Raw genomic sequence first — 144,179 nt, forward strand, 5'->3', positions numbered from 1 at the left:
GAAACATAGCTACATGTACATCTACTCTCTGTGCTGACCTCAATTTGAACTCTTGCGAACTTTCACAAATTGGGGTCTGAGTCCGCGTCCTTTGTCGGGAAATTTTCAATCCACTTTTGGGCCTTTGTGTTTTTATCAAAATTGTTTTTTTATAATTTTCACTTTCTCGATATAAACCCCCTGATGTTATAATTAGAAAGATATGTACATCCGAAGCGTGTTTCATTTCTAATGTTTCAATCTCCCTACTATATTAAACATCGGAAGATTTATTTTTCATGTGTGAGACGGGTAATTACTGATATTATTTCCTTACAGATTACATTAAAGGTCATCAACTCATATTTTGTCATCTGACTGACTAAGTCTATCAATCATATTCAGGAATTCTAGGTATATATTCATCATTTATCTTCTATGAAATTTTTAAACTTTAGTGAATGAAATACATTTGTGATCACTCCATACTGCAAGAAAATATGCTAATGATATGTAAATTGTATTATGCTAATTATATGCTAATACATATGTAAATGAGATTTTCCTATTTTTTTCAAATTTGTGGCAAAATTGGCCTCATCTAATTTCAATCTGATGTGATTAGTGGTCTTTGTTTAAGATTTCAAAACTATTGTGACACAAAGTATACAAATTTTGGAACTGATTTTGAAAAAGAATTCTAGTAAAATACTTCTTGAAATTCCCTCGGGTACATGTGGATTCTTACTCACATATCTGAATCAAACATAGTTCTAAAAACACTTTAAATAGATCAGCAAACATACAAAAAGATTGATATGACAACCACAAATATACATTACAAGTTATTTTGCTAGTATCAAATAAAATCAGGGCAAGTCATCTTTTATTTCAGACTTGAGTGTGTACAATGTTCGTCCACTCACACACCTAATGTTTACCCTTTCACCTTTCGTTAGTTAACTACACCCACATGATCTATTGACCCCAGAACTTAACCAGTCCAATAAAAATGACATACACATCAGTTCCTTGTATTTTATTGTCACTTAAAAATTACAAGATAAACAAATCTACATGTGCATTCTACTACACTACACTTCACTCAACACCATTTAGGTTCTCACCTTCATTAAAACTCTTTTCACAGAAGCTTGCCCAAGCTGTTAGACAAACTATCAAGACCAGTGATCCTGATCACAAGACTTCATGTTGAGATAGACACCATAAAGATAACATACAAACATCATATACACAGTGTGGACTCTTTATTTAGTTTACGATAGAAACAGTAACTGTATGAAAGAAAGAGTTCAGTTGGCTGCTGACCATGGATTTTGTTTGAACTTCAAGAAATTATACCTCATGTCTATTGTAATTATAATAGTGTGCATGCTGTTAATGTTTATATCATTAACTAAATAAAGAGTCCACACAGTGTAAGTGCTGTTTGTGTATTATCTTTATCTCAACACGAAACCTTACTTGTGATCAGGCTCACTGATTGATAGTTCGTTTAATAGCTTGGGCAAGCTTCTTCGAAAAGAGCCATAACTAATCAATATCGTCTGATTCCAACATTACTTCCTACAGTATATTTCAATAACGTTCCTTGGATTTGCAACAACGTTTCAATTACTAACCCATTTTCTGAAGTATTTACGTACTATTCCACTGAATATACAAATGATTAATTTAATTCAAGTTGTCAACATTTTCTTCTTCAAGGACATAATTTGCAACAAATTTAGGTGTAAAGAACCTGTTGTGACAAACAAAGCTGTAGAAAAGAATTGGTCAATAATAAAAGAATCAGCCTAAGTAATAATTACATGTATGAATCCATGGATAACACTAATCTAAGAACCTGGGATTTAATCCCTGGAATTTAAAATAATTTCTGAAAAACAAAATAGTGCACACCTCCTAAAACACTAGAACTGCAACATGTAATAATATTATTAAACTTTATTCGTCCAAATAAATTCAGAAAGTTGTTGAATGGTTGCCGCAAGACAACCGCTCTATGCCCTAGTGTTGAAGAAGCAGAAGGAAGTCGGAGTACCAGTGGGAAAACCTGCGTTGTTCGGCTGAGTTAAACTGAGCATCACCCTTCTTACATACAGACCTGGTTAAATTTTTAATCAAACCAGCCGACATCAGTTGGGTTCGAACACAGACTGCAGAGGTAAGAGGCATACGAGCTTTCCACTCGGCCACCAACAACTCGCATTAATGTATTAATACTGGGTAGATGTGTTTCAATCCTAGCTGTACTTGCTTGTCACTTCCCTAACACATAATTTATTAGTTGGTTGTGGTGGGTAAGGTCTGTTATTACCATATTTCAATTTGCTTGACTGCCATCGAACTATTCCATCATCAGGATATTGACAGTTTCCTTACTGAAGGAGTGCATGATAGTCTTTCAAGAGAATCAACCTACCAATATGTCTAGTTACGTTGAGAATCAACATACCAATGTATCTAGGTATGAGTTTCTATCATTTTTTGCATAAAACGTTTAATTTTTTTTTTTTTTTTTTTTTTTTTTTTGGGGGGGGGGGAATCTAATAAATATTCCATATAAATATCACTCACTGTAACATATTTATTTAATATCTAATGTCAATTTCCATGGTTATAACATCTTTGTAATAATCTATCGCATTTTCGCATTTTGTTTTTCAAATTTTAGTCATACACCTCATCACTTCACGAATAACAAACAGCAGGCGAAATCAAAATAACAACAACAAAGTGTTTACTGAAATGCCAGAAAACCTTACACTAATGATATCCCTGGAGACAATTAGTGTTCCAATACGCAGACATAACATCAACAGAATGTATTTGAATCTATTGATGTCGTGAGTCTATGACCACTGAATCATTATTTTGGACTAACAAATTAGATTTGTAGTCTACGTTGACCACTTACAGTTTTCAAACTATTGTAGAATTAAGCCGTAGTTGAAATAATTTACACGTAGCTGTATATACATCCCAGCTTTAAATTTAATGATGATACTAGTGTGTTCCATTTCAAATCAGGAGCTTTCACTGTAGTTGGTAATCAGATGCGAGCAAGTTAAACGAAGGGGATATTAACGAAATTCCTGCATCCCAGAGGATGCAGTGATAATTTTTATTGGGGTCCCAAGTCCATAATTATGTGTAAAAACGCAAAAATATTGCATCATATAAAACCCTGCAAGTACATGTAGTTATCCCCAACTCCCGTAAAAAGTCTGCAAGATACAACATTTCCGCCAATGCTATCAGCAAGTACTCGCATGATTTAGAAGCGTTGTAGGGCTGAACAACACAACGTATCTTACAGTCTACCCAGTAAATTGCCTACCTACTTCTCAGTCTTTATGAAAACACTGCCTGAAAAAATACTACACAAACATTGGAAGAAAAGTGTAATTCACAAGTACACATTCTTTCTGTCAACACACTGGGGTCAATAAACCATGAATTGATGTACAAATATACCACCGCTTACCTCCATGAAAATTGCAAAATAGAAAGCATTTATAACTCACACTACATTATGCTCTAATAGCCCAACGACAAGCTTTCCAAAGAGCCTAAAAATACGTTCGGCCATTTCTAATGACGTCTTTCATTTTTATGATGTGTCTGAAGAACAATTAACAACACACATGATCACATTTTAATTATCTCGGCAATGTAGTGTAACAGTCTCATGCCTTGGCAATCAATTTCTGCTTAAATTAAAAGTAGTAAATTCAGATATTATCAGACATTTTCGTGACTATTAAGACACATTCATGTATCTACATGTTTGTGTGTCTTCTGAATTAGAACTCTTCAACTACCTCCTCAAAAAAGCAAATACAACTTACAAAGACTATTTCAAACCCCTGAGATGAAAAATTGTAAATCTGCAAAGTTTCCAACAAACCAATTTGAATTTCCAATAAAAAGAGACTGGAAACTCTATAAAATTTTACAACTGTCGATTCTAAACTAATGAAAACTGTTGAGAGAATCTTGTCTATTCTGTGTACTATTTCGAACTGATTTCAATCACAATAGTAAAGCACACAAACAAACAAACCCACAGACAAACAAACACACAAAGGCTGAGTCTCTATATATTTAGCAAGTACACTTTTAAATATTTTTATAACACTAGCCAGGCCTGTCATTTGAAATTATAAACCTTTACTATAAATACAGACAAAAGCCTACGACCGTTTTAACGGATACTTTGTCAATAAGTAATAATGGAGCTACATTTTCAGTTCACATACTACACGTGTACACATGAAGATTTACTGTCGTGTTGATAACCAGCCATCTTAAATGAAATGATATGAATCAATGAACTGTTATCGCAAACTAAACTCATTTGATAGTTTTAAATAAATTTGAAGTATAAGTTATTCAACCTAATCAGTGAACTGTTAAGGGTGGTAAGCAGGTAAAATCTATCTGAGTTCCCCAGTCGTTTTACCAGGGTTTCCCACCAGTGTTTTTGTTAAGGGAGGTAAGTAGGTAAAATCTACCTGACTTCCCCACATCATTAATGAGGATTCAATGTTTTCGTTAAGGGTGGCAAGTAGGTAAAATCTACCTGAGCCCAACAGGGCTTTTACCAGGGTTCCCTACCAGCGTTTTTGGTAAGGGCAGTAAGTAGGTAAAATCAATCTGACTTCGGGGGTCACTTTATCCTGACTTCCCAGGTCACTTTACCAGGGTCCCTACCACTATGTTTTTGTAAAGGGCAGTAACCAGGCAAAATCTACCTAAGTTCCATGGGTATTTATTTTATCAGGGTTCCCCACTAAAATTATGGTTCAAACGAGTCAAAGTACATGTATGGAGAAATATGCATGTTCTCCCACTTTTTTTACAAGGTTTTTCCAAACCTGAACATTGCTAATCATATATTGTTCATGACAAGTACCCTGACTAATAATGACAGTCATTGTAATTACTATAACTGTCTTTTCAGATTATGTAACTATAATTGGTTAATTGGATTAAGTCACAAAATTCTTGAATGTGCTTATCATTCCTTTTAATGTGAACATGTCTCACGCTTTACTCATAGTCACTGCCAGCATAATTAAAAGCTGGTCACTGCTCATTTTAGTGGTACCTGCAATATCTACAATTCTGCCATCATCCTGTACCACAATATGTAGCCGTATTCCATATCCAATCACATCAATAAACAGAAGTGACTTTCCATTGTTTATTTACATTCAATTAGTTGTCATTCAAAGTATATGTATTTTATAATATTTGTATCGCTGTAAACAATACATTATCCTCAACCTTCTCTGTTTACCAAATATCCAGTGTGTGTGTGTGTGTGTGTGTGCATGTGCGTGTGTGTGTGTATGTGAGTATGTGTGTGTATGTGTGTGTATGTGTGTGTGTGTGTGTGTGTGTGTGTGTGTGTGTGTGTGTGTGTGTGTGTGTGTCTGGGTGTATTCACTTTCCCCTTACCATACATGTGCAGTAAATCTTTCCCATGTATCAGTACCTTAAGTTCTACTTGCTGAGATTATAGCACAAATCTCCTTCACTATTTATTTTTGTTTGTATCCAGAAAGTCTCAGTTGTGTCACTAATCCTCTACAGTGTACTACAGCATTAACCACACAAAATAACAGCTGTTGTACCTCAAGTGTTTGTAGATTAATTAATTAATTAATTAGTGAGTTAATTAGTTCACTTTACTGAGACTTTAATATGCAGAAATAAACAACACAATCTTGTATCTTCCTCATCTGTCCTTATCCTAGGTAGTGAGTGTTCACGAAGTGTGTCCTCGAAGTCAATTTCATGCATGACTGACACACAGCTATTTCTTTAGGCTCCACAAATATTTTGGTGTTCCCCAATTTCTTACGATTTGGCGACTACAAAGAAAATCTATTTTTGATCATTTTCACAACAAATTGTGTCAGAAATTCCATTTTTTTAAAATCATGTTCAAATGTTGTCTCACGTTAGTGGAGATACCATTCATGGGGTTATGATTACCTGCAGCTTTCCCTCTAGATAATGATAGCCAAATTTTGTTGTTCGGAGTCAAAATGAGAAAAACTGGCATTTCTTGTGAGTCACCACATATTAATTAGAGATAAGGGAACACCATATTTTGGTGCATCACTAGAAATTGTGTACGTCAGTGGTGCGTCAAATTGGCTAAGAGGGCACACTGATTCACTGTATTATAATACCAGGCAAGCTTGAAGAACTCTACCTGACATTACCTGTCCAACTACAGTATATATAATGTTTTCAAACTCTGATATTTTGGTTCGGGATGATAAAATAAAGGGACAGGTTTATAAATGTTATTCCTGACTCCACTGCATGCAAAAGACTGATATAAATTGTTTAATTACAGTGAAACTTTTATACAATGTTATCTCATTCTAATTTACTTCCCCAAAATAAGCTGTTCGGACAACTTCCTTCCAAACGCTTTGGAGTAAGACTTATCACACTATTTTATTAACCATATTTGGCAAGCAGGATATTTTGTGTACAGAACATCACTGACGTTCAAGTTCAAAATCCTTCAATTTTTGGGGAGAAAGGGATATCTACTCTGCAGACCATCACTCAAGTTCAAGATCAAAATTCTACATTCAATACTAAACTGCAAAAAAGGGCTTGTTCATCTGTTATGTTCATGTTTAAAAGATATTCTCAAAAAATTATGTTTGGACTTGAGAACTCTATCAATCACTGTCAAGTGAAATGTTTTTCCCTGTTCAGATGTTTAGATGTTCTAATAATTCTGTATTGCTCCTGTGCTGTCAATGCTTTCACTTGTTATCACATGAACTTTAGGGACACATGCAGATTAGTGGACCACGGATAGTTGGAAAGACAAATTGGTTTATGCTAGGGGGTTCAACACCATCCTTAGCCCTGACTTGACAGTTATTTTTTTAAGCAACATAACTTGAAAAACTGATTCGCTTTTCTTTTACGTTGACCACAAACGACCGAAACGGACATGCAACTTACAACTTGTTGACTTCCTGAAGAAAAACACCTGTTGCATAAGTTCGGTATACATTAGTTTTGGAACTGCGCGGTTGTCCAGTTTATGGCACTCGTAACGAAAATGTAGCTACTTATTGATGGTAACATGCTGGATGACGAAGCAGGTTTATTGACAAGCCTCCGATGTAAATAAATTTGTGCGTCTGCTTTCAAACCGAAACTATTTACGCGGTCCAACCCCCAAACATGTTAGCGCTTCGCGTCTAATAGATTTATTTCATTGTGGTCGTGTTCTATCCCCATTCGTCCCCAAAAACGTTGGCATTTTTTAAGTTTGTCAAGTGCATTTAATTCTTGGCAAATGTCCATGGTACACCGTAATCAACAGAAAACGAAAATAAAAGGAAGCCGTTCACACAGGCTTTGAGAATGACACACTATACTATAGTATAATAAATGACAGTTCTTAGCTTACCTTTCCCGGGTCATCCTTTGAACGCGGTACCTTCAGGAAACACTTGTTAAGGGACAGGTTGTGCCTGATTGAATTCTGAAAAAAAAGAGGGAAAACACACAACATGTTAGGAAAATGTCAAGATATAAAATTGGCTGAAATGACACTCTACCTAAAAGCAACGTATACGGGAAATATGTATGTGTGACGTTCGTTACTTGCACAGGGAAGACGTAGTGACACCTGCATTGTGCAACGCCTTCTCGCATTTATTTACATTCGGAAATTCTTACCTTCCAGCCATTGCCAGCTTCTCTGTAATAAGGAAAATTTTCGCAAATCCACTGGTAAATTTCACTTAGTGTCATCTTCTTATTTGGTGAACTGTTTATTGCAAATGTTATCAAATTTGCGTATGAGTACGGAGGTTTCCCATCCTTATGTTGCTGAGCTTCATTCTGATCTAACGTCGCTGTTGGATCAAGCGGTGATCCGGGAGTGTTCCTCATCGGGATTATCCCTCTTTTCTGGTTTAGTACACTGTTTGGTAGTTGCTGTCCTTTACCGCCAACCGAGTTGCTGCCCATGGCACCTCCAACGGTTAGACGAGGCAACCAGTCCATTGCGGTCAAGCTGCTCTCTAAACTTTGCGACTCCGCCATCTTGGTTCTCTTTCGTACTGGAGACATATAACTCCCTCCCGGGGTCACTTGTATCTATTCGCTAATATCGAATAAATTACCCATTATCAGCAGAAAACTCTCCAAAAATAAAACCTCACATGACAAAATATTTTAATAAGCTATTTGTCATGATCTTAATTGTTATATATGCAAGACATGTCGTGAATATTTCCCAATATGCATGTAAGCACTAAAGTAGTGCAGCGGACTCACAGGACTGATTACAGCTACTGAGCATCATACCCCCTGCGATGAGTTCCATGGCAGCAGTCACGCAGTGACATCATTTTCCCGCGAAATTATAATCGAAAAGTTCGCCACCACAGTTAATGTTTTTGAAAATTGCCATAATTTTCGTGGTATTACTATGATTAGTGTACGTTTAAAACAAAATTGCCGAATAAATCTAAAAGTCAGCAATTACGTATTTCTGTATGTATTTCGAATGCACGAAATATTTAGACATTGAAACTACTGTTCTCTGAAAGCATCATAGCATTAATGATTTATTTTAAACACAGAATTAGAAGCACTGAGATGTGACAAGGTGCACGTGTCCAGATGAATGGTCCAGAAAATAATGCCATTAATTGCCTTCGGGTCATGGACATTGTACGCAAAACCTAGAATTCATGTAGCTATGCATAATATGAACCCTAGTGATATTTTATTTAAAAAGAGAACTAAAATGTAACAAAAATTAAGGTGTCGAGCCGGGAGGACAGTGGTCCAGAAATAATGCTTGTTCAGGCATGAATGTGCATGGAGTTGGCCTATGTCACTTGACCACGTCTTAATATTGATTGCGAAACAGGTGTTTGCGAAGAATTAATGTAAACTCGTTTTTGTGTATTTTTTTTCACCAACGGGTTTTGCGATCACTCGAGATTTATCTTTCATTCGAAATGTATTTTTTTAAAAATCATCCGAATGTTTAGACAAAAGAAAAAACAGTAATAAAAAAGTCTCGTTGCTAGTCTTGTACGTACGATACGTCTTACATCACGATCGTTGTTTTGCTTCGGTTTGTGAGATGAGATGAGATGAGATGAGATAAGATGAGATGAGATGAGATGAGATGAAAATTACAGACCGCGATGTCCATGATGTAAACAGAGATCTATATAGAAGGACTAGTTCGGGAAATGTTGCCTGACTGGGCATGTTGTCGTTTTGGCCCGAGGATATATATCTTCCTACTCGTACGTATCATAGCCCTGCTCTTTAAGGCATGTTATGAGGCTATACTAGTATGTACACCTACATATCTATACACGTACACACCTTGAATGTTCAAATACGTTTCAGACGTGTATTCTCGAACAGAACACGATAATTATAAGCGGATGCAGACCTCAGTGGTACGCGTCACCGGTCACCCAATCTGATTATATCATACTAGATGGCAGTTAGTGAACTTAACGCGATTTCTCAGTTTATTTACGTGTCCCTCTCTTTCCTACGTCGTATTTTTTTTCTTCATGGTCGAGCGCCTTGTTCTTTCTGGCAACAAATAAAACACGACAATAAACGTAAAGAAACGCCACTATTCTCAAATTTTAATGAGTTTGGATACCAACCACACACACAAATTCTAAGTCAAAGGAAACAGAAGCTTCCAAGATACATATTATATCATGTCCATGGGAGATTTTTATTTCAGGGTTCATAATCTTCGGATTTTTTTTTTAAGGGTAAACTTTTGTTTTATTTTATTAGTTATCAGTCCCCACTCGGCTTTCGTAGAATTCTCTTTCAAGTTGCTTTGCATGGAGGTGGTACTTTGCAAGATCTCTTCCGTTGTCGACTTGCAAGTTTCAATGACAGTATACAGTACTATAGTCGATGTAACGTCAGCTCACGATCAGTTAGCACTCAGACCACTAACGAATCATGATAGTAGCAAATTTGACTATTACTACGTAGACGTCGAACGGTTACGTACTTAGCTAGTAGCTCAGACATCGTCACGCGTCATCATCATATTTGCTCGACGTTCGCCGGCGTTCGATCGAGTGGTTGTGCTGAGTCATGGTCAGTTTCATTGGGTTGTTGATTGCAGTTGGATATTGACACAAACTATTCAATCTTACCAATAGAGGGCGTTTGTTTTTAAAATACTAGTATATCTCTCACACATCATGTGTACACATTTACTAGAGTCTGGTTCACAGGGGCGTGTAATATTTCATAGATTGCTGTTTTCCAGGTCTACAGACTAAATATAACAACCTTTTGATTAATATCTATTCCTACATGTAAAGGGAAGATGTCATATACCCCCCCCCCCCTACGTACATACAACACGTAGGGGGGGGGGGGGGGTATGACATCGCTACCGATTTTATAAGAATATCGCCAATCCCTATAATAACGTCATTGTTCTGTATTAGGACCGTCATAGACAAGAATAAAACCATTTAGGAAAGGAATACGAGTTTACAAGCGACTGTGATTGCTCCGGATCGGAGCGAGGCAATGACTATAGTTTTTTTTAGATAAAACGTAGCAAAAACGACTGTCGACAGTCTAGACATTTTCCTTAATAAAACTAAAAATGGAAACGAACAAAATATTAAAATATGGCACGTTTTAACCAAGGGACTGTTGCCTAGGAAAGCCTAGGGGATTCACACTTCAGTCCCTAATTAGTCTAGAATTCTAAACTGGTATAGTATTACGTTTAAAAAAACTTCAATACTAATACCCTATTAGGCTTTCGTACTTATGAAATACACAATGTAAAAGTAATGTAAGTGGAGTGATCAATTATTGAAAGTTTTATTTCTTCGCCCATCATTACTAGCTGCAATAGTTTTGTTTTATTTACACAAATTACAGTACTTTTATATTCCTATCTTATTTTATTTTGTGTGACTCAACATTGTTCGTTTTACTGTTTATTTTCTTACGTGGTTTGCAAAGAAAAACAAGGTTCTAGCGGAGGACCCAAAGCGACGTAGCGAAACCGCCATGGTACTGCATCTACCATGAGCTATAGAAACAGAAGTGCACGAGGAACGAGTGAAACAGTCCCAATCAATAAATGCTAAATCCCGGGGCTGATTCTGAAGGAGTGAGAGTTGTCCGAACGAACGTAACTGATAATAACCAAGTTATTCTCAGCACACTTTTCGTCTTAAAGTCACAACTACAAGTTTTTCATTTTAATTAGCTAATAAACACCATTATAAAGTTTCTTCCTGATTTTCTGTAGCTAATTTGTCAGCAAAAAATATAGCTTGCATTCATGTCGAATAATCTGTGGACGAATTTGTTTGTCACAAGGATTATCGATATTTTTTCAAAATGGCTGCCACCAGGTTATGGATCTTGCCGGCCTGTTTTCTTGTAATTTTCTCTCAATTCTCTCCAACCCAAGCCTTATATGATGATCAAGTCGGTAAATTTGACTGGTAGGTAACATATTAGCACAACCATGTGCATTTTAAACATTTTATTTCATCAAGCTATGCTGATCTGCTGTGAAACAACACCGCCATGCGTGACCTGTTTCATTTTATCGAATGGGCCGGTGGCCTCTCTCCAGCCTATTTATGGCAGTCGCTGGCATTCTATCGTCGTCTCACTTTAAGAATCGTAAAGTGTATCACCTCCGTAAATATATCACCGTGCAGAGAAATTACAACGTTTCTACTCACAGTATTTAGATAAGTAGTCTATTGTCATATTTAGATCAATTTTAAAATTGAATGATTGATGAGCTCAGTACTAATATTAATATACGATAGATGTGGTATTGATGTACAAATGCTTTCTACTAGACAAAGGCGCTATACATGCAAAAATAAAATACACGAGAAAATAAAAGACATTAGCATTGTTGTTTTAAATATGCGATTTTCTCATATTTTCATTTTCAATTAGTTATCATTTTATGCATTGTATGCTCCGCTCCCGAGGGAGTTTAGGGCCATTGTGCTGGTGTGGTATATCATGGATCTATTATCTCAATATCACACTGTAGATGGTAACAGAGGTAATACTGTTATTGCCTGAAGCTCTCCATACAACATGCATTATGATACACTTATAATTTCAAATTTCAAATAATGTATTTCACCCCTGAAAATGAAATGACTGTTTCATCGCAGTCATATCCTAAGATAAGCTATGTAGTACTACATCAAATAATGATATATTATTAATACCCAATATTTTTCTGCCAAAAAATACAAGTGACCTGACCAACATTTTGTACAGTAAGCCTTGTCACTTGAAGTCAGAAAACACATATTGACAAAACCCATAGGTGATGAGTATTTTCTGCTGAATGATGAAAAATATTGAAGAATAATATAGTTATACCTCCTCAAGCATTATTTAGCTAAATATACGAAAACTAATTTCAATTTACAAAAGTTAATATACATGTGTAACTCATAATATGATCTGTAGTCTTAAAGGACAGCTGATTCTACTAGTATTTCATCTATCCTAACTTCCATTTATATAAACACATTTCTAAAACAATTTCTAGATCTTATTGAGAGCAAAATATAATTACATGAAAATGTTGAAAGCATTATGTGTGTGTTGTAACAAAAATGATCAGGAATTACGCCTGACAATACTGATGATATATCAGGGAAAATTTGGGATTCTCTTCCAAAAAAATGTTTTGATTTGTGAGTAGAAACTTTCATTTGATGTTATAAACCCTGTCCATGAACACCAGTGTGCCCTCTATGCCAATGTGACGTGCCACTGACGCACACAATTTCTAGTGATGCACCAATATTTGGTGTTCCCCTATCTCTTACTATTTGGTGACTTACAAGAAATCCCAGTTTTTATCATTTTGACCCACAACAACAAAATTTGGCTATCACTAGAGGGCACACTGGTGTACATTATTCTCAAACAATATTCATATTACCCATTAATTATAATTTTATTTATTTCTGTATAGGAGAAGACAGTTTATTGGCAAATCGAAGTTTGTGACCTTTGACCAGACCCCATCTGGTAGTGGTCGTAGAGTGCTAGTAGCAACTGAATCTAATGTATTGGCATCAGTTAATGCAAGGACTGGAGAAATTGTATGGAGACAGGTTCTGAATAGTGGAGATAGAGGGCATATTGATGCCTTGCTACACCAGGACAACTGTAAGTTATTTAATCGCAACTATTTGCCTTATTTATTTCTCCGTTTCCCATGGCCAAACCAACCCATAGACTAAACGATTTGTCACTGTATACACCCCATAAACTCTTGTTACAAACTGGTATTTATCTAATGGTTAACATGAGCAGCAAAAATGATGAATTTGCCATTGTATAAGCCAACCCTATGTTTATGTAACCTGACAAAAAACTTAAGGAAAACTCCTGTATGGCTAAATCAGGAAATATGGTACTGATAGTGTATTGATAACATATTGTGTCATATTGAATGACATGTTATAATATGCATGTCTTCAACACTGAAACAAACTCTGACATGTTTATTTTAACACATACACACATATACATTGGGGATCAGACATTTCTCTTCATGTGAAAGTATTATTATGATATTGTCATTCAAAGATTACTAAAGCTCAAGGATGGTAGAACACTTTTGAAGCATGGTAGAAACCTGCCAGGCATGGCAGCCTAGATGGCAAGGATGGTGTTAGCACCATGCTTTCTTTTAGTGAGAAGAACACAGCTTGGCAGAAACCTGCTAATCCTGACAGCCTGTGTGGCTCGGAGCCTAGGACATTGTTCGTGCTTTCTCTATAGTTGAATGAACACTTCTTGTAGATGCAAAATTTACAGTTGATTACTTACATACATGTATTCCATAAGCTTAGCTTTGTACACTTGAATTTGATGAAATTAAATGATATCATATTTACAAGATGAATGTGATGGATTATTTTCACAGATTTTATCACTCTTTCTGGATATGGTAGAATTCTGAGATCTTGGGATCCAGCCACTGGGTATCTAATATGGGAAGAATTGACTGATACTACAGTTGAAGAGCAACCAAAGTATGTCATTGAATTGTTTCTGTACATGTATTATGGGTTGTTAGTATGGGTTGTAGTATGGGTTGTATTATGGGTTGTAGTATGGTTGTAGTATGGGTTGCATTATGGGTTGTATTATGGGTTGTATTATGGATTGCATTATGGGTTGTAGCATGGGTGTTGCATTATGGGTTGTAGCATCGGTGTTGCATTATGGGTTGTATTATGGATTGCATTATGGGTTGTAGCATGGGTGTTGCATTATGGGTTGTATATAGGTTGTAGTATGTGTTGTATTATGGGTTGTATTATGGGTTGTATTATGGATTGCATTATGGGTTGTAGCATGGGTGTTGCATTATGGGTTGTAGTATGGGTTATATTATGGATTGTATTAAGGGTATATTATGGGTTGTAGTATGGGTTGTATACAAGGTTTGAGTTCTACCTACATGTATAGTAAGTGATGCTTATGTATGCTTCAGTATGAAAGTAGAATACTACCTTTCAGTATGCAGCAACAGTTACCTCCCAGCAACAGTTACCTCCCAGCAACAGTTACCTCCCAGCAACAGTTACCTCCCAGCAACAGTTACCGCCCAAAAGGTATATAGTGTGCAAATATTCTGTGTACACACTTGCACTGTGTACACATCATCATGGGGTTCCATTAACAGTATATAATACAAGTAATATTTATATTCAAATACAGATATGCTACTGCAGCAGTTGCTGACAGAGATAAAATTGCAGTCTTAACATCAACTTCACTGTCATTACATTCTATAAAAGAAGGCGCTCTGTTATGGAGGAAGAAATTACCAAACAGGTAGTGTATCATTTGTATGTGTGTTACATGTGAATTCAAATCCAAATTCACAATTTTCATCAGAATGACAAATTCCATAGTTACAGTTTACCTCTAGGTGGCGGTATGATCACTCAACAGAAGCGAGGGACATTGAACTACATGTACGCTAGAGGTCAGCTGTAACTATGGAATTTGTCATTTCGATGAGGATACTGCCACCTAGAGGTCAGTTTAAATATGTCATTTCGAGGAGGATACCACCACCTAGAGGTCAGCTGTAACTATGGAATTTGTCATTTTGATGAGGGTCATCAATCAGGAAAACATTGAGGTGTCATCATGCAGGTTGTTGAAATGGTCGTCAAAATGACATAAAAAATGAACCTATTTGAGAATCAAAAATGGCTGCCAAATATTGTGCTAACTCTATGGGAAAATGAGTGTGTTGAGGAGCCCTAAATTTCTTCTATTATTGCAAAAAGACCAAGAACAACCTTTCTTATGGTGAACTTTGGAGAGATTTGAAAGACTTTGATGTTCAAGGAAATTGGTCCCTGGGACAGACATTCTACCTTAAAAGTACATGTATACCAAAGCTTGACTGTACACTCGATAATTATTGATTTTTAGTAGATTATTTATATTAATGACAATTTAATTGCTGAAAAACACATCTCAATGCTCTTTTACATTTACAGTACTACAAATGTAGATACATGTACATGGATAAAAACATGACAATAACAATTACAACAATTTACATGGCTAAAATGATAAATATTCCAAAGTTTATGAACCTAAAATGACAAAACAAATTGTACTGAAGTATATGATTTGTGTCTGTTTTCAGTGATTCTGTAAACTATCAGTGGGTCCATGCTAATGATGAAATAGTGTATGCCATCGGTTTGGTGGACAACTCTCACTTCTCTGTTGTCAGTTATCATCTTGACAGTGATGGTGAGCAAATTTCACAGGTATGTAAATTAGGTAGTATGGTAAGCATCCCGTTGGTTGACAAGTAACACATGGATGTCACATGTTATTAACAGGAGAATAGAATCACAAGTGTTAAATTTTTATAACGAATGCATTTTGTCATTGATTGAATGATTGATTGATTGATTGATTGATTGAATGAATGGTTGATTTAATGTTAGGTTGATTGAATGATTGGTTGATTGAATGATTGGTTGATTGATTGATTGAAGGAATGAATGAATGATTAATGATTGATTGATTGATTGATTGATTGATTGATTGATTGATTGAAGGAATGAATGAATGATTAATGATTGATTGATTGATTGATTGATTGATTGATTGATTGATTGATTGATTGATTGATTAACTGACCTACTTATCATATTTCTTCAGAGACCACTGCCAGCTGCTTGGGCATCACTGAATGCTATGGAATGTGCCATAGTTGGTATGACGCATCTAGTGTGTGTGGAGTCCCTAACTAAGTCACTGCATTCACTGGCTTTGAAGGATGGTGCATCATTTCTCAATACACCAGTCATAGTAAGTGAAATTAGTTATGTAATGTTTAGATCCTTTTTGATGCTGCAAAGGTTGATTTTGGATTTTAATGTTCAAGACAACTCTTTTTTCCTCCTTGAAAAAAAACAATAAAATAACATCGACCAAAACTCAATAAATTACAAATGTTTAGTAGTCTATGTGTCCTGGACTACTGCTAATTTGGTAGTCTAGATACAATGTTTAGTAGTCTATGTGTCCTGGACTACTGCTAATTTGGTAGTCTAGATACAATGTTTAGTAGTCTATGTGTCCTGGACTACTGCTAATTTGGTAGTCGAGATACAATGTTTAGTAGTCTATGTGTCCTGGACTACTGCTAATTTGGTAGTCTAGATACAATGTTTAGTAGTCTATGTGTCCTGGACTACTGCTAATTTGGTAGTCTAGATACAGTGTTTAGTAGTCTATGTGTCCTGGACTACTGCTAATTTGGTAGTCTAGATACAATGTTTATTAGCCTATGTGTCCTGGACTACTGCTAATTTGGTAGTCTAGATACAATGTTTAGTAGTCTATGTGTCCTGGACTACTGCTAATTTGGTAGTCTAGATACAATGTTTAGTAGTCTATATGTCCTGGACTACTGATAATTTGTTAGTCTAGATACAATGTTCAGTAGTGTTTGTGCCCAAGACTTCTGCTAAATTTGAGCCCAGTATGGAAAGCCACAACTGACTTAAGTGTGCAATTACTATTATTGTATGTGCAAATACTATGTTATTATGTGCATTTAATAGTTTATTATGTGCTTACCTTAAATTATTATGTGCATACTGTATTATTCTATGTACAGTTACTATTACTATATGTGCAAACACTATGTTATTATGTGCATTAAATAGTTTATTATGTACAGTTACTATTATTGTATGTGCAAACACTATGTTAGTATGTGCATTTAATAGTTTATTATGTACAGTTACTATTATTGTATGTGCAAACACTATGTTAGTATGTGCATTTAATAGTTTATTATGTACAGTTATTATTATTGTATGTGCAAACACTATGTTATTATGTGCATTAAATAGTTTATTATGTGCAAATCTTAAGTTATTATGTGCATACTGTATTATTATATGTACAGTTACTATTATTATATGCGGTAACACTATGTTATTATGTGCATTAAATATTTTATTATGTGCAAATCTTAAGTTATTATGTGCATACTGTATTATTATATGTACAGTTACTATTATTATATGCGCTAACACTATGTTATTATGTGCAAATCTTAAGTTATTATGTGCATACTGTATTATTATATGTACAGTTACTATTATTATATGTGCTAACACTATGTTATTATGTGCATTAAATAGTTTATTATGTGCAAATCTTAAGTTATTATGTGCATACTGTATTATTATATGTACAGTTACTATTATTATATGCGCTAACACTATGTTATTATGTGCATTAAATATTTTATTATGTGCAAATCTTAAGTTATTATGTGCATACTGTATTATTATATGTACAATTACTATTATTATATGCGCTAACACTATGTTATTATGTGCAAATCTTAAGTTATTATGTGCATATTGTATTATTATATGTACAGTTACTATTATTATATGCGGTATTAAACACTACGTCGTTATGTGCATACAGTAGTTTATTAAGGGCTTTCGTTAAGATCCCCCGCTAGAGGGCACACTTTCTCGCCGATTCAAACACGCACGCGCAGACTCGAGTTGCTGTTGTGTTATCCTTTTGTGAGCACGTCCCGTCGTCGTCTGTCATGGAGTCCCACGTCTGTTCTGTCAGATTTAGGTCTGTCAGCTTTCACAGCACGTTTCTTGACAGAGGGAGTCACTTTCTCTCATGTGCTCGACATGACTGAGGAAAATTTAATAAGTTTTGGTGTCAGAAGATTGGGTATGACCGACTTGATTTAAGAAGTCGGTGCCGGGAAGCTTTGGGGCGGGCCGGGCCTGGGAGCTGACAGGGGGTCCAACTCGTGCGGCAACTAGATCGCCTAGTGACGTCTAGATCGAGATCTACCGTAACTAAGGGGAGAACCGTTTGATTTCTGGGGGGGGGGGGGGGGGGGTATGGAGGAAGTAGGTATGGGAGCAATTTTTTTTCCCAGTCAGAGTGACAGCAATTTTTTTTTCTACTGTCAGTCCTGCATCAATTTTTTTTTTCAAATGGAGTAGCAGTGCAATTTTTTTTTAATTAATCATTAAGTTTGAATGCGTTGTTCATACTTATACCACGTCACAATGGTTCACAACTGTACCTCTAAATAACTTGTTCTGTGCAAGTAGAAGAATTAGCAGTTAGTATGAAAGACGTCTGTCTACGTTAAATTACAACTTTAAATTATAGAACAGTTCCAAAATCAACTCTGATCAGTACTAAACTTGCTTTTCTTTGAATCAGTCAATTCCTGTAAGTTCTCAGGGAAGATATTATTTTTTGTATTTCGTTATATTTGTTGTTCCTCAATTTTCATTCTCAACTTGAGAAAGATTTATTTGTACATCTTTATAAGAGATTTATATTGAAAGAAAAACACTAGATTTTAACACTAGTCTATTGACTCCTGTCTTGTTTTTTAAATTGTCTTAATTTACAGAAACCAAATAGTCCCCTTCAGATATTGACTGTGTCATTGAGATATTGCAACAAAAATCCTGAAATATGTTTTCTTGGGTCAGAAAAGGAAAGGAAAACTTATTAAATTTTCCTCAGTCATGTCGAGCACATGAGAGAAAGTGACTCCCTCTGTCGAGAAACGTGCTGTGAAAGCTGACAGACCTAAATCTGACAGAACAGACGTGGGACTCCATGACAGACGACGGCGGGACGTGCTCACAAAAGGATAACACAACAGCAACTCGAGTCTGCGCGTGCGTGTTTGAATCGGCGAGAAAGTGTGCCCTCTAGCGGGGGATCTTAACGAAAGCCCTTAATAAACTACTGTATGCACATAACGACGTAGTGTTACCGCATATAATAATAGTAACTGTACATATAATAATACAATATGCACATAATAACTTAAGATTTGCACATAATAACATAGTGTTAGCGCATATAATAATAGTAACTGTACATATAATAATACAGTATGCACACAATAACTTAATATTTGCACATAATAAAATATTTAATGCACATAATAACATAGTGTTAGCGCATATAATAATAGTAACTGTACATATAATAATACAGTATGCACATAATAACTTAATATTTGCACATAATAAAATATTTAATGCACATAATAACATAGTGTTACCGCATATAATAATAGTAACTGTACATATAATAATACAGTATGCACATAATAACTTAATATTTGCACATAATAAAATATTTAATGCACATAATAACATAGTGTTACCGCATATAATAATAGTAACTGTACATATAATAATACAGTATGCACATAATAACTTAATATTTGCACATAATAAAATATTTAATGCACATAATAACATAGTGTTAGCGCATATAATAATAGTAACTGTACTTATAATAATACAGTATGCACATAATAACTTAAGATTTGCACATAATAAACTATTGAATGCACATAATAACATAGTATTTGCACATACAATAATAGTAATTGCACACTTAAGTCAGCTGTGGCTTTCCATAGCCCAGCATGCAACATGGTTTTGGTGGAAAGCCCAGTAAAAACCATACATGGTGAGTATTGATAGATTTGGCATATTACCCTCTGGAGACTGACATAGTATGATAGTAACATAACTCTATTATTCTCATCTAGGCACTAGGTGTACCAGATTCTAATGTTACCTCCCTGGGAATGACCTCACTTCTGCCAACCAGGTCAGAGTTCGTAGTTCATGTCAATCCAGAACATTCTATGATGGTGAGACTGGACAGTGGTAGTATTAAGTTGGTAGTGGATTTACCAAAGGTAATTACATTGTGTGTGTGTGTGTGTGTGTGTGTGTGTGTGTGTGTGTGTGTGTGTGTGCGTGCGTGCGTGCGTGCGTGCGTGCGTGCGTGCGTGCGTGTGTGCGTGCGTGCGTGCGTGCGTGTGTGTCTGTGTCTGTGTCTGTCTGTCTGTCTGTCTGTCTGTCTGTCTGTGTGTCTGTGTCTGTGTGTTTCTGTGTTTGTGTGTGTATCTGTCTATGTCAGTGTCTACCTGCCTGTCTGCCTGCCTGTCTGTCTGTCTGTCTGTCTGTGTCTGTGTCTGTGTCTGTGTGCCAGGGTGTGTGCCTGTGTCTCTTCTCTGTCTGTCTGTCTGTCTGTCTGTCTGTCTGTCTGTCTGTCTGTCTGTGTCTGTCTGTCTGTCTGTCTGTCTTTCTGTCTGTGTGTGTGTGTGTTTGTGTGTGTGTTGCTGTCTGTCTGTCTGTCTCTCTGTGTATCTGTCTGTCTCTGTCTCTCTGTTTCTCTGTCTGTGGCTGTATATTTAAAGCCTACTATGGTATTTTCAACACAGAAAAGATATAAATATGTTTAAGTGTTTATTTATGAATCTCTTTTTGACCATTGTTTAAACTATCTATGTACATGTTTATTGTTTGATTCCATTTCAGGTTTTCCTAGTCACGGCAGAATCAGTTGCACAACAGGATGTCATTGTTACCATGGAAAGGAAAACAGACTTGGTAAGATATTGTTTACTTTTGAAATCTTGATCCTTAAAAAGTTAAAAGTTTGAGAAGAATAGAATCCTTTCATTAGAATGCACCCTTGGGACCAGTTTGCCTGAATTTCAAAGTTCTCAAAAAATTTTGGTTGAAATATGAAGGCTTTGGTCCTTTTGAAATAAAAAAGGAAGAGATTTTGGGGTTCATTGTCTTGTTTTCAGGGAAGTCAACAATCTTTTATTTTCTAATAGCGTTAACACACTGTTTATAGCGGCCATATTGGATTTTTATAATTTTGCTTGATTTTGATAACATTTTGACCTGTATTTCGAAAATTTGTATGGTGACCCCAGATTTTTGTTGTGATTTTAGTATTTTGGGAACATCGTGTCTGCTGTCCTCATGTTACAATATGCTGGCCTTCACATCTTGCCACCAAACTGCTTGTGAATAGCACTCCTAGTGGCAAAACCATGAAATGTTTTGTCTTTCCTATAACCAGAATATGGGATATGATATTGTTTTTTGTTATTATTTATTTGTAGGTGTTTGTTCTCAGTGGTCTTGACATTAAGACAGGTACTAAAATCAAGGATTCTAAACAGTTGGTGACAATACAGAAACATCATGGACTACCAACAAAGGTAAACAGATCAATTAATTTAGTTTTAATTCTCATTACCTGATATAGCATTTTACCAACTAGGTATGAAAATAACAAATCATTTTATTTCTTGGTCAATGACTTCCATTACACACACTACATGTGTTTTACTCTGGGTGTGATGTGTATGTTCTATTTTGACCGTCTAGCATGAGGTAAAATGCTGAATATTCATGGTTTCTGTGTGGTTGTATCAAACAGAGCCAGTGAACACTAAAATACAGGTGGTATATGGCTGTGTCACACTGCATTGTAGAGGTGACTTACACATATCCCTTGATAATGAAATTCATACTTTTGGTGTGCATATACATGTATCTGTATTTGTCCTAATAATGTGTTCCTCTCATTGATAGATCAATGCCTATATGTTCTCAAAGAAGGACATACCATTTGGCTATAGGGTAGTGCTACAAACACAGGATTACAGTCTCTCCTTTGTACAACAACCAGGTAAGTCAGTCTCTGTGTGTATAGATATGTAGCTGATTCTACAGTTCTCATACATCTAGGTGTAATCACTTTGTACATGCACACATGTATACAGACACACATCCACACACACACACACACACACACACACACACACACACACACACACACACACACACACACATCCAAACACACACACACACACACATACATACACACACATACACACACATACATACACACATACACACACATACACACAGACACACACACACATACATACATACATACATACATACATACATACATACATACATACATACATACATACATACATACATACAGATACACACAGACACAGACACACATACACACATCCAAACACACAAACACACACACAGACATGCACATACACAAACACAGACACAGACACACACACACACACACACACACAGAGACAGACACATACAGAGAGTCATATAGACACACAGATGGTGACACACATGCAGACAAACATAGACATACACATCATGTTATCTAAGTAGACTACATCTCTCCTATCTGGTTGTATTAACAATACCATAAGTAACATTGTGAACGCTATTTTTAGGTAAGATGCTGTGGACGCGGGAAGAAGCTTTGTCCACCATCTTGTCTGTTGAGATGGTAGATTTACCTGTCACAGACACAGAGGCCAAGTTTGAAGATGAGTTTGGTAGTCATCAGGGAGGTAAGTTAGGTTTGCAGAAGGGATGTCTTCAGAGCTTAAAATGCACCGAACAAATACAGAACACAAGAAAAGAAAGAAAGATACAAAAATGTTAAAGTTGCACTAGCTGTAATTGAAGTATTATTGTTTTGATCTGACAACCAACAATATATTCACTAAAATAAATAGTACTAGTAGAGTAACGTGTTGAAATCCTGATTGAATTGGGGTGCTGACAATTGGGAGTGGACCCAAAAATCAATTTGATCGGAATTATTGTACCATATTATGTCTACAGCTACACAAATATGTTTACCCACAGGTGATTCAATACTGTTCAGGATGTAGATATTATGAGTAAATCATTATATCAAACAAAAGATTTTCAAAAAAAAAATTTGGTGTATGCAGTGTGGAGCACTTTATTGTCACCAAAGGGACAGTTTTCCATTGCTAAGCAATCCATGTATCTATAAAGATTGTTTTTATGTATGTATGTTCTTATATCCAAACTTCAAGGCATGTATCTCAGCAGCAGGCATTTAATATTTCAATTTCCCCCCCTAGATGATCTGCTCAGTATGTTTACAAGAAGGCTGATCACACAATTTGCTCAGATACAGGTATGTGTATTTCTAAACAATTTCTTTGAAATCAAGAATGATTACAACCCCCATTGCTAATACATATGTTGGTATAATGTGTAGGGTATGTACAGAATGAATACCCGTATTGCTCTCAAAGACCCCCCCCCCCCCCCCCCCACTTATCCTCACCATTCCCCTCATTACACCTCCTCATTTGTAATGCAAAACTTTAGCCCAGACTCTTGGCTCAAAGGTCAAAGATCATTGTATTTGTTTTCAGCTGTATTTCACCATTATCACATGATAAGATAAAGGTTAAAGGTTAGAAGTCAAAGGTCACTATATTTGTTTTCAGTCATATGTGATGTCACTGAAGAGGAGAATGAGACATGGACACCAGCATGAACACCTGACAGTGCAGGATATTAACATGAAACAAACCAAAAATAACAACAACGGTGATGACGATGATGACAATAATAATAACGATGATGATGACGATGATGATGACTATCTACGCAGAGATCAATTCAATCTTCACAAAATGATAGTTTGTATTACTGAGTCTGGCAAGGTATGGTGGCGTTGTTTACTGTGTAGTCTGTTGCAAAATATGTACCATTTGCACACACACAAAAAATTGTGTTCTAAATATTACTATTGTGAAATTCACTTTATGGTGATGAGTTGGACACTAACCTGACAGAATACCTGGTCTGTAAACTTAAACCAAAAGCTGCACTATGGCAACTGCACACAATGGCTCCTTGCACTATATGTTAGTCAAATGCTGCATCAATCTACAGTTCTGTGTTTCCTGTATAGGTTCTTGTAGCCAACTTACTGGTCCTGGCTATATAGGGCTAGCTTCTCCCAACCATCCTGGGGGTTACCACCTATTAGGGAAGGGGGTTACACTACTATGTTTTGGGATACCTGTGTCTGCTAAGGGCAGCTTCACTACTAAAAGTTTAATCGTTTTGCATATACACAGTATACATGTATATTTTAGCTTCAAACCTTTGATGTGGTGAACTTGTCCTCTTAACACATGCTTAGGAAAACAACTACAATATTTTATTTTACTATCATGTCAGCCAAAAAAAGGGTGCATATTTCAAATCATCTCAGAGTGTCAGATGATGTTTGATGATGTTCTGTAATTACACATGTATGTCGTCTCACTCACATTAGATAGTGCATAGCATCATAAAATGATTCACCACAACCCAGAGTTTATGAAAATGCTTTTATTTTCCACAAAGACATTCCCCTGTAATATCTGTGAACAAGATGACTTTGTGATAAATTTGTGGATGGATATGTTCAAGTAATATTGTTTTAACTCTTTCCCATAGCTGTATGGTCTGGACAGTGAAGATGGTAGTATCATATGGAGACATTTCTTACCTGGACTTGGCTACTTTAACAGTTATGGTAAAAAGTCATTACCACTGTTTGTACAGAGAACTACGGCACACTTTCCTCATCCTCCACAGTTGGTTATTGTGGGCAGTGACAGGGTAAGTGGGCAGTGATAGGGTTAAGTGGGCAGTGACAGGGTAAGTGGGCAGTGATAGGGTAAGTGGGCAGTGATAGGGTAAGTGGGCAGTGGTAGGGTAAGTGGGCAGTGACAGGGTAAGTGGGCAGTGATAGGGTAAGTGGGCAGTGACAGGGTAAGTGGGCAGTAACAGAGTCAGGTTCGAGTGTCAGGTCAAATGAATCGGGATAGGCAGTATTTTTTTCACTACTTTACAACATTTACAGGATTATTGAAGATGTAAAAGTGAACTTTCTTTTGTTGAAGTTTCACTACATAAATCACAAAGGTTTACAGACAGGGTTATTAGTACTGGTTTTGATCAAAGATGTGACAGTGTAGCCCAGTCAACGTGTGCATGGTTAAAAGTTGTCTTGCTATCCATGCCTAACTTGGTTTCATCTTTATTTCTAGGATTCTGGTCAAACTCGGTTACATACATTCAATCCTATAACTGGTAAACCTAGTAATCCCAGTTTTCCCCACGGAATGGTGTTGGAATATAAGCTAAAACAAATCACCATGTTACCTTATATGGACCAGGAATTCCTCAAGATTATTGTTTTACTAGACCATGATGACAAGGTACTATAAACCTTTATATTTTCATCACTAGAAAACTTTAAAGTTTGATTTGTTGGTGGCCGACTAGTTAGCACATACGTCTCTTATCTCGGTAGAAAATTTTAATGTTTGATTTGTCGGTGGCCGACCGTTAAGCATGTACGCCTCTTACCTCGGCAGTCTGGGTTCAAACCCACCAAGCATCAGCTGGGTTTGATTAAAAATTTAACCAGGTCTGTATGTAAGAAGCGTGATGTTCAGTTTGACCCTGTTGAACAATGCTGGTTTCCTCGAGTACTCCAGTTCCTCATGCTTCTTCAAAACTTGGGTACCAAGGTGCTGTTCTTGCAGCGACCTTTCAACAAATTTTTGAATTTATTTGGACAAATAAAGATTATTATTATTACTGTTATTTGATCTACCAAGCAGATGAATATTTTTGACCATTTTGACAATGGTGTAACTGTATTGTATATACCAGGTACATGTGTTACCATCTGAAGGACAGTCAGTTATTGAAGATAAACTAGTATCCCTCTATATGTACACTGTTGATGCCATGAAAGGCAGTCTGACTGGTTATGCTATCATGGAAGGTGATGTCGATCAACTGGTGGCCACCACAGTCTGGAATGTACAGTTGCCAGGAGACCAAGTCATCACTAATGTGGTTGCTAAGAGACCAACAGGTATGGGTGACAATGTAACAAAATAATTGAATATGAAATATTTAGATATTAGTCCTCGATATTTTCCTTCATTCAGCCAAGGATAATGTGACTAACCTAAGGGGCCTTGTCACTACTAAAATAAACCTCCCACAATTGTCAGGGTAACTATGAATTGATTATTTGTGGTTACAAACAATGTAATATCATTGTCTATAATACTATACGATTAGTATTTATTATCACTTTTCCCATGATGCAACATTCAACATGGCAGGTTTACAAGTTCCCTGATGTTTCTCAGCAATCCCATGTAATGTGTGTCATGTAAAATCATGAAATGATTCTCCAGAACCCATAGTTTATTAAAGATGCCTTTATTTCCTGCAGTAGTGTTATCCTTTCAAATGAATGAGAAAGCCTGAATTGTCTATTTTTGTGATTTTATTCTCAGAACATGTTCACTCACAAGGAAGAGTATTAGGTGATCGAAGCGTCCTCTACAAATATTTGAATCCTAATTTGGTTACCATAGCAACAGAAGGAGTAGATACCGCTGGCAAAGGTAAATTAAAACTATTTTGTGTTCTCTTTCAAAGTTAAGACATTGTCAGTTTGACTACATATCCTACATTTGACTACATTTGGATGCAGATAGCACTTTGTATCGACAAAGTTAGTTTGGGATTGCCATATATGGATGCAGTGAACTGGGTAGATAACCATATATGGGTATAGTGAACTGGGCAGATAACCATATATGGGTGCAATGAACTGGACAGATACCCATATATGGGTGCAATGAACTCTGCAGGTAACCATATATGGGTATATCAAACAATCTTTCCCTGACATCATAAGGCACACTACTTGAGTTTTTAACTGTAGCATTACACTGGTACCTAGACATACCTTATGAGAAACATTCCAATCAAATCTGATCATTTATCCATTTCTTGTAGCATTTCTAAACATATACCTGATAGATGCAGTAACTGGTAATATGATATTCAGTGCAACTCATAAGAAAGCTGTAGGACCTGTACATATAATACACTCAGAGAACTGGATTGTGGTAAGTATTACAACTACAATGGTGTTGGCTTGGTGTTTCACTCATGGGACAGTACAGCTACAATGATGTTGGCTTGGTGTTTCACTCATGGGACAGTACAGCTAAAATGATGTAGGCTTGGTGTTTCACTCATGGGACATTACGTTTTTGACACAAAGATAGACATAATTCAACTCTAGACTAACAATAACAGAGACACAATAAACACAGCAGGATCCTTTGCCCAATCACATTGAACACTGAAAAGCATTGCTATTCCTTCACAGTGTAGTAAAAACAGGCTTCTAATGAAAACATTTCACATGGACTTGATGATTTTAATGGCTGCAATTGTTTATTTTCTAACTGATAATCAACATATCTACTTGACTACTGCTACATCCCCACTGTGGATGGCACCTATGTAATTGTTTCTTTTGCAGTAGAAGTTGTCTGAGGGTGTGTATTAAATGTCATGTTATATGAGTGAAACACCAAGCCTACATCATTTTAGCTGTATCTGTAGAGGAAACTAAAGTTGAGCCATTGTTAGGGATGATCGCACAATGTCACTCAAACTCAATAAATGAACTTCATTTGATTGGCCAAACCCCCTCCCCTCCCCCTGTGACATCAACATGTTTATATATGATGTAAACCATGGTGGAGAAAAAAATCACATTATTTGCACTCAGATATTTTGGGTTTATTTTGTTGAGACATTGTGGCAAATCTAAAAATTGAATTCTTGTTTTCTTTGTATTTAGTATGAATACTGGAATAGTCGACATAGAAGACATGAAATTAGTGTACTTGAATTATTTGAAGGAACTGAAGACAGAAACAGGTATGTTTACATAAAATTGTACCTTTACAGATGCAAACGTTTTTTAAAATAAGGAATGCCAGTGCAGGAACTTTGGGTTTTGGAGAGTGATCGTATACTTGTATATCACTTATGTTGGCCACAATTGCCAAGAAACATAGTTGAAACTTGTTCCTCATTCATTGTTCAATATGCTTGTGTGTGGAGGGTAACTGCATATATTTACTGTTTCCCACATCTGTACATAGACTAAAATTTCTCCCTGATCTACCTTCTCCTTTGCAGTACTACATTTTCATCATTGGATCCCCCTGATATGCCGGTAGTAGCCAGACAGTCCTACATACTGCCAGTAGCGTTACAGCATTTAGGAGTTACTTACACTGACAAGGGTATAACTAATAAAGCCATACTTAGTAAGTATACACATCAAATTTTGCCATGACACTTTGGGAAATGATAGGTTTTTCCAAAGGAGGCCATAGTACTCAACTATCATGGCCCCTTATTTCTGGTCAAATAATGTTATTAGTAGAATATACCAAAACCATACTTCTGAATTCATATATGTGTGTTTCCAATCAAATCTTGCTTTTCAACACAGTTCTATAGTTTTATCTTCTGTGTATTTCAGTCAAACTTTAACACCTTGGGAATATCCCAATGAGAGTTTTAGTTACTAAGATTTCATGCCTGTTTTGATTTTCAGTGGCACTACAAAATGGAGGTGTGTTACATTTACCTAAGCCATTCTTAGACCCAAGACGTCCACTCATACCAACAGCTGCACATAGAGAAGAAGGACTTGTACCATACCTACCTGAATTACCCATACAAACTGAGGCTTACATTAATTATAACCAGTCGGTAAGTAGTATAACTGAAAGATCAACTGTTGAGGGCGCTCTTCTCATCTGAAATTTGCCATTTCAGATAAACATATGTAGTAATAACAGAACTCCTTGCCATGTGAGTTCCAGGGTGGGTACCCAGGGATATTTGCACTCATGCTTGCAGTGTGTTCTGTTGCACCTTCACTCGCTATACTCGTGAAAGTACGAGCGCAGACAACACTGCGAGCTATCGTGCAATACCCCAAGTACGCCACACTTGCACTCACATGTCATGGGTTCTGTCATAGTATGCATGCACACAGATACAGGTCATTATGGGAACAAATATAATACTAAACAAAGTTTGTTGACCTCACTACAGGTATTTGGTGTCCAAGGTATCCAGACAGCACCAGGAGGGTTAGAGTCTACTTGTCTAATATTAGTCTATGGTCTAGGTAAGTCTAATAACATATAATTTCTCATAGCACATGCAAGCCAAGTTGAACACGTTCAAACAAAAAACATTTTATTTTACCCTGGTTGTTTTACATTATGTCAGTATTGTCTATGTCATTCGTTGTGTGATGCTCAAAATATGAGTCAAAACTTTCATCACTTTCCAAATTTCATGAATTATTTCTTTGTGTACTTATAATTGTATTATTCCCTAAAATTGATCTTAAAGTGTACAGCATGCAGCTTCTTATTGGTGTCTGCATGGTTGTATCAAACAGTCAGTGAACACTAACATGAAACGGGCTGTATGTATGTTCATCAACTATGATTGATACACAAGTTCTCTCTCCATGTCTTCAGATTCTGATTCTTAAAGACTCACAGTAAACACAATGCTTAGTTTGCCACTGTGTAGTCTCAGTTACCCAGACTCCCACTGCTGGGGACTCTACTACAAGACCACATAGACAAGAGTCTGGGGAAATGTAATCCTAATTCACTCGTACCAGATCTCTCTGCCAGTGCATTCTGGGGAATACTTCACGACCAACATTGTATGCTGAATGATCCATGTTCCTTTGTGAAAGTTTGCATGTCTCAAGTGTCTCTTAAGTATGAAAAACAGACCTCATAATCCCATCCTTCATGACTTAGAGGAATTGTACTGCAGATGGCATGGGACTATGTTTCTCCAAACTCTCGTCTAGGTGATCTCGTAGTAGAGCCCCCAGCACTGAGAGTCTGGGTAACAGAGACTAGCCACTGCTGTCATTTCCAGTGACTCATAGTAGAGCCCCAGCACTGAGAGTCTGGGTAACAGAGACTAGCCACTGCTGTCATTTCCAGTGACTCATAGTAGAGCCCCCAGCACTGAGAGTCTGGGTAACAGAGACTAGCCACTGCTGTCATTTCCAGTGACTCATAGTAGAGCCCCCAGCACTGAGAGTCTGGGTAACAGAGACTAGCCACTGCTGTCATTTCCAGTGACTCATAGTAGAGCCCCACAGCACTGAGAGTCTGGGTAACAGAGACTAGCCAATGCTGTAATTCCCAGTGACTCTTCTGACTGAGTGATTGTCTTTTTTCTCTCATTACAGATATCTTCTATACCCGGATGTTCCCGTCTAAAATGTTCGATGTTTTGAAAGATGACTTTGATTATTATTTTATCACAGCTGTTTTACTAGGACTTCTTTTAGCCACCGTTATCACACAAAAATTAGCAGCATTGAAAACGTTAAAGAAAGCATGGAGATAGTAGTTGTAGACATTTGTGTCTTGTAAGTTGTACCTCAATTCATATTTTGTAAATTTTCAACAACAAAAAAAGCCATATTTCGGTTAGGGCCTCCTTATTTATTTCTTATGTTTCTCATTGTAACACCTTGAGAAGGACTGGAAGGTTGGTCAGTAAAAAATAAAAAGTATAAAAAAAATAGTGTATGTGTACATGTTTGTGATTCTATTAATTCATAATCGTAATTTTAGCAGTCTGGATGACTTAGAAATGACAATTAAAAGTCAGAAACAATCACTTATTTCTTTTATGAAAGGTCCTGAATTGGAGCGGTGATTGATAATTTTCAACAAGGTACATATTTGTGAGGGTCGATATCTTACTGTTAGTGATGTGATATTTTTAATCATGTCATAGAGGGCATCATCTTTCTTATTATTTTGATCGATTGAAGAAATCTAGAGTCATGAGAAACATAGAAAATGAATTAGGGTTGCTCTTACCCACTTTCAGTCATTTTTGAAAGCTGTGTCATGAGAGGGCACCCCACATATAGAAAAGTGAGGGCTGAAATCTATGACATGAAGTCCACAAAATGTAGCTAAAATAAGTACAGGAGTTGCTAAATATTACATTATTGGCAACAATGTTGTAGAATATCTCATCAGGTTGAGACTGCAACCAACTTTTCTCCTTAAAAACAGGGAAATGATAATGCTTTCAAAAGGGTTGCCCCTCACATCTTGTCCAGTAGGTGAACAGCACACCTAGTGGCCAAACTATACAATCTTTTGTCTTTTCTGACAACCGGAATATGGTGTATGAATTTTTTCAGTGTGGCCAATAGTTGATAAAAAACAAATTTGTTAGAATGTGATAATAATGAGTATACCATTGTACAAGCCACATTGTATGTGTTTGAACAGAAAAAAACGGATATATTCCCTGTTTCTCTCTGCATCGCAACAATAACAAAAACAAAAACATACAGTGAAATATGAGTCAAAACAGTCAGATTTGCCATTATTTGCCAGATTGTTCCCAAAGAAAGCTTACTCAGGTATACTTATATTATTCTCCAAAATTTTGTCTTCAATCAGCTGGAAAATACTCATGACTTAAGGGGCCTTGTCATTACTCATCTTCAACTCATAGTGACAAGGCCCTTATGTCACTTGTATTTATACCCTTAGCTGCAAACAGAAGAATGTTGGAGAATATTACAGTAGTCCCATCTTTTTATTCAGATATCCCCTCCCTAGAAAAAATGGTAGAGTCCACAAAAAGTGTACAAAAGAAGTGACATGTGTAATATGTAAATTTATGTTTGTTTGTTTGTTGGTTATTTTTTTAAAAAGAAAATCCACAGAAAACTCACTACTATAAAATTCAAAGGAGGGAAAAACACTTTCTGTCAGGGGACCCACTACAACATAGTGAAGGCATTTAAAAAACGATGTTATGATAAATTAGTAACCAAAACATTGACCAAAAGTCCGTTTTCTTTCCAAAGTAAATTAAATGTGTCATTGCATCATTACTGTTAGCATTTTAACTACTGTAGCTTTATATCATGGAAAAAGGTTTTTGGACATGATGTATCTGAATCAATATGACCGTGATCGTAAACATCAACAAGTTGAAAACCTTTGAGAACCCACCTTTGAAAAGCTTGTGCCAAACTCACTATTATCAACTACAGGACATTTTTACATTTTCATGAAACTTCACAATTTCACTGAGTTATACCTCACTGTTTTGCTGACATTTTGAATATAAATGTAATGAATTTGCATAATTAATGAATTTGGTAGCCATTTTGAATATTTATGTGATAAATTTGCATAGTTAGTATTATAATGAATGTGATTATGCAACAGTGACTGATGTGCTAAAAAATGAAATATGTAGAACTTTGCTTTAAAACACATATGCCAAACTCTGCTAAATTTTGCTATCATTTTTTTAGATTTTAGATAATTGTGTAGACTTCTAAATGTCAGGTTGGCATCACCTTTACATTTATGTGTAAATAAAGTTGTGATAATAAAAATTTTTTGGAGACCCCAGATTTTCAAAGAAACTTAGTAGTTCTCCTATGCAAAATACTTGGGATGTCTGCGTCACTGGATCTGTGATTCTGATGTGTTTTTTTCACTGGATAATAGTGACAAGCATGGAAGAATCACAGTCCAGTGATGTAGACATGCTGCCAAGTAAAGCCTTAGTATTGTTTTCAATGTACATACTACGCAAAATAATACCACTATAACAGTTAACCTGATTGGCTGCCATCAACAGCTCAGTGTCCAATGGCGTGTGCTGTTGTGTCTTCTGTGCAAATTGACTTTCTACTACCTGTAAGGCTTATCACAAACACATTCTTTCCACTGGGATATATTGAATGCTTTGGTTTTGACCATATGTCAATGTCTTTTATGTCGAAGCACCTTTCAACAACTTTGAAGTTAAATATGATGACAGAAGCAGCCATGTTTGAAAAGCAGTCAACATTGATAGTATAAGGAACTCCGTGATTGGTCAATTCGCTGCAGGATAATGGCAGGTTGTAACCATTGAGGGCGCTCTATAATATATGACTTTCACTGACTTTCCTTCAAGACAGTTGATAGAGAGATATATAGTCATGTCTTGATTATTAAGATGGGTACCCATACTTATTTCAGGGTATTTTGTTTCGATTTGTGGCGTAATGTGATGTATATAATGTGTTGTGTAATAATTGTTTTTTGCACACTTTATTGAAGAACAGGTGCACACCTAAAAACAAAGTCTTATTTGTACTATTTAAATTGTTTACAAGTTGATGTACAGTTTCATTGTGATGTCTAACACGTTTATCGATACTTTGATTTTGACTGCCATGTTCACTGGAATTGTAATAATGGTGTCCTGTTAAAGGGGAACATCACTTCATGAAATAAAGGTACTTTCAGAAACTTTTTATTGTCGAAAGTCTTCTCATAATTTCACATCAGTTTTGCGTGATTGCCAAAAAACCTACCAAATTGAAAATCTATTTCACCTCTATTGTTTTCACATTGATCCACCATTGCCTCATGGGACTTAGCATATATACATATCAATTAGTTCAGTGAATATTCATGACCCTAAGTGCTTATTACCTTTATAGAAATAGGCATGAATATTCAGTGTACATCTAATACATATGCATGTGTGCTAAGTCCCATGGGGCAATGATGGACCAGTGTGAAAACTAGAGATTTAATGTAGTGTTTCTTGGTATTCACCTGAAATTTCTATGATGTGAAATATTCAAATGACTCCAGGACACAAAGTTTATGAAAATACATCTATTTCTAGACTGTAAGATACGTCGTGTTTTCCGCCCTCACCGGCGTCCAGTTGACCGATGTGTCAAGGCTTACAGACTTATCTATTTCCTGAAGTGACGTCCCTGGTTTAATGATAAACTTTGAACATTTTGGACAACGAAAAGAGGAGTTTAACTGAATAAAGACAAATTTAAAGAATGAATCCATCATAAATCAAGACAATGTCTTGTTTGATATGGTACGTGTGATGCTTCTATTCCTGTATGTATGAGTCGTGAATGTTTGGTACCACAGACTCCGGCGGACCACAGTACGCTATATTCTGATCGCCTACCTTGCTTGCAGTCATTTCCGAAAGAAGTATCGAGAGAGGGCGCCATACATGAGGAAATTCCCATGCATATAAAATGATGGCTAAAAATACATGGCCGTATACAAAATGTGGCAAAAACAAGTCTGATTTCCTGATAATTATGAAATAAAGTTAGCAAAACACTGACCGGCTGAGAATGCAACCAACGTGTGCTGTGAAACCCTTATAGTAGTGTCGGTGGTTTTTTGAAAGGAGTCCATAGTACTCGGCTATCATCCCAAACAGCACTCCTGCTGGCCAAACTGTACAATCTTTTGTTTTTATGATAAACTGCGTACTAGTGTGTAATTTTGACACTAGATATCTCATGTATGTCATTTTATACTGAAAGTATTCCTAGAATAGCACATTTGTGTTTAGAATGTAATAATGGTGCTTACATGTGATGATGTGTGTTGAGCCAGATAATAAAATCCCGAATAAAATGTAGCAGTGCCAGTAAGATTCATTGTTGTTGAGCCAGATGTAGTCCTGCTTGCATACAGAGTAAGTCGTCCCTTGGCCTTCCTTCTAATTAATGTCAGCTGTCAGTAATCTAGACACGTGCACTGCACCGTCTGCAAGTTAGGTGCTAAAATGTAGCTATGTTTTTTGTTGAGCCAGGTGATAAAATGTAGCGATATGTCAGATTTTTCATATGAAAGGACATTGTTTCAGGTCAACTGGGTTCTGTACCGGTAGTTATTTTTTTTAAAAGTACTTGGACGACTGAATTTATCGTCTGCTGCTTCAAAGAATGGTAACATAGCTTTAAAAAAATATGGGGAAACTATAACGAAAATCATACATTAACAAATGCTGCAAGTTTGAAGTTATAAATATAAAGTTAGGATTAAAAACATCAAGTCCTACCTTAAAATTATGTAGAAGAATAAAAAAATATATTTTATGAGTAAATTTAGAGGATACGCAACGCGACGTCCCCGTTCGGAATTTCAACAATCTGCGGGGCTTTTGGTAGTAGCGCCACCTACGTCACCGTGTTGTGTAAAATCTCGTGAAATTCTCGTTTACTCTCGTCACTATAAAAACAAAAGAATCCTAAATTGTACCTCTGTTGTACCATGCAGGGTTGGAGAAGACACTGGTCAACTTTGAATATTTCTTCGTTCGTGTGGTACCAAAGTTTTTACTAATCGTACTGGAATTTGAGTTATACTGACCATTTAAAGTAAAATACGTCTAAATAAAAGCGCCTCCTACGCCAGAATAATGAAAGAAATTGTTAGTAGCCGCTAGCCGCTGATGGATGAATACAAAACAATGCATTGTACACAGTACAGCCTACGCTGAGGTCAGTAGGGCGTGTGGATGGTCACTTCCTGTGTTCGTCAGAAGAAATACCCAGATATAAATAGCATTTCAGTGGAATATACATGCTTCTAGGAACAGTTAATTGATTGATTGACGGGCCTCCACTTTCCACAATGTAAGTAGAAAAACTTTACGACAGAATATCATTTGTTACTTGACACGTACAATCGTAAGCAACTAGAGTGTGGCACTCTCCCTCACACCAAATGATCAAGACTCAAGGCTCGGGTGATCAACAAGTTGAATCACGACATTCACGAGAGATAGTGATTGTTTTGAGTGTGACTCAGTAGTGACTTTACCGTTCTACTTGTTATTATTGGAGTGCGACAACAGGTAAGATAATGCAAAGAAAGCTGGCGATGAAATGCAATGTGCAGCGATTCAAAATACAACATCATGACCATGGGCCGCCATGACGTAACGTTAATCGGAGTATTACTCGTTATGCATGGATGTACTTGGGGATACATCCATGGGTTATGGACTTATGGTACACGGTACGGTACCCTGCCAGTGTATTGATTATAGTTTATATTGTATACATTGACTATACGGTATATATCTAATCACAGACCCTACACGTAGGGTCTGACCTAATCTAAGATCCGCTATCAAGATCAATTAATACTAAATCAATATGAAAACATTAACTGTAGGCATAAACCCTCCACCAACCGTGGAAGATCTATGCTCTAGGGGACCACATGTGTCCTCTGGCGCAATCATCTATTTTGTGTGGCTTCGCTGTACATGTCATTGATGCTATTGTTCTCATTGAAAATAGATTAGAAACAATACACGTATGTGTGACAATAACTTGACTCCACACTGAATACACTGCGAAAAGCTCAAATATGTGTAAAACGTTTGTTATTGTACTACAGTAACTACAATAACAAAGATTTTACACATTTTATTAATCTTTTACAAAGTTTTGAGTTACAAACACGGACTTGGTCTATTTCGTTTCGCATTGATTTTTCAAGCCATGGTAACATGTTTTATATTTAAAAATCCAATATACCTAATCCTCAGGCCAAATAAAAAAAATTGTTTGATTCCAGTTAAACAACCCCACCTAGTCTTTCACACCGACCCTAAACTTTTTTTGACATATTTGAGAAAAAAATAGGAAAATCACAAAAAAAAAGTCTCGCAAGAAATAATGGATGCGGAAACTGACATCAGCTGAAAAAGACAATTCTTCCAATCTGTAATGGCTCTACATCTGATGAGAAGAAGCCAATAACACAGAGACCATATGGAAAACAACAGAAAAAACATAACTACCTGAATTAGACACTCACATATGAAAAAAAATTCTAAAAACAAAGGAAAAAATCTACCGACCCCCACCTATTTTAAAATTGAATGTAATCGGAACCACACAATTTTTTTTTACTCATCCATATGGCCACTTAATTTGTAAAACAAAGCTTGAACTTCTTGGTTTCTAAGTAGTGACATAGATACTGTGTCACACTTTGTGTGTCTGTACATGTAGCTAGACTTCCTGGTAAGTTTTAACAATGAAAGTAAAACATACACAACAGTATTGTATACCCAGTATCGATTCCAATGCAATTCAATCGAGAGCACGCATATAAAACTCAGGCAATAATTTTCCCCTGCACGTTTTACCCCAAATACATGGCAAGTTGCTTGCTCATCGATATTCATTCGCTCACCGATTTGGCTTTGTTTATTTCTTCAAGTTCACTATTTTACATGTGTAGAAATAAAATAATATTTCAGTGCCAATTTATGTGGGTGTGTGATTCAAATGATGTTTTCATCCCACTACATGGGGTGTATGATAAAAACTTTACGGCCTGGATATGGCTTTTTTGGTCTCTGTAGCACAGCTTACAGGTCCTTGTAAAGTTTGGCCCTTCCGCCATCCAACCTTGGGCCGCAAAACTTATATCCTAGCCATAAAGATTATTATTAATCCTTTCACTTATTTGGATATTATTGAAATCATGTCAAAAACAATAGAACAACGGAACATAGTGTAAGTAGAAAAGCATATATTTGTTAAACGAATGGTCAAATTGCATAAACAAGATTTTATAAACGTATGTACAATGTGTGTTTGATAATTTCATAGATGTTGGTGTCCAGCCAGGCTCTATCACATATATATATAGTCTCATTCAATCATAGTTATATTCAAAAAAGTAACACACATAGAATTTTGGGTAAATTTTAAATTGCTTTATAACTTATAAGAAGATACATGCAGCTTGTGTGAGTGTTCAGGAATGTACATGTAGCTGGTTAAAAATGTAAGGTGGATCCACTTTCCTGGTATACCCTGTGGGGGAAATCCCTAAAAAGGACACCTTCATAATAGATACATTGTTAGATGCACTTATGATATGCTTAGTCACTTCTTGAATTGTTATTAATGACCCACAGGTTGTATACAATCTCAGACAGTGATGTGAGGTACAATGGTTACATTGTGATGACACAACATTCAGGTTGATGTCACATGGTGTGAATAGATTCATATATAAACAATGCGTGACTGTTTTCTTAGAATTGAAAATTTGCAAAATATTCTGTCTACTTTTGAAGTAATGAATAATAAGTTTAGGTTCCCATAGACGATATGCACTTTAAGGACAATGCCACTCCAGGAATGTCTTTCATAAACTTTATGTTCTTGAGAGTCGTTTCATAATTTCGCATCATGAATATTTTATTTTGCACAATAATTTCACCTCTATTGTTTTCTCACTGTTCCACTGTTGCCTCATGGGATTAGCAGACGTATATTTATTAGATGTACACTGAATATTCATGAATAGTGCATCTCATACATGTATGTCTGCTAAAGTCTCATGAGAAAACAGTGGACTAGTGTGAGAACTAGAGGTGAAATAGAATTTAAATTTGGTGTACTATCTTGGCAATCAGGCAAAATTGATGTAATTTGAAATCATGAAAATGACTATTACCCAAAGTTGATAGAAATACCTACATTTCCTGATGTGGCATTTCCTTTTCACAATACTGTTTACATCGTGACAGTGTTCAGGTTGATGTCACATGGTCTGAATAGGTTCTTCATTTGTACATGTATATCAAAAAACATTTACTGTGTCCTATTTTGTTGGTGTGGGTCAAAATGATAAAAAGAAATGCATTTCTTGTGAGTCACCACATAGTAAGCGTGAGTGAGGAGAACACTAAATTTTGGTGTGACAATAGAAATTGTGTGTGTCATACTATTGAGTAATACCGACATGCCCACAGACTAAAAGTACAATGGTTATAGCATGACGACATGCCACTTGGACTGTCATTTGCATTGTATTACCACATGTACATCAAATGGTCTTAGAGGGCACACTCAATGTAGGACCTGTTGTAAAAGAATTGACAAACTTGCTGGATTAGTTCCTTGTAGTAATAAATACTTTAGATACCCTCAAACTACATGTAGAAGTATGATGGTTATATCACGACAACATTGGATTGTCAATTATATTACTATAAAAAGTAGACAAAACTAAGTTTCAGTTCAGATTTTCAATTCCATCATTCCATCACAACAACTGTACATTGTATTGTATGGAATTACACCCATGATGCGATAAATGATAAATTGATATGCCCACAGACTTTAAATTACTGTAACAACCGATTATAGTGGTATGTAGGTTTTTACAACTGTTGTACTGGAAGTGAAAAACTCAACTGAAACTTCCTTCTGTTGGTACTTATATAGTTATTCCCTAACATATCAATTTACAATGTATGTGTCCACAGATCTACAATATAAATGGTAATATCAGTGTCAAATGATATGAAGAGATCATTAAAACTTCTATAACATAGAACAGAAAATCTCAAATAAAACTTCAGTCTTTATGTTTTGTAGTCATAAATAAATTGGTGTCCACAGATTACTTTGAAATTGTTTGCATCATATGTCACATGATGTGCAGTGTATAGTATCCAGTTGTGTAGACATTTTGGCTCTCGCATTCACCTACCATGCCTGACATTTTGCTAGTGGCTGTGACTTTAATTCATATTCTGCCAGAAAGATGACACAAATTTATTGGCACTAAATGAGTACAAAAAAATGATGTAGAACGACCAGGGTATACATCATACATGTATATAATCCATATTTTCTGTTCAAAGGCAAACTTTGACTTTATATGGTGTAAAGTATAGTTATTTCTCGGTTTTAACAGAAGTTTGTGTGGGCTGCATGGCCATTCTACTGAGCTCACATGAATGAATTCAGAGCAGAGTTCGAAAAAAGTAGGCCGATATTTAATACTGTGTGTTTTATTTCTGTAATGAGTCACCATGACGTCAATTCAGGAAGAACAGATCATTTGAAATGTTTGTAGATCTAAAGTAAAGGTTATAAGTTTGTGATTTTGCCAGAAAAAGGACATCCAGAGTGGTTATTTCCTGTAGCCTGCATGATAAAGGTTACCTCATGTGTATAGTACTGTCAACCTGTTAATTTTTCAGCTTTAACTTGTCCAAAGAAATATTTGAGTGGTGAGAAATGCAGAAAAGAGACAGCTGTGTGTACAAATACTCAACCACAGTTGTGACCTCACTGATACTGAACCTTATAATTTGTGAAGAAATCTGTACAAGCAAGCCTTCCAACCTATTATCAACTGTTTAATGACGTCATTTCTGTAATTACAATGTACACTCTTTATCATACATGTACTAGTAGTATGCCCAGATCAATCACACTTGATGACATTGAGCACAAAATATCACTATATACGGTACGCTAAACAAGTAAACATCATGATATTCACATTAAATCTTGTCAGAAAATGAAAGATTTTGTACACTGAAGGATATAGGCATTTTTGACTCATGAATATTCAGTGTTCAACCATTGAATACATTTCTGCTGATTCCCATGATGCAATAGCCCTTAGCAAGGATACTATATAAAGGCACAAGATCAACTTGATGTTTCTCTGAAATCACAAGTAATTGTAGGTGATGTAAAATCATGAAATGACTCTCCAGAAACCATAGTTTATGAAAATGTCTCTATTTTCTGGAGTGTTGTTCCCCTTTAAATTGCCTCTGTAGTTTAACTACAAACAATAGCAGAAGAAGTAGGAATGTGTTTGATTTATGGGGTTTATATTTATTTAAAAAATAAAAGATTATAAATTCAGATTTTCACTTTAACCTCTCTATTTTATAGGGTAGGAGTGATGTCTGGTTTTATGTAAATATTGATAAGAAACAAAGATAATTCATTGCAAATATTATTTCTGTTTACATAAATTTGTATTTAGTTTACAATGATCTCAGTTCTTGTGTACACTGCAGAGATTGTAGGTAAAGTGTCAGTACTAATAACTATATATCATGCAATGTGCAGCAAGATATAACACAACTTGTCTTAATTCCTTTATTTCCAAATTTTGCCAAAATGGTCTGTGACTTGTGGAAATGTGTACAAGAAGTAGACATCTGAAGGCCACATTCTTTGAATGTTATATTTCTCTTTATATGGTGAAGATATGTCAGATTGCGATGTAAACAGGCTAAGTTGACTCTGATCTTAACCCAACACAGAAAAGATGTATGAACGGTTTAGGGATAATCGCACAATGTCAGACAAGCTCAACAAGTGAACTACGAGGGGGTCTGGCATCAATGCGTTTGTTGAACTTCATTTTCGTATTTCTAACCAAATGTTGAAAAATTTCATGCCTTCAATGATAACAGGTTCTGTATTTACTACTGAGATGTTGATAAAGTGATTAAAATTTATGTATCATGTACCACTAATTGACATGTACAATATCTAATTATTGGTATTTTACAATTTTCAGTGAATATGTTGTTGGTCTCACCATAGAACACCCTTCACGTGGAGGGTCTGTGGTCTCACAGTGTCACAGGTTGTTACAGCTAAGTCATGTACAGCTTATAAAAGTTTAAGTCATTTGCTTTGTTTAAGATGTGTAGTAGTATCTTTGACAAATCTAGTCTGAATGTGACATTGTTTACGTAATAAGTAGGCTGTTATTTCAATTTCATCAGTTTGTTTATTTCTGTGGTGGAACTAGATAGCAAGGTTAGTGACATCATGGTAAACAGTGAGTAATATTATGCTGTGTATGATTTTATAGGCAACACAATATAAACTATGGTATATTTTATTCTAATGTAAGCATGTCCTGCAATGTGCCCTATATGCACCATTGACACACACAATTTCTAGCAACACCCCAAAATTTGGTCTTCCCCCTGTCTCTTATTATGTGGTGACTCACAAGAAACTGCAGTTATTCTCATTTTGATTCACAACAACATAATTTTGCTATCATTAGAGGGCACACTAATGTCCTGAAACCTAAGAGTTACTCTCACTCTCAGGGCCAAACCCATACTTTCTATTTTGATATTGTAGTACGTGTCCATGTACACGTATACACATGTACTGTCAAAGGTTAGAAAGGGCACAAAACATTCACATGTGTATACAAGGACATACAGTATGTATTGTTCATCTGTACATGGAAGTATGGGTTATACTTCCATGATCTGTAGAACCAATGATTAAACATGCAAGCAATAAAAAAATCCCTATGCCTTTCTTAGTCTGTAAGGTATGCCGTGATGGGGCGTCCTCACACATCGGCGAGGCTGGTGAGGGCGGAACGTTGTGACATATCTTACAGTCTATGCCTTTCTCTACAGTATTATACCATTCTGTTTGTTTGTTTTTATCTCAACGTTCTACACAATCTGAATATTAAAGGGGCGTTGTTAAAATGTTTCTTGCAGTTGATTTTTATGCAAATTAAAGCTAGACTCCATGAAGCTGGATTATTACTTTTTAGATCACACAAGCAAAAATATATTCACTAAAAATTGTGATTGGTTTATTATCAGGTGATTACATGTATATATATATACCTTCTTTATTACCTACCTACTTATTAAATTTACATTTGTAGACAAAATAAATAATACATGTTTTGAGGTAGGTAAAAGGAGACCAGAAAAATAGCTACTTGCTAATCAAGTCTGTCTCCTTAGACACTGTAAATAAAATTTATAAATAAATACATGACAAAGTATAAAGAGGGCAGTGAAAAAAACCAACTAAATATCTATGAAAATATATACATTATACATCAACATGAGTTGCAGTATATTCATATCAGGTGAAGAAAATATTTTAGTGAGTTACGAAAAACATTTGGTTGCATGATCTAAAAAGTATGATGATTTGGACCTAACACATCTGTACAACAGGAACCGATATCACATACATGACGTGTATAATCTATACATTGAACGACAGTGGTTTTAGTTTGTATCAGATCTATCGTAGCAAACTGAAACCTTGATTGTCAAAGTATTGTATTTCCTCCTGGCCTATTGAAATTAAGTGGTAGCATGTATTCGTCATTACATTGTATGGTGTATGAGTCAACTATTAATGTGTTGTATGGGATATAACAAACAGTATGATGATATAAGTAATTGGGTAATGGTAGATTAAAAACTTGCTGTACATAGTACGTGTTTGTAATAATGCTTGATAACGACAAAGAAAACCCATGTATTATAATCCAGTTAATTTGTCTATTTATAGTATGACATTGAATCTGTCTAGTTAATGAAGGTTAGTTTTCAAGGGTTTCTAAAAGTAGTCTGGATACCAACTGTGGTTTCTAACCCTCATCATAGTCTGGTCATATTCCATCAATCAGCACACATTCCTTTGCTCCCTCCTACAGCGTTCATATAAACATGATTATGTTGTTGCGCTGCCACATGATTTAGTATAAACGGACTGGCGGTGGAGTCCTGGTTGGACATTGGACATCGTGAAAACAGCTGTACCAAATGAATATTTAATGAGTGGTGACAGCCTGCTATTACTATTGACATGCACTGTTTCGCGCTTTGCTCACTATGGGGTTGAACCATAATTAACACCTTTAGTCATGGCCTTGACTAGACTGTGAGTTGTAACGATACTATATAGGAACTAGACTGGGTTTATACAAATTTAGGTGTAGTTTTTGCTGTATATGTAAAAGGTACTCTTAGTATTCTACTTACTGAAGTATACTTAATACTCAAACCTGGTATAAGATATAACTCATAACCAATCTGATGATGTCATTTATCATACATACCAAAAAATGTTGAGCAAATCCCTACTATGGAATCTCTGTTCTAACAATGTCAGAAAACAATTGTTATGTTATAGAAGACATGCTTCAACATTAAAATGATATTAGAATGTGATTTTATGTAAGTATTTTCACTTGAGTCAAAAGCTTATAACTCAGCTTGCGTCACTTTAACATTGGTTAACGCTCAGACCACTAACAAATACTGTAAACTTGCATATTTTCACGACTTGAAAATTTTGCGATTTTACAGTCTTCATGTAGTTCACAAAGATTAATTTTCACTAATAACCATACTGGTACATTGCATTATGCAGAAATCTATATTTTCGCTACTACTTATTTTCGCGTTTTTGTTTTGTAGCGAAATTAGCGAAAATAAATCTTACGCGAACATTTCTAGGTTTACAATAGTGGTCTGAGGGCATGGGTGATTTTCATTGATAATTAAATCAGTCAATATTCAAAGGAAGTTGGTTGAGACAGAATGAGACAAATGGATTTGGCGTCAGGTGTCAATGTGTTTTGACAGCACTAAAAACCACTTGATAAACAACACAATAGTATGATTGTTGAGTTGTTGCTGTGTTTCCTGGTTTGCATCCTCTTTACATAAACAACAATTATTTCCAACCAGTGAGGTGTAAGTGATAGTATTTTACCAAATGCATGTACCATGTACTTTAGATTATTGGATAAATCTGAAAATGTAGTATTTCACAGACTCCAGGGTACTAACGGTACACAAAGTACTCCCATGTATTGTTTTACTAAATGACCATCTACAATGTACAGCTGTGCTAGCTGTAACAGCTAAGTTTTTTGAAACTATTTTGTTACACATAACGACTTAATCGTAATATCATACACCCTGAATGGTTATTGAATCATCTGTGGGTAAACATACATAATAGTTAGTAGACATATTACATGTGAGTGTACAATGTAGTATAGTTCAATATATCCAATCAAATTGACTTTTGGGTCCGCACCCAAAAATCAACACAACAGTTGGTCATGTGACAACTGTGAATTTAACTTACATGTACCGGTATATACTATACTACTTATAGATAACAGCCCTTTAATTGAGATGTAACATGTCTATTTTTGGTATTTTAAAAATTTTCTGGGTATATCTTGTTGGTTGTCTTATCCAAAATATAATACCCCAGTTATAGCTAGGTAGGTTGGGACAGAGAGTTTTCTGAATTGGGGAGGTCACATCCTAGGTCACCGATCTTTGTCAGAAGGAGAGGTTTCATAACACTGTGTAACTTCCTTCCATTGAAATATCAACTTGGTGTTTCTTGGCAATCGCACAGTATGATTTAACCCCTTCAATACTGAAAACATTCCCGCCAAAATTGTTTGGACAAAATTCTTGTTTTATGTAAGTTTTTGGCATATATCAACTTCATTTTAGACTGGAATTAAAGAAATGTTAGTTCCTAACAAAGTAATATTATTGTAATTATGAAAATATTCATATAAATTGGGTCCCCATATTATTTAAAACTCGTCTCTAGTCATGAAAGGGTTAAACAGTTGAAATGACATGGCAGGACCTGAAGTTTGTGAAAATGACTTTGTTTCCTGCAGTAGTGTCCCCCTTTAACCTTTGCACATTCCTGCGGTAGTATCCCCTTTCCACTACATTGTATGCCAAACAAATTAATGATGTGGTGAATGCAATGAGGAAGAAATATAAATGTACTACTCTGGCAATTGTGGTTTCAGTTTACTAAGATAGATACAAACTAAAACTATTGTTGTTCAGTGTGTACACGTAGATTACACATGTGAGTGATAGTGATGCATGTTGTACCATAGACAGTGGCGTTTCTTCCTTCCCCACACTCTATGGTTGAGTGGATATAATCACCCAGTAATCAAGATATTGTAAACATTGGAAGTCCCAAAAATGTACACTGCAAGATCACAAAAGTCATCAGAAGTGCCACCCTACTACCAGTACTTTTAACCAAAGTCCATTTCATAGTTTATATCAACAGTTTATATCAATATGTATGTGATAGTAAATTTTCACTTAGAGTTTATTTTCACCTTTTTTTCGCAGCTGCAGTTTTCAAGTCCCCGAAACTCTATTGATACTTACTGTACATACCTTTCTAAATCAGTGAAAATTATGTCCAGGAAAAGCAACCAAATTTTCTATTTAGTTGTAATTAAATCCTTGAAAATATATTACTTGACATTGTCACAACAATGATTTAGTTGTGCACTGTTTATCATAGTAAACCGAGACCACAGTTGCCAGGGTAGTATTCATCTCACTACTTCATCAGAGATTTCCACATGGGTGTGGTAGTCTCTAAGAGTTCCTTCAGGTTTCCAGAAACCAATTAAAGACTCAATGATAAACAGAAGACTGATTGACATCATGCAGGAAGGAAAAACAAAAACTCATGAAAATATAAAATTACGGAAAAAGTTGGTCAGGTCAATTACGTGCAGAATAAGCTTTGGGTGAATCAGAAACAAAATGACGTTCTTATTAAACTTAGATGTACATTTTGTATCAACATGACGGGAACCAAATCTGTTATTTGTAAATAATGTGCACAGATGTACCAATTTGTAAGTGGCTGTGTTGTTTAGGGGTAAATAATAATAATTATATAAATACATTTTACATGTAATAAAAACATGTTTTACATGCTGTACAGATGTAACCTGAAAGATCCAGGCATTGTATCCACTTTAATGTGCTCGTATGTAGTACATGATGATGTATGTAGTGTGAATTTGATTCCCTAGTTGTCAAGTTTTCATTCCTCAGACTTGGCTTGTTCTTAACATAGACATAATCTTCTTACAGATAAATCACATGCACAGTGTGGTTTTTATGCAAGACTGACCTTCAACAGTTGTGTTTCCTTTGAAGGAAGGTTTTGGTTTCCCTTTGTCACTTTGTGATAAACGGAATTAATGATTACATCATCACCATGGTGCTTTATAAAAACTGTGGGTAGTTCTTTAACTCCAGTAAGAAATCACTACCAGAACAAAGCACATAATTGTAGAGTTTGATCAGTTTTAATCCAGTGTAAAAGTGTTTTGTCTGCACCTGGTCCTACATACAGTACTTAAACCTGATATTTTCGCTACTAGAAAATTTTGCGATTTTACAGTTTTCAACAAATTCTAAAAGACTAATTTTTACTAATTACCCGACTAGCACATCGTTTTCATATACAAGAAGGCATTTTAGTTGAAGTATTTATTTTTGCGTTTTTGTTTTTGTGCTAAGTTACCGAAAATAAGTTTTTAGTGAAAATTTCCAGGGTTACAATAACACCCTCAATTCAATATGACTCATGGTACAGTATGTCATCTAATTCCATGTACTGTGTTTTTACTCTAAAGTCCGAATAAATACAACAATGTTCAACCAACTGTACCTCTCAGCCTGTCTCAAGTGCTAAAACTACGTACTAGCAGCAAGTTTCTCTATTGATGGCAGTGTACAATCTTTCACTCCCTGATGTTTAATTGTTGATAATACCAAGGCTGGTTAGTCACTACACAGATAATATGACACATACATTCTCTCACTTCTCTCAGACTAATAAACAAACAACTCCAACATTTGATGTTAAATTAGCAACTAGGACACAATACAACATTGCAATGTTGTTTATTATACCAGATTAGATGTCCCACAGTGTCACTATCCTGAAGACTCTACATAAAACTCCACTGGTGAAATGTACACTAATTAAACACCAGGGAGTGAAAGATTACACTACGATCAATAGAGAAACTTGCTTCTATAATAGGTAGTTGTAGCACAGCTTGAGACATTGACTAAGAGATACAGTTGGTTGAACATCTTGTATGTTCATGCACTGAGTTCGAGCGACTCCACATGAATTCCAAGTATTGAATATTACCCATTGTAATTGTAATGATAAACAGATTATGATGAACGTAAAGGAAATACAAACAGTTGGGCCATTAGCAGTAGTTCTGTATGTAATCTAAGATCACTATCATACATTTTGTATACATGTATGCGAAACAAAACCAGTTTTAATTTCACACTTGTTAGGATTTTATCTGAATTCCTCTTATATACATGTGTTAGTTTCTTATGTGAAGTCATAAACCAGATATAACTTTGTTAGTGTGATCATCGAAAACACAGATTACGATTATTATTATTGTATGTGCATTGTGATCAGGGCAGCCCTACATGTACGTGTACAAATTGTATGGTGATCAGGGCAGCCCTACATGTACGTGTACAAATTGTATGGTGATCAGGGCAGCCCTACATGTACGTGTACAAATTGTATGGTGATCAGGGCAGCCCTACATGTACGTGTACAAATTGTATGGTGATAGGGGCAGCCCTACAGTACACGTGGATAAATCGTATGGTGATCAGGGCAGCCCTACATGTACAATGTACGTGTACAGATTGTATGGTGATCAGGGCAGCCCTACATGTACGTGTACAAATTGTATGGTGATCAGAGCAGCCCTACAGTACACATGGATAAATCGTATGGTGATCAGGGCAGCCCTACATGTACATTGTACAAATTGTATGGTGATCAGGGCAGCCCAACAGTACACATGGATAAATCATATGGGATAGGGGCAGCCCTACATGTACGTGTACAAATTGTATGGTGATCAGGGCAGCCCTACAGTACACATGGATGAATCGTATGGTGATAGGGGCAGCCCTACATGTACGTCTACAAATTGTATGGTGATCAGGGCAGCCCTACAGTACACATGGATAAATCGTATGGTGATAGGGGCAGCCCTACATGTACGTGTACAAATTGTATGGTGATCAGGGCAGCCCTACAGTACACATGGATAAATCGTATGGTGATAGGGCAGCCCTATATGTATGTGTACAAATTGTATGGTGATCAGGGCAGCCCTACAGTACACATGGATAAATCGTATGGTGATAGGGGCAGCCCTACATGTACATTGTACATGTACAAATTGTATGGTGATCAGACCAACAGCACACATGGATAAATCATATGGGATAGGGGCAGTCCCTTTTAGATGGTAAAATGTCAGATGACACTTTGTTTCAAGCTAGCTAGCTTCCATTGTATATGTGTGATTTCTGTCAATCTGATGTACCATTTTTGTTTTCACTCTCATGTAGTAAAATTAAGATGTTGAATGTAAGTGTATTGTTTACTAGTTGTTAAGAGTTATATACTTTCTGGAGACTCATTTTATGTTTTTCTTTTGTAGGAAGAAAATATTAATATGCCTCTTGCCATTGTTGATGGTATAATAGAAGAATCTGGATTCCAAGCCTCACCAGCAAAATACAGAGCCGTTGCCATGGCAAGACCGCAATCTGATCAAGGAGGCAGAGTATCAGTTCAAACACTGATCAGCCAAACTGAGACAGAAACTTTAAACTCTGACCCTCGACCTGCAGTGAGGTCAAGAGTCAATCCACCAATTGCCAAGAAACCTCTCGGAAAAGTTAACAGTAATGGGCTTGGGAATAAGTTAAATATGTTAGTTCCACCAAAAATTGCCAAGAAACCAGCTGTTCCAGTTAAACCAGTCTTTCGCCAGAACCCAGGTGTATTAAAAAGACAAAATTCAAGGGAAAAAGTTAGTGATTTCCCCTCACCACGCAGAGTACCAAAAACTGACAACTTCTGTTATGAAGTTGTTGACCTTAAAGAACATAAAATGTTAAATACACATGAGTATAATAATGCACGAGATGTGAAGAAAATTGCAAAAGTGCAAAAACCACCGCTACCCCCTCCTAAACCTACAAAATCTAAAGTAGAAAGGTTCTGGGCTAGAAGGATATCACAGGAGGATGATGTATTTCTGGAAGAGCCAAAACGATCTCCGAGTAAAGATGATGAATGGGTTGATGATGATGATGATGATGACGATGATGATGATGGTAACAACGATAACAGACATTCAGGGTCAATAAGGTAGGTTATATATGTTATTATACCATGCACAAGCCAAGTTATTGTATTTGAACAGAAAATATGGGTTATATACATGTACATGTACCCTGGTTGTTCTCATGACAGACCTGTATCAACATGTACATTGTATGTACGTCACTGATTCAGCAGCGCTCGAAATATGAGTCCAAACGTTCCAAATCACCATTATATTTCCTCCCTTTTTGTAACTTATGCTTGAGAAATTGGAAGTGTAATTATTTTATTCTCTAATATTTTACTTCATTCAGCCTGAAAAATACTTATGACCAAAGGATTTTGTCATTAATTGTCGAGCAACTCATGACAAGGCCCCTTAGGTCACTTGAATTTTGATTGGCTGTACGAAGAAAAATATTGGGGAATAACATCTAACTGAACCGTATAGACATGCATAGAGAAGAAATACAAGGACAGACCTAATACATCCCAAGACTATGCACAGAAATGAATTGATTTACACCTCTTAGAAAGACACAAATATCATTTGTGTTTTTCAACGTATCTACTTCCACAACAAGAGGACACATATTATTGCTAATTCATCAGTTAATCATTTTAAAGCGTGTATTGATAACCACCTCAGAACAGTAAGGGGTCTTTAAAAGCTTCAATGGCTTCCTACCCAATGTAAATTCACGGTAAATTCCACTGTGACATTACAATGGTATTGAATATTTTGTCTAAAGCCTTCACTACCAAGGTTGTACCCTTGAAATAACTGTAAAACTAATATTACATTGTATTGGCCATCATGTAAAGTACTAATTTCATATCATAGCTGTCAGAGAGAGTTATGAATAACATCAATTTTGTCACTGTTTGTATGTCTGGAATGTTATGTATGAGAGGTGACAGTTGTCAGGGGCAACAGAGGAATGCAAAGGTTAATCTACAATCAGTTCTACATTGTATCCTTTTTGACCTTCCTCATCAGAATGACAAATTACATAGTTACAGCTCACCTCTAGAGGGCGGTATAACCTGTACTTTCCAGTTGGAGACCAGGAAGGCAAAGTGGAAATCTTTAGACTTCTGACTGTTGTATCATTTTCATAACTAAGTTGTTTGGAGTCTGGTTTTCATATTTTCAAGAAAGATGCTCAGATGCCATGTTTCTTTGTTCAAGGAGAACACTGCAGTAGTGTACATTTTTGTACAAAATGTTGGTTTTCATTTAAAATTACCCATTGTTCTTGCATTGCAGTACAAGTGCAATACAACAAATCAGGAGATACAGTCAGAGAAGGCAAGCACAAGGTAAAAGACTCAGTGGAGGTAAAAGTCAGGTAAGGCAGTTTGGTGCAAAGACACCAGTTCTTTCTTTACATGTGGACTCATAAAAGACATTTGAGACTGTATAATTATATAGTACATGTGTGTGTATGTGTGAAAAGGGTGTCTTAAAAGGTGACAAAGGCCAGACTGACTCAATCTTATGCATTTTATTATGCATGGAGGACTAAGAAAAGTCGTTTTCATAAATTCTACATCACATGACTTCTCTATAATAGAGTTATAAAAATTGGCCAATCTGGCTTAGTTAGAAGTGGCCTGTTGTAGACTGGGGTGAGGCTTTCTAGGAAACAAACAGAGTTAGGAGCTAAACACAGCTTTATAGAACAATGTATCAGACGTGAACTTTTCCAACATATGAAGCACATGAAGTTTATCATTCAAATTCTGAGAGGATTGACTGTAACATGGCTGAAGTTTTTGCTTCACATCAAAGGTACCAGTCTAACATAACAATAGTCAGTTTTTTCTACAGTATGTTGCCAAGACAACAACTCCTAATATCTTTGGCATGTCAATTTTATGTCATAAACAGGACACACACAGAAGTAGTGTTCCCAAGGCAACAGTTCCTAAGGTGATAACTCCTCCTGATGAATGGGACAGTTCAGACTCTTACGATGATGTGGAAGTTGTGGAGGAACTCAGTAAAAGGGTTCTCATGGATAAAGACAATTGTGCGAGCACAGAAACAGTTTCAGACAAAATGTCACAATCTAGTGCGAGTGAAAATATTAAAAAAGATGGTAGCAGGAAAATTATCAACAAGAGAAACCTTTCAATCAAAGTCAAACCTGATGGTGTCAATTTGAGAAGAAAATCATTCAAGCGTCCAGTATCGCCAGTAAGAGTATCTCAAGGATTCAAAACATCACTTGTAACTTCCTTTGGCAATATATTTGGGAAGAAAGTAAACAAAACAAAGACTAGTACTCTGCCAGAGTACACTAAGTCAGAGGAATTGAAGGAAGTAAAACTTGAAACACAGCTAAGTCAGCGTTCATCGTTGTCCTCCCTAGGTAGCTATGTAGACCCGGATGAAATCGAAAGTTTGAATGCAGGTACAAAGACAGTTGGAAGCTATGAATCTGAAGAAATATTTTCAGATCCCAATGACTACCCGTTGTATCTAGAGATTGATTCTACGACTCCATATGCATCCAGTACTGCTGCTGGAAGTAACTCAAGCTGTCAAAGTGACTCCGATGTCTCCCCATCAATTGTTCGGAAATTTGATTCATCTGTGAGTGATGATGATCAACCTCCTCTTGCTCCCCCTAGGAACAGCAGTCTGTTGTCTGACATGAATGGACAAGACAATGACAATTTAACAATTCCAGAGGGAGGATTGACAAGTGGGCAGAAGAGCCCAAAGCTTCCTCCAAGACTGTCATCCAATCAAGAAAGCCCAAAGCTTCCCCCAAGACTGTCATCCAATCAAGAAAGCCCAAAGCTTCCTCCAAAGCTATCATCCAATCAAGAAAGCCCAAAGCTTCCTCCAAAGCTATCATCCAATCAAGAAAGCCCAAAGCTTCCACCAAAGGTATCCATCAACCAGAACAGCCCACAACCTCCTGTAAGGGTGCCATCGGCTAGCTCCGATAGCTCAGAAACGGCACCCACTATACCTCTACATCGTGGAAGTACAAAGTTTTATGTAGATATAGACTCATCAGCTAATGATAATAGCCCACAGTTGAAGCCAGCACAACCTATGAATGAAGACACAAGTGAAACAACTGAAGAAAATAGGCCAGTACCTAAACCACGCAAACAAAAGAAGAAGAATACGGGACATTATGCTAAGAATTTGGTAAGTTTTTGTAGTGAGTGGTGTGGAAAAATATATTTAAAAAAATTGAAAATGTGCGTCATTTTGATAAGAATCTTGGATGTTTTTAGTGAGTGGTGTGAAAAGTATGTACAATAACGAAAAGACTGATTTGATAAGGATATGGTTAGGTTTTGAATATTCATGAGAGGTGTTACACTCAATGGAATAAGCACTCATGACTCATGAATATTCATTATTCAACCATGGATATATTATTTCTGCTGATTCCCATGATTCAATAGCCTACAGCAAAGATATGCTATAAAGGCACAAGATCAACTTGATGTTTCTCAATCGCCAGTAGTTGTAGGTGATGTAAAATCATGAAGTGACTCTCTAGAACCCATACAAATGTAGTTTACGAAAATGCTTTTATTTTCTGTTGTGATATTTCTCATTCCCTATACAATTTGAAGTGTATCATGGCAGTTCAATCATGCAGAGTGTTTCTAATTTTCTGTTTCCCTTTTTTATAGGGAGTAAATCATGCAATACAAAGAAACCAACGGAAATCTCGATATGTTGATAGAGGTAAGGAAATGTGTATATTAGGTCATTTTCATTAATGTTCATGTACCGATGCTGTGAAAAATTCTTCAGAGCTGATATTATAGCTAGTACTAAAATGTTAACTAATACACGCAACATGCTTTTGATGTGCTGAGAGCTTTCGACTGCAAACAGTCAATCTTGTTCACTATATAATGATAGATGGCGCTATTTATGATCATGTCATAAGGTGACAGAGAATTTAAACTGTAATTGTTGCTTAGAACCCCTGTAATAAATCTGATACAATGTGTACAGTAAATTTGGGGTCTGCCATCTTGTTTTCAAGGCAATAGCCAATCTTTCATTTTCCCACAGAGTTAACAGAGTTTTCAGCAGCCATATTGGATGACGACCATATTGGATTTTAAGATAGCTTACTTCTGATATCATTTTGACCTCTGTTTCAGTAATTTTGCATTATTTTCTTGACCAAAGAGTAGCAAAAGTTTGTTTTTTTATTTCCGAGGTGAATACTATGTAATTAATACATCAACTATTTTACATCTTTCAGCACCAATGTTCCAAAACTATGAGGCCGAAGCCAAGAGAAGGGCCACCCAGAGAATGAGAGAAATCCCAGAAGACGAAGTAATGGAAGAGACAGAAAATGAAGAGAAAGTGCCTGAAACAGAAGAAGAAGTAGAACAGACTGTGAAGTATCGAAAAGGGGGGACTCTTGACCGAGCACTTTGGAGTGAGCTGCCAGAAGTCAGAAAAAGTGGATTGTTGATGACTTTGGACAGACAACAGTTGAAATTACAAGAGGTATTTACATTTTTGTTAATTTTGTTTTCAAGACTTACATTAGAAAATGTATATAAAGATATAGTGATGACTAAGGTAATAAGCACTTAGGAGGAATTGTGAATGTTTATGTTCTACATTACACATGTGCATGTCTGCTGACTCCCATGATGTAATCTGTGGCTTATGACGAGGAGCTAACCTGAACAATGAATGATGAACAAGTTTCAACTGATAGTTTCTGCACAATCGTGTGTATGCTTGTGATATAAATGATGAAATAACTATCCAGAACCCAAAGTTTATGAAAATGACATTTATTTGGTGTCATGGTATTCCCCTTACATTTTCCACCTACTTCAAAAGTTTGCCTATTAAGTTATTCTTGGACTACATCGGTTATGAGATGATTTTTTTTCATTAGAAAGTGTAGTTTTTGACATCTGTACTGTCTTTATTTTCACAGACCATGTTTGAGGTGATTTCATCTGAAGCATCATACTTACACTCTCTGAATGTCTTTATTGACAATTTTGTTCAGAATATCCACATACTATCATCAATGGAACACAGGCAATTGTGTTCCAATATTGCAACTATCAGGGATGTCAGTGAAAAGTAAGTAAACAGCATTGTGATTGGATGATTATGAGCATGTGACTTAAAATATATGATATGATTGGTCAGTTTTTCTGTCATCTGTTTCATGATTGGCTGATAATGGGCTTGTGACTCATAACATGATTGGTCAGTTTTGAAAATTTTAGTAATTCAGTCAACTGTCTTATGATTGGCTGATTATCATCATGTGACTTAAACTGTATAACATGATTGGCTAGTTACAAAATAATTGAATGAAGGTTAGACAAGTTCAGACATTCAGGTTAAAGGCCCATGTGTCTATCCCAGTTTCTCACATTGATGCTATCGTATCATTGGTGCTATTTCATAAACTGTTTATCACACCTAATTTTTAATCCTTATCTGAAGAGGGCCTTTAAATTCCAAGGTTTCAATCCCAGGTTCTCACATTTGTGTTATCTTATCAGTGGAGTCATAAGGATGACATAGAATCTTTCATTTGTTCTAGACCAACGTTTTCTATACCTCTGTCTGCCTCAACTGTAGTTCACACCAAAATAATATGAATCAATACTGTATGTATTATGTAGTTGGATAATTTAGTAAAAATAGTTAAATACAGAAATGTATATTATGAATGATTTCTAACTAATTCTCTCAATTTTGGTTCTTTTACAGACTTCTGTGTGAACTTGAGACAAGACAGGAAGAAAGCCTTGTCTTAACAGATATATGTGATATTTTGGAGAAGTATGCCCAGAACTACTTCCATTACTATGTTGTATACTGTAGTCATCAATCCCAGCAAATGAGAACATATACAGAATTAATGTGAGTACATGTAGATATGTCTATTTATTGTGTTGGGAATTGTGTGTGTGTGTGTGTGTGTGTGTGTGTGTGTGTGTGTGTGTGTGTGTGTGTGTGTGTGTGTGTGTGTGTGTGTGTGTGTGTGTGTGTGTGTGTGTGTGTGTGTCTGTCTGTGTTTGTGTGTGTCTGTGTCTGTGTCTGTGTCTGTCTATGTGTGAATAGATGTGTCTATGTGTATGTGTATGTGTGTATGTATGTATGTGTGTATGTCTGTGTGTGTATGTGTATGTGTGTCTGTGTATGTGTGTGTGTCTGTCTGCCTTTAGTATGGGACACAATGTCTCAAAACCTCTACATCAATTCTAATGAAACTTTGTTTGCATCTTCCTTTTGAGAATAGCAAGAACTGCTCATAGTTTCTGACACATTCTATGAATATTTATTAGCCGTTTGCATAAATAACTACTTTCAGTAATCTGGTTTTCTGTACTTGTGTTTTTAGGAAGAATGGTACCTTTGCTGACTTGATTCATTTACTAGAACACAAACCAGTATGTCAAGGCCTTTCTTTCCAGTCATTCATTACATTACCAATGCAAAGAATTACCAGGTTACCACTGTTGATTGAGGTGAGAATTGATTTAACAAAGTATGCACATAAAAAAATAAAGTTTTAAACTTATGCTGTTACTTAGTACAGAAAAAATCAACCAATTTTCAGTTAAAATCTGGGTCGCTATGCAAATTGTTTAAACAGATGTCAAAATGAACCTTTTTTAGAATCCAATATGGCCGCCACTGAGTACCATGTTTTACTCTGTGAGTATATCAACAATTGTTGATTTTCTTGTAAAGAACTTTCTTTCATTCTTTCAAAAGGACTAGGAACAAGATTTAAAATGGTAAAGTTATGAGAGATTTGAATAATTTTGATATTTAGGCAAATTGACTCATATTTCAGAGAGCTTTTTCATCTCCTTTCTAACTCTAAGCGCCACTGAACATTGTTTTCTTTGGATATTTGGTGCTATATAAATTTATTAGATAGATAGATAGATAGATAGATAGATAGATAGATAGATTCACCAAGCCATACTTAGGTATAGTGTATGCAATGGTAGTTCATGTTTGTTTTCCATTATGTTTCTGTAGAATATTTTCCACCGAGCTGTGGAGGACTCCCAGACATACACATCTGCAAAAAGTGCATATATAGCAGTTAAGAAAGTTGTACAGGAATGCAATGAGGGTGCCAGGAAGATGGATAGGATATATGAAATGTTTGAAATACAACAACAGTTAAAAATGAGCAAGGTAAGATAAGGGTTACTATGTTACACCTAGTGGTCAGTTGTAGCTATGCAATTTGTCAGTCTGATGAGGATCTTCAACCCAGGCAGATCAAAAACTAAATGCTGAAATGCGAAAACTTTGAACTGCGTGTGCGTTATATATAAACATGTGTAAGTCGTTTGACCTACTAAGCTGATGAACATTTTTTGGTCATGGTAATTTCTACCATAAAAAGTACATGAATAAAGCTAACAGTTAAGTACAAAATACATTTTGAAATTGTCAACATCTGTAAGTACAAAAAGAAACTGAAGAACTGAGCTCGGCATATACACTAACTGAGTGAATTACAATGCCTGTTTCTAATCTAACTCACATTTTCACATGTTTCCATAGCAACTGGCACTGATATCAGAAAACAGATGGTTGGTGAAGAGAGGAGATTTGATCGAGATCAAGTATGCAAAATCCAAACTACCTTTCAGTACATCAGTGAAGCCAGTGCAAGACCCAATCCATCTGATTCTGTTTACAGATCTTTTACTTATTACAAGACGAAAAAGGTAAGATCTTGACATCTGAATATATACTGTGAGATGTTCATGGATGGGTTTACATGACAATGTTTTCAAATAGAAACCCTGATGTTGTTTTTATTTTAATGCGTTTTCATGTGTGTACATATGTAAGATAGGCAGACAAAGATTTTTGTCAAACTACAGCTGTGTGAGAGTCCCATTCAATATTTGTTGTGTTTATACATGTATATGTGTGTATGTGTTGGGCCAAGTGTCTGGATGTGTGTAGGTCGTGTGTGTGTGTGTGTGTGTGTGTGTGTGTGTGTGTGTGTGTGTGTGTGTGTGTGTGTGTGTGTGTGTGTGTGTGTGTGTGTGTGTGTGTGTGTGTGTGTGTGCATGCGTGCGTGTGTGCATGCGCGTGCGTGCGTGTGTGTGTGTGTGTGTGTGTGTGTGTGTGTGTGTGTGCGTGCGTGCGTGCGTGCGTGCGTGCGTGCGTGCGTGCGTGCGTGCGTGCGTGCGTGCGTGCGTGCGTGCGTGCGTGCTTGCGTGCGTGCGTGCGTGCGTGCATGTTTTAAATGAATCCTGTAGAAGTTACAAAAGCACCAATAGACCTCTTCCCAAGGTGCTAATCATGTCCAGTCAAGAATGTTAGACATTGGCTTCCTGTAGTTAGAACACTTTCGTTACCCAATATTATTTCATGCACAACATGTTTTCCAACCTTCTGGATGCATTTATGACAAAACAACCCACACTTGTATTCCCTTTGAAGATAAAATTAACAGTATAATGACATTGTTGTTTCTCTATTTACAGTGATGGTAGTTTTGTGGTAGAGGACCATTGTTTACGTAACATGTGTCAAATCCAGGCTATAGAAACCCCTAGTCAGTATCCACAATTCAAGCATGGTGTACCAGAAGGCTGTACGAACATCTTTATCCTTGTGTTACTGGAAAATTACAGGCGGAGGCAGCGAGAATTTTTACTGAATTCTCCTAAACTGTAAGTGAAAACATGTTCCACGTAATGAGACAGGCTTGGGGATTGGATGAAGAAATATGTATGTCTTATTATCACCTGGTCATTAGCCAACCACATACTTCATTACTTATGTTATGCAAAATTCCATATTCAAGTTATCCATTTTCAAAAGGAGTGTCGCAATAAGGGCACCATGTGGAGTTAGTAAAATGTTTTGACTGGAAGGACTTGAATCATTCAGTTCTTTGTTCTCATGGTCTTCTCTGATTCATTTTGATAGGAGTGACAGACAAAGATGGATTGATGTGATTACTCCAGAGCAGGGAGATGATGATTATGAAGAAGGTAGAATCTATGAAGCCTGGGGTAAGATCATGTTATGCAATATAGATTTGTAATGTTTCATCATTCTTATTAAAGCTGGACTAGCTGTTACTGGAATACCACTGGAAATTGTTAAAATACCAGTAAATTAGACATTGTTCATGTTCATTAGGGGTTGATCATAACAAGAAGTGGTACAGCAATAAGTTTAAATCGTGATCACATTAGGGTACTGAATTTTAAGTTGATCCTAGTTCTGAGTGTGTCCTAAGTGCTTATCTCCTTCAGAGAAAACTTCTGTCATGAATATTCATCGTTCAATCATGAATATATTATTTCTGTTGACTCCCATAATTCATGGGCCCACAGCAAAGATGTCATAATTGTACATGTAGGTGATACAAGATCATGAAATGACTCTCCAGAGCCCATAGTTTATGAGAATGTCGCTATTTCCTGGAGTGTTCTTCCCCTTCGAAGGGATTTAGGTCAAGTCTGAGTATTTTCTGTGTCATCAAAAAGCAAAAGAATTGCATGTTATTGCACTAACTGCAACCTTTCAAATGATAAATTATAATTTGGAGATGTGAAAAGACTTCTCAAATAACAAACATATATATTCAAATACCATTTTTTGTATTAATTTGTGGTGATTTTTTGTCTTATGATGTATTAGACTGTCCACAAGTACAGTGTGTAGATGCATACACAGCTGAACAACCAGATGAGCTTTCACTTGAAGAGTCTGATATTATAAATGTCTACAGAAAACTACCAGATGGTAAGAATCTTTTATATTACAAATTCTAATCCCTTCAATTACATTTTTTGTATATTTAATTATTACACATGTACTACTATTACTATTGATGTGATGCTTTCAAAATTCTCAAAACCTTGAATTTTAGTGTCAAACTCGTGTTTCGGTTATTTGACCTTGAACATTGGGTCAAGGTCAAAGTTCAATGACTCATTAGAAACATTCCAAAACACTTCTTCAGTTATCTAGCAAGACCAGTCATTCTTTATATCCACATACGTGCAAATTTACTGAGTGAATGTATTAATCAATCAAAAAACAACTGATTATTTATTTCTTCTCTCTCTTTAGGTTGGTATGAGGGTGAGCGACTACGAGATGGAGAGAAGGGTTGGTTTCCTGCAACTCATGTTGAAGAAATACTTAGCCAGCATGTCAGAGCAAAGAATTTACGAGAACGCTATAAATTATTATGTATATCTCAGTGTTACATACATGCAAAACTTGGAGGTAAATAGACTTACATTTGTAAGGTAGTCAAGTCAGTACACAAGTGAAGTCTTGTGTGAGAAGGTGTGCTGTGTAGAGAAGACACACCATCAGAAATCTAACATCTTGTCATGAGGGCAAAACATTGTCTTAAACATATTCAGTGGAAAGCCAATGTCTAAACCATAGTCAGTGGACAGTCAATGTCTTAAACATATCCAGTGGAAAGTCAATGTCTTAACCATATCCAGTGGAAAGCCAATGTCCTAACCATATCCAGTGGAAAGCCAATGTCTTAACCATATCCAGCAGAAATATGATGTGTATGATTTAAAATTATTATCCAGTGTCTATTACTCATGAACTAGAACACCTTATTAAACCCTGACTGCCAGAACTAATAGGCATCTGTGTCTATCTGCTGGTACAAGTCAGAAATGTAATTGTTTTGAAAACAATGACAAAATCTCTAAGAAAAGTCAGTTCTACAGAGTATTAGCATAATCAAATATTTTATTGAAGCAATCTAAAGTGCATGCTGAGGCCAGTTTATCTAGTGCACAATACAAAACCAATTATTATTTATTTATTTATTTAAAGTATGTTAATGGCCATCATGACCATATGCAAATTTGATGGCTGATTAATTAACAATGGAGAGTACTTCTCAACATTTGATTATGCAATGTATATGATAGTTGTGCCTTGAATTCACTCATATATAACATCAGTGACAATATTCAGGATTGTATAGTCAAACTACAAGCTACAATCAACAATTCTAAAGAGCTAGAAAATATTGCTTTAACATAGGGTTGTTGGTGGCTGAGTGTTTAAACCACTTGGCTCTTACCACTGTGGTCAGAGTTCAAACCCATTCACGGTTTGATTAAATTTACCAGCTGTAAGTAAGAAGAGTGTCGTTCAGTTTGACTCTACCAAACAACGCAGGTTTTCCCCCGGTACTCCGGTTTCCTCCTGCATTGAACCCATGAGGGATGGCCCTCACTGGGCTTCTTGGGAGACAAGTGTTTGTATACTTAAAGAACTGTCCAGTATAAATAGAGATTATTATTATTATTATTAAACTACAAGACACGTCATTTATGCAAGGTGTTTGTAATAATATTGTGTGAAGCACCAGTGGCAATATCCTGAATTGTGAAGTCACACTATGAACTGTAATCAGGAAAAGTATTATTTTACCATGCAAGAGATTATGTTATTCATGCAAGGTATTTGTAAAAATAATGTTAACATCAAATATTATTTTCTTGAAGGAAATGAATGATATATCATGAATATATATGAATTATTATACTTTCGCCATTGAAGAACAGTCACTTCGTACTTATTGATCCTGCGATATGTAATTAAAGGCCAGGGTTACAATCTCAGGATCATTATCTTATCAATGATGCTATATGGATTACATACAATCATTCCATATAACAAACTTTTTCTATAGCTCTGCCAGACAACTGTTTTTCACAACTTAGCCTTTATCCAAATATAAAATTGGCCTTTAAGATAAACAGAGAGTTTGTAAATATTTAAGTCCTTGTTATTTCATTGGCCAGATAGGGGGAATTGAAGTAGACACCCCCAAGTAATGTGGTTAATTTGAAATAAGCAATTGTTTAGATTTTCAGTGGCTTTTTTCACAGTTTAGTCTCTTTAAATATGTAAATTCATTCATCCTTTGTTTGAATATTGATCTTGCAATGACAGGAATTTTAATGTACCAAAACAGAATATATTTTTGAACATGAATTTAAAATCACTAGCACCCCTCTCAATACCTGCATAATGGTATACTCCTTCATAATTTTCCATGGAGGCCATACCATTTTTAGTAGAATAGGGCTGCTAAGCCAGTTTCACTCATAACATTAATAGAAGATCCTTTTTATGACTGTCTAAGTGTCTGCTATCTTCAGTTGATATATTTGCCCAAAAGGGACAAACATAAATTTGTATATTTGGAATTTTGTAATACAGTTTTCGTCATACCAGCTTTGAAATGCACTGCGTTACTATTTACTTACCATATATTCATTGTATCATGGACCCTACTTGGAGAGTCCGTGGAGAGTCCATGATTGTATTCAGGATAATTTACTTATTTTTCAAGTGGTTACAGAAGAGCTAAACCTTTATGGATTGAACTTGTTTGTTTAAATGAACAGTGAAGCAAATGTTGACATCAATAAACAGATATTTTACCACTGCAACAAGTACTGTAAACCTGGACATTTTCGCCAAAGACTTATTTTTCGCTAATTTCGCTGGAAAGCAAAAAAGCACAAATAAGTACTGACTAAAATACCTTTTTGCACATGATCAAAATGTACCAGTTTGATAATGAGAGACAATTGGTTTTTGAGAACTTGCTGAAGAGTTTAAAATTCCAGAATTTTGTAGTAGTGAAAAATATCAAGGTTTACAGTATATCCTGATAAAATGTCTGCAAGGTCAGATATATGCTTCATTTTTTGATTTTTGTAAACAACATTTTTATATTGATTAAACAGATGTATCACCGTACGTCATTCAAACAAACATTTACTGATGAACTTTTTAATGAAACATGGTATCTTTCATTTTTTGTATACAGTTCCATCATTAAGCAGATGTTTTACCACTGTATGTCATTCAAACAATATTTACTGATAAGCTTTCTACAAAGTCAAATGTGTGCTAAGTTTCATTTTTATACCATTTCTCGTAAATTGCTGATAAGTATTTACATATTAGTGATAGCATAGGATATGACATTTTGGGTGTGTTACAGTATTCAGAAATCTAAATGAAAAAGCCAAATCAATTTCGAGTTATCAGAAAATCTCTATGTTCTCGTCAGAAACTTCAAACAGATTCAATCAGGTGTCAATTAGCACATTATGAGCTAACCTATAAATTTAACACCCATTTGCGTATTGTGAAAATTGAGCAGAAAGACAGATTTTCAATAGGGTTTTGAATTCCATACAAATTCTGAAGGTACATATGAGATGGATTTGACTCATAAGGAGTAATACTCCAGGAAATAGAGACATTTGCATAAACTTTGGCTCCTGGGAAGATGTTTCATAATTTTACATCATATCACCTACAATTACTTCAAAGAAACATCAATTTGATCTTGTGCCTTTATATGGTATCTTTGCTATGGGTCATTGAATCATGAGAGTCAACAGAAAAAATATATCCATGGTTGAACAATGAATATTCATGACTCCTGATTGCTTATTCCCTTCAGTGTAAAACATCTCATGAATATTCATTGTTCAATCATGAATATATTATCTCTGCTGGGAGTTGAATATGAGGACTAGATCAATGGAGAATAGTAATCACACCTGTATTTTTTTTTACATTTTTATCACTTTTATTATAGTAATTGTACATAATACACTAGACTGTACATGTTTTGTTGATGAAATTTTTCACACTTGTATACTATATGTTGAATAAACTTCATATACTTTTCACCACTTAATAACCTGTCATGTCTGTTTTGTAGAGTTTGCGAAAATGCATGAACTTATTGTCTTGCACATTACATATTATGTATGGGAGATACACTTGTTGCATGGATATGAAGGCACTAGTAGATGTCTGTAAACACAATGGTTGAAAGCCAAGGGAAATAGTTACAATGTACTACTTAACAGCATGAGGGGTAATATGACATCTACTAGTGCCCAAATAAAGCAAGGCAATAAGTGTTTTATAACACATCACATTCACAGGCACATATTCTTTCCATAGTGAAAGAAATCAGCAGTAAGACCAGTCTCATGCTTCTGAAAAAAGTGGGAAAATAGAAAACGAATATTGGCCTCTGTATGCAAATTGAGGTCACTATGGGTCACTAGTCCATATCACATGACACTGTCTAAGCCAATTACTAAAAGCTGTCTGAAATGATGTGTTAAAATGATAATTAGCTTCAATCACTGCAGTATATTCATCCCCCTCACATCTTGCCCTCTACACAGACCAAACACGTGCATGCTTTATCGAGTCAGAGTCAAGTAATTGTCATTTTCACTAAGTCAGACATCATTTCAAATGTCACTTTTATTGCGTTTATACAAAATTCATCATTTGACATTTACAAAACTATACATTACAACAATAACAAGGTTACAGAATTCAATTCATATACACAAGAATCAACAATGTTATGATATATGTAAACATTATTATCTATACAACTTGGGCAGGAATATACTATCCCAACATACAATGAATTGGTTAAAAGCTACACACATTTGGCTTCTTTGAAGTACACTTAATTTACAACTATTCAAGATTATTCTAAATTAATTAAATTATAAATCTCTATATTCATAAATGTATATCAGTAACCATATTGGATATTATTACAATTATATACAAGTAGTTATCACTACTTAAAAGTAAATGTTAGATCTATTTTCAAGTCTGTTAGGAAATTTGAACATATGATAGATTGGTCTGAGATCGATATATGCAAGTTTTAATTAAATAATCACCGATTGGTTTGCTCACATGACGTGTTGTTCTGAGATCGATATATGTAAATTAGTCATTAAAATAGAGCCCTGATTGGTTGGCTCATGTGATTTGTTGTTCTGAGATCGATATATTCAAATTAGTCATTAAATAAGAGCACTGATAGGTTGGCTCACATGACGTGTTGTTCTGAGATCGATATATGCAAATTAATCATTGGAATAGAGCAGTGATTGGTTAGCTCATGTGATTTGGTGTTCTGAGATCGATACTAATCATTAACATACAGCACTAATTGGTTTACAGTACGACGCTGACCTTCTGAATTTCTTGATTTATGTATTGCTTTTTAACTATAGGTTCATATATTATAAACTCAAACAACCAACTTTGACAACTGACACTTTGTCAAGGAATACCATCGACATTTGAGCACAGACAAGTGAGAAGATTATTCTTACTTGTCTGTGATTTGAGGCATTACTCTCATACATGTATTTCAGTTACATATGTATAGTTCAGTCAAATAAGTTATATCAAAATAAACTCTTCATTCTACAAACTCCTAAACTATTATGTACGCTGCTAATATTCGTAACAAATCATGTATACACGTAGAATCTTAACATGGTTGGTGTGGTCTATATGTCCTCTTAGCATTCTCTTAGAAAACCGAACATCGGCTAGAAAACTGACACAAATTCTTACTGGGTTTTAAATCTACTCGCTGTGTCAGATGACGTAAGCAGTATACCCACATGATATCATGAATATTAATGAATATGCGTTTGTAGGCAGGGTCAGCCAATCACAGTGGGGAAACATTTTCGGTAGATGCCCGCTTTACAGCAATACAACTTCGTAGTATATGGGTTGAACTGTTGCTATGTGAAATAGTAATCAAATTTTAAGTTTGAATGCCGAACTCTTCATCACTTTCCTAGATGTGTTGGGAGGATAGAGTCAATATTAACCAAATAATGGTCCTAAGCTTGTACATACAAAGCCGTTATGTAGTTATAATCTGTCTGATTATAAGCTTATTTGCCAATTTAGATCTACAATATTTTGTGTAAGAAACACATTTTGTCTAAATTATGTAGACAGATTCCCTTTGATAAACTACTGGACAAATACCGACCGCCTCTTGGTTCTGGATGATTTGAAATAGTTTTTCTTGGAGATTAAAAAAGCATGCCACGTTTTGTTGGACGGTTTATGCATTTTATTTTATCTTCTGTTGCTTTTTCACATTATTTCCCAGAACCTTACAACGAGTTGGAAAGGATGGAATTCAATTTGTAATAATATTGAATTGTTGTATTCAACAAATAAGAACATAAGGTATGTCCAAATTCGTAATCGTACATATCTTTGTCTTCTCTTATCTAAATATCTGTTGAGAAATAGAATATATGAAATAAAACTAATTACAACACGGTTCCTCTACTCAATTCACTTGGTGAACATAACTTCATGAACGATAATTACGATCACTACAGTTTAGACAGATTTCAAAAACTGTTTCTCTTGAGAAAACCCTTTCTTTAACTTTCCGTGTCGATTTTTATATATGTGTTCATGATTTCAAATCTTAAACATTACAGAGGCTTTATTTCATACGTTGATCATGCCATGTATCTGCTTGTTTGTAACAAATCCTATGACAACATAGTCTACAAGCTATCCTTGCTTCGAATCTCAAGATCTCCCCCCTCCCGTCGAGCTCAATGAGAAATCAATTGCAAGAATCAAAGGTTGTTCATGCAAATGAGTAAACCCACAACTGTTAGAATGATGTACACAACATATACGTAGCATCCTGATGTGACAAATGTACCATATTATTTTGGACATTGTGTAACTGCCCCAAATAAACAATGACTTATTACTGGGCAGAATTCTGTGATTGATTAACACAGTCTTGGTCTTAATGACTGGGTGGCATTGTTTGAATTTGAAATTTCATGCCAGCAACTCTTTGAGCTAGAAGTGAGAGAAGATTCGAAGCCATGGATAGCATGTAGACTAACGACAACAAGTATCGTCATTATCTTTGATAAATTAACATAAATAAGCCTACTACATTTAGGCTAATACTTTCTAAAATTGTAAATATATAACAGACCCTGGTTCCTGGATACTGTAAACTTTCTTCTCAGCCACTACAACAATTATGCTTTGTACATCAACATTAAAATGAAACTATTTCAGTTAAGTAACCGATTGAACGGGGTATTGTGGCAAATTTCCAATCGTGTAGCAGACGACTTAGTTACAGTAACAGCAGACGCCATATTTTAATTAACATTTGTTTCCTTGACAACCAACTGTGACGTCACAATATGCATGCAGATAAATTTACATATCTGGTGGGAAATGGGTGACACTCTCACGTTTACTTCAATAAACAACATCTTACGTACGTCTTCTGTTACTTCGACCATAAAAGATATTTTATCAGATCAATTCTTTTTTTCCTTACATTTGATGTAAATACATCTTCAGACACGGTTACATTTAAGACTAAAGACATTTCCAATATATATATTGTGCACAAACAATAGATTTCATTCTTTATGTCTGTGATACAAATTAGGCACGTAAACTTACTCATTCAGGAAAGCATGGAAATAAAACTGCAGCACTTGCAAACTATTTTAAAAAGTTGTTTTTCCTGGAACAGTATGATTCAGTACATACGTACCTCCATGTCCATTCGTAGTCGCGGTTACCCAGACTATCACCGCTGGCGCTCTACTACCCTTAATACGAGACCACCTAGACGTCTCGATGGTCTCGTAGTAGAGTCCCCAGCGGTGGGAGTCTGGGTAACCGAGACTAGTCCATACGCGGGTGATACGATAGGGTAGAGTTGGTCAAAAATGTCTTTACCTGTACCCTGTTTTAGTGGTAAATGTCAATCTAAAGTTACTGTACAGCAGTGGAAGTCAGAACGTTGTCTGTCCCAACAAAAGTTAACTAACATTGCTAGATTTTATTGTCTTGTCACTAAGGCGAGATAGTGAAAAGACTGTAAAATACGTTACCTCTGGGGGTGTCCCTATCATCCCTATAGCAGTGATAAGAGCGCCCACAACGGCTGATCTTTCAGTCTATCATTATTCTGGAAGATCGTAGTCTCACTTACCCAGGCTCTCACAGCTGGGGCTCTTCTACGAAACCACCCAGTTGGGGAGGTCTCGTAAGCAGAGCAGCCAGAGGCCAGAGTCTGGATAACCGAGACGAGGATTGTCTCCGTTACCAAGACTCTTGCCGTTGAGGGCTCCCCCACCAACTGGGGGGGGGGGGGGACAACGGCAAGAGTATGGGTAATCGAGTGTAAGACGGAGAAGATCGACGTGATGTGCAGGATTAGAGACGGTCGGTGAGACCGGAATGACACGACGTATATTACAGTCTAGTCTATCATCTCACTTACAAGAGAAATTGTTATTTTGACCATATAATCATCTAGTCAACCACTGACTAATAATCTTCCATTTTTTATAGTGAATCGAAATTTTCCTGTGCAAACTGATCAGGGCATTCGAAATCCGTGCCGTGGTTGCGCTATTACCGGTATGGTTATTAAAAATTGGTCTTTCAGAAGTGGTTTCGATTTGTGTAACACAACCGTACAAAAGCTACAAGCCAAAAGTTAGGTAAGGAATAAGAATAGGGATAGATCTCCTAAAGTATTTAATACTTGTACAATCTACCATGAAAGGACACTTTTCTACATGCACCCTTTATCTCCACGTGTTCGTAGATAGGTTAAATCGACGTTTACCATCGGAAAATCCGTTCACGGTTCTTGGTACGGTTGTGGCTGATACCCATCTTCGTCGGCATCAAAGGGAGGCTTCTCTTGGGGAGCGGTATGTGCTGGTATGATCGTCGACTCAGTCGTCATCTACAGTTGATAAAGATAACATTACATTGGTTAAAAGATCACCGAAAATAAACTTACGTATTTGAAAGCAGCAAGAACAATCTCTGAAAAATTTACAAAATATGTGTATTTTTGTATCCCAAAAGGTTTGACCATGGTGAATTTCACGTGCAAACAGCGAACGCTTCTTGACACACACGGCATGATCCGTCACCCAACATTGAAAAGTGTTAGAGAATTGTTACTTTTGCATTTCGAGTGGTCTGTCTGTCTGTCTGTCTGTCTGTCTGTCTGTCTGTCTGTCTGTCTGTCTGTCTGTCTGTGCGTGAGTGTGCAGAAACACCGTGTCTCATAAGTGAAACACCAATGCATCTTCAGTCCTCTTGTATTTAATTTACCTGCGGTGAAGTACTTTCCAGTATCAAAGCATCTTTCCCATCCTTTGTTTCTCTACTTGTGTCACTGACCCGCCTTTCAATATTACTATTCCACATACCATAACCAAAATATATGACTAGACCTACAGATGTTTCGAGCGCAAGAAGAAAATGGCAGGTTAATAAACTGAGCACGCAATATGTACATGTATAAAAATACTAAATATCATAATGATTTAACTTTGTGCTTTTAAATATTCACAAAATATATATTCAGCCATTTGTGGATATTGGAACATTAACTTTAATTTGTTTTTGTTGTTGCTGATAATTTATTTGTTTGTTTGTTTGTTTGTTTGTTTGTTTGTTTGTTTGTTTGTTTCGATGGATGGGCTTATCTTCGTCATCGCCATCGTTGTTGTTTTAAACCATTGTCAAGTTTCCTTTTTTGCCAGATATCTGTTTAATGTATAATGATGATACGCCCTCTTACGACACTTTTTCGAAAGTGACTGCAAGGCGTGTGTGCACCCGCAGTATTGGGATATTGAGTTATACTGGAACAATTGACACCAATAGTCTACAAAAATATGAGAGAATCCGTATACATCTATCAAAGGTAGAATGCACCTTGGTATTCTTGCCATATATGAACACACTATTCGGCGGCCATATTGGATTCTAAAATAGTTTATTTTTGATAACATATTACCTCTATTTTTTCGTGATTTTAACCGGGAATATGTTGGAGTTTTATTGAACAAAGTAACAGCAAAAGTGTAAAGAGTTTATTTCCGAGGTGCTTTCTACTATACAAAAAAAGACACAACTTACCTACTATCAGCCAGATGGCGAACCGTACCCAGGTCAGATAGGATAATTTCAGCATTAAGTAGATATTAATAAACATTGCACATATTGGTAAAACTGGCACACAAGGCGCCATAAATTTCAACCTCTCGGGATTTTGTGGTTGTTGGTAAATTTTCAAAATGAGATAAATCATAAGACCTAAAAATATCAAAAGAAGGATGATGGCCCATACATTAGCTGTTTTGAGAAACGGCCTTGCGTAGATGACCAACGAATTAAACACAAAAATCACAAAAAAGAGAAACAGCGTAACGTAGGTGACCAGTTTTCCACTTTGTATGGTTGGTTGTTGTTTTTTATCCGGAAGACGTAGAAAACTTCGAAATTTACCCCCCGTCTTGTAGAACCATTCACGCATGCGTGACAGAGTAAAATCTGATTCGGAGTAGGTGTTAAAATTGTCAGGTTCTGGTTCAACAGCGCCATACCGCGCTTTCAGTGGTTGATCACTTTGTTCTGATTCAGTTTTAGGGATTAGTTTCTCAGGACCAGCTTCAGTCAATGTGGAACCTTCATCCGGGATACCCTCAGGTTGTTCTTTCTCTTTGATGGTTTCATCTCCGTCGTCCAGTGTCGAATAATCTAGCGTCGTCTCCAGAGCAAACTCTACGTCCTTATGAGGTTGGTAACGCAGAATGAGAACACACATGGACACGATAGTGTATGCCAGGAGAGTTCCAATGGACATCATCTCAATAAGATCAGCTAAACCGATCAGTAAGGCTAAAATGGCGGCAATGAAACCAGACAAGATGGTTGCAATGGCGGGTGTTTTCGTGATGTCATTAATCCGATCCATAAACCTACAGAGTTGAAGCACACAGGATAAAGGTATGTAAGGTCAAGGTGAATTAAAATGGTACTATAGATGAGAAATGACTTCTAAAAAAATATTAGTACCGGAAGTGATTTGTAAATAAATGGTGTAAGCACTAGTCTCAGTTACCCAGCCTGCAGCCGCTTGCCTTTGAAGGCTACACCCGGGGGTGTATCCCTCAACGGCAAGAGACTGGGTAACTGAGACTATGTAAACACAAGTAATCACTAGGGGTCACGTCCAGTCGGTGCATGCGTATGATGTTTCTCTGTCCATTGAAATATAACCATAGCTGGTGGTTACTTGTAATATCTCAATTTGTACGTACCAAAGCAACATGTAGGTGATATGCGATTTTAAAATTTAACAATTGTACTTTGACTGTTTGTTAGGCTAGACATTTTAGCAATATTTGTAAGTAAGATTTTTGTAGAACCAAGCAACATTCTGTTACGGGTTAACTAGCTTCTATTGTCATAAGAAGTAGCTACTAACTAACTCATCTTTGTTACCCAGACTCTCACCGCTGAGGCTCAAAAATGTGAATATGAGACCAGACATCTGGGCGTTTTGTAGTAGCGCCCTCAGCGGTGAGTCTGGGTAAGAGAGACTAGCTACTAACCTGAACAGGAGGCCATCAGTAGACATGGCATAGATAACACGTGGCATTGGAAATAGCGACCCTAGCAGACTAACAGTCAACCCACAGATAGCACCAAGGGCTACTACATACTTTGCTGCATATGCACCATTTTGGACGAACATTTCCAATAAAGGTGATTCTGGACTTATGTCGTCGTAAGGTACCATGAGCGTTAATATAATACTGACAGAGACGTAACCAAGGAGACAGATTAACAATGATAAAACTATCGCAATTGGTATAGATCTGCTTGGATTCCTCGCCTCTTCACCAGTGGTGGCAATGATATCAAAGCCGATGAAGGCATAAAAACATGTGGCTGCCCCAGTCAGCACCTGTGTGTAGAAATAGAGTTTGTACCTTTATCTAAGGAAAACATAATTTGGATATATAATCTGTGAAAATGGAAAGGTGTATTGTGTAAAAATGGAAAAGGCGGGAAGAAGATGGAAATATACATCGATTTGTTGCAGAAGGCATTCAAAGACAATATACCATTTTAGGAACCATGTGTAGTCTCGATAGCAGCTAGATAGTCGATCACTCAAACTTCCTCTTCATACAGCTTGCAAACTCAGTAGTTCAAATTTAGTGGTGTTATGGATATCATGCATAGAAGCTGATTGGTTGATGGTACCATTGATTCAAGCTAAATTCCAATACTGATTTTTCAATAATGAACTTACCCCAGAGAAGCCATATGGCATGAAACCTTCACTCCAATTATTAACATCTACATAGAATAAACCGGCCACAATCATGAATACCCAGACGGCCAAGTTCAAGGCATTGAGAGCGTTGTTAAAACCTACAGACTTCTTGACACCAGCTGTTACTATTAATGTCATTACTATGACAATAACACAGGCTAGAAGATCTGGATATGATTTAGCTGAAATCAAAAGTAGAAGATTCTTAAAGCATTGGAGAGTGATGAAAATTTGGAACATTTTGTCCAAGGATTTCTGCACCCCCCCCCCATGTTCCTTTGTGAAAGGATCACTAATCACCATATAGTTCAGTCATGCTATTGTTTAATGTGTTGAATGATGAGATACTACCAAACCAGAGTGACTGTAGCACTTCAATTAGACAGCACAGTGGTTTTTTACCTCTAACAAACTAGTTTTCGTTACAAAATAAATGAAACAAAATTTAGATACTGATTGTGAACAAGCACATAAAATGATACATTGTATCTCACTGTGAACACAAATCAACATAACTGTTAGATGAAACAAAGATGATTCAATCATAACCCACTGTCTATTTGTAATCACAGTGAGATACGATGTAACATTTCATGTGCATGTGTGCGCTATCAGTGTCTGTTTTTTGTTTGCGTAATTTGTAACAAAAAATGTGTGATATGTAAAAAAAACACCTCTTACTGCCTAATTGAAACTTTATAGCCATTTGAGTTTGGTTGTATCACACCCATGTGTAATATTTTTGTTGATGTAGGGAGCTCTTTGCGTTCACGAACATAATATTTTTAACTTCGTAATTCGCATAATGTACGCATGATATATGGTCGTACTGTTACCATGGTTACTGTCCACCGTTCACTGCATATCCTTAATCTATATACCCTGGAGTAGTCTTTACCAACCTCCTTAATTCCCTGACGTGATCCTCCTTAATGCTAGGTTTTGAAAGCAGAGCAAAAAACAATTCTCGTTCAAAAATCATACTTATCACTGAATTCGTGTAGTTCAGTGTAAATTCTCTTTGGGTTATTGTGAAAACTCCTGCGGTTTTCTCCTCTCTCTTTTAAACTTTTTCCTCTTTCTCCACACTCCCTTGTGTTGTGTTGGCTTCTTCTGAAATGATAGTGACCTTTTATGACATGTACAAATTAATATGTATATTATTATTATACTTACTGTGAATACCGAATTTTCCAACATTGTCCAGCATGAAATGACTTATTTTATGATGAACTAAGGAGTCGAAACAGCTACTCAGTGCGCTTGCGCCGGCTGCTGTGCCAATCAAGTATTCCAAGATTAGATTCCAACCAATGATGAAGGCAGCAAACTCTCCTACGGTGACATAGCTGTACATATATGCTGATCCCGTGGTCTTCGGTACACGAACGCCGAACTCAGCGTAACACACCCCTATACAGAAAGGAAAGGAAACCCGTGAATGTCATCACCGAAACTGTGTTCTGCTTTGAGATACACTGTAATGATATTTCCATGTTTAAATATCAAGTTACAATTGTGTTTATTGATCAATTGCTACGGAAACTAGATTATATTACGAATACCTGACAGGCATACATAATAATATCCAATTGGCCACCGTTATTAATGTCAGCAACTCTATGTATCGAATAAATATGTAACACTTGCAGTCTTGTCTTCAAATTTTAAATTGCAAAATGTGACGTTGCCGACTGACAGAGACATCGAATATATATTTTTATCTCGGTTCCCGCCGAAAGACGATGTTGCCGGTTGGCAGAGATTTTGAATATATTTGAGATTTTATATATACATTGTATGTAGGTTCCCGCCAAAATATGACGCTGTCGACTCAGAAACGTTGAATGTATTTTTTTCTTCATTTCTGTTCCCTCGAAATATGACGTTGTCGACTGACAGAGACAGTGGCTGTATTGTATCCATCTCGGTTCCAGCCAAAATCATAATGCACAAAATTTCAGTCGTCAGAAATCTTTGCCAAATCTAAACCTTAATTTAAGACTGGAAAGATAACAAAAATATAAGTAAACGGATAGGTATATACATATTTTAATTTTAAAAGTGATGATCGTCGTGAAAAAATCAGGGCAATTTACCCATATATTTTCTCACTCACGTCTTGTAAGGATGGTGATAACGTGTGCACAAAGGCGAAAAGGTCAATAAAGTGTACTACTAATGGCGAAGTGTTTTACAGATCAGAATTTGAACGGACCACAGAAAATGACATCTAACTACTATTAAAGCTTAAACACAAATATTCGAAATGAAACAAATCTAGAAAATCTAGATGAGTGTCCCGTTTTCAGGGCATCTGCCACTTCTTGTAATCTTTATCATGCATTATAAATACTGGACATTATATTCCTAGGAATAAGCGAGGCATTATGTATTTAACGCTGACGTATTAATGCATCTCAGGAAAAGACCATTGAGGAAATAGCTCACACATCGGAAGTTCCCTGAAAATGCCATAATGCGTACAGTATTAGCAGAAAGGGTAGTACTGAAAAGAAACGTTACTGTTGCGATACTGCGGTAAAACGTGATTGAGATTTACGGCGACATCTTTCAAAGATTGCGTCTCGCGTCCCCAGCATCTAAATTACCTTGAAAATTGCACGTACTACACACCTTGAATGTTAACCCGAATATTTTAACTGACATTGTTCTCAAGAATATCTTCAATTACTATCTTTTAAAATGCCTTGAAATGAGATAAGCACGATCGTGATCCCCATGTACAGAAAATGTAGAGAAAACCAAATTATGTGTATGATTCGACACAATTTCTTACTAAAATTGCTACACCTTGTTCACTGGCGCGACAAAAAATTGATCAATATTGCTACACCTTCTTTGCGTGGGCTACTTTAAGGTGATTCCCTACCTCATCTCAAAAGAATTAACACATAACAAGTATACTAGGATTTTTGTCGCGCCAGACGATAAAATGTAGCAATTTAGAGTTAGCCAGACGATAAAATGTAGCAATTTTAAGTTAGCCAGACGATAAAATGTAGCGATGTTAGCAAGAAGTCTGTTGAGTCAGACGATAAAATGTAGTAACATGAATTTTAGTGAGATTTCTGTTCAGCTGCGCCACGTTCTGTTTTTGGTTGACTGACTTCTGTACTATCACGATCCTATACCTAAAACCGCTAGAGAAATCTTGTGAACATATTATAAATGTGACGAGACGGTTGCATGGGATTTAAAAGTTAATCAAATCTATTAATCAACGACTTAGTAACATGACAGCCGTCGACATACACATTCAATGAAGGCAAATGCACTTTAATGAATTGTTACCATAGCAACAAATGTAGTAACACGTTTGTATTTTAACGCATTCAAAAATAACATTCTGTTCGAGACTTATATCTCTAAAGTGCTGGTGTTGTCTTCCAAAATTGATTTTTTTTTCCATTAATCTGAACTGGATATATTGTATCGTAATTCGTTTAAATTTATTCACTTCGCACAGTGTCTGCCTTCTGTCCCAACAACATTGATTCATAATGCCGATATGCGTCTGTTTTTTAGATTTTACCTGTGAATGTGCATATGTAGGCATAAATATAAAACGTGGAAATTGCTTTGAAATCTGGACAGGTGTTCTATTTATGTCTTGTTCCCGAAGATGTTGAAGAATGTCAAGGAACATTATTGTGATGGGTTTGAACTCACGATGATATATTTAGACAAGAACAAAGCTTACGATATTTTTATTGAACTACATCACACATATTTTTAACACTAAATTTGCAGAATTTGAAGTTTGAAAGTTGACTTGAAACAAAACACAAATCTGGTTTGTCATTGTACGTACAGGAAGTGACACAACTTCGATAGACGCAAGTAACCATTATATATTACGTCTATATTGTGTGCACGAATTTGGTCTGCATTATTTGACTATTTTTTTAAAATAAAAAATCATAGTAAAGTTATTTTTTTATCAAAATTACAAAATATTACCCATTTTCCATCAACCCACCACTTTAATAATACATATATTATATTCAGGAGTTAATTTGTATTTAACTTTATGCTGCAAATCCACTTTTGGTTTATTTTGTAAGCGACATCATCATTTCTCATTTATTCTGGACATAGTAAAGTAAATGGGTTCACATGTAAATTACTGACTGTGTAATCAATCCACCGTCGTTCACTCAAGAAAATGTAAATGAGAATTAATGAGAATTGATTTTTTAAATTGATAATTAATTGCTTTAACATTTAAAAAAATAGATCGCCCTCGTATTTCTTACCATTTAATGAAAAATGAATATTATTAATTTTATTTCAAATATGAATAGAATTGAGGTGCCTAATCATGAATATTTTAATTGTAATGTTCTCTACATATACTCGCCTTGGGTTTAATTATTTCGTATTTCTGTATGCCTTGGATGGATGTCTGATGAAAAGGAAACTCACCGAATTGTTATTAAACACGCTCTGCCTTTGAAGTATTGACCAGCGATATTTAAGAAATGTTGTTGCGCAGGTCACCGCGTATTTAACTCAATTGTACTAATTTGCCTTCTTTCAAAACATAGACAATACTCTAATTACAATACTAGAAAAAACACTTACAATCTCTTGATTGCACGACATTCTACTAAGATGAATGATTGGGCTTTTGCCGCCCGTGGTCGGGGACGGCGGATTCTATTGCAGACGATTTGAAATGTGTAAATAACTTGGGGGGGGGAGAGAGAGAGAGAGAGAGAGAGAGAGAGAGAGAGAGAGAGAGAGAGAGAGAGAGAGAGAGAGAGAGAGAGAGAGAGAGAGAGAGAGAGAGAGAGAGAGAGAGAGAGAGAGAGACAGACAGACAGACAGACAGACAGACAGACAGACAGACAGACAGACAGAGAAAGAGAGAGCTCAACACGTGCTTTTTTAAACATTACTTGTAACCACTGTGTATGATGTCTGAATATTTAATTATGCTTTCTTGAATCACTTCTTGTCAGATTGAAATATTCCATTGTCATCTGTTTTATCGTATTTTATCTTGTATAGCGCTTTCGAATATTTTCAATAACGTAAGAAGTAATTAATTAAATAGGTAAATAAATGTTAATATTAAACGTTAGTATTAGAGCATCTCCGTCGTCAAACATGAGTTCCTGTCTGTGGAATAGAAATATGTGAAAACATGCTTTTCAGTTTGATAGCTAGGAGTTAGTCGCGATAGATTACTTTACGGCGTAGAGATTTAATTATGCAGGTTATACCTTTGCCTAGCAACGGCTTATATATGACTGTTAACTGCAGAGTGGCGGTCAGAAGTAAATTCAATTAATTAGTCGAAGTGTGGTGTGTGTTATTCGGAACGCTACGCATGGACAATTTATGTGGTGCGCCATTAAGTAATTTAATATAGGTATGCCAGTGAAATGAACAAGTGCATAGGATATGCTTGTTAATTGACATTGTATCACACGTCACTGCCGGCAAGATTCATTTCAGAGTTGCTTTTCAAAATGGCCATCATTTATTAACAGTGGCGTAGGATATGATTTTCTTGCAGTCATTATATTCAATTAAGCCTCAAAGTGTTGTTTTTGATGAGTCATTAATTTATGATTTCATGCCCACTTGATATTCTACGCGCCTAAAGTATCACATGCTCCTGTGAACAGAACAAAACAAAGAAATTGCAGTCAGAACATTTTTAATTATGTCTTAAACGTCTTAAGTTCTTGTAATTGATAAATTCGATCGTTTTCATTCCATTTTAGATCCTTTTAAAATAATATTTGAATTGACTAAAAACACCCCCCCCCCCATCTGTAAAAAAACAAAAGTTGAACAAATTGCAGTCGCAATTTATCCACACACAAAAAATTATCAAGTCCGAAACGTCTCGAAATATTATGATTGATTATTTCCTTTTTTCGACTCCGTTTTAGTTCCAAATATTAGCCTAAAATACTACCAAACCAGAGTGACTATAGAGTTTCAATGAGTGGGTTGGCACAATGTATGTTACCTCTCACAAAAGTTAGTTACGAATTATATACAACAAACTACAGACACTGATAGAGCGCATGTAAATATCAGTGCCTAACCTTATATTTTGTTAATGAAATTTGTCACAAACTAACTGTAAATGACGTAACCAACATCATGGCATATAATTTAAACTCTATAATCTTACTGGTTTGGTAGTATCACACTATGGAAGAGATAATAGTGTGAAAAATGTCTCCTGCTTCGGTGTTTATCGGAAGCACGTTTAAAGCTAACAGTTGGCAAGGCTTAATTGACGATTATACTTCATTTGCACCTTTCAAACAGGCTATCAATTATGTCAATCGACTTGCCAATGAAAGACTATGATTTGCATTTGAAATGTCACCCAGGGAGACTTAGATGGGATAACCTATGTTGCTATGGTGTTAATTTCATTTTTTTACCTTCTAAGGAATTGAAAATTCCTGATGAGGAGTTAGATAACAGTAAACGTTTGAATATTTCACAATTAATATAGTGTGTGCGCCTCGAAAGAAAATCTCCAACTTTTGCTGTTACTTTCACCAGGAAAACTCAAACTCGTTCTCATTTACAATTTAGACAAAAATCCGGGGTTAAAATGAATCAAAATCAAGCCATTTTATATTTTAGAATCCAATATGGCTATCGATGACTGTGTTAACTCTACAGGAAATAAAATGAAAGATTATCGACATTCTTGAAAACAAGACGGCGAATATCCGAATTCTTTTATTATAATTATCAAAACGTCCAGTGACAAGCTTTCATATATCTAAGTATAGAGAGATTTGACCCCAAAGCACATTACAACCCCCAGTGTTTCAAATATTGCTGAACCTATATTAGGTGAAATGTTTGATCAACGGAAGTTAGAAACAGCTTGAAATATTATGAATTTTCATTGAATCTGATGAATTGTGTCGACACACCATTATCATATACAAGTCTCGTCAAGATGGCAAGAACTATTCATTAAAATAGGCTTTTGAAGGAGATTTCCTGAGTTGATGGATATTTGTCACAGTTATCCTATAAATGATGCAGTAGTCATACTCGTTAGTTCTGCATACGACAGGTTATTTCCACCCTGGTCATAAACAGTACCTACTTTGGCTTTGGTCTTAAATCACATCCCTAGAATTTGGTCACAAGACTGCTTACTTACAAACGTATGACCTCTTTTATGATTTCTGCTTGGATGTCATGGCGGGAAGGCAGTTTATATTTTTTTATTATGTCTGTGAGGTTTTCACTTTTAGAAGTAAAACAGTTCCCGATGTAGTTGAGTGAAGTTATGACAGACTAACTGACTGACTGACTGACTGACTGACTGACTGACTGACTGACACGAATGAAGAGGTTTGCGTCATCTCACCGAATACTGAAACAAGATAGAAAGCCAAAGAGAAAAGGCTTACCACCCCTTTTACATTGATCAATTAAACTAAGAACTACCTCCGAAAACGACAGGCAGACCACCCCTTTTACAATTGATCAAAGTGAACGCTACCTCCAAATATGACAGGAATACACAAATTCGAATACACGAGTATCAATCTTATCAAATCTGTCAAGAAATTTACCTATGTCTTTGGGATACAAAACATGAATTGAGATTAATCTGTCTACATACTTCACAAATGTTGATCATATTCAACTTTTAGTCATTTGAAAGGCACGTCTGCAACGCTAAGTGGAGTAAATGTGTGGCAGACATATTTTCCTATTTTGTGATATTCAATTATTGCTTTCTTAATTGGGATAATTATAAGCATAACGTTTCCATGGGGATAACATAAAACATTATCTTGCTTAAATTACATTTATCATTCGCTAATTAACTCTTTAAACTGTTTGTAGTGTAACTATAAATGACAATTGAGTATCGTACCTCATGCAAGGCAAATTGAATGCGGTCTAACAAAAAGTATGGGATATAACCCCCGGTCTTTCTACGTCACAACAATGCGTGTCTACGTCCTTAGTTCTGTGGAGCTCTAAATATGAGTGAAAACGTTCAAAAACGTCCTAATTTTCCCAGTTTTTCATAAATTATGCTTGCGCAGATATATTATTCCCTGATGTTTTTCTTCTTCAGCTGAAAAACACATGGCCTGGTCAATGGTCGTCTTCGCCTCGAAGTGACAAGGCCCCTTATGTCGCTCTCATTTTTCATGGCCGAACGAAAACATATGGAGTAATAGTATCTCATTATCAGAATTAGCACCGATTTGAAAGGACGTTTCTAAAGTGGCAGGGTGTATAACTAAGAGTCCATCTATACTGAAATAAGTGTGCAAACTTCCACACACAAAAATGTTTGGAAGCAGCATTGGAATGTGTCATTTTATTTCGAATGGTGGTACTAAGAAAAAAATTATGTTATTGTTTTATCATATATGAATTCCTGCTGTAAGGTCTACTATACTTGTAGGCATGGGCTAACCTGCTTTAGCCGTTGGAATAATGTAAGTAAATTCTTAATGAAACAATAATAACCACGCGAAAGTAACAGGCAAAACACAGTCTGTTTCTAGTCTTTCCCGATAGAAACTTTTAGCACAGTCTTGTTTTTCCCGCCAGAAGTAATTGTAATATATTTTGAATTTTCCCGCCAAATGTATACTTGAAAGATATCCTGGCTTCCCCACACTTGTTTTTTTTTTTTATACATTTCAACTTCATTGAACACCAGTGCTATAGAAATGATAATCATTAATTCATAAACTTTAGTTGAAAAGTGGTAAAATTTCTACACAATGTAGACTCCAATATTTTTCCTCATGTATATGTAGGCAGGTTGAGAGGCGGATGTTTGACGATTCTTCAGACACACTCGATGTCTTCTAATCTGTGACCAGCGGCAGTAAGATCACACACTGCAGAATGTACAATCAGCTGAAAACCAGTAATCTGAATATTCGATCCGGATATCAGACAGGTGCAGTTGACACACCAATCATCTCCAGATGATGACTATGCCGCCATATTGATTTATTCAATCCATTAGACACAGAACGTCTGTTGCAATTACCTTTGTGAGGTTGTTGCTCTTCATACTAGTCTAAAAGATGCTACATTTAGTACTACTAGCTAGAAAGACATTTTTCGCATTTCAGTGTTCTGACAAAGCAGATGAAACTCTCGCAAAGATGTCAAGCACAAATTATAAATCTGAAGAAAGCAATCCAAACAAATGTAACTTTCTAGTTCCTGACAATAGCACTCATGTGATGATGTGTTTGTGAGTTTAATAAAAACGGTGTCATCTTATTTGCGGTTAAAATTTCAAATCATTATGGAAAATCATAAAAAGTTATTTTGATCATGCTTATGGTGTGAAAATGTATGGTGATGACAATTATGCAAATCAGAAAAAATTACACTAGAAATATTTTCATACATTGCGTCACCCATATTATATTTTGCTGAATTCAACCACTTTCTGAAAGAGAGAGACTGAATTGAACCATTTTCTGAGAGAGAGAGAGAGAGAGAGAGAGAGAGAAAGAGAGACAGACAGACAGACAGACAGACAGACAGACAAACAGGCAGACAGAGACAGAGACAGACAGAACTTAAACAGTAACATCCCTTACACTATGATATTGTTCCCATTTGATACTAAATATATCAGTGCAATCACCCGACCAAGTAACGTAGAGATCAATCTCAGCAGGATGACTGTAGGATTTTTAAAGGTCACAATTAAGCTATAGAACACGAGAAAATTCTTGTCGATGGACAAGATAAGCTTGAATAGAATTGATTACAGTGCTGTGTAGGAGTATAAGGCAATTCGTTGTGCTAAATATCACCTTGCGATCTTTTATATTACTGAATTCATCTAAGTGATACCCGCCCACATAGCGAAGATCAAAGGCTTCCTTTTTTCACCCGGGTAATCAGCCGGAATTTGAATAAATAAAGAAAAAGGGATAACTAATTCCCTATGCGTAACTTGTGTTGAATGGTTGACCATGCAATGTCATTAATATTATTGACGTGGAAGTATTCTGAAAGATCGATGTAAGACTTTTGAATAATTAACTATAATGCCTCTCGAGAACAATCTGCCTTAAAATCGAAGCTTTTCAATTCTCGAGAAATCTTGTCATTCGAAAGCCTGTTCCTTATGCTTTTGAAATAATAAAAACAAAATGTGAGAGTTCGGGAAATCGATGTCAATCTTTCAATAAATCACTGAATTAACAAAGGGGTTTCCGGCCATTTTGAATTCTAACGTGGTTTGATTTTAAGATTAGTTTGACCTTTATTTCAAAAAATTGTGTGTGACCCGTAAAATGACGATGAATCGCGATTAAATAAACAACAAATATTTAAATCCAATCCAGTGCAAGTTTTCGAAGCATATACATGTATATAATTTGTCAATTATACTATTATCGATAAATTTGCAAAATATAAACATAGTCAAGTAATGAAATTTAACCTTTACTGATTTTTAAAGCTTTTAAAATGGGAAACAAAATAAGCCAAACTTGATTTCTATTTTGCTCGTACAGGTATTTCTTTTAAATCGTTCAATTTGCTCAAGATTACTAACTCTTACTCAGTTCCTTAGTTGTAAAGAAATAACAAGTTAAATATTATTTTTTAAGAGGTAATATCAAAATGTGAAATTAATTGTCAACGTCTGTAGTACTAAACACATCATCTCCAATATTTTCCTTTGGGTATTTATTTCAACAAATGATTGATTTTTTTAAGAGAATAAGTGCACATTTATTGAGGTCAACATTTTAAATATTACATGAATTGACACTTTCACATGAATATTCAGTGATTTGTGTTCTTGATGATAAAGGATAAATATGGTCACAGGTGTGTGTACACCATATTGAAAATACTGTAACTGTCAGGAACACCGACAAAGGGCCTTTAGCATGCTGGATGGTCAACCTGGTATGCGTTCTCTCCATGCTGCCTACGAATTCAGCAATTCAAATTTGAATATTTTAGTCACTATCTGCAACCTTGAGAACAAGCGGCTGGAATAAGCATATCACATGTTGACGATCTAAGGTGTATGTAAAACTTAAGGTTACATTTCCGTATATATGTCCAATGAGGTCACATCCGGTAACTTGACACAAGCAGTATAACACTGACACCACGTGACCCAATCAACAAATCATCTTCTACGCACAGTGTCCGTGAAAAATACTGAATTTGAATTACTGAGTTCACAGGCGGAGTGGAGAGAAAGCATGACACGTCCGCCACCCACTCTGCAATAAAGACTAGTAAACCAAGGTAAATGTGTCTATAGAAAAGACGAGTGTGGTCACGTGATCATTATATATAGCAATATGAACATGACAAAAATGTAGCTTATGATGAAAGCATGAAGTAGGTCATTTAAAACTCCTCTTACTAAACTTAGCCCTTTTGACCTCATACAACACGATTTTCGCTAAACTGACTTCCATGGGCAATTGGCGAATGATAATAAGACTACGGGATTGCTCAGCTGTGGTTTCTTTTTCCTGTTGTATAATTTCCCAAGGGAATTCCTCAATCGTGAATGATACACACATACACGACTACCTGATTGATTTGGCGAGAGCAAGAATTACGATGCAGTCGACCTCCAACAGGATTATGACTTTTCACAGATTGTTGTTAGAAAATTCCAAATGATCCCTGATAAGTATGATTTATTAGATGGAAAATTGTTATTATACTCTGGAACTACCATGGAGCCATCCATGCATACAAATCAAGCAAATACTTGTACATAATTAACATTGTATGTATGTATGTATGTATGTATGTATGTATGTATGTATGTACATGGTCGCACACATACAATAACTTGCCAATGCAGGACACTAGGGTTATGCTACAGATCTGACAGACCGTATATAGTTACGAACGGCGATTAAACATAATGTTTAATTTAGAGGATTGAAATGTTCAATTCTGCGCATCAAACAAAATATTAAACACAGAATAAATTTGAAATCTGGCCCTTGGTTGCAAGTTTGTCACTGGAGTCTTTAATAACTAGAAGCAGTTGTAGCATATTTCTTAAACATCAATAACGGTATTAACTATTTTGTTTAGTTTATTTTGTTAGATCAATCAGCAAGATCAGGCACTCATTTCTGCATACAAAAATATGGACTGACAAAGTTATTGTCTTAAAAAGGGGGTTTATTTTTTTTATGTAACACAAAATTTAAATTTACAGTGATTTTTGAGCAGCAACTCTAGAAAGACTATGTACAATGCTTGCTATCTTGATTTTCAAGCGAAACAATCGGTAGAAGAAGACTAAAATAATGGCGCCAAATGAACCATTACTGCATGAGCGACACCTTTCAGACGCTAATATGTACGACTAAAAGAACCCATACCGATCGCAGTCTCTTCATTTCGACATTTAGAGTGCATTGAAAGCATGGAACTAATGTGACGTCATAGAGAATGTAAATAATGACCTGTGTGGGAAAATCGTAATTATTCATTTATACATGTTGGTTAACTGCTATATGTCTTTCCTAGTTGCGAGGAGAAACATTCGAGGAAATACAGTCAACTTATGGAGTGATAAGATAATAGTCTGGCCAATAAATCATGTTACCCAACATCCATCATTGAATAGTTCCAGAAATACATCACATTGATTACAGCGAAAGCAACGAATGACCATATTATTACGGAATTTCTTCATAACCATATGACGTCATTCATCTGAAATGACGTGATTTCCCAAGAGCCAATCACTGCTCGGGGAATATTAATGTATGCAGAATAAATTGTGACGTAACGATAACTAGATCGTTTTTCTGCCTAACCCCTTTCCATAGCTCTTCAGGCTGCCAATACCTTGAGTAAACTTACTATATTCAATTATCGATCGGATAATTTATGAGTCTAAGAGGGCATTATTGATTTGTAGGCTTCGAAATCCAGTTCAATGAACGTTTAAATCACACAATGAAAGAGAACTACTATATAAATGTAGAATATAATTACTGTTTGTCTACCTAGACTAGTCAATATAACCATTCTTTACATTGTTTACTTTAATATCTGTCAGACGGTTTTCATTTCTTATTTCACTTTTCTGCCTTTGAATATATCGACGATGCTAAGCTTCTGAACATAGCCTTCCACGTTTCCATGGTAACTGTCTAGTTACTCTCAAAATAGATAGTATAGGATTTCCTACTATATATTAGTCTAACTTGCTTAAGACCAAACATGACGTAAACATTTCCTTCATTCTAGGACATACATACATACATACATACATACATACATACATACATACATACATACATGCATACATGCATACATACATATATGCTATCATACATATGATGCTAGTTACAGATATCTTTACACCCCGGAGCAAATTGAGTTCCTTGTTCAAACGTTATCTCCCTGAACAGCTAGTAGCCCACTGCAGTAATACAGTTATCTACACACTGATTAGTACATTCATCCATCTTGCAACAGCTGTACATGCTCAGCAATAGCTGACCGTGTCTGACTTGCAGAAACGATGATTATACTTATCTATCATTATTCTATAATAATGAAGGGTTTAATAGAAATCCCCATATTTTCTAAGCATTTTCTCCACACAGCCTGCGAATTCGGCGATTACAATCTAGTATTTTTGGCTACGTCTTTTTATATACAAATCGTTTGAAAAATCATAAAATTAGAATATCAGCTGTTGAATTTTGGGGGTATCTTTACAGATCAAATATATATCCGCATGAAGCTAGCTAGATCACACCAGGTACCGTAACACTATCAATAGACATCATGATATATGCATCATGTGACTTATTCAACCAATCAGCTTCTCCACATGGTATTGAAAATTACTTATTTTGAATACTGACTTAACAGGCTGTGCGAGAGAAAGCGTGTAAGTTCAACCACCTATCTCTCTACGGAGGCTAAGAAGAATGTCAAGAATAACGGATTGACAATTCTTAATATCTGTCTTTTACCTTCTGAATAATAAGTACATGTATATGACTATGTATATTGAGATGGTGGCTTTTCAGAGAAAGTGAAACAAAAATGTTTTATGGTTAATAATTGATTTGCGAGATATGCTAATTTGGTTGTCGATACCTGAGAGTGTGTGTATGGGGGGGGGGGGAGGAAGTATGCAAGTACATGGGACACGTAATCACATGTATTCGATTCGCCGTCAAAGTCAAAACTCATCTCTGATCTTCATGTGCCGAAACAATCACAATGAATTAAAAAAGTATTCTTCTGAAGTGATATTACTGACACATTTTTCAAATAATGTCAAATTTCTAAGAAAAGGAAGGTCCTTCAAAACCTCTCCTGTAGAGGTTCGAATTCATCAGCTTGATTTACGTAAACACACACTCCTTCCCAAGCCTGTCATGTAAAGCTGTTAATCAACACCCACGTAAAACAATTGGCACAGAATGCCACAAATCCAAAAATGATCTTTTAATGCGTACGACTAAAATGACATTAGCTTGTAGATGAAGACTCCGATTCTATATGATTGCAAATGCACTGACTAAATGTATACATTAGCTGAAAACGTTTCCTGAAATATGATAAGCCCGCCTACGTTCCCTGAGACTTACAGTGACTTTTTCAGCATTTTTAACATTCTACAAAGCAGGACGTCCAAAAGTCTAGCCCCGACTTTCATTTACACACCTACAGATACAATGCATTTGATTGAAATCTAATGAAGAAGTCGAGTAGAATAATTCTTGAAATTCAAACAGCTTCTCTGTGTAAGTATGTATCGTCATAATGAAGGTCACTTGGCTACGGAATAAGTATGGGATGTGTATATATATATATATATATATATATATATATATATATATATATATATATATATATATATATATATATATATATATATATATATATATATATATAGTTTTGGTAGTACTGGAACTCTTTCTTGGTTGTGCATAACTATTTATATATATACAAAACTATATATATATATATATATATATATATATATATATATATATATATATATATATATATAATATATATATATATAGATGATTCCATGACTTATTTATCTTATAGATATGAGGATTGTGAGTTGATATATTGCACTAATTTGCATTTATATGGAATGACATAATTGGGAGATATATCGTAAGGGTAGCTCATAATTTAAATAATTATAATGATAACTTGACACATATATCTGATAGTTATGATTGTGTAATACTTGTATATAGTATATACAAACCAATTTGAATGTTTTAATACATTTACCAATTAAATGATATGTTGATCATCTCGTTGTGGCTTAGAATCTGTCAAATCAAATACTTGTTAGCGTTGAATTCCATTTATAATGCCATTTCATATATTGTTTATGCATCTGCTGAAATAAAAGTGAGTGGCATTTCTTTGCATCGAGTTGATTTCTCTATTATAAAAGATAGTTTGAAATTCTATGACGTGAGGGCACTGTCTGCTTTCATTCACACTTCAGTGCACTTGCAATTGCATGTTCAGACGGCGTGTAAGAGCAACAATCAGAATGCTTAAATTTATTGTATTTTTTGGCGTTCAGTTTAGACGGGTTTAATGCGACCTTTACGCATGCGTCAATTTGATGACTTTCCACAAGAACATTGAAGCAGTAAATTGCTATGCCTACCTCATGATATTGAATTATTGTGGCGACTAAATTACAATCTGGGAATAGCTATTCAAACTATTACCGTACTTGTCATTTCCTTTTTTCAAAATGGCTTTCTGCATGTCGAAACAGACGGCTATTCATCAATGTTTTTTTTGATCAATTTACAATTTAGGGCTATTCAATGTAACCATTAACTGCGTTCAGCTGAACGTCGTACATTGAACTAGAAGATATCTTCAGGCATTTTTACATTTAGAAAATTAGATTTTCGAAATCATGCCAGCCTAAGAGTTGCACTGATTAGTTAAATGCATTGCTTATCTGTAATTTTTTCTGTTTACATTGACTGCATTCACAGTTTATTTTCTCTGGGATATGCTGTACAACCATTTTCACGTAGGTGTTAAATATCTTCCAAGTTCATAAGTTCATTTACATCGCCATTTATACCGATGCGTTCTACGTCACAACGTCGTTGTATGTCACTACAACGTGCGATTACGTCATTGGTTCTGCGAAATATGAGTCACAATATTCAGAATTGCCAGATTCCCCCATTTTTCTTGAATTATGCTTGTGCATATATGATCGTGTTATTCTCCAATGTTTTTATTTAGTCAGCCAGAAAATACACGTTACAGAAGGATGTTATCACAATCGTCTTCAACTCGTAATGACAAGGCCCCCTAATAGCAACAGACTTTAGCCTTTGATGAGATAATCGTAGAACAGCGACACACCAAAGTAAGAAATTAAGAAAAACAAGAGAATATGAGAATTTAAAAAAAAAGAAAAAAAAGAAGACTTTTACCAGGTTGTGATATTTATCTGTACCCTGTCCAGCTTCTAATTTGATTCTGTGTCGAGTTGTTTAGCTTGGGGAACATAATTTTAGTTTTGAGCAGTCAACGATTTCAGACCAAGATGCCATGGAAATTTGTAGGCTTTGATCTCCTAGCTATCTGAGTAATATTTCAGGTAGCGTAAATTGGTTTGTTATAGACAATGTTGTGAATAAATGATAAGAGCAAACTTACCTGATAATATAGAAGCTAGGGCCGCAATCATGAAAGACAGAATGACAGCAGGACCAGCCATATTCCTTGCAACTAATCCCGACACCACATACATACCAGTTCCGATACAACTGCCAACACCCAAGGACACCAAATCGAAAGTAGATAAACATTTGGATAATTTCCCCGCAATTGGGACATTAGCGGTGTCTACACTCGAATCGAAGGCTTTCCTGCGTAAAAGTTTATTAAGGATAGCTGTCCAACTGAATTGGAAACCCATTTTGTCTGCTTTCCACTTTAAAATATCAGATTAAATGAATATTCCCTTTCACGTGTGTAAATAACCCAGGAGGAGGTAGCTGACTTTACCATGGAAATATTACAGGTGGAAGTAAGATGCTGGAGTATGCTCTGGAGAACAAGTGTGACAGGGAAGAACCGACTTCAACTTTGATCTTTGACCTGTAAAATACACAAAACAAAATAAGAATGAGCAATTGTAAATCTAGATTTCAAATCAGTGTCAGGGGAACCATTACAATGGAAGGAAATCGACGTCAGACTCTACAAAATTTTACTAACAGTGCTACATTTTCTTGTCTTGCCCTACAAATATTCCCGCCAAAGTGTAAGTTTGAATTAATGCTATTTTAAAGACGTCTTGCTTGGAAAGAAAATTTTTGGCAATGAATACATTTGATACAGAAGCTGTCACCTAGAGAAAATATTTAAAAACAATTTTGTCTCATGTAAGATGCAACAAAAAGCCATCAAATTATCGATGATATTGATCATATAACTTAAATACTATTAAAATCACGAAACCTGGATCAAAACAAAACGTCGTCTGGCTGGACAGAAATCTTACTAAAACTGCTAAATTTTGTCGTCTGCCTGAACAAAAAATCTTACCAACAGAGATATTGGTAACGATGTTATTAAAATTTGTGTTGAATCAGACGATAAAATGTATTATATAACATTTTTGTCTGGCCACACGATATTTTGTTGTAGGCTTCGTGACTTTAATATATTCTTAATGAAGTTGCTTTCTTAATTAATGATTGTTGGTGAACAGATGTTATTTGTTTAAAATGTCGCCACAGTGGGAGTTTTTCTTTGTCGGTAAAATTTTCTGGAGGAGATGATGAGATTTGTGCAAACCACTCACAGCAGAGATTTGCAATTGTAATATCAATAGGGTATATGACCCTATTGAGGAAGTCATATCGGCGGTATAGCAGCCGGGCAAAGCGCTGGTATGTTTGATACTAAAGTTGCCATGGGTGAGGAAAAATAGTGGTTATAACTTTCCTGTTGGTTGTGAATGCAAGAATCTGTGTAATGAGCATTACTGTATGGAGCGGATTCTTCCCACGTGTTTAATACTTGGAGAGGTTTGTGGGTGGCTGACGACACACTTCCGTTTCTTTTTGAATTATCAAGTTGAACAACCTTCAAATTACATTAGCAGATCTTAGTTACGACGAGTACCGGATTCGAGGCACTATTGTAGTTAAACGGAGTAGAAATACTGTAAGCGTAGTACATACACGCTAATCTGGCATACTCACCAGACTGTCTATATTCAAAAGCTTAGATATGTCTACAGAGAACGATCGTTTCAGCGAAATTCAATCGAAAAATTTCAGGAATAAAACAATTTAAAAACGATTTGATAAGAGATCTGATCTGAAACTTGATAAAAGAATTCAATATCTGTAAATATAATTTAATATTCAATTGAGTGAGGTACGCTAGGGGAAATTCGGCAACGTCAAAGAGTGTTTGCGTATGTCTTGCCATGGTGCGGTGTCAAGAGGGAATTCGAAGATTTATGAACAGAGAGGGGCATGGTAAAGTCAGCCTTTAAGTTCATTTACACAGTAAAAGAGACATTTGATTTTTGACAAAATATTCATGCATATACATATACCTATTTGCTCCATAAAAACAACATATATTGAATGTCATACTGGCTCCATCATATAACAATAGTAATAACCTTATTACACATATTTTGTCGTTGGGGAAAATCAACAAATTCAAGTGTATTCAAATTTATCAAATTTCTGAAAAATTACATATAACGTTTCAAAAATTTCGCTATAAAACAGATGTCACATCATATTGTAGTCCATAGTGAGAAACATTTGAGAGTCAGTAGGAGAAAATCTTGTACGTTGTACAACTCTTGCAGCGGTAGTCTAGCGATGCCTCTGGGCAGAACCTTGTTTTATCAGTAGTGAACATTTAAAACTAGCTTTGGAAGTGCCGAAAAGTCTCCTCCTTATCACATTATCAACTGACATACATTGATACAAAACAACAGGGGTGCCTATGATGTAGGTTCAGGCAATGTTCTTATCAGTTTATGTCTGTGAAAGGTAGTCATATCGTCACACGCCATGTGTCTAACTTTCACAGATATAAACAAACTGATGAAAGCATTGAGTGAATCTACACAAGAGGCACGCTATTGCTTTGTATCAATACATATCGGTTTGATAGTGTGATAAGGAGAAGACTTTTCACTACCTTCGAATTCAGTTGTAATAATATCCACTGATAAAACGACGCTCTGATGAGTAAGGGTTGTATATGATATGAACGGTCCGTAAGACAAAATGCTGTAGTTCGAATAATTCGCGTCTAAATAGTACGATTTGTAGAATTGTAAGAGTTCGAGGACGGCAGGAAACAATTTGGCTCAACAGTCACAAGATTATTAACGTGGAGTAATACTTTACTGTTGTATTGACAATCAAATTATCTGACTGCTACCTTTTAAAGTCAAGGCTATAGCTGTCACTTTTGATTTGATTGCTACAGTCAATATTGAATTGATTTTGTCACTACACTGAATAGTCACTGTCAGTCATGGTTTTCCCGCGAAATTGAACACATTTTCAAAACATTCCCGCCAAAAATTGAACATTTTGAATTCTTCCACAAATAATTGCCTCAGTTTAGGTCTATTTTAGACTTGACTTATTTATAGAACATTCAAGGAAAAGTTAACGAAATTATATATGCATAATATCATCATGATTACAAGATATTCATAAACATATTGAATGTGTTATATTTCTATTACGTGGATTTTTAAAACCTGCTTGTTTGAACTGTTATCTTGATTAAACATGGATGGATATGATTCAGTGACATCATCATCATATTTTCATAGTCAAATATCAAAGACATGGATTTGATTCAAGATCTGCCATCGAGATAAAATATATCTATGTTAAATATTGAAAAATTGCTTTGGACCGGTCATGTATTTTGGTCTTGTGTAAGCGTTCTTTCTACAAGAAGACTTGTAATGGAGTTGTATGGAATTGCTTATTAATGAATAGATTGAACTAAAATTTCAAACTAAACCACAGAATTTGAAAGAATGCAGCTAAGCTACGAACAATTTCATTTAATGTGTTTTCTTACGAGTTCATAAATTTTAATGATTATGAATAAGAAAGTGGTGACTCACAGCTATTAAAACTAATCTACAGGGACTTAGAGGTTAAGTGATTATCTATTTAAGGAACCTTGCTCAGAACATATATACACGTTCATTCTCAGTGATTTGAAATTACACAATTAGGTCAGTTTATCCTCGACTATTACATAATTATTTTGGTACAAAAAGCAGAAATTGAAAATTGTAGTTTGGAAACATGACCTCTTTGTCAACCATGGTTTATTTAATACAAAAAACCTGTACAAAATACAGTTAACGTGAAACACATTTTGTCGTCTGCTACAATTTTGTAACATTGTTACATTTTCTTTATGAGCTACCATTAGCTTAGTCCACCATCATTAAATAATATACATTGTAACAATGTAATATTTCCATTATTCTGAATAAATAAAATAACCTCCTAAAATGATCTCAGCCTAGCACTTAGAATTTTGTCAAGCCAGAAGATAAAATGTAGCAATGTTAGCAAGGTTTTTGTTGAGCCAGAGGCTAAAATGTAGCAATATTAGCCAGACAATGAAATGTAGCAATGTTTAAAAGATTTTTGTTGAGCCAGACGATAAAATGTAGCAATGATTGTAAGATTTATGTCAAGCCAGACGATAAAATGTAGCAATGTTAACAAGGTTTTTGTTGAGACAGACGCTAAAATGTAGCAATGTTAGCCAGACGATGAAATGTAGCAATGTTTATAAGATTTTTGTTGAGCCAGACGCTATAATGTAGCACTGTTCGTGAAATTTTGTCATGTCACACGACTTTCTGTCTCAGGTTGTCTGGCTTTTATTGTATGTAACCCTACACCACGAAAAGGTATATCAGAAACTAAACAAACTCGCGTCCATGCGAAAATAATCGTAAATTTAAGTTGTTTGTACAGTTACTACTAGCAGTGACACTGAATTCTAGAGTGAATTCCGTACGTTTATTTGAACAATACACAAGAACATCTTGGCGTTTTATTTCAATTGTTACTTAATTTACAATTTTAACAGTAAAGTTACCCACTCTTAGTAGTCACGTGATCTAGTAACTATCAATTCAATGACCATGTTGATTTTTATGAATGATAATGTACTTGTTTGATTGAATTAGACAGCTGTATTTGAAAGAAAGGCGTGTCTTTAAAATTAGCTTATTGAAAGTTTAATATAACAATGCTGTCTACCTAATCCAAACTTCAATGAAAAGTAATTCACAAACTTTATGACGTTATGATGAATCAGTGTTTTTCGTATTTAAATTGACTAGTAAAAAGTATCAGATTATCTGATTGACAACGCTGCTGCTCAATATGTTGCCATGGCAACTGAGGTGAATGAAAAGAAAAATATTTTTGGATACAATTTTTTTTACTGATAGAGTTGGTACTTATCTTCTCATCAGGAATGAGATGTATCATTGGATATTTAGTTATCCTGAATGGAATTGTGATATTTGGGAATGAACGTATAGTGTGTGTTTTTTCAAATACATGATTCATGATTCTTGGTTGGACAACATGATATGCCAAAGCTAATGTGTTGTTTTTTTGATAATCTGAAGCTAGCATATCGATATTAAAGTCAAAACGCTGTCCATGTGAAAGACCTGGCGCCTCAAAATGGGTGGTTATCATTTGCAATGCGTTATACTACACAGTTCATTACTTCAGGTTGTTACTAGTATTTTATTCTATCTAACACGAATAAACGTAGGTTTCAGTGTAAGTCAACTGTGTTGCTAAATAAGTCCCTGTTCTTAACAATCCCTTTGTAGCTTCTCAAACAACAAATCATCACAGATACGTACATAATTAACGTAAATATATGCAGCAACCGGTTTCATCTTGTTTTTTATGATTGATATATCACTTAACACTATTATTTCATGTGATGAAATCATATATTTCATATGAAATCATATATATATATATATATATATATATATATATATATATATATATATATATATATATATATATATATATATATATATATATATATATATATATATTGTGGGTGGTTATCATTTGCAATGCGTTGCTGCATATCTATCTTTTCAAAAATGAATAAGGTGTCATAATAATTTTACAATTACTCAGTTGGAAACTTCACGTAAGACTTCGTAAGTGAAATGTTTTATAGATGCAGGCTTTGTTAGGTGTGAATGGTTCGCTGCAAACACAATCGTGAGTGAAATGTAAATCTTTTTTGCAAGGTCGAGAAAATCTGTGTAGCATCCTCTTCAAGCTTAACCGGTACAAATCAAAAGATTGCCCCAAGGTCAAAGTATTAGAAGGTAATTCTTCTGTCCTAGATTATAGTATTCGGGCATATTTCGAAACTCTGGTCCTCTTTTCAAAATGTAGTCTGATAGTTATATCATTATTTCAAATAATAACTGCTGTCATTTAACCTTTAAAGAAAAAATAATTTTCTTCATAATTTATTTTGTTTGTTGTCGTAGGAAAAGAAAAACGCTTATGTCTGTTTCCATGACAACGATGTAAGACGGTACGTTTTCTTTTGGTCACAATGATTGTTGTGACGTAGTAATTTGTGTTATTATGGTATTATCGATATAGATGGATGAATATCTAAGGTTGAAATAATGATTCATATTTTGCTTCAAATTTTCTCTGATTACCAGTGAAAGTTTCTTATCAATATAATTTTAATTTATTGAACTGGAGTTGACTAAGCGTAAATACGTTATTTATTTATTAAGTTGAGAAATATTTCATATCATCTCTACACATGGAAACGCGGGGAATTGTTTGCCAGCTATACTATTTCAGAGTAACAAAAAGGCGAAACTAAGAGTTGAGAGAGAGAGAGAGAGAGAGAGAGAGAGAGAGAGAGAGAGAGAGAGAGAGAGAGAGAGAGAGAGAGAGAGAGAGAGAGAGAGAGAGAGAGAGAGAGAGACATAGACAGAGAGAGAGACATAGACAGAGACAGACAGACAGACACAGACAGAGAGGCAAAGAAAGAAAAACAAAGCATAGTCGGATAGAAACACTGACAGCGAGAAAGACATCGATATACAGACAGACAGACAGACAGACAGACAGACAGACAGACAGACAGACGGATAAATATTAAACAGACAGAGACAGACATAGAACTCCGAAAAGGCGTTTCAGTGTATACCCGATTTAATAACACATATAAAGCTCACACCTGACCGTTTCCCCTGACAAATACATGAATTGTGGGGCGCTTATCTTTCTCGTGTTGCCTTCAAGTAGTCACATGGGTATATCTGCCAATCACTGATAACGCTGAATTGTAGCAGCACCCATGAGTAATGATTCCACTATTCTAACTCGAGTTCAACTTAGGAAAGCAGATTAATGAATAGTTAATCAATATGAGGCCTGCAGTTATACAGGTGAACCATGCTTGTATCAAACACAATTACAAACAACTAATATTTTCCTTATAAATTCCAATACTTATTTAACTCACATCTGTTGACAAATCGAATAATTATGAATAATAATTGTGCCGCCTCCATACTGTACACTTTTTCACGGAATACCTGATCTATTTTAGGTGTTGAGTTTCTCACACTTTTTGATATTTTGCTGATAAAACTGCAGCATTTAAAAAAACTTAATGTGTTGCAGTATTTTCACTTGTAACATGTGAGTTTTGAAAGAGATAACCAAAACTTGAAGATTATGATGTAAAATTTATCACATTTGCTGAGAAAATAAAAACCTAAAATAGATCAGATGTTGCGTCCCAAACCGTGGACCAACATGCGGATGTATAAAGTAAAATCCTATCAGAGTATTTGATACTGACTGCTGTCGACATTCTCGCAAGTCAAAGCACACTTTCCCCTTGAAACATCGGCGCAATCCACGACCGTTTTACGGCACTGTTCTTAACGAGCCGGTCCCTACTTTTATATCGAAGTGTAGCAGAAGAAATAATAGCTCTGGTTTGCTAGAATGCCTTGAGAGAGCACGTAGTACATGAAGTAACGATGCCGTAAAGAGGGTGATGGTTTACGACGATTATAGTCGTAAACCTGTTTTAATTCGGGGCTTACTTCAACTGGGTACAACGTACAGTGTATAAGGACATCAACGTATAAACGAGCTGACGAAATTTGAAGGAAGAAATTCTCATCCTTTTCAAATGTTACCAATTTTACGAATGGATTCCCTTAAGTCACAGTGTATGTTATGTTTTGTTGAAACATTCCATTTACTTTTACACTTACGCACGTTTAGTTTAAGAAAAGCTGTCACTCATTCTGAAAGCATGTATCAACACATCCGTCAAATATTCAAGTTCCAGGAACACTAAGCAGTAGAAACAAATAGACGTCTGGATTTGAATCTTACTAACATTGCTACATTTTATTGTATGGCTTGAAAAAATCTTATTAAGAGTTCCACCTCTTGTCGCCTGACACATGTCACAACAAAAATTGAATCGCTATTGTTACATTTTTAATTTATTGACAGATCCATAATAGGTGTATGTTGTTATAAATGTATGTCGATTGGCCAGGATAATGGTAGCTTATGCAAAGAAAGCGCAGCAATGTTGGTAATTTAACCAGCTTTGCTACATTGTGGACAAAAGGCCCCCAGCAACATTGCAACACTGTCGACAAAAATCTCACCAACATTGCCACATTGTCTCTATGTGAGCTATCTTTTTGCATGGTCCAAGAAAATATAGCAATGTTATTAGGAAATTTGTTGAGCCAGAGAACGTGTTTCTGCTCAACTGACTTAAATTGTAAATTTAAAACTAGTCATTTCAAACAAAGACATACTGAATGTTACCAAATGTTGACGGAAGCTGATTAAAAATGACTTGAAAGTAGATATATATTTACACATAGATGGAACACCATGAGAAAAAAGCTCTTGGCGAGCAGCTGATATTAGCATTGTCGCATAATGATTGAAATTTTATGAAACAAACTCATCGATTTAAATCAAAATGTCAATAGTGTATGAATACCTCTGGGTGCGACGACACTGAAGAAGATACATTAAAATCCAACGATTTATCAAGGGAAATATAAAATGACAGAATAAACAGTATGATAAAATCGACGTTCTAAAGGAACTGACAAGCTAGTCAAGTGTTCCACATTCATAATGATTACTCATAGACATCAATATTGCTACGTTTTACAAGGATCTGATAACACCCACCACATATCATAGACTACTAAACCATTCACTCTGACGTGTTGTATCAAATATAAAATACAATTGAAGCAAATTAACCCCGGAACATCACATCGTCTGGCCCGACAAACAGTCTGACTAACATTGCTACTTTTTGTGGGCTGCTACATTTAGGATATTCACACCCTTAGAAGGATATTAAAATATAACAACGCGCCTAAAGTCTGTTGATTCACTTATATATAATAGTAAGGTATCGGTGATGATTGATTTAAAAAGTACACAAAATGGTTGAATATGGTGTGAGAAATCGAACTGTCAGCGAAATCACGGACGGACGTGGGCCATTATTTTACCCCCCCCCCACCCCCTCGGTCTGTACCCGTTGGAGGTGGGGCTACTGACATCATTGTATGTGCATAATAGTGGTAAGGTGTGACTGACGGTTGATACGAATGTGGCTCATATGAAATACCATTTTAAACAAATGTGTACTTTATTTTTACAACCCGTGCAAGGAACTGACCTGAACTGAAGGTACAATTCATGTACCTTCATGCCTTGTATGGTTTTGTGAATGATAATCATCTTTATAATACAGTACATAGTCCTACATGCATTATGTCAGATTGGGTGAGCTTGACTCATCCATGACGTACACAATGTGGCGCTTGCATATATATCAAGTTCTTAGAATGTTTGTCTGGTTCAAGCACAATAAACTGACAAAATGTTGGTCCCAAAAAGAACACTGCGTTCCCTTCAAAATCAAGACTACGAAACCAAGCCCGTGAATTCATGACCTCATTTGAGCAGTGTTTAACTATATCTTCCTTATAATTACAGTTTATGAATTAGAAAGTTACGAATCACCCTATCTGACCTCTACCATTGTGTATTCGTCAATCCTTTGTGGAAATACAGTTCTACAACACAGACATAATCATCTTACCTCTAGCCTTGGTACAACTGTGTTTAAATTACTGGCAATTCCTAGGTGCTTCAAGATCAAATCCAAAAACAAGTCAGTCACAGCCCTCAAATTGTTCAGTAAAAAATAACACACCTTGAAAATTGCAGACCAATTTAGGGCCACACTCAAAATCTATTCAAATAAATTACTACTCTTTGAAAATTAAAATTAGCGATTGCGGATATGACCATCCTAATAGGCGGTTGACAAGGTAACCTGAGTGAATTTCCAATTATGAAGAAAATTGAGGCAGTTCCTGAAAAATCTATGTTTAATCAAAGGTAACTGTTTGCCGTATTTCCTAGGAGAAAATTGGTAATAGCATCTACAATATTTCTAGTTGAACATTGATGTTAAGGGAATAGTCTAAACGACGCGAGATTCGAAAATTACGCGTGATTAGAAAAGCACTGTACAGTTAAGGTTAAGGGAATAGTCTAAACGACGCGAGATTAGAAAATAACGCGAGATTAGAACACTACAGTTTATAAGGGAACAGACGCGAAATTAGAGAAAAACTTCAGGTTTTCGCGGTTCTTCCCCATTCGTTTGATTTCAAAAGCCTTGCAATATTTTCTAATCCATGACTGAATCAAGCGTTTATGTTAAATTTTATGTAAAATTATGTAAACATTTTGTTGTGGGTAATCTAACTAAAATCACCCTTGGGCAACAACCATATGTTAACTCAGTCATTATGTAGTCCTACATGCACGGCACGTTCGACTCTTAACGAGCTGTGTTACCCGACTGAGAGAGATACAAGTATTCATTTACCATGCATTTGGTCAAGACACAGTTTGTGTAGACGGTACGGTCATCAATTGAACGTTTTGTTCCCTCACTACATGCAGAGAAATCCTCACGAAGGTCCAAGTTTACATCATCCTTATCACAGCATTAATTTGTAGGTTTGGCTTTGTAGTCTTGATTTTCTAAGCGAAAAATGTCACTTTAGTTAATAGGGAGTTTGTACAAATTCCCAAATATGTTAAGCCGTTAAATGTAGTCAGAGAGACAGACCGAAAGGCATGTTTGTGTTTTCATTATAGTCATATGTCTACTTTTAAATTTACTATAAAAGCATTCTTCTAAGTGATTAAAATAAGTATTCTTTCTTTCCACACACCTTTAAACCAACGAATTGTACGTACATTTGTATTGGTTTTGTTCATTTTAATCATATACTGTAACACTATGTTAACCAATATCTGCTACCTGAATAGCGACACATTATACAATATATGCAACGTCAGTAAAAGTCACTGTTTGATTGCAAAGTCACGTCACGTCAGGTCACGTCACGTCACTTCACGTCACGTCAGGTCACGTCACATCATATATCAAATAATGGCAATCACAGTGCTAACTCAATGTCATCTACATACTTCATCTCTAACGACATGTACTTTGAATATGACGTAATTAATTAGTATACAATCTTCCAGACTTGAATTAGTCATTGATGAAGCTTAGCATTATAGCAAAAAAAAACATTGAAACAACATAATGTTATCGAGCCCCCCATCCCACCCCCTCCACGGTAGGCCCTGTGACTATCGAGGAGGGGGTGTTGTAAAATATATCATGGCTTGGAAACAAATCAAATCAAATCAAATCAAATCAAATCGCGCTTGTCATTAACATAATATACAGCACTATCTACGTATACATTTGATGTAATCACGAAAACGCGCAAACTAATCCAGTAAATAAATTGGTAACACAATGTTCAGTATTTCATTTCAAACAATTTACCTTTGAAATGTAATTTAGGAAGGTATTGAGAGATCCTATGTCAATAAAAAATGAAAAACATGTCGGCTCGTCAATCATTTGCCAGCATATATCTTACTCCATTCTCGATGCATTCGGGACAGAATATTCTTACTTCTTTGATCTAAATATGATAAAAAGCAGCAGTTTTCGTAATGTATATTTATGGGCTGGCAACTACGTATCGGTGCATATTGTGTATTTGGATTGACTGACTGACTGACTGACTGACTGACTGACTGACTAAGTAACTGACATGTAACAATTTGGTAGGTTCCGAAAATCCAGCACACACAGACAAACAGGAAGGCAGGCAGACATACATACTTTCAGATCTACTTCCAGCACACACAGACAAACAGGAAGGCAGGCAGACATACATACTTTCAGATCTACTTACCTACACTCACGTAATCACATACGCACACGTAGGTATAGGTACGCAGGTACATACATACATACATACATACATACATACATACATACATACATGCATACATGCATGCATGCATGCATGCATGCATGCATGCATACATACATACATACATACATACATACATACATACATACATACATACATACATACATACATACATATGTTAAGACGTATAGGAAAACTCAAATTTCACCCTTTCATTTATCATTTGATTGACACTTGCAGCATCGCCAATGCAGTTCAACATATTCTATAGATTTACCAGGCGTTTAAGTTTAACTAGACCGTGTCGTCATCTCCAGGGAATCTTACAAACTGTGACATACGCCAATAAGGTCACTTCCATTTTATTCCCCCAGCGATGTGCATCTCTCATCCTGGCTGATTGCACCAGAGACGCTCAGCTACCAAAACCAATTAGTTTGCACCTCAGACGCTGATACAACGATACAAACATGGGAAAGAGGGCATATTACTCCAAACGTTTGTTGTAACTATAATTACTTTAGGGACTGGGCGTGAAAATTATTACATACGAGAAAGTGTTACTGACGGATACTTTTTTTTTCAGGCAGTAATGATATTTGTATGTTTGAGCTAATACAGAAAGTGTTTCAAACACTTTTCATGAACATAATGTTATTACCGACGATCTGATTGGTTGAAATGTTAATTTTTCTTTCAAATAATGTTTTACGGACGATTTGATTGGTAGAATGGTTTTCCTGGAAATTACATTCTAGAATACTGAAATTTTGTGTTGGTTGAAATAGTTTTTCTAGAGATAATATGCTACTGACGATCTGGTTGGTTGATTGAAATGATTTTGCTGATGATAATATACTACTAACGAGCTGATTGGTTGCAATGGTGTCCTGTAATATGGTACCGACGATCTGATAGGTTAGCATGGTTTTCCTGAATTTGCTTACAGTAGAGTGGTATTGATTGCATATCTCTTGATGGTAGAAAAGGGAAAATTGTGTCATCACTAGTATATCTTTTTACACTGCAAACAGTAACTCTGAAACGTTCTTTTTGTTGTTTGATGTACTCTCACTTCATTAATCCGTTTCCATAGTGATCGAACGTTTGGCTCGTTGAGGGATTTCTGTGAGTGAAATCGATACAGTGCAACGACAATGCATAATTCAAGTCTTGGGGACATCTCGAAGATGGAGAAAAAACTGCACAGATGCAGTGACCAAACGAAGCTAATTTTATATATTAAACTCAAATTGAATGTAAAAATTCTCTATTGTGTTCGATTTTCGCGTGACAGGGGTTAGCTACTGAATTATCGCAGAAAATATTCTTTCGATGCTGTGTCTGGGATTTTCTAATTTCGACGAAAAGGAGAGATCGAGCCAAACCAAACACCACTTAAAGTAATTTCAGCCAAACCAGCTTTTAATCATTATAGAGTCACTGGTCAAACTTTAATGACATGTAAATGTATGTATAATTATTGAAATATTGCGAATAGAAAACACAACGACATTAAATAATTGTTATATGGTAAGTAATGACGATGGTGCTAGCATTTAGAATCAATCTTAACGTGGAGGATGTGTAGTAGCTGTACGTAGTCAAACTAGCATATCGTGCTTTTAATAAGGAACAAAAGAATCAACGTGTTTGCCTCCGTGTTCATTCTGCTTACAGTTAACTTACACGTAAGTGTATGACGTCATGGATTAGTTAGTCAGGTTCCCGCTAAGACAAATAGGAAATGCGTGACATAGCAAACACTAAATTCTCCATTTACTATTTGCCTGGCTTTCAGAGTGAATTTAGATGGACAAATATTGTGAATGTGTATAATTCATCCGGAAATGACGAAATGAATATTTGGACGAACAACGTTAGTCTTAATGCCACTTCAGGAAGTGACGTAGAAAACATGGTGACATGCACCGTGCAGAAACAACCATAGCATAATTCCCTGTAATTGTACAGATCACACGGTGTATGTTATTCAGTAATCTTTTGTAAAGCTTAACGGTGATAGTAATAAACTTGGCCATGTGGTGTTATCTGTGTTCCCCTGTCTGAAAGCCCCTTAAAATATTTTGGACATAACATGTAATGTGAGGAATCGTTTCACAGACTGTTGTAGGCGGTACATTCTCAGGCCCTAGGACCTTTCAGAAAATACGTACAGATGTTCTGTTTTTCTAATTTTATCTTTTGTCATCTATCACACACGTATCTCTGCAATCTTGCCTATACAATACGCATAGATTACATCAGGTTCTGATTAAATTAGTGAAATATAAATGTATTGTTATTTTTTGATATTTATAAATCACTGTTACCTTACTTCTATCAGTTTATCGACCCATGACGTCATCTGCGATACCTTGACATTTGCCGCTACCAGCTGTTCAAACTATTCTTATTCATCGGTAGCACAACGGATATACCGTTCGACCTACAGCGGCTTCCTGCGTATTAATATTAATATTAAAGTCATCAACGTTAATTCAAACGTGTCTTCATCACCGTAATAAGAGAATACTTGCTCCCGTTGCCCTTCGCAGATGACGGAAATAAGTTATTGAAAGCATCACTAAAAGTCAACATTGAGTGTGGATAAGAAGCAATATTGATAGCACGTCTGATTACTTAATATTGTGTGCTTCAATCAAATTGCCACTCATCATGTTCTGCTTATTAAAATATCGTGGTTCATTGAGTTCACTTAAAGGGTCATAGACCAGCTCTGAATTTTTTTTCTGTATTATTGTAATTTTATATTAAGATTTGCGAATGTATTCTACTAACCTACACGGTCATTCATCACTTCTAACCATGATATATATATATTTTTCTCACAATTTTCCGAAAGATCCAGTACTTTATGAGTAAATAAATATCGTATGTATTAGTATGATAAAAGTAGTAATGCTTACATATTTTTAAGAACCTCTCTAGATGTTTTTTTATTTATATACAAGTAGGTATATTACTTGAATATTAACAGGGACAGGGTCTGTATTTGAAAAGAAAGTTTATAAAGTTCATAAATTTTTCATCCAGCTGGCTTAAGCCAACCACTACTTGTCGGCATGTCGTTCCTATGCGAAGCTAGCTATGCAGGAAACCTGATGTGTAATCAAAGTCGAAAGTAGAATAGGACCATGATAACTTGTTAGACTCGATAAAATCTTACTAATATTTATCGTCTGGCGCAACATTAATCCTAACATCACATCATATTGCTACATTTTCTTTGTATGAGTTCCATTTCGGTGATCTCCATCCTTAAAAGGATATAGTATCAATCGTATGTAATGTTTGTCGAGCTGCAGACGATAAATATGGCAGTATTTATTTGTCGCGTCATACACGTTATACTTCAGGCTAACTGACTTTTATTGTCTTATAATATTAATAGTAAAAACTAATTTGCGTATTACAATGACAAAATTATTTGCTGATCCTGGTAAAATCCAATGTCTTCTTCATACTAATTCTTAGCAGGAACAGTATTCAAATTTAATCAAGTTGTCTTCAGTTAATTCAATTTTTCAAACGAAAATCTAGAAATGACGTCACATACAAGAGTTCTAATGATATGCTGTAATCCGTTCTTACTCCAGATGGTGTAAATGATGAATGTACTTGTACCAAATATGCAAATTTTTCCAGAGTTCTTAATGGCACCTCAGCCCGAGGGATTGCTTTATCGGAAACCTGTTCCTCGAGTTCACACGCATGCGCACGCAGAACTGCGGTATTTAATCAATAAATCTTGGAATGATAAACCACGCAATGGCTTCTCAGTCTCAGAAATAAGGCAACATTCATATTTATGTTGAAATTTATATTTAAATTTGACATTACAAGATAGAACAAATGTCTTCTGGCACTTTGGCAGTATAGTAATTTGATAACGATTTCGGTTCTGCAGTTTTATGGCTTTTCAAATGGCACGTTGTATTGTAAGAAATTCGTTCAAACCTTGGCATTTAAATGGATGTCACCTTCGCTGACACCGTATTTTACAACCGCTTTCATTTTGCAATTCATATTAGCCCTAAGTACATAACTGAATGCAAATATTTTGTCATGACCGCCTTCGCTCGATAATCACTTTTTACATCATGACTTGGCAGTGTTCACGTGGCATAATACATATTTTAGGTTTGAGTGCTTACGCTAATGAAAGGTAAACAACGCTGAGGAAATTTCGAAGGTAAACTAAATATTACCTCGAGTACTGACATTTACAGATTCTAACAACGACTGTGATTGGTTAAGACAACGTGCGCCCAATTATGCATTAAAGGAAGGACTGTCGGTAGGATTAATTTTTTAATCTTCTGGGAGACAATACATGTAGTTGATTTTAAAAATTAAAAAACTTAAATTCAGAAATGCAGGGAAAAGATAGAAGGAATGTTCAACATGTTCGTGTCCGGGGTTCGTACTACTTACTAGAGTCAAGCAGTGGTGCTATTAAGCCAATAATCACACGTCTTTTGAGGAGACACTGAGACCTTGAGATATTGAGAAAAGAAGGTGACAATGAACCTGAATTGTACCTTGCACTTGTAGCAGACGACAAACTTCAAAGGCGGTAGTATGTCGAGACATAAAGCGCGCCATAATAAACATTCAAGAAATGGTTGTAAATTCTATCTACCTCGCCTACCTGATGATGTAGTACTTTCGTCCTCAAGCCGTATACTCGTCTTTTTCTCTGTCTTAACCCGACGCCACGCTGTCGATCTCAAACAGGACAATTTCACTCCAAGAAACGTGAGAACGAACGGTTTCGTTAAATATAATTTCAGAGCTGGGTAAGAAAACTGTCGGAGCACGGCAAATCCCTGTTAGTAGCCACTTGTTCTACACGAACAGTGTCTGTCTTGGCGTCCGCTAAGGGTTGCCTGCTACAATGCATCAACTATTAAATTGTGTCTATGTAAATGAATGTGTATAAATCATTCATTACTTAGAATAAGATTAATATGTGATGAATCAGGCTCCACCTCATCGCGCACAACCATCAGACTCCCTATCTTCGTAGCAAACAAGAAGACGGAATTCATCGTTCACCTGAATGTGGCGGGAAAGAAATCGTTGAGAAACAGGAACATTTTTCGAGCAATTGATTGAATTACAATTTCTATAAAGGCACAGACTTATTGCTTCAGATAATAACAAACTCATTTATTTAATGACCCCCCCCCCACATAATAATGGTCATTTTAATGGTTATGTTTTATGATTGATTGATTGATTGATTGATTGATTGATTGATTGATTGATTGATTGATTGATTGATTGATTGATTGATTGATTGATTGATTGATTGATTGAATTAAAAAAATGAGAAAAACTAAATAAAAATCGTTATTTAGATGGTATGTACCTTAATTTAGTATCTCATGAATATTAAAACTAAATTTCATAATATCATTTGTAATGCCATGTTTAATCGAAATACAATTGAAGGTTTGTTATTGTACGTACAATAACAAACATTTTGCACATTAATTCAGTGTTTTACAATTTATTGAGTTAGAAACAACGACTTGATATATGTTCTCCCACATTCAATTTCCAAGTCGAAAAACATACTAGAGTTGTTTTATGAATTAAAAATCCCTGATAAATAGCTAATATTCATCCAAACCACTTTAACATTAAACTGACATTATCAGCATGAACTTGAGTGGTCCTCTAAATGTCAAGTTAATTCACTAGACTCGAAATTTATATTTCTATGTTAAGTCATAAATATTCATAAGCATATGCAGAAATGCTTGGCTAAACAATTTATAGCGTTGATTAAATTCAGTACCACGTAATTGAGCTAACAAAAGACTGTTTTCAGACACTAAGGTAAAGTCAATGATGTCACTTCGGTAACACATACATCACATTTTAATATTGTATGAATTTTCTAATCCGTGGGTAGATAACTTTATCGAAAAAAAGGCATAACATTGCAAAGTGAGTGCCGTGCCCTGGCCGTGCCGTAATCATATATTAACGTATATTTGTATTGTCTGTGAATTTTGAATGAATTTTTTTTTAATTCTAGGTCTAATGAATGGGCATACAATATCATCGGAAATGTTATAGCGAATTGAAGACCGTGACGTAAGTATATCGGTATAACAGAATAATGTTGTAGTTTGAGCTCGAGGTAGTATAATAGTGTATGTCGTCTTTCTGCGTTTAACGTCATCAGACATGCACACACGCACGCACGCACATGTATGTATGTATGTATGTATGTATGTATGTATGTATGTATGTATGTATGTACGTACGTACGTGTGTGTGTGTGTGTGTGTGTGTGTGTGTGTGTGTGTGTGTGTGTGTGATTATTGTTGTCCCAGGCGATGTTTTATTTCATGTCAACTGGTTTCCATTGTACGTCAGGATATTTCGGCAGTATCGATAGTATTGTCATATATCCCAGAATATGAAGGCATAAAATAATAAACATTTAGTAGGATAGCATCATTCTAATGAACTTCACAATATTTACCTTCCACAATTTTTATTACAATTGTCATTATATAATCATCCACTGCTCAACTAAGTGTATGAAAGATAAAAATGTGATTTTATCTACATTCATTTATGGTTCCGAATTCCAGAAATGTGCACAAACTACTGCAAACTACTATTTGTCTTTTGTTCCACCCGACGATAGATGGCGCTGTTTTCTGTAGTTACTTCATCAAGTGGCGAAAAATTTGCCCTTCATCCACGCATTTAGCAACTTAACGTCACTATATACTATGTGATATATTATCACAAATACCCATCCGGGTCATTTTGGAATTACGCCAACTTCTGAGTTCAACAATAATGACAAATAATGAAATTGATACCAAGTACTATTCTCTTCTACATCGTAGTATGATACATTGTAAAATGTTACAAATATATATTATAGTGTGATACATCCTAAAAGTTCTAAAACTGATAATAATTCGTATCTTACGTCATATAAACAGGATTTCACGACATAAATACTTATTCTATATATTTCTTTATCCAGGATACTGGACAAATTTTAAATTTGTTAAAATAATTTATTTATAATATATGTGTTCATGGTTTTAGCCTATAGTTATCTTTCATCCATTGTGGATCTTACTTTCAGTTTCTCAGTATGGGTTTGACAGCAGTGCGCCCTCATTTCGATCATGAAAGACTCCGTCATTATTCAAAATGTCGTCATATTCCGTTTTCGAAAGAATTGTCACAGGGATATCTAAAATCACATGGCATGACATAGAATTTAGAAGTCAACAAAATGTGGCTAAAATTAAAACAATTTCATGAGTTCCTAAAAATGAAATCATTCGAAACAAAGTATGTAGAATATTTCGACTGGTTAGAATGTAACCAGCTTTTGCCGTGAAACACTTTGTGTTACTCTCAAAGTTTGCTATAACTTATTATTCAACAATCATGGCCCTCACTTCCGGTCTAAAAGCTGACTCAGAACAGCGCTCCTAGTGGCCAAACTATACAATCTTTTGTCTTTCTGATACTGGAATACGCCTTGTGTTGTCTCTCCACGACAATAATTGATATGATCCAAATATGTATCATAATGTAAATGAAGACAGTGTATATCCGATAGTTATCTGTCAAATCAGGTGGCGAATTATTTCATATCATTTTCTGTCGATAAAGTTGAACCTGGCAGGTTTATCAGGAGCATGTACCAGACGCATTCTCATATTCATTTCCCCATGGTGCCATTCGATGTGGAAATTTTGGACCAACTGTGAAAGATGAAGATGTATGGTATTAGATAAACTTAGATGACTTTCAACTGGAATGTTTTGAAAATGTTTGATACAATTACTTGCAATATCATAAACCCTGAAACATGCTGAATCACCTGTGGGTAAACACATGTTTGTAGTTTGACACATATTATGATATAATAAATCCAATCAAATTGATTTTTGGGTCCGCGCCCTAAATTCAGCGCCCTCAATAAATTTATATTTCATCCTGTTGCTTTATTGCTCGAATGGACCTTTAAGTAAATATTTAAAACAAATGTATAATTACTGCTATTTTAACTATCTGAAGGGAAAATATTGTCGCAAAATACAATCTTAGTTACAGCTAGTGTAGCTAGGAAAATACAGTGAACTGTAGCTTGAAGCAATGTCGTAACTGTCCTGGTTAGCAGAGTGGTTAGTTTTGGTATTCAACGTGAACATGGGGGTCAGTGATTATTTATTGTAAGAATAATTAGGGAAACCCGTTACGTCGAGCGCCTAATAGTGACAAGGCCCCTCAAGTCACTGGTATTTTCCTCAGCTGAACGAAGTAAAATATTTGGGAATATCTAAATGTCCCTTACCTTAGCCATTATAATTTGTAACTCCTGTTCAGCCACTCGTCTTCCAAGACACATTCTGGGTCCATGTCCAAACGGCAATAAGGAGTATGGGTTACTATTCCCCTGTCTAACATCACCTCTGATCCATCTTTCCGGAATGAACTTTTCAGGCTCTGTGAAATACTCTGGCAGCCATCCAGTGATATTGTGAGATCTAACCATAGTCTGTTAGAGTCACGGAAAACTTCAATTATTCATCGATCGGTACCTTTAATTTTATCATTCGCCACTTCAAACTTTATCATTCGTAAATTAGAAAGATTATAGAGTTTGAAGTAGGTGGTGTAATGTTTTACATCTCACACAACGCCTTTTTGTTAGGATAAACAAAATACAAGCACGGATAGCGCGCGCACATGAAATATTACATTGTATCTCACTGTGAACACAAATAAACAATTCTGTGTTTGATTCTTCCTTGTTTCATCTGACAGTAATGTTGACTTTTTAAATTTGTGTTCACAGTGAGATCAAATATCATTTTATGTGTGTGCGCGCTATCAGTGTCTGCATTTTGTTTTATGTTACTCAACTAAAAACCTTGCGTGAGAAGTAAACTTAAACGATATAGTTACTCTGATTTGGTAGTCTATTGTGAGGCCTCTCTAAGTAGAGTTATGAAAATTGGCAATTGTATCAAAAGACCCCTGATATGTTAGTTTACTACCAGTGTGTTTAGTATCACAGATGAGAGATGCACTGTATACTAGGGCAAGGCATCATGGGAAGTAAACAAAGTCATCAGCTTGAATCCTTGCCAAAGTGATAATATATTCATCCACCTAGGATGAATTACGCTAAGTGAATTTTCTTACCCCAGCTGGTATCTGGTAACCACTCAAAACCATATCTTTACTTGTCACACGGGCATTTCCTAATGCGAGTGGAAATTTCCTAGGCAGAACAAGACGAAATTATTTTGGATATTAGTATTCAAATTTTAGAGTTTGTCATAAGTTTTTTTTTCGAATGGAACCATCTCCTGCAGTCTCAGTGCATGGTATTATTTCTTGATTGACTGCTTTCGTTGGGTGTCATCGTGATGTTCCACATGTGAGGCTGAATCTGAAGCTGAATCTGAAGCTGAATATGAGACTAGTCTCATATTGTTCACCAATCTGAATCTGAATCTGACTCTGAATCTGAGACCACATTTATATACGTATGATTGTATAACCTGAACTTCTAAACTTACCTAAACGTTTCCTTAGTGCAAGCTTTGAGGTACACCATTTTTTGTAACGCTTCAGCTGTAATGGCGCCATCACGTGGTATGACGTTCATAACTTCTTCATACAATTTGGCCTGCTTGTCTGGGTTGGTAGCCAGGGTGTAAAGATTGAACACGAGGGTATGTGATGTCTAGAAAATACATTAATATGAAAAAGAAAGATGTAGTAATTGTATAATAGTTAAGATCGAGATTGTCTTTGCTTTGCTTTTTTTTTCTGTTCTGATATTACTCCGACCCTATGACAAGATACTCATTGGTCACAATTATACGTCTACTGTGATAGTTTGATGAGGTGTAAAGGGGGAAATGAAGACAATTATACATAAAGAAGACGAACACAATCATGCAAACTGTACTATATAAATTCAACTTACAGTCTTAAAAGACAAAATGTTGACATTTGCATGGAAATAGAAGTGAATTCTCACTTTTACCTTTTTGAATGTAAACAATTGGTCAAACTTGAAACTATGGTTGGTCGGTTATGAGAAATACACAATTTTCTTTGGCTATTGTGGTCGTCTGAAATGCGCGCACAATCAGCATGACTTTGTTGTTGTTGTTGTTGTTGTTGTTGTTGTTTCCTGGTTGTCCGAGTTGTGACAAACATGCTATATGCTCTTATCTATCCCACACTCCACCCGCACCACGGTTTATTTGTATGACGACTAAGTTCACTTGGCGAAAAGAGACTTTTGTAAATCATGTACATTTTTGCTCAGAAACAAAGTTCTGTTTCGGCGTCCCTAGTAATGGTTAGGTTTTAGTTGCATGGGACCCCGATGAGCGTGCGTATGACTCAGACGCACGATTTAAAAGACATGCATGTGCATGTAAGCTCAGATCACTATAATACTATAGTAAGGTGTACGTTAGGACCATAACCAAGCAGCCTGTTGTACAATTTTCTACACAAATATTGTTCACTTTCACTTCGATATATTGAAAAGTAGACAGTGGAGGGAGAACTTACCGTATCAATACCGCCCATCATCAACTCCACCGGCAAAACTATAATTTCTTCATAGCTTAATTCTTCTCTCCCAAGTAGAGATACCAGCATGTTAGCTTGGCCATTAAGCTCTCCCTTCTCTGTTAATTCCTTCACGCGTGCAATATTAAGGTCCACGTGTTTTTGTGCAGTCCTACAAGGGGAAAATAGTCCGACTGTTATAGAATATCCACTTTGCTTCAGAGCACAACTACACGTGGGAAAGATGCTACTTTTTATATTACTGTGCAGTTTCTTAAATGGACTCCACCCGTGTTTCACATACATATGTCTGTTGACTCCAGTTGACTTCTTCTTGCCGATGGCAAGAACCTCCACTTAACAATGAATTAGGAACAAGTTTCAATTTTCTATTTCTTGTCAATCGTATGTAATGTATGTAATATAACTTGATGTGATAGAATGACTCCAGAACCCATTAAGACCACTATAATTTAACGTTACCTGAAGAATGCATCTTGACACTGTAGAAACTTCCGCCATGTTGGCGTGCTGAAGTATTTGTAGAATGGGATACCAAACATAAGTTTACCCAAGGTTTCCATAAAATCACCCGTTGCTCGAATCATCATCTGGGCTTCTGAGTTTGGGTCAACTTCCCTCTCAAGGCAACCAAAGCGAGTATCAAGTGATACTTTAGCGACAGCTGTGTGATGAAATAGGTACCAGATGCAATTAAGCCGTTACAATATATTATGTGATGAGAACAGTACACCTTACAGCTCCTTTCATGTTACTATTCATTGGCTGTGTTGCATACAAGGACACAATCCAATAGGAAACTGTGCATGGACATTCTACACTTTAGGTAGCAAAATCGCAATTTCTGCTAAATATAGTCTAAACATAGGCGCTCTCCAACGTCTGTGGTATAAATGAAAGAAGCCATCAATGTACTGTAACTAGATGCAAACACGTGGACACCAATGTTTTGGTGTCTGCATTTGATGTCTGCATGGTGGTGCATCAGTTCATTTAATGTAGACAAAGTGTTACAAGAAACTGTATTCTTTCAATCTTGCTATCTTAAAGTATAGCATGTGCAGTTTCTTATTATTTCTGCGTGGTTGTATTAAAACAGAGGCTGTGAACACTAACATAAAATGGGCTGTATATATAGGGAACACCATTTCTGAAATTCTCAGTATAATGAATAGAAGCAGATATTTTAATCTCTGAACTATATATTTACACTGCGTATTTGCGAAAATGCATTTCGCTCCAAAACTTTAAACTCTACTGGAAACCCTTCACTTACATTCAAGTGCCCATTTGTAAATTTCATTTTGGAAGTCTGTAATTTCACCATCTTCGTCTTTCATCTGTTTCATTAGCGCTATGAAGTCTTCAGCGATAGTATCCAAGTCTGGAACATATTGGGCGACTGACTTTGGTCTCATTACGAAGGATTGTACGCCACTTCGAATACGGCGCCATTCTGCGCCTTGTCTGTAGAAAAATATGAGTCCATAATGTATACTACCAAACCAGAAAGACTACAGACTTTCAATGTAGCTGCACAATGTTTTGCTCATCTCACAAAATGGTTTATTTAAAATTGTTACAAATTATAATAACAGAAGACAGGCTGTGATAACGCGTAAACATATGAGATGTTACATTATATTCTTAGAATATCTCACTGAGAACATAAATAAACAGTTTACAATGTGTGTACTTTGAATCTTTCTTGTTTCATACAACGGCGATGTAGATTTGTGTTCACGGTGATATCAAATGTATCACTTTAAATGCTCCAGCGCTATCAGTGTTTGTATTTAGTTTTTTGTAATTTGTAACAAAAAAAACGTTAACGTTGTTTGAGACGTAACAAACGTTCTGCTGTCTCATCTGATTGAAACTCTATAGTTGCTCTGGTTTGGTAGTAAGAAACAGATATATCCATTATGTTGACACTGTGGATGAATAATGGTTATCTATTTGGATTTTAATTAATGCACCTACTGTAGTATGTTGGCGAATAGTTCCAAATATATTTTAACAATCTGACGTCATGAACACATGACCCGACTGCAGATGGGATAGCATGCTTCCCGTATATAGTTTGTATGGTTTTGGAAAAATTTTCCCATAGAAATGTGCAGTGATCATACGTTTTGAATAGTAGCATGAATTAAATATTAAAGCCTAATCTACGACAATAACCTGTGCAAGAAAGAAAGTAACAAAAATAAGTAAAAAAACAAGAAACTTTGATAGTTACAGGTTAGCGACACCGATGTTACGTTTATACATCTTTCGGGCCATTTTGAGTGGTTCTAGAGAAGGTCGATTTGGTGTCTTGCCGTCATTCTTAAACAATATTTCGACATCTCGCGGATCGATGATGTTCACAGAATTCGCCCCAGCAAAACTCTCCCTCCAAATTTTTCCAAAATTGCGATATCTATCGAGGGACGCTTCCATCATCTTTTCTACCGTGTATGGACCTGCAAGATGTCAGTAAATATGGAGAATGATAGATTTGTTTACATCAGGACTGTGTTATTAAAGCTGCACTAGCTTCAACTGAAAGGTCATTTTAAAAAACAAAACTGTTTTGTTATATATAATTGACTTACTTTTAATATCGTACAATTGAATCACCAGGTCCTGTGTATCATGTATATGGGTAAATATATTTGTGTAGCTGCAGTACACATAGTATGGTGTAATGTAGCCAATCATTGACAAATAGATTTGTAGGTTCGCACCCAAAAATCAGCGCCCCAATTAATCACAATTTTAACTCATCTCTCTAAAATAGAATGTGAAAATTGGCAAATCTGGCTTGGAAGAGGCCCGCTATTCACCGTTTGAGGCAAACATGGGAAAAATACAGAGCGTCATGCCTGGTGGGGACACAATGCCACAAGATACTGAGACCAGCTAGATCAGAACAAAGAAGACGAAGCCTATTTTGACGTCAACAATCCCTTATTAATTAGGTTAGTAAGTTTACGATCAGTTCGATCTCTTTCATACAATGGATCATAAACTTGTGACTCTACCTCCACTATGTTGCAACTTAGGGGTCAGGTTAGGTTCTCACGCAATTAAATGACAAAAATGTTATATGAACCAACAGACCTCGAGAAGCTGAATTGAACCTGACGACTGAAAATCGCAAAAGTTTGAAACTTGTGGCTTCTAATTTCTTGGATTAAGCCTATAACCTGAGGCTCGGCCTTTGCATTGAGATGCCTTAATATTATATGCATATGCATATTATACTATGTATTATATTAATACATTATATATATATATATATATATATATATATATATATATATATATATATATATATATATATATATATATATATATATATATATATATATATATATATATATATATATATATATATATTACATTATTCAGACCACTATATATTGTCTATAGTGGTCTGATCTACAACCAAATTGTCCTGGGTAACCTTTAACCAAGAACATATTTACCTAGTGGAGTGTAGTCTAACAGTGATCCAACAAATGGCAACATTTTTGGTCCAGGGATCTCTTCGAATGGTCTAGGTACCTGGGTTGTGTCTACATCTTCGATAGCATCTATCGCAATACTAGTTCTACTTCTTTGTATTGTGGCTTTACGTCCATGGCGTAGAGCTTGCCATAGAGTTCTGCCAATGCGAGGCCCCGTGGGTTCCATATCCTGCAATCTTACAAAAGACGAAAAAAAAGGTGTAGCACAACTATAGTTGTTCTTGCTGTTGTGTCCGAACTTCACATGAGCCGCAAGTACTCTAGCTAGCAGGTTGCCAGTAACATTATGAGGATGGTTGTCTGGAATTCCATAAATAGGCGTTTACCAACAATTGCAGTTATGGTTCCCAAACTACCTGGTCCAGCTGTAAGTATGACTACCAGTCAATACTGTTATCATTGAGCTAGGCACTGTATTTTTGCTGTTGCTATGGGCGTGGTACTGGTTGTTAGGCACATTATCATTTTTGTGTGACTTTTAGATCAGTTGTTTGTCCCTCAATGTTGTTATCTTTGCAATGGGCCTGTCATTTGCCTGTTGCTATGGCCATGGTCATTGTTGCTAAGGATATTTTAATTAACTAGATTCACATTTTTGAATGTTTAATAATGCAGAGTTACACATTAAAATAAGTCAAAGTGAAATGCAACCCTCCCCTAATTCCATCTTCTGAAATATGGCCCTCCTCCGAGGACATATTTGTAAAAAGTGACCCATCTCCAACCCCCCCCCCCCCCTCCTGAAGGCCCGCTAATCTGCCTGCAGATCTCGTGCTGTGAACTTCGTCTGTTTTACCATGTCACTTCACGTGTGTCGGATACACAATCACCACATTAAATTAGGTTATCGTGCCCTTGGTCACAAGCGACGATGTTTCACAGATAAGCAAGAAATATAACCCTGTGATAAGTAAGGTTTGATTACGTAATCATAACATGATATCAATATATTTATTTGTTTATCTCTATTGAATCGTGTACCTTGATCCGAACTATGTTGAATGCCCCCTCCGGTGTGTGAATGGGGTATGGGTGACATCATCTACTCCATGACAATCATACGGGAAGGCCTGGCTCCTCGCAGACCTCTTAAAAACCAAGGTATTGTCATACCACATTTTACAAAAAGGAGGCCTAGGCCCTGCTCATGTCAAAGCTTAAATATCCGGTCTTCTGTTATTATATGGTTTGCACTATTGTATGGTTTTTGGTGTTTTAAAAAAAAAAAATAAAAAAAAAATAACGTCGAATATGAATGGAACATATGGTTGCAGTTACTTCAAATCTTTGAGAAGTACTCAGATCTGATTAGTAACATCCTAAAGAAAAACTCTTTTACGATTTAACATGAAAAGTATACATATTCTAAAAACCTGGGACCAATCACGTATCACATATTTGTTCCAGCTCTAACCGAAGGACCCCCATCTTGCTTATATAACTGTGCGCAGCTATTTCTACGATTCTCGCCAATATCCCATGATATGATGGGTGTGTTGACATTTTTACATTGTATGCAAAGCAAAGTACAAACCGGCTTTTTTCTGTTTCATCTGTCCAGGCAAACACTTTCCTTGGCTGAGACTTACCTTGTGTATATTACTGGGTTGATAGATCTCTCTATATCACTAGCACTGCCACAGTTTATACCTTTGTGATGTTACCAAATTATATGGTCCGATTGACGCGATCACTTAAAGGGATAGTCTTTAAGATACAGATATTCGTGCCACACTATCAGCCAGCACTCATCGTCTGTTAAGAAGCCTGATAGGGCTGGACAATTACAACACGACGTATCTTACAGTCTATATATCAGTCGATCGCTTGCTTGTTACGTAAGCTGTTTATTGTCAATACACGTGATACGTAACAATTATTGCACTACATATTCGCAGTCCGGAATTCGTTCAATCCAAAGACAACAAAAGCAAAACACAACTGATGTTTTATTTTTAAAATATTAAATACGAAAAGTTTGACTTGCAATTTCTAGGAACTTATTTATGAGCTGATGGCAGCGAACTACGTTTTTCTTTCCTTTTAATGCCAACTCCAAACATTGCAAGGTGAACGAACTATTTGTGACGACAAGGTCAACGACCTTTTTGTACATTGATAAGTATGCTGGTAATGCGTGCAATCCGTTACTTAAAACATTTTCATTTATTTATTTCCAAGGATGACGTACAGGACGAATCGCATTTATGAAAATAAATAGGTAAATAAGTAGGTAGGTACGTGTGTATGTATGTATGTATGTATGTATGTATGTATGTATGTATGTATGTATGTATGTATGTATGTATGTATGTATGTATGTATGTATGTGTGTGTGTATGTGTGTGTGTGTGTGTATGTATGTATGTATGTATGTATGTATGTCTGTCTGTGTGTGTGTGTATATGTATGTATGTATGTATGTATGTATGCATGCATGCATGTATGTATGTATGTATGTCTGCATGTATGTATATATGTATGTATGTATGTATGTATGTATGTATGTATGTGTGTGTGTATGTATGTATGTATGTATGTATGTATGTATGTATGTATGTATGTATGTATGTATGTGTGTGTGTATGTATGTATGTATGTATGTATGTATGTTTTTTTTATAGGTTGAATATCATCCTCCTTTCGCTCATGTATATGAATGTATGTGTGTGTGTGTGTGTGTGTGTGCGTGTGTGTGTGTGCGTGCGTATGTATGTATGTATGTATGTAGGTAGGTAGGTAGGTAGGTAGGTAGGTAGGTAGGTGTGTATGTGTGTATGTGTGTGTGTATGTATGTATGTATGTATGTATGTATGTATGTATGTATGTATGTATGTATGTATGTATGTATGTATGTATGTGTGTATGTATGTATGTATGTATGTATGTATGTATGTATGTATGTATGTATGTATGTATGTATTTTTATAGGTTGAATATCATCCTCCTTTCGCCCATGGTGGTCTTTCATCTTGTGAAGGTTTGTAAATCCCGACATGAATTGTGACTATCTCAGTGCTATGGTCATACTCAATTAAGAAAGATGTTAAGCAGACGCTGTGCTAAACTTTCCTATTGCAATATATACGGTGTGTGCATGTATTGTAGATTGGGTTAGGTTGAGCCATCCAGAAATAACAACATGTTCGTGATATGACAGCAGAAACCAAACTTTCCGGTAACTGAGACAGACACAAAGTAAAACTAATGCTGCTACATGTTGATATATATAAGTTATGGCATTGAATTGAATGAACTTTCTGCCTCTACCGCTTATGATTTAATTAATGCTCTGTGTAAGTGGCGTTTCTGATGACTCCCACGATCTAGCGGGTGTACATTGTGTGAGTCTTCCAGTGTTTGCATCATCTTGATTATAGGTTGATTATATCTGCACAGTAGAGGCATTGGCTGTCATCAACTTGTGTAATATATCACAGGCAACAACAACAACAACAACAACAACAACAACAACAATAGTTTGGGTTTGTGTTTTACCTTAGCAAGCTGATCGCTCAGTGTTCGCCAAAGTAGATCGATTACGTGGTGAATACACCCTCATTAAGTTATTCCAACATTTAAGTCGAAATTGCTATAAAAAATGTTTTTCTCCTAAAACTTTCCCTTTACTTAATAAATTAAAAGTCATCCAATACAATACATAATATTAGAAATCCGGAAAATCATGGAAAAAGTATTCATTTCTTCTGGCCCCTGTGGTCAAACATAGTCTCTTATGCTGTTTATCTTCTACTGTATCTACGTATGCCCATCCTCAGAAAGTAGAAAATTTTCTTTAAAGACTTAAATACATAATATACCTTATATATTTTATCCTGGGGTGTATGTATTTACTGTGTCTGAATAGATTTCCTGTAAAGTTAAAGTGTCTTGAAGATTACTGCGAAATAAAATACTATTAGTGAGATCATATCGTATGTCTTACTTCTACTAAATCGATTTTGTTAGATCAGAGTTTAGCTTTATATATGTTTAAGCGCGCTCGGAGCAAATTGAGAGGGGAAATCTGAAACTAGACATGTCATTACCGTTATGAAACCAAAGAATGGCTGGTTTGTGTGTGTATTCGATTTCCTCATATGTTGGACCAGTTTTATTTCCTTATATATTTTTGGAGAGCAACTTACATTTATGGTGAAATTGAATTAAAAGAAGGGTTTTGCAGTTCATAAGTTGTGAAATACGATTTAAAATCATCAAAAACACATGCATAGACACTTTGATGACGTATTTATGATAAAGCAGACCATTTTAAAGCTGAAAGGCAGATCTTAACAATTTAAGTCGGTGGCCATCTTGAAAAACGACCGCCATATTGGATTGTAGAATGGCTAGCGTTATTTTTTGACTCTGACCCTCAGCCAAATTTCACGCTTGTATCAAAATAAAGTGAACGGTTCTGGCCAAAATCCACTATTATCCAATCCACTAAAAGGGTAGCTGGAACTGTGCAAGTCATTAACATTAATATTATAAAACCATGAGAGGACTGGTTTGTGTCTATGTGATGTTTAGCAGTTACTGAGTCACTTGAGACTTTCCATTTAGCAATAAATGAGGCACTTAAGACTTTGTCTTGAGCAATAACTCTTTATTCATAACTATATCTATACTGGATAGTTCTATAATATATTAAACCTTATCTCCCAAGGAGTCCAGTGAGGCCAGTCCCTGATGGGTTCAGTGTTAGAAAAACGGATTGCCAGGAGAAAACCTGTGTTGGTTGGTAGAGTTAACTGAATGACTCTTTTTTCTTCAGTTAAAATAAATTGGATCAAACCCAGACTAGGGTACGAACCACGACGGCAGTGGTAAGAGGCAAGTGGTTTACACACTCAGCCACCGAAGACCCACATTATAAAGCACGGTCTATCAAACCCAGACTAGGGTACGAACCACGACGGCAGTGGTAAGAGGCAAGTGGTTTACACACTCAGCCACCGAAGACCTTATATAAAGCACGGTCTTGAAATCAGCCTATTAGATTAATCAATACCCAGTAACTATAACAGTAACTTTAGAACTTGAGACTTTCTCTTTAGAAGTAACTATTTGATAAACGACATTGCTTATATCATGAACATTCTGTTAAATGACCAAGATACGATCTTCTAAACCAGTTGTCATAGGAGATGTATCCTCAATATACTCTATCAGGACATCAGAATCTAAGTCACCTGTGGAGTAAGCAGACATATTGAAAAATCAATCAATCTATCGATCTATCTCGATCAATCAATCAATCGATCGATCGATCGATCAATCAATCAACCAATCAATCAATCAATCAATCAATCTAACAACCTGTCAAACAACCTGTCAATCAAGTTTAATATATCATCAATCTCCACAGCAATGTTGTGCTTAGTCGCGCTGAATGGTTATTATCAGTAAAATCAAATGAACTCTTTATGGTGTTATAAAACAATCGTTGATATTGTCGGACTTTGTAGAGAATATATATAGGGATTTCTTCCACAGACAAGACAAGTTGTATACGTTCGAACAAAAAGTGAGATGTGTAATTTTGTGTACTACCTCATCAGTAAAAAACTACATTGCCTGCCGTGTTTACTAAAGTTAAGCTTGTATAAATATCATATTCGCCCCATATATTTCTTCCTTCAAACATGAAAATACTGGCGATATATATATTCAACACGTACTAATGGCTAATGGAGAATAACGTTCATTCATACATAGATAAATACATATATTGTAAACATACAAGTATTGTGTGAATTTCTTTCCGGACCGCCAATTTATGATGTCAAAAGTAATGGTCGTAGACACTACGCCAACAAATCGAATTATGGTATTGACACATTCAGAAGTAGTGCAAATGAGACTAGTGCAAAATCATACGACTGCGGAAACCGAACTTGCAACTTACACAAACTAAAACTATTGCTGTTCAATGTAAAAGTTGGTGATAGTGGTGCGGGTGGGGCTATAATCACCCTGCTGTCAAGAGAGTTCGAACACTGTTATGTGGAAGGTCGTAAAATCCACCATGTAAGGTTATGGAAGTCATCTGAACCGCCAAACAATATACTGTAAGTACAATCAAACCAATGTCCATATCAAATAGTTTTAGTTTGTGTTTAGCTGAAAGCTCGTCTTCCGCTGTCGTAAATGACGACATACCGGGAATTTCATAGGAGACTCGCTCATCTACAAACATGGTGTATCCGGCACCACCATTGGCAAGATATGTTGGCAGGACCAATTTGTACACTTGCACAGGATCGACAGGAAGAAACTCAGGAATACGACACTCGATACACTTTGTTTCCAGTTTGACAACACGCTGTCCAGACGGCTTGTCATAATCATAGGTCACTCGTATCCCTGAAATAGACATATAGAAAATTTACATGAAGAAGATAAAGCAAGAAGGAAAGTTCACTACTAAAATCTACAGGATCAAAATCCCTTCCACGATTTTGTGAGAGTTTTATATTTTTTCTTCATTTTTTTACATTCTTATTGATGGTTCGAAGCTATCAAATAGGCATTAGAATTTGAAGTCCAAGTTGAAGTGAAATCATGTCATAAAAGCTGGACTCCCATTGTCATGATTACATGTAATTTCGCCACAGTTCTAGATAGGAACATCCTGCATAACAAACGACACATATACATAATTGAGAGTACCTATCGCAATAGTCAAATGGACACACATTCCATCAAACAGACATCACACACACACACACACACACACAAATTTGAGTATACTTGACACAGTACTGGTAGTCAAACGGACACACAGACAGACTGACATATCCACACACAAGTAGAATGACACAGACGTATTATATTTGTGTACCTGGCACTTAGAGTAGTCAAACGGACACAGTCCGAGAGAGAGAGAGAGAGAGAGAGAGACAGACAGACAGACAGACAGACAGACAGACAGAGACAGAGAGAGAGAAGGGGAGACATGTAGTTTAGTGCATCCGAGTACCTGACACTTGCAGAAATCGGCCACTCGGGTCCTCATACACGATTTCAGATACAGCATGCTCGAATACCTTCACAAGTGTGGCACCCGTTATTTCAATCAAGTCCACTGTATTTCGGAAAGGATTAATGAGCAGAGCATCACCAATAGTGATATCAGCTGTAATGATAAGAGGGAAATTGGCATTATATATGCAAATTATATATATAATATGCAAATTAGTTTCTCCAATAGGGAACATAATTTTCAATTATGTAAATTGGTTTACTCAATTTAAAGAGAAATATGCTAATTAGATATCCATATGGGAACGTTCTCATTTTGAAGGGAAATTTGCAAATTAATTTATTCATTATGGAACATCGCCATTTTAAGCATAAATATGCAAATTAGTTAATCAATAATGCAGCATCGTTTCATAGAGAAATATCGAAATAAGTATATCAATAATGGTCCCTGTTCTTCAAAATGTAAATATATTATTATAATTGAGATCAGAAATCGTGCCTTGTGGCTACAGTGATTCGACTCGTATAACTTTAGCAGTCATCCTACGTTTACTTTAACAGGAGGGAAGAATCCTGAGGTGTGTTCGATTTGCAAAATCATAACTGTGATTAATCTGACGTCATTTCTGACAACCAGGTTGAAAACAAAACGTTCAATCATGATTATGATTACTTAGATGTAAATATTTAAGTCGAACATTTCTTATAAATTAGATTATTTTACATCGTCAAAATGATTACAATGATAACAAATAACCAATCTGACCGAACCTAATTTATTTACGTCATGCTTTCCGCCATGTCTAACTTGCCATCAGAGACATGTGCGCACAATCCCCTCATATCATCAGTGATAAATTACGTCGTCTGCCATCTTGTAATCATGTAAATCATAGTTCGAGGCATGATTTACTGTGAGTACCAATCATGATTATGATTGGTATTTATCAAACGCGAAATTATGACTGTGATCGGCGCGTTTTGTTTGCAACCTCGTGTCCAGAAAGGACGTCAGATTAATCACAATCGTGATTGTGCAAATCGAACGCGCCACAGTACTTACTTGCGCCACCAGCGGCTGACACATCGACCGAACTTCTTATTCCTCCACCATTCATAATTGCCATACTGACATGATTCCATCCGTTTGAAGTTGGTTCTTTGATGTTCTTATGTACCATTGCATCAGTAATGACGTTACCAAGGTTACATTCGTACAGACGACAGAATTCACGTAGCCCTTCCAATCGAACATGTGTTTTGCCGATAGCCGCTTCGTTAAGGTCGTTGACCTTTTCGGCCCATTTCTCAATTTCGGCCAAGACCTCTGGATCTGTAGTAAAATTATGTATAAAAGTTATGAAGTAATTGCGCTTGAAGCTGATAAAATATGGCGGTGTTGAAGCGATACTAATTGTTTGAAATGAAAACCCCTTCTCACAGAGCAGAGTCAAATACATTTCGTCACCATCGTCTGGAGTGGCAATGGTAGTCATGGTTACTTTGATGGTTGTATCAACCGTGAGCCCTTTTAAAAGTGAATGAATGAATGGATGGATGGATGAGAAAGGCTTTTAAAATGATGAAACAACTTTTTTTTTCAATTTGCAATTTGAAACAGCATCAAGTCCATGTTTAGTAACTCATTAATTGCAAAAAAAGAAGAATTAAAAAATGTGTAAATAGTCTGTTATTGTACTACAAAAGTGATTCGTAAACAAACTGGGTAAATATATTAAGTAATCTCTTTGTCATGTCGACCAGTCTGCGCACGCATGTCACTTTGTCATATAGATTAAGTAATGAACCACGCTCTGGAGATGGTGACGTATACGAGGTCATTTTAACAAGTTGACGACATATACACAAGAATGTGAGCGAGTGCTTTGTGTGGAGTATACTGGTCGAAACCAAGGGTTCTCTCAACCCCACGAGTATTTTATTACTATCATATTATACTAGACTAGTAGTATGGATGCATGCTAACTGTGGTAAATCACTATGATATTACAGTTATTTTGACCTCTAGACTTTATTATACTGGTAACCGTAGAATTTAAACGTCAAAGTGCATAGTTGATAACAAGTGGTATTTTCTGTCTGTAATGTAACAATATTTTAAACCTTTTCAAAACGTTTATTCTCATTATGTAGTTTATTGAATTATAAAAAACGGACTAAATATAGTCAATGTGTTTCACGTTTCTCAAGAAGACAATTATAGTACAGTCGCTTTGTTAATAAAAAAATTATAAAATATATACCTAATTATCATCCATGTGGCAACGTTCAAAGCGAATTGTTTATGTTATGCATAGCCCTCTGTACAGCACCTACCTTTTGAAACTGTTTTATCCAATAAGATAGGATTTCCATTCCAGGATACAACATTTCCAGCATCATCAAAGTTGACATTCAGAACACCAAGATATTTACCAAATGCATAGTCTTGTACGACCAGTACATTTTTACCGCTGGTGCTGTCTCCACCAGGGTGTCGAACCAATGGGTACTTGCCATATGGATTCTCATTTGATGGAGGTTCCCCTAAAAGGAAAAATCAAGGGGTGTTTCATTTACATCGTGAAATAGCAAACAAACACAGACAGACAGACAGACAGACAGACAGACAGACAGACAGACAGACAGACAGACAAGCAGGCAAGCAAGCGAGTAGACAGACCAACGGATTAACAGAGAGACAGATAGATAGACAGACAGGCCTTGTCAGGTAGACCAAGCTAAATACCGACAGACCAACCGACAGACACAGACAGACAGACAGACACACACACTGACAGACAGACAGCCAGAATATAAGCATCTCATCAGAGGCTAATAAAAGTATGTTCCCTTTTCTGTGTGTGTGTGTGTGTATATATATATATATATATATATATATACACACACACACACACACAGACTATTACGCTCTGCCACTGCGGTATAGAGCACTGTCTTAGCAGATTGATACTCACCGAGTTATATATATATATATATATATATATATATATATATATATATATATATATATATATATATATATATATATATATATATATATATATATATACACATATACATATATACATACATACATACATACACACACACACACACACACACACACACACACACATATATATATATATATATATATATATATATATATATATATATATATATATATATATATAACGAAGAAGGTGGAAGACTCACCATTATAGAGGAATGTATTACTATGTCCACCTACAACGACGTCCACCCCATCCACTTCTTCAGCAATTCGTATGTCCATAACTATCCCGGCATGCCCAAGGGCAATGATTTTATTGATGCCCAGTGCGGTTAAACGGGCCACTTCTTGACGAACTGAGATGACTTCATCATGAAACACCAAATTGCCTTAAATTAGAAATTAGAAAACAATATGTTGGAGTATATTTAAAACAGACTTCAAGAACTACCTCCTAAGCCATAAACAGATGCCATCTTTATATTAATATACGTGATATTTTTCATCACACATTGAAAGCTCTGTACCACTGTTGAGTTGAGTTGTTTTTCTTGCTGTAAATATGTATATATTGTCTAATTTTCTTCATCGAGTGAGGTTGATAATAGGAGATGTTTCATGCCAAGACATACGATGTAATTAGTGCCTAAACTTATCAGAGTATAAACACCACACGAGCCCCAGACCTCATAACTATATTTACTGATAGAATACTATAAATTATAACGATGAATCCGACTGCTATTGGTACATTATAACTTCCAGAGATTTCCAACTGATAAAAGAGCATCGTATGAACATACATCGGAGGCATCCGCTGTTGTTTAAGAATCAGTTGCATTGTTGTTTTCGCGTAATTTTGTCTTTTCGTGGTCTTTCCGTTGCTCACTTCATTGGTGTTTTTTTCGCGGGTTGTCAGCAAAGTATTCACCGTTGGTTTGATGGTATATGTCTGTCTGGTAATTCGCTATTTGATCAGTCAACTGACTGACATTTCCTCGTTCATAATTAATCAGTACGTAAGATAACATACTCTCGTATTAGTATTTATATAACAGTGTATATTTTAACAGAAATTAAGATAACCCACTAGAGCAAAGACGCTTTCGTGAGTTCAAGCATTATCAGGATGCTGTATACATGTCATACCTGGATTTGATAATTCTGGACTGTCCGAAGTGGTGTATCCTACAATGCCTATGATGTCACCAGTTGGCAGTGTTGCAATGACGGATTTCGTAAATAAATCCTGCATGTCCGGTTCACCAGAGGCATCGATATTACTAGCTACCATCGGGAAGGTAATGTTTTTTAGGTAGTCAGTGACAGCTGTGATGCCATTGTCAAATTCGTGGTTTCCAAACGCCTAAAGTCGTGTTATGATAAAATGGATGTAAAACGTGGTGCAAAAAAAGGTGATCAGACATTCTTCGGTTCAATGACTTCCTGGTAACCATTTTAAATTTGAGGCTTCCACGTGCATATAGCCCCCCCCCCCCCGTCCCCATCATGGCCAGAAATGCGTGCTTTTCGGCAACAAATGTTGTCCATCATAAAGATCCTTTTATACCAGCCATTTAGATGAGTGCTCAAATTTGTCATATCATGCAGGCGCATCAAAAGCTCCAGTTATTTTTGAAGCGAACACATGGATGAGATATTGCTAGTATGGCTAATTAGTCAGGATTGTGTTTACTTGAAAAAGACAACAACATTAAATACATAGCTTAAGGCCATACTGTGTTGTAAAATGTGGTGGTAGTGTAGTGTAGTGTAGTGTAGTGTAGTGTAGTGTGGTGCGGTGTGGTGTGGTATAGCGTAGTGAGGCACAGTGCTGTGTGGTGTTTTATAGTGTGGCATTCAGTTCATTGCAGTGCAGTTCAGTGTTGTGCAGTGTAGTTCAGTTCAGTTCAGTGCAGTGCAGTGCAGTGCAGTGCAGTACATTTAGACTAACCATTGCATCATATCCAACCATATTCATGAAATGAGACGATGCCATCCCGCCATATAGCTGAAACCACAGGGTACCTTGGAAAATATCCCCTCCGTTTAACACCAGTACATTGTCATGTAAACCTCTCAGTTCGTTGACTTTGCTCACAAGTCGGGGAAACCCACCATAGCATTTCTCATCCAGCTTCTCTTGTTCACTGCATAGGCCGCCATATTTGTCGTTTTCGTCGAATCGTGCATGAATGTCGTTGTTGTGAAGGATAGTCACTTCCAACGTGCTCACTACAAAATACAATAGAAGTAAAAAAACATAAACAGAGTTGAAGAATTGTTATCTGGAATTGAGTGGACCAATGTAATAAATAAATAAATAAGTAAATAATCAATCAATCAATCAATCAATTCATCAATCAATCAATCAACCAACCAATCAATCAAAGGGAGATCTACAAGGTCGTCTTGTTGCATCCTCGAAAGCCAGAGCACATATTTCTGCAGACTCTGGCAAGCACATTTTGACGGTGCCGTAAAGAGGCCTGTGGTTTACGACGATGTCTTGTTGTTGATAAAATTGTCATCAAATTGTAGCGAGCATATGAAAGGAGTAAATTATTGTTTTGCTTGTGGTCGGGTAGGGATGGATGGGAGTGCGGATGCCAGAGAGAGAGAGAGAGAGAGAGAGAGAGAGAGAGAGAGAGAGAGAGAGAGAGAGAGAGAGAGAGAGAGAGAGAGAGAGAGAGAGAGAGAGAGAGAGAGAGAGAGAGAGAGAGAGAGAGAGAGAGAGAGAGAGAGAGAGAGAGAGAGAGAAACATACAGACGGACAGACAGACAGACAGAGACAGACAGACAGACACACACAGGAGACAGAGACAGAGAGAGTATATAATGTAGTGTAATTTATAATACATACCAGCTCTATAGCGTTGCTTGACTTTTGCCTATAAATATAACATGCACAAATTTGTATATTAGCACATTTTTGAGCACATAAGTGGTTAATCTGAGGATTTCAAACGTAAATTTTTCAGTTTATACTTTTCTGTTAATATCATTTGTCAACAAATCTTGTTACATTTTGTCTAAATGATATGAATCATTTAAGACGCACTGCAAGTAGACACAGACACGGGGACGCCAATGTTTTGATGTCTGCATTTGATGTCTGCATGGTGGTAAATTATTTATACAAAATGTAGCAAGAAACTATATTCATTCAATCTGCTATCTTAAAGTGAAGCATTGCAGGTTCTTATTGGTTCCTCCGTGGTTGTATCAAACAGTGCCAGAGAACGCAAAATGAAACAAATAATATCATAAGTTGGTTATTTGTTATTTTGATAAAACTTACCGATTGCGCAGAAGTGGCACAGACAACTGCGAAGACGAACAAGCCAAGTGGAGACATGGCATCTAAGTTCTTTTCTGTCTAAGTTGTAGAGTGTGGTGAACAACTACTATCGTCGAATAACTGGGCAATTATTACCTTCTTCTTATAAAACAGTAGTTCTGTATTTTTAGGTACCGCCAGATGTATTCTAAATTACATACCATCACCAACAGTGATATACGATCAGATACCTGCATTTCGATATACAAAAATTATATAATATAATATAATATAATGTAATATAATATGAGACTGATTCAATTTATCTGCATGAGTATATTACCTGCCTTTTATATATCAGTCTGTATTTTAGGTGTTTTAATCAAACTAGATAATTTGTAAATTAAACAGTAATAATCTGAACATACCAGCAACTGTATGGATATGCAAATATCTCAGACTGGTGTCCTCTGTCTACGTCAGTATATTTACTGTCTCATATAACCTAAAGTGGCCATATGGATGAGAATTTGGTATTTATTTTGGATTTTTATTTGATAAAACAGCTCCACCATGTTTTTCTACTTGAAAAAATAATGCAAAATGACATATACCAAGTCCTTGTTCACATCTCAATAAACGGCAAAACATTAAACAATTTAATGTATAAAATGTTTGTTATTGTACGTACAATAACAAACTTTTTACACTTTGTGCATCTTTTTGCAATGTATTGAGTTATGAACATGGACTTGGCATATGTTATTTTGCATTATTTTTTCAAGTAGAAAAACATGGTGAAGCTGTTTTATCAAATAAAAATCCAAAATAAATACCAAATTCTCATCCATATGGCCACTTTAACTGTACGTTTAACGGTTTTATGAGTCTTTCAAAGGGGCACAAACTGACTTGTGTTTTGGGGGTGTACATATCTTTCTGCATATTAAAGTACTCAATATTTTACTTACTGTATACTTAACCATCTCTTGCAACTTCCTGAACTCAAACCGGGTATTAGGATATAACATATAAAGGACCCGATGACCTAATTTTTTATACAAATGTACAAGAACTTTCTACTATGCAATCAACAATTCTAACAATGCCAGAACACAAATTGTAATGTCATAGAAAACATGCATCGATCGGCATTAATATGATACTAGAATAATTTAAATGAATTGTTTGTAAGTATTTTCACTTGTGTAATATGCTTATACAGTCAGCTTGTGCCACTTTAATTAACCAAATGTTTGGTAAATTACATAGAAAATATGAACATACCATCACCTATAGTATATTAATATATGTTAGGATACCAGGATTTCGGTATGCAAATATCTGAGACTGATACTTAATCTTCACAAGCCTTATAAGCATAATAATACACCATATTGGGGCTGTTAAAAAAAATCATGATTTATGAGGGATCCCATTTTATACTACGTGAAGATAAGCCGGGCACTAGTTTTAAAATGTCTTGCTATGGTACGTGGTAGCACAACTCCTAAACTTTATCTTGATGCATCATCGCTAAGAAGTAATGGTTTTGTTATATCTTAATCTTAATACCTCAATACTGGTTCTTCTTTATTTCATCAAATACTTCTTCTTGAGCATCTTCTCAGTGACAGTGCCTTTCTTTTTCCAGGAGAGGTGTGATTGCTTCCGTCAATTAATATTTTCAGCACGAATTTCATCCACAATATCAGTAGGTGGCATTGTTACATCCCGAACGAAGGATAATGGCATAGCATTGTCTGTCTCTGTCTGTCTGTTTGTCTGTTTATGTGTGTGTGTGTGTGTGTGTGTGTGTGTGTGTGTGTGTGTGTGTGTGTGTGTGTGTTTATGTATGTCTGTGGACACCGATATCTCAAAACTACTGTTCATCAGATGTAAGATAACTCCATACGTCTTCCTTATGGAAATGGCAAGTACTAATTTGATTTTCGGTAAACATTCTACGAATGTTAATGAGTTATTTGCATAATTAATAATTTAGGAAATTTAAAATTCGTTTTTCAAATTTTATATAACTTTGCACATATTGAATTAATGTTTATTTTGTAATTAGGCTTAATCTTGCAAGTTTAAAATTTCATATAATTTAGTACATGTCATTCACAATAACAAACCACATGTACCCGATATATCTTGTTACTGCAAGTTTTAATGAATCATTTGCATAATGAATGATTTTTGGTTATTGCGTAATAACTTAAGATTGTAATTATAAGCCTCAACTATCTTAAACTTAGTACATATATTGATGTTAACAAAATGCACATGTCCAAAATAGAAATTGGTGTGCGTGGTTTATTATTAATATTAATTCTAATAAGTCATTTGCCTGATTAATGAGGGTATTTTAAACCAAGCAAATCCTTAAGATTCACGATTTTGTATGTCAATGGATTATAATAAGACATTTTATTTTAATGATTCATTTACATAATTTATGGTTTATGGTAATTAGGGAATATGTTAAGAATGTTTAAGATTTCATCTAATTCGATTCATACATTGCTGACGTCAATGAAGCATACGTGCTCATTATAGCGTGTTGATGTTGTTTGTTGTATCTTAATGAGTAATTTTCATTTATTGATAATTTGCGGTCATTAACTAATATCGCTCAAAAGGCTTACTTTTTGTCATTACGAAAGACAGTAACATTAAATCTAGCAACGATTTTTTTTACTTGTAAGTTTGTTTTCATTTAATGGGCCTGCTCTCAAAGAAATGCATTCGTTAGAAATATATTTATGTTCATATTTGTTGGCTTCATGATTTTACATCATGTACGTACGTTTTGCGCATGCGCGATTGCCACCGCACACCAAATTGAAACTCATCACCTCTATTATTCTAACACTTAGCTACTGTTACATCACTGGACTCACTAGATACATATATTTATTAGATGAACACTGATCATATGGCTATTTATCTAAATGTAATAAACACTATGTTCAGTGCGCATATCATAAATATGACTGAAACGCATTTTGTCTTGTTTAATATCCAAGTGTTCGTTAAATACGAAATATCACTTGATGTAATTAATTAGTTGATTAAAAGAATTCTTAAAATTGTGTTATCTTAACACATATGAATGACATAATCATAATAATGATATAATAATAAGTATGTATATATTATCTATAACAATATGAACGTTATTCTCCGAAAACACTCATCTAAATGTTACTGCCACTCACTGAACAACATGCATGGCCATTTTCTAACTGCAGGTCAAGGTACACACTAAATCCTTGTAATAACCACTCAATGAGACAAATGAATAACAATTAATGAATTATATTGGTGACCGTTTACTGGCCACATATACCATCAACCATGAAAACCAGTTGGCAAACCTGTAAGGTCCGCCGAGTAGCCACATTAACCCTCAGGTAGCTGAGTAACCATAATATACTGTATATTTACAAGAATAAGAAAACAGCTATGCTCAACTCACACAGTCCAAGTATTTACCAGTTAACAGTGGTACACTGGAAAGTATATGTCTGCATACTAAATAACCACAACTCAAACATGTATAAAGAGTGGGTAATAATTACTTTTATATAACATTGTACAATATGACGACAACTTCATTAGGAATGAAATGATCGATATAGGATATATTGTCTTGACAAGTATACATGGAGTATGGTAACAGGCTCACTTATTTGTTGTAAATACCAATACACACAATCCATGCAAAGAACACAGAATTATGAAAAAATAAGAAATGATTGTGTCATCTTCCACAAATATTTCAGCCAAACCGATAATCCAAATCAATCCCATGAAAATGGACGTTCCAACAACTGTACGGATCTCATGCCGTGTCCATGGTAAATCACTAGGCGTTTGTCGGGTAGTACGTCCTTTTTCGTGTTTTTCCATCATGTAGATTGACACAATAAGAAACGTGACACTAAAGATCATGATCAAACTCACTGGTCCCACAAAAAGAACCAACAGAGCCACCTGGTTGCCAATCCAACAAGACTCACCGACTCCGTAACCAATGGTTACACTTGTGAAACGCCAATTGTCAATAAAAGCAGCAATAGCCACGATTACAGCTGGAGCTAACCACCCTATACTGCAATAAACAATTAAATGTTTTCTCGTAGTTACCGATGACGCAGCTTTCATTGCCTCTCTTTTTACAAAGGTCAATAGTATATCAACACAGACGATGCCCATCCAGAAGAATGCTACCAGCCAATAATAATGCAAGCATGCAGCTGCTATTTTGCATAGCAGAGTATAGTCTGTAACCCATAATGATGTCAATGTAAGGATCTGGGATAAAAAAATAGCACAATACAGATTGAATATCAGTTTTCCTGGCAAACCTTTAAGGTTATTTCCTCTACAATACCTGATGAGGATTACCACCAGTGCAAGTATCAAAACACACAAACATGTCAAAGTAATCCATGTGAAAATATCACCTTGTCTATTTGTAAGCAATGATTTGACACGAATTGCCTGCGACAGACATATCCACACACTATCTACACGAGATGATACAACTTTGTAAGTCTCTAATAAGAGCCCTTCATGGTGAAATCGCACTGACTCACCGACCAAAGGTAAGCCTGAATGGTGGCGTATTTCAAGAATGTCGTCACCATCACAAGACAGGATATTTCCTAACGCAGACCGTTCATTACCACAATATTGTGATACACAGGTTGGATTTTTGGAACTAACACTTTCTTTAATGTAACTCCCAGAATTGTGTTGTATTATTTTCTTAGCATCCTGTATTTGACACGTGTGTAACTTCCATAACACACCATGACTGTCCTTAGATTCTGAAATATTCCCATAAATATCAAGATTTCCAGATTTAAACAGCAATTCCGGAGATGATAATATTTGGCCCTCTACGCCTTCAGTATTACATTCATCATGATCCTCAGGGACACCTAGTGAAAATGACAGCAAATGAACCATCAGGTTTCTTGACTCAATGATGCGGTCCTTATTGAGATCGGAAATACCATCAGAATTCAAATCCGTGAAATTCACATGAATGTTAACAAAACAAAAAAGTATTTCGTCGACTAGACTACATGCTGAGTGACAACCGTCATCGAATGTACCAGATGAATTGATGATACTACCCAGAGTTATATTTTCGGATAGATATACTGCAACTTTCACAACATGTCTAATCATTGCCATGTCTTCAGTTCGATCAATAGTATTTGTAGAGTGGTTAGTTTGTTGGGTCTGATTAGTAGATACCAGCATAGACATATTTAGGTTGTAAGATGATATCGATTTGTCAGTCACATTTTGCAATTTTGGATTCTGATAAGCGTCAATACTCACACAAACAGGGTTTGTGAATTCAAGAAAGTATTCATCTGTGAGACAAGTTACATTATCTTTGAAAACACGGTTGAACTTCAAGAAAGTATCCTCCACTGTCATTCTACCGTTCCCAGAGGGGTTATAGTCAAATAGTACATTTAAACTCCTCAAGTTATATCGCGACCTAGTCTTTATTTTATATCCACACAATGCCATGTGATCTAGATTACAATGCGCACAGTATACATTTTTGAAATTTGTTGAACCTCTTCTAGATGATGTATGCACGATACCCATACTTGCATTGAAACATTGGTCAATTATGTGGGTATCCATATAATTAAGCGGACAGGTTAAGATACTATCTACGCAATATCTAACTTCATATTTAGGTTCGAAAGGAAGGACGACGTCGCTTTCGCACTCCTCTCTCACAACATTATAATATTCCAATATACTTAAAACGCCGTCTTGTGTGATGTTGTCGTTGTCGAAAATTTCAAGAAACCGATCATTCCGTAAGCATGAATATTTTGACCGCCATATTTCAAGTTCCGCTATATTGGCTCCATGACACACACCACAGTAAATGTTTTTGTATACTACAGCATCAGAAGAGGATGCGGGAGTGAACTCAACTGCAAAGGAAGCCATAAAATACAGATAAACTAATTATCCCATGTAAGGACAAAAAAAACACTTTTGATCGTTATTCCCATGTACATGAAATTGCACTGAATTGTGAAGGAAAGCAAGACTGCGCAGACAGAGTTGAACGTATTCGTACCTGTTACTATATGCACCATATAGTAGTTCAGTGCACCAAGCATTCAAATGCATCCCGGTGGGATAGAAAAGATTATCCCATCCAGAATAATTCAAATTTAGGTAAGTGTGTGAGCATAAATTTCACTATTAATGAGTCATTTGCATAAATGATGATTTTCAGGAATTAGGAAATATTACGAGTGCAAGCTTCAAACTTCATATACTTAGGTAGATACACTGATATTACAAAACATACTTCTAAACATCTATCAATGTAGCTTTCGTCAATCACTTGCATAATTGATGATAAGCATATTGGGTTTAGTAGCTTAACATGTTATTGCACTTAGGCAATAGTAGTGACACCATACCTCATAATTCATAAATCAATGTGCTGGATGTTCCTATATTGGCCTAATTTGCATAATTAGTTATATTTGCTTATTAGGGACATCTAATCTTTTGGAATACTATCATGATGACATATCTTATAGAATTTCATCGAAGAACATATTGTTGACTTTATGGTATATGTCCTTAAACATGCACTAGCTGTAACTGGGATGTGATTTTTAGATTTGGACAGCAGATTACACTATCTTCATTCCTTCATGCTTCAAAACACTTCCAATTTCAAGTACAGACAATGGGTGAACTCTTGAGATTTTGTCCACACAGTCTATATCTTACCCGGATTAGAGAGGTTGTTTTAGTCAGCCGTGAACAAGTAGCTTCCCTACATTCTAAAGAGGGAATGCCATTTGAAATACTATAAGCTTACAGATGAACAAACCAAATTAATAGTTCTTCTATTAAACAAAGAAAATTTCATCATGCGAACTCTAATTTTCCAGGGCTTCATTGTTAAAATAAAATCAAACTCAGGTTCAATAGGAAGATTTATTCCTCCACTTATGTAGCACCTCTTGCAACATAACATTCGAGATAAAGATGTTCTTCTACGTTCACGATAGTAAAAGTAGAGCTCATGAGACAGAACATATGTTTAAATTGGCACAAGCTGAGTTTATAATCTTTTTACTTAATTGAAAATTTTAATAAAACGTTCTAGTATACTATTAACACGTATACGTAGATGCATGACAAATCTTCTATGACAATTGTCTCAATTTTAGCATTGTAGGACATTTATTGAATCATAGGAACTTCATCAACATTTTACGTCATTGGATCAGTTACAAGTTATATCTTAATACCAGGTTTAAGTTCAGTCAAATTGCAAGCGATGGTTAAAACTTCAGTGTAGTAGAATAGTGCTGCAAAATTATGCCCAAAATGTATAAACTCAGCTTGCCCCTATAACTTATGAGCACTATTAGAACTCGAGTATAAGTATGTACCGTATGGTATACTGACAATAACGACAACCTTAACGAATTACCTCGGTAAGGGTCTTTGGAATCGCTTTCGCATTTTTCTCTAACGCTGTCGTTTGGCCAAGTAGCTGGACAACCATACGTTATCCACACACCAAGTTGATCTTCATGAAACGTTCTACATTTAGTGTACGATGTATTCATCATCATTTCGTTCACCAAACCACTCTTTTCTACGGGTATCACTTGCCCCAAGACTTCAGAAGGTTGTTGTAGAATCGCATGCATGCCTGACGTTGGTGGTGGACAGGTATTTTCGTAGTCACGGCAGCAGTCCCCAAAGACAACACACATGAGATCACAATTACAAACGAAATACTTAAGCGACTCCTCATTCCCTGCATATTCCCCACACCGTGTTCTATTCCCGAACTCGTTGAAACAGCTATCGAACAAATGATGGAATTCAGCCTTAAAGTTATAGCAAATGATACCTGGACGCTGGTCAGGTTCTGGAGTAGACGAAGTGACGTTTTCCATGGATTCTGAGTGGCATTGCCAAACGCAACAGTGTATGCAGATGGCCAGGCAGAACAGCCTGCCAACGAGATTAGTCATTTCGTCTACTTTGACAATGGGAGAAAGAGAAAGATATGCAGATTTGTATATGATTGTGACTACTTCAAAATGCTCACGTTTAATATTTGCAACTACAATCACCAATAACAGAGGCCATTACAAGCTTTCTTTAATTTTTATGTCCCACCAAGTTGAGGATAGTTCGGAACAATGACATTAAACTCTCCGATAGTTGATTTGGTTATGCCATTGCCATGATTATGCTATGATTAAACAACAACAACAACAACAACAACAACAACAACAACAACAACACAGAAAGAACAACAATACAGCAAAAACAAACTATGGCAACAACTATATCAAGATAATCAAGACATTTCTTCCATGTGTTCTTTCACTTACCTGCACTAATTTGGTTCTTCTACTGCAACGTGTCGTACTTAGTAGATCACTGTCTGTTTACATTACTACAGTCAAATGTTAGTGTCTAGAAACAGCGCTGTCACTAGGTCGTAGTAGTATTACTAGTAGCACGAAAATGAAATTGGGGTTGTTTTATAGAGTCGCCCCCAAAGTAGTCACTGGAAGATAAACTCCGATTTGAAATCGATACGGACGTTTTAGCCGCCACGATTATAATAACGTGCACATGTTGGATTAGAAGTTCAAATCATATGCAACTCTTTTGGTATAAGGTAGCTAGCCTTGAGGTATCATTTATTTTTTGAGTCAATACAGATTATTGGAGTCATTAAGAAATAAATATCAGGATGAAGGAAATCTTACTTGATTATTTCATAGATGTCAAACATTTGAAATGATGGGTTATGACAAGCCCATGTTTTGATAACTTCATCAACTATAAGATGTGTGTGTATGTATGTGTGTGTGTGTGTGTGTGTGTGTGTCTGTGTGTGTCTGCGTGTGTGCATGCATGCATGTATGTATGTATGTATGTATGTATGTATGTATGTATGTATGTATGTATGTATGTATGTATGTACGTATGTATGTGTGTATGTATGTATGTAAGAATTTGTAAGGTTTCTGGTGATGAGAAAATATTGAGGTTAACGGAAGAAAAATCATTTTCCGTCTTGGAACGCTGGAACCCCTGGAATTAATAGATTATTCTCGTCATTCCCAATCTAATCAGGTTTTTTTTTTAAATTTCAGGCGTGTTCTATTGGGTTCTCTTTGGTGCGTGCGAATATTAGAACTTTTCCACGGATAACCGTTTATATATCACGCGCGGTTGTCGTTTTGTTCCATTACATTCAGATATGTTCAGGTTTTAACCTAACATTTCTGTATCTCGCCGATTTTTCCTCTGAAAAAGAATATTTATTCGAAACGTCGGATTTTACATCTTTTTATACGGACTGATTCATAAGTTCCATATGCATGTCTTTGTATGTATGTATGTATGTATGTATGTATGTATGTATGTATGTATGTATGTATGCATGCATGCATGCATGCATGCATGTATGTATGTATGTATGTATGTCGGCAGGCTGTTACGTATGTACATAGGTATGTGGGCAGGTATGTAGACATGCACTGAAGGAAGAAAGAAACTGTACGGTAGTAGTAATCACACGTTACAGTTGGAACAGTTCCCGTTCATTAATTCCTATGGCTCAAAAGTATATTATAATTTGCTGCTCCTACCATCGAGTTGTGCTACATCTCGTGAGAGAGTTTGCAAATACTTGAATTGCTAATATCATGCGCACTTCTTTGGCCATATTAGTATTAATGTGTGAAAGCCAGTGTTGTTGGCGTCAGATATTAAACAGACTTTCCCTTCCCTTTTGCAATCTGTGTTTTGGGGTGGGGTGGGACTTAGTATACAGAGGAAGCAATGCATTTGTTGTAAATGTAACATGTGATCACTCCCATAGCATAAACTTCTGACAACTTTTCCGTCGTAATTGCACTTTAATAGTTTCTCTTACAGTTACATTTTTATCTGAGAGATAAAGTCACGCACTTTCTAATCGCAATTCAACTAAAATCTGAAATCATTTGTCCAAAATAAAGCTTGAAGTATGATATTTCGGTAATGAAATTCCAAACGGTTTGTTCATGGGTCGTTATTTTGATTGATAACACAAATTTCCTTTGTGACGTATCCGGGTGACGTATACATAATAAGCTACCTTATGACCTGGGGTGTGTCTGCTGTTATAGTGTACTGTCTTCAATTTCGAGTAAGATTCCTGTGCCTTGATGATGACTGGCAAACAGATGATACTATTAGTGAAATCGTACTGGACATTAGTCCTTACGTAATTACTTCAACTAAAATCACACTTAATGGATCATTACTATAGTCTAGCTCGGATTTCAGGAACAATATTGCTAGAATATCGTAGGTTAAAGTTGGAAGGCAACTTTAAGTATACAGCTTAGTAATTTAATGATGTTAATCTAAACATGCCTTCAAAGCGAAACTTTGAGATGATTATAATAATAACAATAATAATAATGGGTTCTTATATAGCGCTTTCCCACTCAGTGCTCCAAGCGCTTTACAATTATTACCCCTGGCTAGGATCAGATGTTACACAAAATTTCCATAAATGACTTTTTGCAAACAGTAGATTAAAAGCTACATCTACAAACTTTTTTAAAGTCTCCAAAATGTTCTTTTCCTACTTTTGACTAGTGAAGATACATTGGAGCAGGGTATCATGGGAAAACCAATACGTCAGCCACATTGAATTATTTCATAATTTAGTACGCAGTTTTTCCTGTGTGTTCTGTAGGCATGTTATATAGTAATAAGATAATAATAATACAAGGGTATTTTAGGGGGGCTAATAGATCAAAATTGCTGCTAGAAAATGGTCCTGTAGGCATCTCCTGTTAAAAGTTGGAAGGCAACATTTTCAGGTTAATTTTGGTGATTTTATCCAAAATTTAAAATGCTTCCAATCAAAATTGTCAGATTTCCCCCCTCGAAATTTGCATAACATTTGCATTGATTTGTGTGTCAGTTTTTCTGCTGTAAAGGAAAAAAAGTGAATAAAACACACAAAAAATAAGTTGTCAAAGGATTCGTCCTTATTCTAAATTATACCGGGAGATTATACCACTAAGATCGAGGTTGTGTGGAAAGTACAGTACAGGCAACATCACATACAATTGAACATGTTGTCATTTTTTTCCTTTGACTCTGCCAGGTAGTGGAAGTGTGTGTAGTGAAATGTGTATAACATGTTGTATTTGGTACAGACAGAATGTTACATTGTAACACTCACAGACATGGTGTATTTGGTACAGACAGAATGTAACAGTGTAACACTCACAAACCTGGTTTATTTGGTACAGACAGAATATTACAATGTAACACTCACAGACCTGGTTTATTTGGTACAGACAGAATATTACAATGTAACACTCACAGACCTGGTTTATTTGGTACAGACAGAATATTACAATGTAACACTCACAGACCTGGTTTATTTAGTGGAGCCGTTGTTTTAAATAATGTCTCGGACATTGTGTTCATTGTCTGGGATACCTCCAACGGTGTATTGTATTACAATATCACTTTTGTGACACACCGTTACAGTTGCACCCTCGCAATTACTACAGACTATGGATAGGTACACAGACTCTCAGCGGCATTAATTTTCAAAGGGAAAGAAATAGACTGTTGGTTCATCAATGTAATGATGTTGTGTAGATTCTACTTTTCAAACAACTTAGATCTTGGTTGTATCAGAATATTACAGTTATCACAGGGAAATGCCTGCCTTCGTCATTAAAAGCAGAAGGAAAATACAACTTCCTCTTTCCTTTCCTCAATTTGTATACCTAACTACTAATAATTTACATTACTCACGTTGCCATGGGCACGAAAGAGTAATTGATGCAAAATACATCAATAAAATCGTCAGTTTAATCGTTTCACGTCACTCCAAGAAATGTTACCAAGCAAGATTGGCTTTATCCTGATATTATCTTTAACTACTGAAATAATTGTGCGTGGTTCGCTACAGAAGTGATGCCTGAAGGCTAGGTACTTTGTACCAAACGAGTGATGTTTGTTTTAGACTTGTTATCCAACCCGAACACGTCATTATTGATATCGCAACATTTGTCATCGGTATCGGTTTCAAATCGGAGTTTCTTTTCTGATTACTTTCCCAGGGACTGCTTAGGAGCAAATCTATATAAAGGCGGGCAATCGTGCCAATAGTAATACTAATATGAGCCTTGAAAACTAACATTGAGATGCGAACAACGCTGCTGTTTCTAAACATCAGTTTTAGTAGTAATGTAAATCGATACAAAACCATATTCTAGGAACATTTTGCAGAAGACGTGTTCAGGAAGAAACATTGCAGGTTAATCTGAAAGCACGTCGAAGAAAGGTATTTGTGTTTGTGTTTGTGTTTGTGTTTGTGTTTGTGTTTGTGTTTGTGTTTGTGTTTGTGTTTATTGTTTTGATTTTATTGTTATTGTTTTCATTGATGTCGTTATTGCTGTTGTTGCTTGTTTATTGATACTGTTATCGTTATTGATGTTTATTAGCTTATTTTTGCTTGGTTTTGAATATTTTGTTCCTGTTTGATTATTGTTTTACACTTGTAATATTGATGAATAAGGTGTACAGAGCGTGTGCACTTTGTTCTCATCCATACATGTACCTAAATATAACATCTAAATCTTTTGAGGCCTAATTATAAATTATACACATTACCCATTAAATAAACAACTTCTTTACCCATGTCCATTTATACTAACCGAAACAAAGGAACGGTAGTTTCATTGGTGCTACATTTGCCTGTTTTCATTTCAGTGGCTCAAAATTGCAGAAGCCATGTACAAGATCGTCTGGCTGTCTTTCTCATTGACACTGTTCTTCCTGACGTACTGCATAGCTTACTCTGTGGACAACAGCCCTTCATCAACTCCTTTCCCTTACAATTTTCCAGATATTAACGGTTCTAGACACAACGGTGATGGAAGCCGTTTTTTCAATAGTTGTTTCACCGGTTTTCGGAACACCAGTAAATGTGGAAGATTTGTAGCGTATAAGAATTCACTAAGCTATTTCGTTTGCAATTGTGATCCGATTTGCTTCATCTTTGGGGACTGTTGTCATGACTACAGAGATGCCTGTCCACTGAATTCAAGTGTGCGAGCGTCTATCCGACAACATTCTGAAGTCCTTGGGCGCTTGATACGTATGGGTAATGAAACCATCATGGAAAAGAACACAACATACACAAGATGTAGACTCTTTCTGAACAGTCAATTAGGCGTTTGGGTGACATACGGCTGTCCAGCAAGTTGGCCTAATGATTTGATCCGTAACAATTGTGAAACTTCGTACGACGACCCTTACCGTGGTAAGCATTTGTTTGTCTTTAAAATGGGTAGGGGAAGTAGCTACAGCCCGTTTCAAGTTACTCTTCACTGGCACTGTTTTTATAGAAGCATACACAAAGCAATAAGAAACTGTACATGGTACACTTCAAGATAGCAAGATTGAAAGAATACATTTCCTTTCAATGTTTTGTATGTTTTCGCGTGTCTGTGTCTAGTTGCAGTATGTTGTAAATGTTTTATTTCAGTTTAGAAAAATTGGAGCAAGAAGTTGTGATCTTGCTATTTTAGCGTGTATAATGTACATCTTCTTATTGGGTTCTGCTAACTCTAGTCCCTATACGTGCTAAGACCATCTTTATCATCTCCACTGTGTAGTCAAATGGATTTCCCTGTCACACCATTACATTCGTATCATCATCATCACCACCAACACCAGCTGCAGTAGTTTAATCAGGCACGGCTGGCGTGTAGCGTTCAGATGTTCTATGATAGAAATGAATAAACTGCAAATACATACATTGCACCTAAAATGGTCCCACAATACAAGAAGATGGATAGGATAGAATAGAATAGAACAGAATAGAATAGAATAGAATAATTTAATACATATATCATCCATAACAAAGTGAACATGTCCCATTAAGTTTGTTGATGTAGCTTTTTATTTAAATGTGTCATTTGCATAATTAATTACGTTTTGAAAATTAAGCAATATGTTTACAGTGCAGCTTCAAATTTCATATAGTTGGTATAATTAATTCGCCAGTTAAGGGATACATCATGTGTGATAGCTATTGCTCAGATTTTGCAAGCTGAAAATGCGTGTAGGAACAAAAATCTGAAAGCATTGCCCTTGTTGAAAGCATTCAATTTACATCTGTATTTTTTGTGGGTTTTTTCAGTTGAGTTCAGTCCTGTATCCTCATCTGATGCAATAGTTTACAAAAACATCTACTGTGCCGTGTGTCATGGTGCCAACACATCAGACTTGGAAATATGGAGTTCAAAACATACCTGTCCACGGGTAGATGGCTTGCAGGCGATATTTATGATGGACAGTCAGCGAGCAAAAGATGCTGTGAAGCTATTGAAGGTGCATCTCGAAGTTGGTGATTGCGAAATTGATGCCGTGCCTCCGCAAAATGCTCGAAAACAAGTTAGGTACTGCGTTGATGGCATCTCGAGCTGTTCAATGAGTGACGTTGATGGACATACAATTGAGAGGTGTTCAAGTGCAGGATTGGGTATCGTTCATGAAGAAACAGGGACAGAAATCAAAAATTTCAAAAATGTATTCTGTGCATATTGTAATAGAAATGATACACGTACAGCACTAGGATGGGGATTTCGGGGTGTTGAAGGCACGAATGATACATTCAAGAGTATAATTGTTCTGCTGGACTTCAATCCATCCAGTAACACTAGAATGTATGCTTATGACGATTTGATAGGGGAAAGTCGTACGTTTACATCTAGTGTAACTTGTCCCGTTGGTGAATATTTTCAGGACTTCAATAATCCAGTGTGCATTAGCATTTGTGATAATCAGTTCAATAATTTGCAAACTGGTGTGCTCTCATCACTAAACTCTCTTCAGATATCAATGGCGGTACATGTTCATCAGTCAGAATCTACTACAAATGCCTTCTGTGGCGTCAGTACTAGTCAAGATTTTGTTGAATTGGCGAATCGAGTGTCACAAAATATCACATTAAACAGCGTTGCTAGCACCACCATCAAATTTGAGGGGCTGGCTAGTTTAAGTGTTTGTTTAGTTAATGTTCTCATCAACTTCACTCGATTCAATAGTGCTGGCATCTCAGATCTATATAAGAATCGTAAAATTAAATCTGGGAATGCTGTGATCAGTATACTGTCAATTTCGCTAAATATTCCGCAATATCGTCACCTTTGTCATAGTCAGGGGGCAGAGGGTGAACAAATAACAATCCAGGAATTGGAGTTTCCGCCCACTCAACTTGATATTTTGGGAAATGTTTCCGCATCCAACAGCGAAATTGGCCTGTTGTGGTATAAGTGCACATGCCAATTGCAGGGTGCCAGCAAATTGACAGAACACAGTTCTAAGATTGTCGATAATCACGATGATACTTCCCGCGAACCAACTTGCGTGCTGCACTACTGTGGCACTGAACATTTTACAATAAGGTACCTCTTGTCCTGTGATGCTTCGCACATTATTGGGTTTCATACATCTGATGTACGTATATTTGGCGGGTCAATGCAATTTTTTCATATGGGACATTTATTTCAAACTGACAGCTTCGTGTCGTCCAGTCTGAGTAGAGTATGGATATGCCTGACACAGGTTAAGGTCTCACAGGTGAAATCTTTGTTAACGCCAGGACAATCTCACATCTTGGCTTACGTCAATTTGACGTGTTTGTGTGTTTCCATTCTCGGTCTCATTGCAACTCTGATTCACGGTTGCATCGGTCCAAATAAGAACAGTTTGGCAGGAAAGCTGATACGAAATCTGTGTTGTGCCATTCTATTATCTCAGATACTTACGTTGACAGTGTTAGGGGCTACAGACAATGCTCTCATATGTAAAATAATTGCTATGTGCTTACATTATTCTTGGTTGGTATCATTCTTCTGGATGGGGATCTTAGGCTTCGATATATTGCTTACATTTGGGCTAGGAAATATACTAACAGTTGGGGTATCTGTGAGCAAAGAAAAACAGTTCGTTGCATATTGCGTAGTAGGGTGGCTTGTGCCAGCTGTGATTGTTGCAGTTGCGGCAGTCATCGACAATAGTCCAGCGATCAAAATCAATATCGGTTACGGAGTTGGGAATGCCTGTTGGATTGGCAACCCAGATGCCCTGTTAATCCTCTTTGTTGGCCCAGTGAGTTTGATAATGGTTTTTAACGTCATATCACTAATTGTAACCAACTACAAGATTAAGAAATGCCATGCAAGGACAAACCAAGTCAACACACGAATTGAATTGGTAAAAGAGAAGGCCCGTATGGCTGTTGGAGTGTCTATTTATTTAGGTTTAATTTGGAGCATGGGTGTAGCTGAAACGTTTG

At 35.9% G+C, this 144,179-nt stretch overlaps 6 protein-coding genes across 9 annotated transcripts in view; 2 read left to right on the forward strand and 4 right to left on the reverse strand.

Moving 5' to 3' along the window:
* Positions 1-8,112, reverse strand: part of LOC144451680 (forkhead box protein J3-like) — a 51,881-nt gene extending 43,769 nt beyond the window's left edge. For all 3 annotated transcript variants that reach the window (XM_078142578.1, XM_078142576.1, XM_078142577.1), the window contains exons 1-2: positions 7,735-8,112; positions 7,463-7,537 (exon numbers count right to left, since the gene is read on the reverse strand). In XM_078142578.1, coding sequence (XP_077998704.1) covers positions 7,463-7,537; positions 7,735-8,103 — 444 coding nt within the window. In that variant the 5' untranslated portion in view covers positions 8,104-8,112. The remainder of the gene's footprint in view (positions 1-7,462; positions 7,538-7,734) is intronic.
* A 3,321-nt stretch (positions 8,113-11,433) lies between these two features.
* Positions 11,434-34,119, forward strand: LOC144451679 (ER membrane protein complex subunit 1-like). The gene is made up of 23 exons (XM_078142575.1): positions 11,434-11,540; positions 13,058-13,254; positions 14,018-14,126; positions 14,818-14,934; positions 15,767-15,893; positions 16,294-16,443; positions 20,219-20,371; positions 20,997-21,068; positions 21,596-21,694; positions 22,071-22,167; positions 22,757-22,876; positions 23,423-23,478; positions 23,798-24,016; positions 24,801-24,965; positions 25,397-25,567; positions 26,028-26,235; positions 26,669-26,779; positions 27,177-27,289; positions 28,036-28,115; positions 28,380-28,510; positions 28,804-28,961; positions 29,310-29,385; positions 30,484-34,119. Exons 1-23 carry the CDS (start codon positions 11,434-11,436, stop codon positions 30,642-30,644), a joined length of 2,997 nt encoding a protein of 998 aa, XP_077998701.1. The 3' UTR covers positions 30,645-34,119.
* A 1,585-nt stretch (positions 34,120-35,704) lies between these two features.
* On the forward strand, positions 35,705-63,466 carry LOC144451340 (uncharacterized). 2 transcript variants are annotated; one of them, XM_078142153.1, is made up of 15 exons: positions 35,705-35,742; positions 49,058-49,773; positions 50,999-51,080; positions 51,623-52,900; positions 53,398-53,452; positions 53,985-54,238; positions 54,684-54,835; positions 55,478-55,630; positions 56,112-56,238; positions 56,762-56,923; positions 57,299-57,465; positions 58,237-58,425; positions 58,685-58,770; positions 59,405-59,509; positions 59,840-63,466. In XM_078142153.1, exons 2-15 carry the CDS (start codon positions 49,073-49,075, stop codon positions 60,004-60,006), a joined length of 3,678 nt encoding a protein of 1,225 aa, XP_077998279.1. In that variant the 5' UTR covers positions 35,705-35,742; positions 49,058-49,072; the 3' UTR covers positions 60,007-63,466. The 2 variants fall into 2 exon arrangements, with proteins under 2 accessions (XP_077998279.1, XP_077998278.1); XM_078142152.1 differs by lacking the exon at positions 35,705-35,742 and adding an exon at positions 35,795-35,963.
* Positions 63,467-64,062: 596 nt separating this feature from the next.
* LOC144451122 (solute carrier family 7 member 14-like) lies at positions 64,063-88,770 on the reverse strand. Its single transcript, XM_078141893.1, has 7 exons — positions 88,509-88,770; positions 72,972-73,208; positions 71,772-71,977; positions 71,065-71,420; positions 69,587-70,428; positions 68,774-68,895; positions 64,063-68,396 (listed from the first exon to the last, which is right to left on the reverse strand). The coding sequence occupies exons 1-7, from the start codon at positions 88,768-88,770 to the stop codon at positions 68,289-68,291; spliced, it is 2,133 nt and encodes a 710-aa protein (XP_077998019.1). The 3' UTR covers positions 64,063-68,288.
* A 19,187-nt stretch (positions 88,771-107,957) lies between these two features.
* Positions 107,958-114,612, reverse strand: LOC144451722 (cytochrome P450 10-like). Its single transcript, XM_078142626.1, has 9 exons — positions 114,405-114,612; positions 113,171-113,396; positions 112,205-112,395; positions 111,391-111,592; positions 110,908-111,079; positions 109,896-110,062; positions 109,516-109,594; positions 108,662-108,865; positions 107,958-108,068 (listed from the first exon to the last, which is right to left on the reverse strand). The coding sequence occupies exons 1-9, from the start codon at positions 114,610-114,612 to the stop codon at positions 107,958-107,960; spliced, it is 1,560 nt and encodes a 519-aa protein (XP_077998752.1).
* Positions 114,613-119,132: 4,520 nt separating this feature from the next.
* LOC144451563 (snake venom 5'-nucleotidase-like) lies at positions 119,133-127,863 on the reverse strand. Its single transcript, XM_078142441.1, has 10 exons — positions 127,757-127,863; positions 127,319-127,346; positions 126,410-126,690; positions 125,605-125,821; positions 124,659-124,844; positions 123,777-123,986; positions 122,503-122,772; positions 121,435-121,590; positions 120,615-120,818; positions 119,133-119,644 (listed from the first exon to the last, which is right to left on the reverse strand). Exons 1-10 carry the CDS (start codon positions 127,811-127,813, stop codon positions 119,556-119,558), a joined length of 1,698 nt encoding a protein of 565 aa, XP_077998567.1. The 5' UTR covers positions 127,814-127,863; the 3' UTR covers positions 119,133-119,555.
* Between the last annotated feature and the right edge of the window lie 16,316 nt (positions 127,864-144,179).

Source organism: Glandiceps talaboti, chromosome 21 (genome assembly GCF_964340395.1).
Source record: "Glandiceps talaboti chromosome 21, keGlaTala1.1, whole genome shotgun sequence".
Classification (NCBI taxonomy): domain Eukaryota; kingdom Metazoa; phylum Hemichordata; class Enteropneusta; family Spengelidae; genus Glandiceps; species Glandiceps talaboti.

What these genes read in the sequence shown, in the direction of transcription:
- LOC144451679 (XM_078142575.1), top strand. Translation starts at nt 11,434, where the DNA reads ATGGCTGCCACCAGGTTATGGATCTTGCCGGCCTGTTTTCTTGTAATT. An exon ending in TGGAAAGGAAAACAGACTTG is followed by an intron (nt 21,069 to 21,595) that starts GTAAGATATTGT and finishes ATTTATTTGTAG; the next exon opens with GTGTTTGTTCTCAGTGGTCT. An exon ending in TTATTGTGGGCAGTGACAGG is followed by an intron (nt 24,966 to 25,396) that starts GTAAGTGGGCAG and finishes CTTTATTTCTAG; the next exon opens with GATTCTGGTCAAACTCGGTT.
- LOC144451340 (XM_078142153.1), top strand. Translation starts at nt 49,073, where the DNA reads ATGCCTCTTGCCATTGTTGATGGTATAATAGAAGAATCTGGATTCCAA. An exon ending in GACATTATGCTAAGAATTTG is followed by an intron (nt 52,901 to 53,397) that starts GTAAGTTTTTGT and finishes CCTTTTTTATAG; the next exon opens with GGAGTAAATCATGCAATACA. An exon ending in AGAACATATACAGAATTAAT is followed by an intron (nt 55,631 to 56,111) that starts GTGAGTACATGT and finishes TTGTGTTTTTAG; the next exon opens with GAAGAATGGTACCTTTGCTG.
- LOC144451122 (XM_078141893.1), bottom strand. Translation starts at nt 88,770, where the DNA reads ATGGGTTTCCAATTCAGTTGGACAGCTATCCTTAATAAACTTTTACGC. An exon ending in TGGAAAATTCGGTATTCACA is followed by an intron (nt 71,978 to 72,971) that starts GTAAGTATAATA and finishes TTTTGATTTCAG; the next exon opens with CTAAATCATATCCAGATCTT. An exon ending in TGCCATATGGCTTCTCTGGG is followed by an intron (nt 71,421 to 71,771) that starts GTAAGTTCATTA and finishes TTCTACACACAG; the next exon opens with GTGCTGACTGGGGCAGCCAC.
- LOC144451722 (XM_078142626.1), bottom strand. Translation starts at nt 114,612, where the DNA reads ATGGAACCCACGGGGCCTCGCATTGGCAGAACTCTATGGCAAGCTCTA. An exon ending in AACATCGGTGTCGCTAACCT is followed by an intron (nt 112,396 to 113,170) that starts GTAACTATCAAA and finishes ATTTTTCTACAG; the next exon opens with ACAAGGCGCAGAATGGCGCC. An exon ending in GTTACCAGATACCAGCTGGG is followed by an intron (nt 108,866 to 109,515) that starts GTAAGAAAATTC and finishes TGACTCTAACAG; the next exon opens with ACTATGGTTAGATCTCACAA.
- LOC144451563 (XM_078142441.1), bottom strand. Translation starts at nt 127,813, where the DNA reads ATGTCTCCACTTGGCTTGTTCGTCTTCGCAGTTGTCTGTGCCACTTCT. An exon ending in GTCAGCCGCTGGTGGCGCAA is followed by an intron (nt 121,591 to 122,502) that starts GTAAGTACTGTG and finishes TTATCATTACAG; the next exon opens with CTGATATCACTATTGGTGAT. An exon ending in AGTCTCCTATGAAATTCCCG is followed by an intron (nt 119,645 to 120,614) that starts GTATGTCGTCAT and finishes CTTACTCCACAG; the next exon opens with GTGACTTAGATTCTGATGTC.